Source organism: Delphinapterus leucas, chromosome 16, assembly GCF_059928025.1.
Source record: "Delphinapterus leucas isolate spDelLeu-1000000601 "Yukka" chromosome 16, BTC_Dleu_Yukka2, whole genome shotgun sequence".
Lineage (NCBI taxonomy): Eukaryota > Metazoa > Chordata > Mammalia > Artiodactyla > Monodontidae > Delphinapterus > Delphinapterus leucas.
The window spans coordinates 57,195,517-57,337,878 of record NC_143144.1 but is presented as its reverse complement, the minus strand read 5'-3'; the positions used below and the strand labels follow the sequence as shown (position 1 = coordinate 57,337,878).

At 50.0% G+C, this 142,362-nt stretch overlaps 3 protein-coding genes and 1 pseudogene across 8 annotated transcripts; 1 reads left to right on the top strand and 3 right to left on the bottom strand.

Annotated features, from left to right (window-relative positions):
* Window positions 1-29,667: 29,667 nt before the first annotated feature.
* Window positions 29,668-41,463, bottom strand: GOLGA7B (golgin A7 family member B). The gene is made up of 5 exons (XM_022569127.2): window positions 41,452-41,463; window positions 35,045-35,170; window positions 31,259-31,411; window positions 31,071-31,172; window positions 29,668-29,977 (listed from the first exon to the last, which is right to left on the bottom strand). Exons 1-5 carry the CDS (start codon window positions 41,461-41,463, stop codon window positions 29,876-29,878), a joined length of 495 nt encoding a protein of 164 aa, XP_022424835.1. The 3' UTR covers window positions 29,668-29,875.
* Window positions 41,464-66,441: 24,978 nt separating this feature from the next.
* Window positions 66,442-68,564, bottom strand: LOC111172422 (non-selective voltage-gated ion channel VDAC1 pseudogene; annotated as a pseudogene).
* Window positions 68,565-71,091: 2,527 nt separating this feature from the next.
* On the bottom strand, window positions 71,092-139,038 carry ZFYVE27 (zinc finger FYVE-type containing 27). Of its 6 annotated transcripts, none has more exons than XM_089897988.1 (12): window positions 138,851-139,038; window positions 137,148-137,345; window positions 133,606-133,676; window positions 131,863-132,049; window positions 129,311-129,406; window positions 127,977-128,089; window positions 127,097-127,242; window positions 125,784-125,855; window positions 123,635-123,779; window positions 123,098-123,144; window positions 122,679-122,760; window positions 71,095-88,918 (listed from the first exon to the last, which is right to left on the bottom strand). In XM_089897988.1, exons 2-12 carry the CDS (start codon window positions 137,342-137,344, stop codon window positions 88,770-88,772), a joined length of 1,305 nt encoding a protein of 434 aa, XP_089754114.1. In that variant the 5' UTR covers window position 137,345; window positions 138,851-139,038; the 3' UTR covers window positions 71,095-88,769. The 6 variants fall into 6 exon arrangements, with proteins under 6 accessions (XP_089754115.1, XP_089754114.1, XP_022424830.1 ...); XM_022569122.2 differs by lacking the exon at window positions 71,095-88,918 and adding an exon at window positions 88,925-122,049; XM_022569123.2 differs by lacking the exon at window positions 71,095-88,918 and adding an exon at window positions 88,925-121,633.
* On the top strand, window positions 108,003-113,847 carry SFRP5 (secreted frizzled related protein 5). The gene is made up of 3 exons (XM_022569125.3): window positions 108,003-108,998; window positions 111,154-111,231; window positions 112,810-113,847. The coding sequence occupies exons 1-3, from the start codon at window positions 108,476-108,478 to the stop codon at window positions 113,154-113,156; spliced, it is 948 nt and encodes a 315-aa protein (XP_022424833.1). The 5' UTR covers window positions 108,003-108,475; the 3' UTR covers window positions 113,157-113,847.
* Window positions 139,039-142,362: the final 3,324 nt, after the last annotated feature.

Here is a 142,362-nt window from a genome sequence, read left to right as displayed (position 1 = left end):
TTAAGTGACAGCCCCACCTGCAACGTAAGGGGAGAGCGATACAGATCCTTCCTGGTCCTTTCTCCCCACCCCAGCCCCAAGATTGCTCCACACAGCCAGGACAGAGCGCACAAGGCTGCGAGAATCTACCCAGTGAGAAAAATTAGAGAGGAAAGCTCAAAGCCACCATCAGCGTTCAGCTCAATGTGCAGAAAGAACAGGACTTTCACAGTGGACTTTTCTACAGCAAATATTATCATGATTCAGAGTTCAAAACAGACAAAACCCTAGCCACCCAAAGGGACCCTTTCTTCCCTTTTGTCTCTGGATTCCTCCATGCACCCCACGGACATGCCTGGAGCTTCCTGAGAGCCAGGCACTGTGTTAGATGCTGTGGGAGATGCAAAGAAGAGTAATAATACATGGTCCCAGGCTGCAAAGAGTTAGCAGTCTAACTGAGGAGATAAGATGCATTCATATAGAGCTTCAACACAAGGCAGAAAGCAATAAAGGCCAGGAAAGTGACAGAGGCAGAGCAGGAAGGCATTGCTTCTAGTAGGACGATCAGGGAGGGCTTAGAGGAGGTGGCCCCGGAGTAGGGGTGGAACCCTGCGTAGCATTCAGAACTCAGAAACCCAGGGCCGCTAGAAGGAAAGTGAAGGTCAGTTGAAGGTAGTTGCATCCCTGCCCCTTCTCCATCCGTCAGCTGCCCTTCCCCAGGCTGTCTATAATTCATCCATTAGAGAAGGAAAAATCAATATTTACCAACGTGAATTAAACCCCAAGAAAGGCGCAGGCAGGGTCTGTGAGCAGAGTGGCTCTGTCGGCATGCAGGAGGCAGCCCACGTGCAGCAGGGTCTCAGGGTGCTCAGGGGCTGGAGAATGGAGCTAGTGGGCCTCGAGGTCCAGGGAGCCCACTGGGGCTTTGCCAGCACACTGTCGTCCATGAGCAGCCTGTCTCCTGTCCCGCAGCACCATCCGCAGGGAACACGGCGACCCCCTCATCGAGGAGCTCAATCCTGGCGACGCCCTGGAGCCCGAGGGCCGGGGCACAGGTGAGGGCCCCTGAGGGCTCTGGCCTGCTCTCCCCTGTCTCAGTGCTGCCCTTAGCTTGGGGGGAGGGCAGGAGGGGTGGTGCAGCCAGTCCCACAGCAGGGCTTATCCTATCCCTGCCACTCTGAGGGCTGAGATCCTGGGGCAGGGGTGAGAGTGGGGGAGGAGGCCCTGGGAGTGCCAGGCGGGAAGCAGAGGAGGGGACGGTCCGTTCTCCCAGTCCCAGGGCCGCGGGGTCAGAGGCGTGGGATTCCATGGGCAGTAGCGTCTCTGGCGATGCTCTGCCAGGAGGAGAGGCAAAGGCGAGGCTGGGCGTCCTGTCGTCTCACCCCTCCTGGCACTCAGCCTGGTGTCAGCGAGCGAGCACTGGATCAGGAGTCCCAAGACTCGGCCCTGCCATTGCCTCACCTGTGGCCTTGGAAAAGGCACTTCATCTTCTGGATCTTGTTCGCCACACCCATAAGATGGGGATAATCGCATCCACCCTTCTCACGTCTCTGGGTTGTAGTGAGGACCAAAAGGAGGCCAGGTATACGCAAACCCCCGATAGACTGGCAAAAACAGTGCAAATATAAAGGGCGTGTATAAAAGACCAGAAAGCAGCCCTCATAGTCTGAATTATTTGCACCCATGCTTTCCTTCAAAAGTCCAGGGGGAGGAAATGGACCCCCTCTTCCATGAATGAGCGGCCACTGGAAAGGAGAGGAGCTTCAAGCTCCAGTCTTCAATGCCCAGGGCTGTGCTCTTTCCTCCCACACTCAGGGCGTGGACCTGGCCCTGGTCAGGAGCCCCCCTCCCCTGTGGGTCTCCTGGCCGACAGAGTGAAATCTGTGCTGTTGCAGGCGGTGTAGTGACAGACTTCGATGGAGACGGGATGCTGGACCTCATCTTGTCCCACGGAGAGTCCATGGCTCAGCCGCTGTCCGTCTTCCGGGGGAATCAGGTGTGCCTGGACCTGGGGACCCACAGAGCCCAGCCCAACGTGCTGAGCCTGGGCTGGATGAGGGCCAAGGAGCCCGGGATGCTTGCTTGACCAGAGTGGCAGGAAATGGACACCTGGGCCCTGGAGGAAGCAAATTCCCAGCAGCACAGTGAACTCCAAGAACAGCTGCCTCCCAGAAGCCCTTTGCCCCTCAGCCTTCTGCTGGCACTCCTCCAAACACTGTTTTCCCCGAGTCTATTGGCTTTCCCTCCTCTCTTCCAGGGCTGCTCTTTGCAAACTTCAGCCAGTCTGTCTCCCTGCCCGGCTCCCTCCTCCTCTCTTTCCTCTGCCCCTTTTCTTGTCCCCTTCTTTCTCCTTCTGTCCCTCTCTTACCCTCCCTCCCTGTTCCTTCTGCCCAGCCCGCTGATGCCTGGGCCTACCTTCCTCCCTCCCTGCAGGGCTTCAGCAACAGCTGGCTGCGGGTGGTGCCACGAACCCAGTTTGGGGCCTTCGCCAGGGGCGCTAAGGTTGTGCTCTACACCAAGAAGAGTGGGGCCCACCTGAGGATCATCGACGGGGGCTCAGGCTACCTGTGCGAGATGGAGCCCGTGGCACACTTTGGCTTGGGTGAGTCAGAGCTCGGGGCGGGGGGCGGTGGTGGGAATGCGCAAGTGAGCTATTGGTGGGACAGTGGGTGTTGAAACGGCATCCCGAATCCCGGCGAGATGCAGGGCTCACAGCCTGAGCATCTTCTAGATACCACGTCACTGTGACACCAGTTACTGGAGGCAACCCTGCTTTGAAGTGAACCTGAGCTCAGGAGGGAGGTTTTCATGCCCCACTCCTTGCTGGGGTCCATCCTGGTGCCTCTGTCGAATTAGTTCACCTTGGGGTCAGAGTATTTAATCCTCCATTTGTCTGAGGCCATGGCCTTGTCCTTCAAACAATGGCCTGCAGCAAACCTACCCAAACCAGCTGCTTCCCTGGCCGCGTGGGTGTCGGTTCAGTGATTAAAATGTCTCACCAAACCCCTGATGCCTTCTCTTGGCTAGAAGGCTTGGGGAAAGCATGCATGATCAGTGGGAGTGATGTCACCCCCGAGAGGGTGAAAATTGGTTCTTGGCTGGGGGTGGTATTAAAAAAAATGCTAGTCTTTTATGTGTGTGTGTGTGTGTGTGTGTGTGTATACACACATAAAAGACTAGCATTTGATATATATATACACACATACGTATGTATCTATATGCACATATGTGTGTATGTATGTTACATATATGTGTGTGCATACATATGTATAACATAACCAGATATACAGTATACCTGTGGTGTTAATAAAATATCACTATACACCTATTAGAACAGCTAAAGTAAAAAAGAGTGACGAAACCAAGTGCTGGCAAGGACGTGGAAAAGCCGGGTCTCTCGTTCGTTCCTGGAACAGCTGCTCCAGAAGGTGGTTTGGCAGTTCCTTTTAAGACAAAAACTAAACTACACAACCATTATAGGGCCCAGCAATCACACTCCTGGACATTTATCCCAGATGAGTGGAAACTCATGTCCACACAAAAATCTATACGTGATTGTTCATAGTAGCGTTATCTGTAACAGCCCAAACTGGAAACGACCTTGATGTCCTTCAGTAGGTTAACGGTTCAACAAGCTGTGGTCCATCCACACCATGGAATATTACTCAGCAATCAAAAGGAATAAACTGTTGATACACACAGCAACTTGGATAGCTCTCATGGGCATTATGATGAGTGAAAAAAAAAAGGCCAGTCTCAGAAAGTTACATGCTGTTGATTCCATTTATATAATATTCTCAAAATGACAAAATTATAGAGATGGAAAGTAGATCAGTAGTTGCTGGGGGCTAGAAATGGTGAAAAGGAGAGGGGTGGGTGCGACTTTAAAGGGATAGCCCCAAGGAGGTCTTTGTGGTGACAGAGCAGTTCTGTGTTTTGATTGTGGTGGCAGTTGCACGAATCTACAGGTGCTCTGCATAAGATACCTTATTCCATTCTCACCACAACAAGATGAATTAAGAACCATAGCCCCCATTTTACAGGTCAGGAAACTGAGGCTGAGGTTAAGTAACCTGCTCTAAATCACACCTCCAGAAAGTAGGGAGATCTGGATTTGGACCCCACCTCCTTGGACGCCACAGTCTGAGGTCTTAACCACTGTGACTTGACTGCCAGACCTCCCATAGCTGCTCTGTGCACAGCCAGCCAATGTCCTTCTGCTCTGCCCCTTTCTTACTGGACATCCATGACCCCTCAGTTACTAGATGACCCAAGTGAGGCCATCCACGCCAAGGTGACTGCCATGGTCTCATAGGTAGGATGTTTATCCAGTTATCTGGCTTGGATATCAACCCACACCCCATTGTACAGATAAGGAAATTGAGGCTCACAAAGAAAATCAATGGTGAGGCCAGGACTGGGGCTGGTTTCTCCTTCCACACATCCCATGAGCTGCCTCTGCTATTTTGAGATGTGTATTATAGGTCTTATTGGGTCTCTTCTCTGGCCAGTATCTGTCCCCGCCAAGAGAACAGATCTGCTTCTTCAGCTGGGCAGCCTCAGCCGGGTCATCTGGTGGGATCACAGGGGCCCAAGAGCCTCCGTGCCTCTTCACAACAGTCTGCCTCCCCTGCTTAGGGATACGGATCCTGCTCCTGCTTGGGAGTCCCTGACTGCCAATCCTTGCTGTTTTGCAAGGCTGTGGGATTTGTTCTGGGTCTGAGCTCTGGTTCAAACTGCTCCACGGGTCCCATGCAGCCTCCCCCGTTGCCGGATCCACTCCCAGAGAGGCGCAGAAGGAAGGCTGCTCTTGGAGACCGGCCCCAGTGGGTCAGCCTTGGGCCTGGCAGTGAGATTCCCTGAGGCCACTCAGCAGGCAGCAGGGCCAGCAGCCAGGGACACAGCGAGGGGCAGGTGGCTCCATCCCTGCAGCTCCAAGGCCCCCACGTCCGGAAAGAACTTCATGGATCTAGCACAGCACAGGCCTTCCTGATTGATGGAGGGCCAGCAGTGGGGCAGGAAGAGAGGGAGCTGATGGGAAGGCCGGATGGAAGGAAGGATTGAGGAAAGAGAGAGAACAGCAGGGAGACAGACAGAGACGGGGACCAGGGGAGACCAAGAGACGCAGAGAGACATGGCAAAGAGACAGATGAAATAAAGAAATGCTCCCTGCCCTCCAGGCTCACGGTTGTGAAAGAGGCAGAGGACACAGGAGCTCTCGTTGCAAGCAGACTTGGATGCCCCGTCATACTGACCCAGTGGCTGTGAGGACTGAGATGGGAGAAATTCTCTCTGCTCTGGGCAGTTTTCCCAAGGAAGTGGGCCTTGAACTAGGTCTAGACGGATGGTGGGAATTTGGAAGGTGTGGACGGGAGCTGAGGAGAGCATCCAGGGGCTGGGCTGGTTTGAAAAAAGGCCAGAGGTGGGAGTGTCCACTGTGTCCACAGAGTAGGAAAGGTCTGGTAGGAGCGGAGTCTGGAAAGGGAGGTCAGAGCCAAACTGTCAGAAACACGCAGAGCCAGGTGGAGAGGGCGGGCGAAACAGAGGGAGCCGCGGAGCCAGGAAAGCCAAAGCCAGGCTTTGCTGTGGGAGGGCAGGGCCGCGAAGGAGCCCAGGAGCCACTCGCAGGGCATAGTTATCTATAAATGTGCTCCTGTGTATTTTGCATGTAATAAAGTCAAATTAGAAGGCTTTAATTTTTTTCTGACTGCAGGAATAATGCATATTGGTTATAGGAAAATTAGAAAATATAACATCATTAAAAACGGAAAGTAAAAATAACCCATAATCTCGCCACTATGTTTGGAATATTAAGCAAAAAGGAAACATTCCCTCTTCACCCTCCGCCAGTGTCATTTGATTCATTTAGTCTCTACTCACTTACTGAGCACCTACTCTGTGCCAAAAACTAACTAGACGAAGAGCCTTACCATGGCTAACCCTACATTCTAGTGGAAGGAGGAGTAGCATATGACACCTAATAAACGCAACAACTAGGTAAATATATAAAACGTTAGATGTTAAGTGCTATGAAAAAAGAAAATGCAGAACAGGGTGAGGGGATTAGGAATGCAGAGGGGAAGGGGCAGGGAGCAGATTCAAATATAGTGTTCCAGGGTGGCCTTTTCCCAGTTCCATACTTTTGATATGATTTTATTGCATGCAAAATACACAGGAGCACATTTATAGATAAACATGCCTTGGAATCTTTTTTAACAGAAATTATTATACTCTCCCTATTATTCCCAGACTTGCTTTTTTGTCTCTCTCTCTTAGCGGTGTATCCTGGACACCACCCCAAGTCTGTGCATATCTCCTTGGTTTTCCTTCAGTGCTGCACAGCATTTTATTGTGTGGCCACATTCACAATTTGTTTAGCAAGTCCCCTACTGATGGACAGCTTGCTGGTTTCCAATCCTGAACAGTTTGTTTTGTGGTATTTGGGCTGAGAAGGGGCAGGTCCAGAACAGGAATGCAGAAAGGGCTGCCTTGACGTCTGCATGACTAAGAAGGAGATGAGGGCCTGAGGCTGTGAGGGAAGGGCCGAGGGCTGCGGGAAGCCCCCCCTTCCAGCACTCGCGACGCCCGTGCTCACCCCCTCTGACCCTGCTCCTTCCTGCCTCCTGACTTTGCAGCAAGGCACGGTGAGCGGCTTGTCCGTGGACTTGTGTGTGGGTGCACACGTGTGCCTCTCAGCAGCCACCTCCTGGGCCCTTCTCTTCCCCACGTGCCTGGCCAGCTCACCTCTCGGTGGCTGGAGAAGGAACGCCTCCCAGCGCTGCAGGCCTTTGCTTGGTCAGCACTGAACTGTGGTTAGAGGACTCAGCTTCTCAGACCCTCACTGTGCACCCCGAGGATCCAGACTGCATCGCATCACACAATGAAAACTCAGGGACCTTGCTGTGTTGCATTCTTCCGGGGGGTTTCCAGCAGGCCCACTCCGTTGTGCAGAGGGCTCTCAGCTTCATCCTATAGAACCATTCCACGCGCCCCCGCTCGGGGGAGCCCCTGGCCTCGTTCGCTGCGCCCTCCACCCTGCCCTGGCCTCCCCCTGCTCCCCCCGGTGCAGATGGCCCGCCAGGCTCATAAATCAGCGTTTCTGCTCACAGCTCTTGTTGAGTGCCCCACTGGACCCCAGTTGCTCTGAACCGACATCCCAGCCCTGCACACCCACCGCACGTATCCCACACCAAGGCTCTCTGGCTCCGAGCGAGCACAGAGCTGAGGCAGCTCTACCAAACCCAGTAAGTGAAAACAAGCGCCAGTAATCTCCTTGCCCCACCAGCCCCCCGTCGGGGGCTCACCCCCTGGGCCAGCCCACCCCAGGCTTTGATGGCACCCCCAGCCCCTGCACACACACCCCTCCTTCCTTTCAGCTGATGGTTTGCAAGTGACTCAGAGCTGCCTCCAAGCCGGTTGGTGCTCATTTAGGGAAGGAAAATTCAGTGGCCCACATAAAAATCGGCTTTATTAAAGTGCAAAAATCTTCCCCCAACTGCATTCCCATCATCTGTTTTGCTTGTAATGCTTCTGAAAAGCGCGATTCTCTGTGCCTCCTTGGCCTTTGTCCTTTAAAAGCTGCCAGAGGCGACTCCCTGCTGCTCTTAATGGGCCCTCCTCTGCTCACCAGCTCCCTGACACACTGGCCCCGCAGTCTGGCCAGCTTAAAGGCCCCCTTGCCTGTGCAGCTGCGTGAAGACTTGAGATTTCTGGGGCAGAGGGAACAGCGGGACCTGGGGGCAGGAGCCTGGGTTCCAGTCCTAGCTCAGACACCTGCAGGTCACTGCATCTTGCCAAGCCTCAGTGTCTACATCCGGGAAGTGGGGATAAACTCTCCCTCTCAGAGTAATTGGGAGGATTCAAGCCAGCCACACCTGTGAGGGCTCCAAAGTCCCTCCCCACACCACCCCCCGCCCTGTTTCCTCTCCCACCCACCCCACCTAACACACATGCTCACACCCTGTTTCTTCCACTTTGAGCTTCTCCCTGATCTTCAACACACATGCCCTTTTCATACCTCTATACCTTTGCCAGTGCTGTGCCCTCTGCCTGGAATGCCCCTTCCTTCCCTTCTCTGCCTCACAAGCTCTTGTTCCTCCTGAATCCTCCAACGAAATGACTTTTAACACCCACCTCTCTCACCAAGTGGTACCAATACTATGGGTGCACTTTCCCAGTTTATTATAACATAATCACTGTGTTCATTGCCCTCATGGGGCTCAGCTCCTCCAGGATGGGGCCTGGGTCTGTGTCCTTCCTGCTAAATCCCAGATCCCTGCATGATGCTTGGCCCATGGTGGGCTGGTCATTGGGGTGGGGTGGGCAGTAGAACAAGTGTTTAGCAGGTACGGGCTTTGGGATCAGATACTCCCTCTCTGGGTAACTGTGAGCAATTCCCTTCTCCTCTCCAAGTTTCATCCCCCTTGACTCTAAAATAGAAATTATAAAACTAGTACCTTCTCATGGGACTGCCGTGAGGATCCAGTGCCCTAACACTGAGAATCACCTGGTACAGTTTGGGGTGCATACTCTCTAGCAGTATTGCCAACAAGCAAAAGCCCTTTGGGAACTGCAGGCCCCCATGTCTAAGAGACGATGAGGATGGGGCTGCTGAGGGTCCAAATCGGCCGGGGCAGGGCTGACATCCAAGCAAGAGCTGTCCTTCCTGGATGGGGTAGAGCTCCCTTCTTACAGATGAGGAAACCAGGGACCCAAGTCGGCAAAGTAATCAGTGACGAAGGAGGGAGTCCTACTGAGATGTGCTCTCCCCGAGGCCGACTTATCTCCTAGTCCTGCCCCTCCCTGGGTCTGGAGGAAGGGAAGAAGCAAGATTCAGAGGCAGGATGTAAATTCGTGATTGTCTATGAATATTCGGCAACTCTTTGAGTTATTTGTGGCACTTCTGTCAGGCTGGAAAATGTATTCATGTAGCTGTTCTGTTGGCTTAGGTGAGAAACATTTGCTCTTCTTTGTCTCCTTTTTTTTTTAGTAGAAAATTGTTTATTTATTTTTTGCGGTACACGGGCCTCTCACTGTTGTGGCCTCTCCCGTTGCGGAGCAGGCGCGCAGGCTCAGCGGCCATGGCTCACGGGCCCAGCCGCTCCGTGGAATGTGGGATCTTCCCAGACCGGGGCACGAACCCGTGTCCCCTGCATCGGCAGGCGGACTCTCAACCACTGCGCCACCAGGGAAGCCCAAGTGTTTACTTTTTACGTCTGCCATTTAATTTGGGTGCTGAACACCCTAAAAATGCCACATCTCTTGAACCTCAAGAGACTGCTTCAAAACAGTAAAAGAGGGGCTTCCCTGGTGGCGCAGTGGTTGGGAGTCCGCCTGCCGATGCAGGGGACGCGGGTTTGTGCCCCGGTCCGAGAAGATCCCACATGCCGCAGAGCGGCTGGGCCCATGAGCCATGGCCACTGAGCCTGCGCGTCCGGAGCCTGCGCTCCGCAACGGGAGAGGCCACAACAGTGAGAGGCCCGTGTACCGCAAAAAAAAAAAAAAAAAACAGTAGAAGAGGGGGCAGTTGATACCTCCCCAATCCTATTTTCACCCCCTTCCCCCAAAATGAATTATTGTGGAAGGAGGGAGCGGGGCAGTAGGAGTTTATGAGAAATGTTTTCTGGCTTAATAAAGCCAACCCCAGAACCAGCAAGACCAAGCCTGGAAGGGGAGAGTCTCCGCAGGAAGGGAAGCTACACCGCGTCTTCGGGTCTCTGCACTGTGTGCGAGTCTCTGCTCCAGCGGCCTCTCTCTGGTGCTGCTGCCCCATCGCGGGCACAGGGGCAGGGGCTACTCACCTTTGACACTTCCGGACGGTAGCAGCTGGTCCCTGCCCTCAATAATTCACGGCGGCCCGAGACTGGAACGCTACAAAGAGACTTCTCTGGAGGTCTTGGGTTGGAGGCAGCAAAAGAGAACCGAACGCAGGGAGGCTCAGGAAGTGGGTGATGTGGCTGTCAAGGTGCACCTTCTTCTGGAAGCCCCGGACTGATGCACCGGGACTTGGGGAGAAAGATGCAGCTGAGTCCTTCCACGCCATCCTGTCTTAGCTCCCACCCCAGAGCAGACCTCTGCACAGAGGCGTCTGTACATAGATTCCCCACAAAGTCTAGACGTAGCCTCAACCCTTTTCTAAAATATGGGAACCCCTTTCATACGTGAAAATGTTTCACAGACCACCCTCGACCCCCATAGCAGCGATCATTGTAAAATCCACTGGTTGACAGCAGTGACCAAAAGCTGCTATAAATTTGACAGCACTCTTCAGTTTCACTTGTTTTCTAACAGTGTCTATATGCATTAAGGGGAAAGTAGCACACACATGTGGGTGACATCATTTTTTCAGCCTATGAATGATGCTTGGGGGAGTGTATGGATTGGTGGACCCCCGAGCACCAAGCCCACGTCTGGTCAGCCCTGGTGGGTGACTACCGACGAGGGGGCTGCAGCCTCCCTCCTACATGTGCTGAGCACTGCCCTCTTCCCCAGGTGACTGATTGGAGAAAGGCGCCTCCCAGCAGGTGAGGCCCACCCCCCAACTCCTCTCCACCCCAGTCCATCACCATTAGCATGACCTTGCCTCGGTGACGGGCCTGTTGCCTTAAACAGGGAGCTGGGGCCGGCTTTGACGATGCCTAAACACCTGACAAATCTTTCCAACCTGCTTCCTGCCAGTGATGTAACACGTCGCTTTAAGGATGTGTGCAGATGGATTCACCATGAATGTTCTCTGAGCTCCACCACCGTTCATTTTTGTAAACATCTCAGCTTTGTAGGACTGTCTTTCTCGGCCTTTTGGTTCTTTGTCACCTCAGCTTTTATTTAGAGCTCGGCTCAAATGCTTTCTCCCCAGGAGCCTATCCCTCACCACCCTGACTAGAAAAGCCCCCAGCCTACTCTTACTTCCTTTTTATCCCATCACCCTATTTTTGTTTTCCTCACAGAGCTTGTCAATATCTGGCATTATTTGTTCATCTGTGTGCCTGTCTATCCCCACTAGAGTGGAAGCTCCCTAAAAAGAGGGTTATTCCCAGTGACGGCCCCTAGCAGACTATAAACATCCAATATAAATACAAATACGAATAAATGCGACACGCCTGAGATTACACAGCAAGTCAAATGTAAAGCTGAGATTTGTCCCCAGGTCTCCCAGATGCCCACCCCCCGCCATGTCCTTCCCAGCATGCTCGGTAAGTGGTACAGCCAAGATCTGAATCCAGGACTCCTAAGTCAACATGTTTACCACCAGGCTTTACTCTCTTCCCTCCAAAATCCACTAGAATATAAGTTCTAGAAATGTGCTGTCCAATATGGTAGCCACTAGCCATGTGTGGCCGTTTCAAGTCAGTCAGTTAAAATTAAATTGAATTTAAAATTCAGTTCCTTATCACGCCACTTCAAGTGCTTAGCAGCCATGGCTAGCAGCTACCATAGCTGACAGAGCAGACAGAGAACATCGCCATCACTGCTGAAGTTGTCCTGGACGGCATTGTTCTAAAAGAGCAGGACCTCATCTGCCTTGTTCACTGTTTCCCCAGCACTTAGAACAGTGTTCAATTCATATTTTTTATTAGGTGAGTGAATAAATGAATGATGATACTTTTGTGGAGAATCCCTCCTCGCCCCCTGCTCTGCAGCTGATCCTTTCATCCCATAGGGAAGGATGAGGCCAGCAGCGTGGAGGTGACATGGCCCGATGGCAAGATGGCCAGCCGGAATGTGGCCAGCACGGAGATGAACTCGGTGCTGGAGATTCCCTACCCGCGGGATGAGGACAGACTTCGGGACCAGGCCCCCCTGGAGGTGAGCAAAGGCATCTGGGCCTCAGAGCCAGAAAAGCAAGCCCCACCCATGGGCTGAAGCTGGATTCCCAGGAATCTGCAGACTTTGTTTCTAGAATGATGGAAATCATCTTAGCAAAGGGCAGGCTTCATAGTGACCCCTCCATGCGTAGTTTGCACACCAGTGTCACACCCACATCTCTTCTGCTCCTTGCAGAAATCCTGGCGTATTGGAAGGGCAAGCATTTTTCACCCATTTTATAGAGAAGGAAAACCAAGACCAAGAAAGAGAACCCACCAAAACCGCACAGCCATTTGTGAGCAGAGTTAACAGTTGGCCCCAGGTCTCCTGCTTCACTTCTGGTTCTTTCCAAAGCTTCTGACAAAGCTGTTGCTTCTGAGGGTGGGGCAGAGCCTCTGGGGGCTCCTCAGGGAAGAGCTCTGGACCACTCTCTGGAGAGGATCACGCCATTGTAGATAACAGGGGCCCACTTAAACTCACACAGAAGAGGGGGCTTACAGGGAGGGTTCTAGAGGAGCTCACAAAATGCAAAGGATGCTCAGGGTGAGAGCCACGGCAGCTCAGTGGCCCCAGGAGCTCAAAGACCTTTGCCATTAGTGCACTGGCTCTGGGGGGAGAATTATCCTTCCCCAGGAAGCCGCACCAGCACCCCATCATTTGTCTTTTCCAACAGTCAACATTTCTGTCTTGTGTAAAGTATTCTGTTTCGAGTCCCCAGCCACCCCACCTCCAGCCACCAGCCTGCTGTCTCTGAGACCTCCACATAGACACAGCAAAGCCTCCACAGCCCGGCGTGACCAGGCGCCAAAATCTGTCTCAGCCTCACTTAGTTCAGCTTTTAGCCGCGAAGCCTTTGAGTCCCTCCTCCTGCTGGGATGTCCACCTCTTGTCCAGCCAGCCCTACCCAGAGGTGGGGGACGGCCTGGCTTGCAGGCACCCACCCCTTGTGAGTGGGGAAGGTTCTCAGAGAAGGCAGTGCGGGGAGTGAGCAGACACCTCTAAAAGGTTCTCCACCCCTCTCTGCACTTTGCCTTCCTGAGACCCAGCCTGTCTCAGGGTGATGCCACAGGAGGGGCAGACTCTGTTAGGTGTCCCGGTGCAGGCGTGTGGATCCCATGCAAGGGGAGTGAGCAGGAGTTTGCACGGATCTGTTCGTGGCCTCCCCGCCCAGTTTCCTATTCTCAGTGCAAGGGAAGGGGCCTGGCAGGAAGGGGATCTCCCAGGCACAGAGCTAAGAGCAGCCCTCATGGTGGGGTCAGGGTGACAGCTGCTCTGCGGCTGTAACTAGGAGGGGACCTGAGATGGGATCTTCTCAACTCACCAGTGTCTCTGCTTCTGCCTACCTTGCAGTGCGGCCAAGGATTCTCCCAGCAGGAAAATGGCCATTGCATGGGTGAGTTGCCTGCCGGTACCAGGGGACAAGGCAGAGGCCAGACTGTCACTGGGGAATGTCAGCCTGGGCCCTGGCAAGGCTCAGGTTGCAGACAAGGGGCAGAAGGGTGAGGAGGCGAATGTGTTGTTTGTCCCTGAGGCTTCAGATGCCAAGACAGCCGCCAGGTGACTCGGCAAGGTGGGAGTGATGGTAGTGACCAGCAGGCTGAATCACTGCAGCTCTGGGAATTGGCAGTGCTTCCCTGCCATGCATACAGAGAGAATGAGCATGGGGAACAGACGCACAACCATCTGGACAGAGCTCACAGGGAGGCCTGGCTCCCAGGGGGCCGTGGTGGCTAGGGTGGGCGTGCATCCTCCTTCCAACAGAACAGCAAGCAAGGGGGCCGGTGAGCAAGGGTGGGCATGGCTGGGGGGCACTGGAGCAAACCAGAGTGCAGCATGTGGTCACAGTACAGAAGGGAAATTACAGCCTTGTGCAGTGCTGGCGGGCAGGTAACTACAGCATGGCCAGGCTCCATGAGGCAGCTCTGTGAGGGTCCAGGGACCTTCTAAAAGTCCCCCGAGGGTCTGGAATGGGCAAGGGGCAGCCTAGAGGCTCAGCACCCAGAAGGTCTTCAACCCAATGTCTTCCATCCCAGTGACCAGCAACGAGGGGTCAGGCCAAGGATTCCACCTGCCCTTTAGATGCTCAGGCAGCTTTCTTCCCAAGTCCCCTCTGCAGATACTCATCAGCCCCAGGTGAATGCGTTTGCTACTGAGATGCAAGAGTAAACAAGAAGGACGCAGTCCCTGCCCTTTTGGAGCTTAGAGCCAGTGGGAGGGGCACACAAGTAAACAGCGATGACCACACAGCCTGAGCAGGGCTGGGGTGGGGGGAGGGGAGGGGACTGTGGGAGCACAAAGGTGGGATCTCAAACCAGTCTAGGGAGGGTCCAAGAAGGTGTCCCAGAGAAAGTAAGGTGTGAGTTGAGACCTGAAGGGTGATGAGGGGTTCGCCCAGCAGAGGGGAGAAAGTGTTCCAGTGGAGGGCGCTGCATGGGCAAAGGACCACAAGTGAGAAATGGAGGAGGATGGCTCGAAGGGGGGCTTGAGGAGGAAATTAGTCCCCTCTGCTCTTCATGTCCCCACAGACAGTGCATGTACACAGAAATTCCAGCTCCTTCCCCATGTGCTGGGCAGACCCCATGACACCCCCAGTGCAGCCGCCGCTTCCTTTCACCATCCAGCAGACATCTGTGTGTGTCCTACATAGCACCCCGCTCGGGGAGCTGGGGGTGCAGGCCAAGCACCTGCCCTGGAGGGGCGTCCGCTCTAGTCTGGGAGACAGGCCACAAACATGTTACCTGAATGCTGGAAGAGATGAGTTAAGAAACCTTCAAGCAAGGTGCTCTCTGAAGACTCTTCTAGATGGCGTGGACAGGGAGAGGACCTTTGAGCTGAGACCTGAAGGATGAGAAGGGTCCAGGCACAGAAAGACTGGAGGGAGGAACTTTCCTGGCAGAGGGAAGGGTGGGAGCAAAGACCAGGATACAGGTAAAAGGCTTGGTGTGTCAAAGGGACAGGAAGAAGGCCAGTGTGCCAGGAGAGGATGGACGAGCCAAATGCCAAGTTAAGGAGGGTCTTGAGGCCCTAGAAAGGTGTCTGGACTTTGCTCTCAGGGCCCTTTGCAGTTAAGCAGGAGAGTATAGGCCAAACCAGCAGACATGGGACACATAATCAACTGAGCAAGGAACCGTCTGGGAGTCATCTTTGTTAAGGGCAAAATAAGCCGCTCATGACACTGGAGGATACAGAAAAGACAGGACTATCTTGATTCTTCCGAAGGAGTGAGGGAGGCTGGATGGGGTAAAAAGCATGTGGTTCACATTTTCAAATGATCACCTGGTTGCTGAATTGCAGATAGAATTGGAGGGAGGGGGGAAGCCAGGAGGCCGGGAGGGAGGCAGCTGCAGAAATCCAGGCAAGAGCTGCTGGTGGTTGGGGAGAGGCTGGTGGCAGAGGAGTGAGAAGGAGGTGGCCAAATGGGAGAGGTACTGTGGGGGCAGAACTGACAGGATCTGTTGTTAAATCGCCGGCAGAGGTCAGGCAACCAGAGGAATCGGGGATCACTCTGATGTCTGCTTGAGCAGCCAAGTGACTGACAGTGGCGTTGATTGAGTTGGGGAAGATGGGAACAGGGGGCAGAAGATGCTTGAGGGCCAGGGGGGATCTAGAGTTCCATTTGGACCCAGTAAGTTTGAGATGCACGGTAGACAGATTTACAAGTCTGGAGCCCCAGGGAGAGGTCGTGGCTGGAGTTGGAAGCTCTGGAATCATCCATATATGAAGGGACCACCTAGAGAAAGTGTGGTAGATAGAAGAGAAGACCCCGGACCAAGGCTGAATGCCCCCCACGTGTAGAGGTAAGTACAGGAGGAGCCAGCCAAGGGGACTGAAGCGAGGAACTTGAGGCCCAGAGAGAAGAAAGGACATGCCCAAGGTCACGGTGGGGGAGGGGTGAGTAGCAGAGCCTGAGCAAGGATCCACTGCCCACAGCCCCCAGTGAGTGGCTCCCCTTGCCTTTCAGACACCAACGAATGCATCCAGTTCCCATTCGTGTGCCCTCGAGACAAGCCCGTGTGTGTTAACACGTACGGAAGCTACAGGTGCCGGACCAACAAGAGATGCAGTCGGGGCTACGAGCCCAACGAGGACGGCACAGCCTGTGTGGGTGAGTGGAGCCCCTGCCATAGTCCAGTAGCAAAGGGAACTTGCCTTCCACTGGGGAGCTCTGGGAGGCCCCAGATCCAGGTCCCCAGCCCCTGCCTTCCCCTGGCTGGAGGGAGTCTCCCTAGACCCTCGTGGGGTCTCCAAGGAAGACCATAACAGAGGCTTGGAGAAGCCCTACCACTACTGCCATCATCTGAAGGGCCCCTGGGGCGCTGTGTCCTGGCCAGAGGCTATTGCTCTTCTTGTTTCTCCCCTTCTCACATTTCCTAAAACTAATGCTCCTCCCTTAAGCTCAGCCCACCTTTTCCTACCTGGGATATAGACTAACCCCTACTACTCACCGTTGTCTGAATTTCTGAACTGCTGTTTGTCTTCTTCCTCCCAAACGCTTCCCCACACCCACCCCCCACCCCCACCCCCTTTCTCTTTTTCCCATTTTCTATCTCTCTGCCCCATGCTTTTTGCAGCTCAAGTGGCCTTTTTAGGTGGGTATCCTTCTGCCGCCTTTAGAATCTCTGAGCCTCTCTCTCGGGCCTCATCTCTTTCTCTAGGCCTTGGACTTTGCCTTCAGTTATATGCACTTTAAATTCCATCAATAAAGGAAAAAACAAAAACAAAACTAACAACCTTTGTGGCAAACTAAATCTCTCCCACTGCCTGTCTCTCTCTCCATGCCCAGTAGATTCTGCTGCGCGCTCCCTCTGAATGGACCGTGGGGGTGGCCATCTTTGAAAAGGGAAGTTTGGGAGATATTTGTGTCACCTTAGCTGTTTGTGAAGCTTTCTTTGCACGCTTTCTGAGAACGTGTTTTTTACCCCATCCAGCCTCCCTCACTCCTTCAGAAGAATCAAGATAGTCCTGTCTTTTCTGTATCCTCCAGTGTCATGAGCGGCTTATTTTGCCCTTAACAAAGATGGCTCCCAGACGGTTCCTTGCTCAGTTGATTATGTGCCGCATGTCTGCTGGTTTGGCCTATGCTGTTTCTGCTCTGTGGGCCCTGACTGCCTGTTGTAGAGAAAGCCATATTGGGGTTGGTGGTCATAATGGGAGAGGGAAAGGGTGGCCCTTTGGGACTCTTGATAAAAATGTTAAAATTTGAACTTGCAAAGTCTTCCAGCCTCTTTCTGGAGAAATCATGCCAATAAACCCTCTGCTGGGTGTTAGTGTCTAGCTAGTGAAAAAAAAAAATGTGTCTGAGGCAAGTAGAGCTGGTTGGAATGCTGAATTAGCAGCAGCCCTCCCATCACATGGCCCTTGGAAAGCAACTCATGAGATAGAGAGAGTGTCTGCCCCAGGCATAAGCAGTGGTTGGGTCTGTGCATCAGTGTTCACGTGTCAGGACTGGGGTTTGGGCCAGGTAAGGGATGTGGGATGAGCAAGGGACAGACATGGAGTGCTCTGAGGAAGTCACTTCTCCACTCTGGGCCTCAGTTTCCCTCATCTAAATGACAAGAGAGTTGAGCCTAAGGGCCCTTTCCTTTCTAAGACCCCCTTAATATGTGGCTGGACATAGGCATGGCTAGTGTCAGGTTACCCTGCTTTCTAGAAAGAACCTTGCAGTTTGGTCTCCCCTGAAATATTCTTGGAAACGTGGAAGCTCCTGGAAGCTTCACCTGTGGGAATGATGTAACACCTTAGAATACTTTCAGGACAAGCTTCAGAAGTGAAGGTGTGTTATAAATCACAGATCTATTCTTTATGGGGAGAAAAGGCACCCCAAGATATAATAAAATCACACTTAAGAATGCACCAAGCCTTTAAAAAAATATATTTAACAAAAAAACTACCATTTTCTGATATAATAATAATATGCCCATAGATCACAAACTATTAATTCCTCATAGCTAGGGCTGTTTTTACACTCGGAATAGGAGCTTAAATGAAAAGTTTTAAAATAACAACAGCTACAGTTTCACAGAAAAGGTACACCCACTTCAAAATCGCTCCACTTCTGGGAAGCCCACTCCTGTGTGTTGACATGGAATTAAAGATCTGAAAGGGCCCCAGAGATGAGGCTCCAGAGAGATGAAGTGATCTGCCCAAGGTCACGAGCCAGCTGGTCCCCGAGCCAAAGCTGGAGCCCTCTGCCACCACCGCATCTTGTCAGGGGGGTAACAGACAGCGCTGTCCCCATTCACACTATTCCCTCGTCATTCTGGAAGATGCTGCCTTTTTAGAAAAGAACAAGTGGATCTAAGACAGTGAGATAAGTAAAACCCAAAGCCCACAGAGGTGATGGTTCCAAATGCAATGGTAAATAACAAGATAACAGTGTCCACTGATTGGCTGCACACACAACACGAGAAATAAGGGCTAAGACAGCTAGTGTGACAGCCTGACAAGGACATCAGGAGATCCAAGGTGACAGCAAACTTCAGAAGATGCCTTATAAGTAATAACCGTGAATTCCTGCACACTGAGTTTCTTATAACTGGGTATATTTGTGTGGTTTTACCCTACTTGGTGGGTGGGGCCAGATGAGTTAAAAGAGGAGTTCAGAATCCCTCCAGCTGCTAAGAGCACAACTGCAGTATCCTGACTCCAGGGTAAGAAGGCTTTCCGTTAGATTCGTTCTTTCATTCATTTAGTCTTTCAACAAATATTGGTTGAGCACCTATTATGTGCCAGGTACTGAGCTAGGCTCTGGGCATGCAATGGTAAGTGAAGGTGACATGGTTGCTGTCCCCATAGTGCCGTCCTCCAGCCAGATGGAAGAGCCCAGGGCACGGGATGGGAATGGGACTCAGAGAGGCTTTCTAAAAAGTCTAGCTAAATTCTTGGATTGCTGTACCAGAAAGCTAGCTCTCTGCATTCGTTCATATATTTATTCAACAAGCATTTATTGAGAACCTCCCTCCCGTGTGACAAGCACTGGGTCCCTCCCATGAGGACTGTGACAATGAGGGCGTCAAGTTCCCTGACCCAAAGATGCTTGTGTTGGAAGAAATACGAGGCTGAAGATACAGAGCACAGGCAGGTACTGAACCAACTCAGCATCACCTGCCCCCAAAGAACAGACCTCCCCAGTGGGCCAGGAGCCCAGGCTTTCCAAGCCCAATGCCTCAGTCCAGTGTGTTTACTGGCCTGTGCTGAACCAGCCACGGATGGGTGGGCGCAGAGCCGCACCCAAGCTGGCCAGGCTCAGCGCCACTTTTTCTTCTAATTCGTCTTGCCCTGAGGCCCCTGGGCGCCCAAAGCCTTGCCTTTCCCTTCTGAGCACAGACAATTCAGTCTTTTCTTTGTCTGCTAGCCCCACTCAGGCTCCTGAAATCTTTGGTGGCTTCTGCTGGACCTGAGTTTGTAACAGAAATAGCAAATGCCTTCAGGGGCTGACAAGTAATAGAATGGGCTAGAAGGGATTATGCAAATGGAGAGCTGGAGCCGCTGAAGGGGGAGCCTTTACTCCTGCAGAGCAGGAAGATGGGCCAGCATGGCCAGAACTTCCCATTTTTCAAGAAAAGCCACGTAATAATAATACCATTTTTACTCTGCCCAAGAATGCTCCTCTTCCCAGGAATGTACCCCTTAAAATGACGATAATAGCTTCCATTTAGTGAGCTCAGCATGTCTGGGTCAGCTCTAAACTAGATAGGAATCAACTTGTTGAATCCTCACAACAATCCCCGGAGGAAAGTGCTGTAATCATCCCAGTTTTACCGAGACACACGCTGCTGGAAGGGGACGGAGGAAGGACTCTGTCAGGGCAGTCTGTCCCAGCCTGTGCTCTCCCTTCTCCATTCGGGCTGGCTGGCTGGTTACACAAAAGCACCGTCTCTCACGCTGCCCAGGGTCAAGGGGTGGGTTGGGTAGAAGAAATGGAGTCCCTGGAGGCCCAGGATCTGAGACAGTCTCCCCACAGTGACATTCAAGCTGCGAGAAGAAATGGCAGTACAGAATTGTGAATCACCCACGTGACCTCTTCAGGCATCTACTCAGCTGCCAGCCCTGTTCTGGGGAGGTGCCATTCTGAGGGCCAGGAGTTTGATTTTGTGTCACTCTGGCTGCTATGGCCCCCTCCCAGGGTCTGGGCATCGCACCCTGACCGGCGCCTGCCACTGGACTGCAGCTCAAGCAGGGGTTCCGCTCCCGCCTCTGAACAGGACCCTTGGTCATCATTCCAGAGTCACATGGAGACAGGAGGACGAATGCTTCTTTTTCTCAGGGAGCCAGCTGGGTTTTTCCAGCAGATTCCAGAATGATACCCCTCGTCAGACTCTCAGCCCAGGAGGCAAGCCTAGTCCCTCCCCTTCTCTCCCTCCCCGGGGTCAGCCATCATCTCTCTCCTCTGGTGTGGACCAGACCCCAGCCACGTCCTGTCAGGGGCTGATGTTGCATCTCCTTAACAACAGGCACATCCTAGGAGGAGGAGGAAGGAGGGCGAGAGAACACAGGCTGGTTAACTCCACAGATAATGCCAACCCCCTCCTTCAGCGCTTGTTGTCTGAAGTGGCCGAAGGGTAGGCCATCAGAGAGCAGTGAGAAGCAAGAAGAAAAAACCCTCCTCGGGGAAGGGAGCTAACATTTACAGAATGCCTGCCGTGTGCCAAAACTGTACATCTCCATTAATCCCCAAGCCCATCCTGTGGGATAAATGCTATTATTCTACTTTATGACCAGAGAAACTGAGGCTTAGAAACAATGAGTTACCCAAGGTCACACGGCTAGTTAAGTAACTGACACCTGGGCAGATTACTTAACCAGGTATCACTCGGCATACGCTGGACACCAACTATGTGCCAGGCATGGTTCTAGTGGCTTGGAATGTACATCTGTGAACATCACCGGCAAAGATTCCTGAAAGCCCTGGTGACATATGGCAGGCACTAAACAACATAATAAGTAAAGTATATAGTATGTTACAAGTTAGGTGGGAAGGAGGAAGCAGCATTAAGGCAAATCGGGAGCGCTGAGATAGGCAGAATGCCATTCTAAATAGGGTGGCTCAGGGTAGGCCTTGCTGAGAAAGAGGTATTTGAGGTAGGTGAGCTGTTTTGAGCCTCAGTTTTCTTATCTGTAAAATGGGGATAATACCTACCACATAAAGTTTTTACATTAAACAAGATGATATAAAATACTTGACATAGGGCCGGCCTGGCACCTAGTAAGCCCTCAATAAATCAGAAATGTTATCAATATTACTAAGTAGCAAAGTTCAGGATGGAGCCTAGATCTATTCAGTGCCAAATCTCATGAGGCTCCCAGCACAGCCTGCCATGGCCCAGGTCACTGGGGGCCCGCAGTGTGGCAGATTTGGAGGACATTGGCCACCCACAGGGAGCTGAAGCAATCTCAGGACCGAAAATGGCCATGAAGGAGCAGACCAAACCTTCCCGGGGCCTGGGCTGTGCTGAAGTGTTCAACTTAGTTCTCACGAGGTGCCATTTCCCAAGAAAATACTCATAAAATGTGGTAAACCCAGCAGGGAGGGCATGGCACTGACTGAGCTGCACAGAGCAGGAGTCACCAGGAGCTAGTGAACTGGCCCAGGGATTCGCCCCCGACCAGCACAGAATCCTAGATCATTAAACACAGAGGCACCTGAGACGTCATCTAGTTCTGCCCCATCCTTCTCAGATGTGGAAACGGAGGCCCCAAAATGAGCAGTGACTTTCCTGAGGGCCACAGCCTAATTGGGAATCTGACTCCTGCCTGGGACTCCTTGCCTCACTCTGCCTCCTTCTCCAGAAAACTCAAAGTATTTCAGAAGCACAGCTGCATCAAGCATTTTAGAAATATGAGGGCCAGTGCTTGTCCTTTCTATCCTGCTGACACAGAATCAAAGTCAGGGGAAGTGCCCACCAAGTGAATCCAGGCACCGTGCTTGGACCGTGGAACACAGCCAGGACGAGAGAGCCAGGGGGAGGTACCAGGTGCCGAGAGGGTCCCGATCAGCTGAGAGAAGGGAGGCTGCAGACAGGGTCAGGAGCACAGGGGATGAGGCTGGGGACAGAAGGAGAATCTGTGTCACCCCTTCCCAGGAAGTCCTGCCCAGAATCTCATGACCTCAGCATGCCTGCCCACCTGCCTTCCAGAAGGGGCCCAGAATAATTCCCGTAAAGGTAACTCATTGTCCTTCTTCAAGGCCAGACCCAGAGAAGTCACGAAGGATTTATCCCCCAGAATCATTTAACACCCCCCGCAAAAAGATCTAAGGGCTGACTCTCCTCGCCCAGCCCAGCCCTGCGTGCGGAGCTCCGGGGGAGGGACAAAAGCACAGTCACGTTCCCAGACTGCTGGTGGGGACAAGCAGAGGGACACGCTTAGGCCGAAGGGAGGAAAGCAAATCCCACATATACCTTCTCTGCACTTTCCAGTCCCCAAGCTCAAGATGTATAGGCCTTGAAGGCAGACACAAAGAGGACAGAGGGAGAAGGAAGCCGGGAGCTCGCAAAGCTTCACCCAGGGCAGAAGGTGTCTCGTGTGTCAAAGACCACATTCTTTCTTACAGAGCTGATCCCCAAACCCTGCAGCCCTCCCTCCCTCCTTCTTTCCTTCCATCTCTCCTTAAAATTCTCTCTTCACCCTGAGACTATGGGATCAGATGGACTCAGGCTTGAATCCCAGGCACCCCACCAACGCACTCCGCAGTGGCCTTAAACAAGCGGCTTCACCTCTCCGAGACTCGTTTCTTCATCCACTGCAAATGGAGGCATAACCTCATAGAGCTTTTGTGAGGCTTCGTCGAGATAGAGCGTATAAGGTGCTCAGTACACTGCCCAGATCGTTAAAATGCAGATATTATTATGAAATCTGTTCCAGGCCCTTTAACCTCCTGCTTTCACTTCTAGCAGTGCCTGATTTTACAACAATCCATAAGTCATTAACTGGGGCGATGTTAGACCTATAAGAATCTTTCCCAACGAGACACAGCCATCACTCACAGTTATAAATGTGGAGTTCATTTGGGGACCGGCCTACACAGCATCTTCCCTTTGAAGAGCTCCAGTCCTGTATTTAGACCCGCACTGGGGAGCACAGGGCCAACCAGTATCCATCCATTCACCTGCTTCTCCACGGTCTGCGAGCATCCGTCTCAAGCCAGGCAGCCCTCTCCCTCACCTCTGATCCATCAGTCATCTCCCTATACACATCTTCTCTGTATCCAACCACTTATCCGTCCGTCCATCCACCTATCCATCCACCCATGGTACTTCACCCTCTAGGACCCCAGGGCCAGACTTTCTGGGCCAAGCACTCAGCCCCACAAGGATTTACCACCTCAAAGTAATGGTGCCCAGGCAGGGGCTGAGTAGGGTCAGGATGTACACTTCCTCCCCTTCCCTCCCCTCCCAGGTGGAGATCATGAGCAGAGCCACAAGATCACGGCCAGGGCAACATTATTAAAGCTGCCTAGTGCAGGGGATGGCCTGGGGTCACCATTTAATTCAGTTACTCGGTGACCACTTACCTGTCTGTGTCTGCGTCTGCCTAAGCTGCTTCTCAGTGGCACGTTGCCCCAGGGGCCTGAGGACCTCATGTCTGTATGTTCTTGTCTCTTCCTGCCAGCCTGTGATGGGCTGCACTTCTCGTTCACCTGCCAAGGGTGAGGCACTGCACCAGGCACTTGGGGTGGGGGAGGGAGGTGGTAGAAATAAGTAAGACAAGATCCCCGCCCCCCCCCCAAGAGTTCAAGGGGAACTGGGACAGGAGGAAGGCCATCCCCACCACAAGGTCTTGTAAGCTGTGTATAACATTTCCCCTTCCAGGGCCTTGCTCAGCACAGCTCTCAGGTGGTAGCTGGTCCGCAATCACTTTTCCATTACAGAAATCGATAACTTGAATTACTCCAAAATAACCAGCCCCTTCGTGCCCCTGCAAATCTAATTTTTCTGCGTCTGCATTTGCCCACATGCTTCTCTCTGAGCCTGAAATCTGTCTTCATGAGTCAATCCAGGCAGAACGGAACCTTTTGTCTAACTGTGACACACAGTAACAGAATAAGAGACGGATTTGGGATCGGAGACTTAGGTTCAAGCTTTCGCTCCGACACTAACTAGCTGTGGGCGCTCGTGAAGCCACTTAACCATCTAATTTCCTCATCTATAAAATGAGAATTCAAATATAACCACCCACAAGAGCGTTAAAGAGCACAATGGGATAATACTGTACAGGAGCTCCTCGCATATATTAGGGGATCAGTGAACCCTTGGATTTTGCTTGTTCTATACAAGAACCTGGAACCTGGCTATAAATCTACATCATGAGGCCACAGTATAATGAGATCCTAGTGTAACTCCAGCAATAACAATACCTTACATTGGAGAAACAGATTATCATTTACAAAGATGCCTTCTCACAACGCTTGTCATTCTGCAAATGACAAGCTAAGACTCAGTGTGGTTAAGCAATTGACCAGGGGTCTGCGGACCCGTGCAGCTTTCTGACCCCCTCCATACCCTTCCACCTCCTCCATCATCCCTGTCAAAACCACGAGTCCCTGTGCAGCTCTGGGACGCTAAGTTCTGCTGTCCAGCAGATGCTGAAGTGACAGCCCTTTAAATAGCCTCTTAGAGGAAGAGCTGTGCGCACAGCACAATCTGCTCTCAGTGCCGCCGGGAGAATAAATCCTCCCAAAGTCGCCTGAGAAGCGTTCTGTGGAAACCTCGGAAGGCTGGACTTTGAAAGGAGGGAAAGAACACCTATTTCATGCCAGGCACATTCGTGGCCAGCTTCTCACCGGCTCCTCAAAACCAGTTGTTCTTAACCTTTTGGGGGGGTCACATACCCCTTTGAGAATCTGCTGAAAGCTGTGGATTCTCTTCCCCAGTTAAAGGTACATCGTTCTGCGTACAAGGGCAAGGGGTCAAGATTAAGAGCTCCTGGCATAAACCTGGGCTGTTCTAAGATTTCCTTAGGTACCAGGGACCTTCTTTTTTAAGTGCCCCACCCCTCATCATATCAAACATTTCCATATACATCCGCAACTCGCACTAAATCACACACTCACACACACACACACACACACACACACACACACACCTCGAGTTAAATTGCAGTTGACTGTTTGACAATGTTACATTTTGTAGATATGTAATAAAACATTAATTTCAGTTTTGTGCTTTTCCTATTTTGAAGCCAAATGAACTTTCTTGGTAAATTTCATTGAAATGTATCATACTTGTAGAAAATATGCAAATCTTAAGTGTACAGCTCCATGAATGCTCTGAACGTGAGCACACCTATGTAACTGCTGGAGAAACAGCTCATCAGGAGTCCCCAGAAGCTCCCAGGCCCCCTTCCACTCGCTGCCCCCCACCCCAGGGCAGCCGCTATCCTGACTGCTAACACCATAGATTAGTTCTGCCTGTATTAGAACGTGTTATACGTGCAATCATAGAGTTCATACTCATTTTGTGTCTGGCTGAATTCATGGAACCGATCAACTTTTCCATTCAGGTCTCAGATATCTTCAGAGACCTGTGAAAAGCTCATAGGCTCTAGGTACCGTCGAAACCAGGGGTTCTCAACCTTGCCTTCGCTCTAGAATCTCTAGGGGAAATTTTAAAACTCCTGATGCCCAGGCTGCACCCCAGAACAATGAAATCAGAATCCCTGGGGACAGGACCAGACATCAGTGGTTTTTCTTGCTCCCCAGGTAACTTTGATTACGACCAAGGATGAGAAGCACTTGTCTAGGCAATTCTGTAAAGTACTAGTATCCCGATTTTACAGCTGGGGAAACTAAAGCTCCAGGTCTTTCCACCATATGCAACTGTCATGAAGCCGGAGCTCCAATTTAGGTCTGACTTGGGGCGCTCTTTGCATTGCCTTCACCCATGGTGAACAGTAAAGCCAAAACCAGGTGTGGGTGCCTCCTGCCAGACACCTCGTCACTGTAAGTCCTTCCAGAGCTATGGAGAAGGGAGGTCATGTTTCCCAGGCTGCAAGACCCCCAGGAGAAAGGCGGCACCCCGGTGGCTGGCCATAGGGAGAAAGAGTCACCACAGACTGGACTCCATCTTTGCCCCACGCCACTCTGGAAGTCCCAGAAAAGTCCTTGCAGGTGGGAGCAGCTGCTTGTTTGGGGGTCGCGGAGAAGTTTCCCAGCCGCTGAGATGCTCTGGCCCGATCTGCTTTGATTTGGGGGTGCAGTGCAAGATGCCACCACTCGGTGGCACCATGAGCTTCTGTAAACCCTTTGGTTTTCACACACACCCCTGCCTTTGGCCAAAGGAAGCCAGAAAGCGGAGTCAGGGTACAGTGATGGGGGAGCAGCAGCCCAGAGCTGCCTGAGGGTTCCTCTGCTCCTGGGGCCTGATGGGGCCTGTCTCTGTCTGGCAAGGAGGTTGCAGGGATATGGCTGCCACTTCCCCCATAACTAAGCCAGCAGAGGAAAGCCAGGCAGAGAAGCCACGCCTCAGCCGGCTTCTCCCCTCACTGCCCTTCACCAAGCTGCCCCTGTGGGCCCCGCACGCCCATGAGGAGCCCAACCACCCACACTCCCGTGATGCCCTGGGCTTGAAGGTACCAGACCTCCCTTGGAGCCGAGGCACACCTCCAAGTCCTTCCCTGGGTTATCTGCCAAATCCTCACCCTAGGATGGCTGAGAGGGTCTCTGAAGCTGGTATACTCTTCCCCACAGTTTGGAGTCAGACTGTCTGGATTCAAAGCCAAGCTCTGCCACTTTCTAGTTGTATAGTTTTGGGCAAGTTACTTAACTTCTGTGAGCCTCAGTCTTTTCATCTGTAAAGTGGGAATAATAGTCCACACCACAGAGGGTCGTTGTGAGGATTGAATGATGAATTATGTAGAGTCTTAGCCTAGTGCCTGGCACATAGTCAGTGCTAAATAAATGTTAGCTACTATTGTTTGTTTATTATTACTACTAATAATAATGTTGCAAACAGGACAGACAAAATGAACCTACCTACATGTTAAAGAACAGCCTCCATTGTGACAACCCACCCACACCCCAGGTTTCAGCAGAGTCAGCAAGTCCAGCTGCCCCTTAGAAGCAGAAAGTACAAACAGGGAAGAAACGCAGGGTCCTGTTCAGAGAGGGCCCCCCCCAGACCCCCACCCAGAGGTGGAGCCATTTTTCCCATGGTCTGGTGGGATCCTCTCTTGTCCCACAGACCTGAATGTGTGACCCCGGCCATCCTACAGCCTCGGGCAACTTCCATTAGGGTGTCATCCCCAAAGTGTCAGAGTGAGCACTGGGTCAGGAGACAACCTTGGTTCTAAACCTGGCACTATCATCAACCAGCTGTGTGACCTAGGTCAAGTAACTCACCCTCTCTGGGCCTCCATTCTGCCTCACTTAGATGATCTTTAAATGTCCTCCCACATCTGTGCCACATGGTTTTAGCAAAGTATCTGGCACACAGTAGGTGCTCATTAAATGTTGTTTATTTTTATAAAAGCCAAGACACAGGGCTTCCCTGGTGGCGCAGTGGTTGAGAGTCTGCCTGCCGATGCAGGGGACACAGGTTCGTGCCCCGGTCCGAGAGGATCCCACATGCCGCGGAGCAGCTGGGCCCGTGAGTCATGGCCGCTGAGCCTGCGCGTCCGGAGCCTAAGCTAAGACACAACTCTACTAGGTTCCAACACCCACATACTTTTCTTTAGAACTGAGTGACCTGTGTGATCCAACCCCAAACAGATATGAGCTCAAGAAATGGGTATTTATCTAATTAATCCATGACTTGATTTTTTTTTTTTGGCGATACACGGGCCTCTCACTGTTGTGGCCTCTCCCATTGCGGAGCACAGGCTCCGGACGCGCAGGCTCAGCGGCCATGTCTCACGGGCCCAGCCGCTCCGCGGCATGTGGGATCCTCCCTGACCGGGGCACGAACCTGTGTCCCCTGCATGGGCAGGCGGACTCTCAACCACTGCACCACCAGGGAAGCCCCGTGACTTGATTTTGACCTGGCTTTCAGTCTAACCTGTTCCCCCCACGTAAGGATCCCAGGGCCTCATAAAGCCTCCAGATTAGGGATGCAGAGTGTCTGCCTCCCACTAGACTGCAAGCTCCAAGAAGACAGGGACCGTCCTGCCCGTGTCAGGGCACTGCCTCTTCAGGAGCACACTCAGCCCTGCCTCCTCGCCATGGTCCTGGGGCACAGATCTGGCCTCCCACCACCGTGGGGGAGAGAAGCAGCACAGAGCCTCAAGCTAGGCAAGGCCTTTTATTGGAAAAAGAAATAATAAAGCAAAAGGCCACCACATCGCCTACGCCCAGCCCTCCCACAGGAGACGCACAGGTCAGCCCCAGCCATACGGTGGGCCAGGGTGGGTATAGGGGTAGGGGCTGTGCTGGAGCCCACCGGGCTGCAAGCTCACCCGGGGCATCCTTGGACCGGCACCCACTTAGGTTCAGGGGCTGGGCTGCCCTCTCCAGCTCTCTGGAACTTTCCTACACGCTGCTCCTGCGTCCAAAAGAAAACCAGACCCCTCTTTGGTTCCAGAAAGCTACCTGGCTAGCTGGTCTTTCATATCCACTCTAGCACCTCCTGCCAGCTGAGGCAGGCAGTCTCCTTCTGTCCATCTTCAGGCACCAGGATGGGGCTGCTGGGTGTCGGCAGCCAGGGCCTCATTGGCTGGACACCCCTCTTTCCTTTCAAGAAGGGAATTTGCCTTTTCCCCTGCGGGTTAGCAGCTCCTTTGACCTTCCAAAGAAGCCTCACTTAAACAGCCTTAGGGAGCCCCGGAGCCTGGGCGGGCTGAATATGCAGTGTCCATGGCCCCGTTGCCTTGTCATGAGGGACTGAGAGGGGGACACGGAAGGCCCTGGAAGGTTGGCTCTGTTCTTCTAGAGCCCCAACTTCTTTTTTGTCAGAATGTACACAGTCAGAAGGTGGGGAGAACATTGCAGGTAGGGGAGAGGCCAGGAAGAAGAGCCACCTGGCAGCCCAGGCAAGGGGCAAGGGACATTAGGACATTTATTTACAGGGGGACAGGCTGGACCCACACAGAGAAGCAGCCAGACCGTGGTGCACAAAGATAAGACAGGATGCAGAGGGGGTCATTGGCCCAGCAGCCAAGGGGAACGTACAAGTGCACTCACATACATGCACACACGCATGTGTACACACACTCACACAAGTGCACTCACCATGCACACACCTGCCCTCACACACAGTACACACAGGTGCATTCATGCACATAGTGCACTCACATATGTGCACTTACACATGTGCCTGCGTGCACACACACTCATTCTCACACACGTGCAGGTTCTAATCTCAGGAAGTTGGCTCCAGTTCTGGTGGTTAAACCCCCCAAGGCTACATCTCTCCATGAGGCATTTCTCTAGACCCCCATATAACCTCCCAGAGCCCCAGGCCATGTGCCCCACCACCTGCACCTGGTGGCCTGCGAAGTCGCAGGACTTGGACGCTTCTTGGCAAGGCTAAGATGACCTCCAGGCTCTGGGTGGAGGACAGGGACACCATGAGTCTAGAAGAGGTCAGGAGGGGGCTGAAGAGCTCCCCACTGCAGCGCCCATAGGCTGACCACTCCTGTCTCCACAGACCTTGAATTCGGTGGAGGCAGGGTCACAGACAGGCAGAGGCCCCGTGGTGGCATCAGAAAGAGCAGACACTGGGAGACGGCCATGGGGAGCAGGGCCCTGATGGAGGGAGTCCTGGTGGATGCGGGATTTGGGGTGAGGAATCGTGCAGGATGGGAATTCTCTACGTGACAGACCTGGATCCTCTTCTGGGGTGTTGGGAGGGGAGCTGCAGAAGAGAGGGGCTGTCCAAATTGTGTTGTCCCCACCCCAGCCTCCCCCTGGAAAACCTGCCTCTGTGTGACCCAGACCAGCCCCATCGGGTAAGAGCCAGGTCAGGAAGTGGACCGTCCTGCCAGGGGGCGCCGTTGATGGCCCGCAGGCAACACTGGGCGGGTCACCCTCCCTCCTGCCCTGGGCAGCAGGGTGGGCCCAGAGAACGACTCAGAAGCGGGTGCTCTGGTAGCGTAGCCGCCACAGGTCTGCAGGGCCCTCAGTCCAGTCGTACACCTCCCTGCAGGGACTCTCGGCCAGTCACCGGCCACCCGCCCCGCCGCTGCTGCTGCCGCTGCCACTGCTACTGCCACTGCTGGAGCTGCCACTGCTGCACCGGTCCTCGTAGATGGAGATCTCGATCTGGGGCGGTGTTAAGGAGGGATGCAAGCGGACAGGAACTGGCTGATGGAGGCCAGCAGGGAGGCGGGAGGCAGAGCTGGTGCTGGTTCCCAGACAGGAAGGACTCAGAGGCCCGGGGAGCCAGACCCGAGCCCCTCCTCGCACCTGCGCTCACTCAGCTCAGATGCTCCTGCCCGCAGCCAAGACCAGGAGCTTGCATTCTAGTGCGTCTAATCGCTGTGTCCCAGGCTGGGGATGTGCCCAAGAGGGGGTGGTACTGCACAGGAAGTGTGAGGACTTGGGTGTCCTGAGTTCAGATCTCAGCTCACCCATCTCATCTGTAAAATGGGGATAATAATAGAATCTTGGGGTTACTGCAAGGATTAAATGAAATAAAACATGTAATGCACAATGCCTGGCACATAGTAAAGTCGCAAAGATGAGAAGAGGCTGTCCCTGGGCTTTGTAAGCATGAGATTCTGGGATTTGCATTTTCTTTATTCTTTTCCTGTCAGTTTTCCAGTAAAAGTTATTTTTAAACAATTCTACCCTCTGCTGCTGACTGGGGGGCAGGATGTATGTACACCTTGACCAGGTGGAGTGAGCAGACCTATAACCCTCTGGAACGCCAGCCTCCCACCGAGACCTCACTTTTCTCATCTGTGAAAGGGCAACAACAGGACCTGCTCATTGAACGGGCTTCAGTGAGGGTTACATGCAAGAGCATTGACGAGTGGGCCTGAGCTCAGATCCTGGCTCTGGTGGTCACCAGCTGGGCGGCCCTGAGCCAGGGTCAGCTACAAAGGCAATAAGAAGAGTTAGCCACTTTATAGGGGTCTTATGAGAAGTACATGGATTCATATTTTCACAGCACTTACTATGATATCTGGCATGTATTAAGCACTGATTAAATGCAGCTCAATAAAAGCGAAGCCTAAAATGCACAAACAGCACTAACTTGGGGTGGAGGCAGGGGCCGATGACCAGGGGTGTGGGGAACCCTGGGAACTCCCTGAACAGAGGCCCCGAAGGTGGTCCCATCTCCCAGCAGCCTCACCAGGGGCCCACTGGCCGGCAGCTCTGTGCCCTCGCACGGAACAGCTGGAAAGGATACAACCCTCATCCCACGCTCCACGGGGTCTGTGAGCAGGAGACCTCGGGGGGCAAAGACCTTCTCGTTTTGCTCCTGGATGTATCGGGAGATCTTCTTGAGGACCTGCAAGGACAGGGACCAGTTGAGGATGAGGGTGGAGCACAGGAGCCCTGGGGGAAGGGATGCGGGGCTGTGGGGGAAGGAACCACCTTCTCATAGTGGGTCTCCATGCAGAGGAAGATGAAGTAGGCCGTGGCACAGGCCAGGCAGCCCTCGAGGTAAGAGCTGCCCCCAATCTTCTCCGCCTCCGCGTAGAAGCTGTTGAGGGTCTTCACAGTCTCCTCAAAGAGCTGCCGCTCGATCTGGAGGGAGAGAGGGACAGGGAGCCAGGCCCAGGTCAGCCTCCCTGGAGGTGGCAGTGGTGGGCCCGCACCAGCATTGGGGTTGGCGGCACACAGGGAAGACCGGCGAGGCTGCAGGAGCGCATGGAGCGCCACACAGGGAGTCAGGAAACCTGGGGTCCAGTCCAGACTTGGCCATCAGCTAGCTGTGTGACCTTGGACTGATGACTTAACCACTCTCACCTCAGTTTCCACATCTGTAAAATGGGAGTAAGAATGACTACTTGACCTCCCTTGGAAACAGAAAATTCCCATGAAATCCAAGATGTGAACATTTTCTGCAGCGGATCAGGCAGGAATTCCAGTGACTTTGCCACACACACACACACACACACACACACACACACCCCATTGTGATGGCTGTGAGAGGGCTCAGGACCTGATTAGTAGGGGCTCTCCACGTTTGGAGAGCATGAGACTGATTGGGTAAGACCTCAGGAGTGTCTTTCCAGGAGGAGGCACTTCCTCCCAGTTAAGAGGTCACCCAGGGGACTTCCCTCTTGGTGCAGTGGTTGAGAATCCGCCTGCCAATGCAGGGGACACGGGTTCGAGCCCTGGTCCGGGAAGATCCCACATGCCACGGAGCAACTGAGCCCATGCGCTATGACTACTGAGCCTGCACTCTACAGCCCATGAGCCACAACTACTGAGCCCATGTGCCAGAACTACTGAAGCCCTCGCGCCTAGAGCCCGTGCTCCGCAACAAGAGAAGCCACCACGATGAGAAGCCCGGGCACCACAACGAAGAGTAGCCCCCACTCGCTGCAACTAGAGAAAGCCCACACGCATCAACAAAGACCCAACGCAGCCAAAAATTAATTAATTAATTACTTAAAAAAGAAAACAACAGGTCACCCAGAACAGGACAGCCCCATGCATTTGGACAACTGAGAAGCTATCCTGCCTGCATCCATAACCATAATAGCTAATATTCATTAGGTACGGTCTCTGTGCCAGGCACTTTTTATGTATTCTTTCATTTAACCCTCATAACAATCCTATCAGAGAAGTACGACTCCCACCCCCATTTTACAGGGGAAGCCTGATGGAAGCTCTGCTCTGTGGTCCAGACCACCATCATCTCTGACCTCTTTAAGTGGTCTCCCTGCCCCCAGCCCTGTCAAGGGAGACTGTTAAAGTCAGATCATGTCATAACTCTGATCAAGAGCTTCCCAAGTCCCCATCTCTCTCCAAGTAAAACCCAAGGAGTCCTTACGTGCCTGTGAGGCCCTCCAGGGCCCGGCCCTGCAACTCCTCTGATCCCATCTCTTATTCTCTTGACTCCAGCCACACCGACTGCCCACTGCTTCCTGAAAATGCCGCAGGTCCTTTGGGCCTGTGTCTTCAGCTGCAGTACTTTTCCCCAGACACCCCCTGCCCTGGCTCTTCCCTTACTTCCGCTTAGGTCTCGCCTTATCTGACAGCACCCCACGTCCTCTGCCCAGCTCCCCATTTGTACTTGACCTCCTCTCTTATATTTCCAGTATTTGTTACCACCTACATATTTTCTTGTTGTTTTTTAAATTTTTTTGTATCCTCTAATAGAAAATAAGGTCCATGTGTTCACTCCTACATCTCCAGTGCCCAATACATTGCAGGCGCCTAATAAATACTTGCTGAATGCTGCATGAACTTGGCCAAGTTTACACAGCTCTGACCCGAGTCTGTGCCCTTCACCATGCAGCCCTCCACTGGAGCCTGGAGTGGAAGGTCATGCTCCAAACTCAGTAGGTATCAGAGTGTCTCTCATCCCATTTTTTACATTCTTTAAGCACCCCCCTCCCCCTCTCACCCCCACAGGACCAGAACTGCCCATCACATAAGATTAGGGACCTCCCATTCCTGTCTAGAACAAAAGCTCTCCCCCCAAATAGTCAGAAGCTTTGGGGTTCCCAGCCACTACTTCTATAAAGGTCTGGAGTGAACATATAGAGAAAATTATGTCCATCCTGTCTGGGACCCAAGCCCTGCTGCTGTATCTCAGGGATCACCCCCGCCCCAAAGGACAGGCATGCTAAGATGAGGAGATCTACATGGCTCCCCAAAAGCTGTTTAGGGGTCAGATCAGCAAAGGCCACCCCTGCCCCACCCTCCCAAACTCATTCAAATCTGCCTGGGCTGCTGAATGAAAGGTCATGGTCCTTCTTCTGCCCTCCCCCAACCCCAGGCCAGTTCTAAGGGGGCCTGGGGTGAGGGCTACATACACCCAGGACCAGGAGCAAAACTCAGCAGAAGAAGCTGATGCCTTGCAAGGGGCCAGTGGTCCATGAAACAACCAAGTAGCTGAGTTGGAGCGGGAGGCTGTGGGCAGAGCCCTTGGTTGACGGCCTCTGATGCCACCAGCAGACCCTGTGATGGAGCATCAGGCTCTCCCCTCCGTCCGAGGTGAGGAGAAGGAGGGAAAAGCACCCTCCAGCCCTTCCTCCAGGTCTCTAAGCTTTCCCTGCCAAGACTCTGATCACCCAGGCACCAAGGAAACAGGAGTCCTGTGAAAAAGCAGAGAGTCGGACACCAAGGCCCTTTCGGCCCCCAGTCAGTTTGGCACGTCACTTCCTCTTCCTGGCCCTGAGTTTCCTCTCTTAAATGAGAGGATGAACTAATGCAATGCTTCCCAAACATTTATGCACATATGAATAACTTCAGGATCTGGTTAAAATGCAAATTCTGAGTCAGTAGATCCAGGGTGGAGCCTGAGATTCTGTGTTTCCAGGGGACGTTGACGTTGCCTGTTTTGGTTCAAGGGCTTAGTTGTTCTCAATTGTGGTACACACTAAAATCACCTGAGCAGCTTTTGAAACATAGGCATACTCAGGTCTCACCTCCAGGAGATTCTGATTCAAATGGTCTGAGAAGCGAGAGGGTGGTTCCAAGCAGCAAGGACTACCACTGTCCTATTCTACCCAAGCTGACGCCCTGCAAGGTTTTCTCAGAAGCTCCCAGGTGATTCTAACGGGCAGCCCAGCATGAGACTCATTGTACTAGGAGACCAGAGATTCTCAAAGTGGGATCTGTGAATCACCCAGTTCCACATCACCTGGGGATTCCTCATTAAAAATTAAGATCCTCAGCCCCGGACGCACAGTGGAGCCACCCAGGGAAATTTAAAGCAATGCTGGTGCCTCGGCCCCAGTCCCAGACACTCTGATTTAATTGATCTTGGGTGTGGGCTGGGCATTGGGATTTTTTTAAGCTCCCCAGGAAATTCTAATGTGCAGCTGGGGTTGAGAAGTGTTTCTAAAAAGAGATTCCTGAACCCAGTCCTGCAACTGAGTCAGCATCTCTAATGACACCTAGTATCATCCAATAAGCAAATTCCAATAAGACCCAGGAATTTGCATTTGTTTGACAAGCTCTCTAGGTGATTCTCTGAAATTTGAGAGCCACTGAACTAGAAAATCTCTGAGGTGTTTCAGCTCTAACTTTCTAGAAGGTGACAGCAAGACAGTGTTAAGGACATTATTTAGTTCTTCCACCTGAAGTGGCTGAGCAAGTTGTTTCCTATACTATTTTTTTCTTGGAAAAATATACGTATTCTAATAAGCCCCTCGGTTCCATCATAGTCTATGATCCAACTTTAGGAGAAGACATCCTTACCCGGCTGTCCAGCTCTGGGGGGAATTTGGTCTGGAACTGACAGATGGTCCCATCGCTGTAGTCTCTCTGGATAAAGACCTTGGTGGCCAGCGAGGCACTTCGCCGGAGCTCCTGCAGATTGTGGACCTGGGGAGACGTTCAGGAGACACGCACTCAAGGTGATCATCCTTCTAGGTTTGTCCAAGACTGAGGGGTTTATTGGGGTGTGGGCCTTTCATTGCTAAAGTCAGGAAAATTCCCAGCAAACCAGGACAACTTGTCCACCCCACAAATGTTCAAGGAAGGTTGCGGGAAGCAGGCTTGTTGAGTTTACTCCAGAAGATGCCTCTAGCTATCCCAGAAAGATCTAGAAAAATCCTTAAGCAGAGCCAAAGCTGAGCCAAAGTGAGAGTTTCTGGAACCACCAACAGAGCCAGGAACAAATTTTAACGAGAGGAAAACACTTCCTGGTGGCTAGCCCAGATCCTCTCTCTCTCTCTCTCTCTCTCTCTCTCTTGCTCTCTCACTCTCTCGCTCTCGCTCTCTCGCTCTCTCTCTCTCTCACACACACACACACACACATGCATGGTGGGGTCTTTCACTCATTCATTCAGCAAGTATCACATGTTCACAGCTTGTCAGGCTGTGGCTTGGGGACCCCAGCACTGGACAAGACTGATGCCTCGGACCCATCCCACCTAGTAGAGCTGACAGGGTTGCTTGTGGGGCAGAGGAAGATGTGATGCGCCCATGAACTCAGAGGGAGACGGGTTCAGGCCAGGTTATGGCTTAAGTCAGAGACACCACAGATTGTTTCCACGTCCAGCACGTCTCATCACAGGAAAGAAGGGGCCCATAGACATCCAAATTTCCCAGAGAAAATTGTGGATAAAGTGGGCTGAGGCCAGAAAATGAAGAAATCTCCTGCCCTTGTAGGAAGGAGTGGGGTGACTTCTGTTCCTTGTCCACACCTGCAAACTTGACATTGACACAGACTCTAGCATTTCAGAGAAGTGGGCTCAATTCCACGGAAGAACTGGGCCTCTTTCTTCCACTTCCAGCCTCCATCACCCACATTTGAGACAAGCTTCCCACTGGGTGAAATATTCCAGACATTGGAACCACGTGGAGCCCAAGCCCCAAAGGCAGAGTGAACACAGCCAGTTCATCCTGTGTAATTAAGGTGAATCCATTCAGTCACTCAGCTTTCATTTATTGAGTCCCTACTATTGCCAGGCTCTGGGGATGCTGAGCAAAAGACAGTCTGTGAGCTCCAGGGAGGAAGACAAGTAAAATACAATGAATCAGACTGATAAATGCTGCGGAGAAGTAGCATCTCCCCCAGAAACGCTTACTCAGAAAAGGCTCCCTGAAGTCTGTGTGGAGTCATAAAGGAGCTACCAGCGGTGGGGGGGGTGGGGGGTGGGCGGGGAGGGGGGGTGAGGGAGGGAAGAAAAGGCAACCCAGAGGGAGGAGCTTGTGCAAAATTAACGGAGACAGCAGAGAACAAGGTCTACTCCAATGACTGGAGGCAGATTTCAGCAAGACTGAGGTTGGTTTGCAGAGCAGATAAGAGCAGTAGACGATGAGAGTGTAGAGAAGGCAAGGGTTAGATCACAAAGAGCTTGACAAGTTCCTACTGGAGCGGAGGGTTTAAGATGGAAGATACTTAAATTGCTTAAGAGCTGGGGGAAGAATAAGTAAAGAGAGAAATGTTTTCAGTGTGGTAGTAGGATCAGATGACAGGTAGATCAAGGTCCTGGGATGGTGCTAACAAGACTTTCCTAAATCCCAGTGAATTTTGCTCTATGTAAGGGTGTGATCCTATATTGTAAATGGATGAAATACTGGATAAGGGCTCCTATAGTCCTTGATTCCCCTAATCAAGGTTTTAATTGAAGGAGTCCCCTTGACATTTAGTAGGATCCTATGATAGCTTTGAAAAATAAAAAATGCTTTGGTAATATAAAAATGTTATTCATCAGTGTGTCTGCTCTGTCTGGTTAAGGTTTCATACAGCTGTATTTTCAAAGGAAAAGGAAGGGGCTGTGACCTTCCTCCGACCTTCTAAACCAACCTACATGAGCCTGTCAATCTTGAGGATGGACTACCCTAGCCCCAGAAGGATCATTCTGGTAGCTTCGTGAGTGGTGCATGGGAAGTGGGCATGACTGGGGTAGGGGGCCAGGTGGAGGGATGACTATCTTTGTAGTAGTCCAGGGGAAAATTAAAGTGGGTCTAACTTAAGAAAAATAATGGTGAGAATGGAAAGAAAAGGAAAGAACAGTGCTTCAGCCATTCTGAAATGGGCTCAGCTTCTTCCCCTCCAATATCCTCCTTTGTCTGTGACGGATGCACACATACTGTGTGCTACCATGAAGGTATACGTCTCTAGTGACTGCCTAGCTGTTGACTACAGCCACTTCTTCCTCTTGGTCACACAGCTAGATTAATTCCCAGCCTCCCTTTCAATTAGGTGTGGCCATATGACTGAACAGAATGCGAATGGAAGTGATGAATGTCACGTATAGGCTTGGCTCATAAAGACCACCACTCCTCTGTGATTTTTCTCCCCTCCCACAGAAACCAAGAGAGCCATGTGTTGAAGACAGTGGAACCACAAGCTGAAGAGAGCCTGGGTCCCTGGATCACTGCCTAGAGGAGAGCCACCTACTGATCAGGAACGCCGGGCTGGGACTTTACTGAGCAGGAAATAAACCTCTATTTTATTACACCATTAAGATTTCAGGGGGCTACCTTACAGAGTACAGTCCCATTTCCTTTTGGCTTTTATCAATGTGCTCTCAAGTAGCCAGAGTGGGAAGGGTCAACATGCTTTCCAAACCCAACCATATCCTGAGCCTTAGAATACTGTCCTGGCTCTAGATGACTAGGGATCTTCTTCCCTCCCTGGAGAGTGTCTGTGGGGTCTCGAGGAGGTGCTAGAGGATGGTAGCAGACACATTTTGTATACCAGAGCCCTAGTTTCCCAGATCTACTTAGAGCACACAGACTCTAAGACTCTAACGCACCCGTAGTTAGTAGGATCTAAGGCAAGGCAGGTCTCCTGCCTCTTACTTCTCACCTTCCTCAACCCTCCCCTCTCTCCCATCACCATCCCCCAGCTGCTGGCAGCTGAGTCAGGACAGGACCAAGAGGCCCTGCATGAGGAAGAAAGAGAAAATCAGTGGTGAGATCTGCTGACACCAATTTTTGAACTGCATGGCAGGGAAAAGGAGGCTGCCAGGAGAGTGGGCATCCCAGGTCTCACATTTAGGGTCTGTACACTTGACAGAGTCAACTTGGCAGAGGCGGGGAGCAGCGAGCACTGGAGGGCAGATGAGCACCCCCAGGCAGGTCGGACCAAGACAAACAGGAGGCCCCATCTGGCCCACATCTCCATGCTCGTTAAAAACCAACGAATTCCAGAGGACGTTTTCGAGACTCAAGAATCAGAAGGTTCCGCTGATGAGCCGACACCATCCTCCCTGGCTGGGGAGTGAGGATCCTGAGTCACAGGCAGCCGAGCCGGGCTCAGGATGGAAACCCAGGCGCAGGGCCTCCTCCTCAGGCTGCACCAGAGCCCCAGCCCAGCGCATTGTCTGCTGCTTGTTAATTTCATGCCTCAGAGATCAAACCTCCAATGCCTTTCTTGGCTAACGCTACTTGGGTGCATTTAAAAATCTCTGAGGGGCCAAACTCCACCACTTGGACAAGCCCCTCCCAGCCAAGCATTTCCCAGTTGTCCTTGGCCATCTGGACTGGTTTCCAGGGCAGACCCTGCTCCCATGACACACATTCGCAGAGGTTTGTCACGCAGGAAATGGGCTCATTACAGTTTTCCAAATGAGGTCAGTGTATGGCTCAGGAGGCTTCATCCCTCCTCTGAGGTCCTCACACACACCCCTCCCCTAATGCTAACTCCTAAACAGAAAGTAAGGAGTAGAAAATATCCAGTTTCCATGCCTTCCATCCAGGGATATCCAATCTTTCTCAATTCTCTCCCTCTGTCTCTTCTTCCCTCCCTCTCTCCCCTCTCCTCCTCTCAAAACACTTTCTGCTGGAGCTGAGGACCTCCCATTCAAAATCCTAAGAGAATGGCCACAGGAGCTTGGCATGAGGTTTTCCTTCTCCCAACAGGTTTTTCCTGGTAATCTTAACACAGTCCTAACAGTAAAAACAGCCTGGGGAAAATGACTCGCTCTGCAGCCCAGATAACGTGAACGTCCTGTGCCTTGGCAGAGCTAAGGCTTCCTCCCTCTGTGCTGCCATCAGAGTCCACCCAAGGCCAAATTGGGAAATGGGCAATATTTGTCCTCAGCCCCTCAACCCTGTGGGCACTCCTCCATCCCTCTGCCCTCAAGCTGAACCAGCCAGGCCAGTCAGGGTACCTGCGTCCCCATACTCCAGCCCTTCCAGAACTCCTTTGCATCCTTCCCCCATCAAAGTCTTATATCAGGACTCCTAGTCCTCTACTCTCTACTGGGCAACACAGTTGGCTAATTGGATACACCTGGATGCAGCAAACAAAGCACTGGCCAGGGAGGCAGAAGACTCAAGTTCTAGCCCTGGCCCTGCCACTTTTTAGCCGTATTTTCTTAGATAAGTCTCAGCACTCCGGTTGCATCATCTGTAAAATGGGATAATGATGCCTTCCTTGACTCCTTCACAGGGATTAGGCAAGCTTCTGAGCCTCGGTTGTCTCATCTGTTAATTGGGGATAATGACACTATCCTCGCCTACTTCACAGGGTTGCTCTAAGGCTCAAAGGAGATCACTCATGTGATAGTGCTTTGTATACAGGAAAATGCTATATTCACAGAAGCATTATGAGCAGAGCTAACAGCAGGCTAACAGCAGCCTCCTGGAAACACTGCCTCGACCTAGAGATGTAAGCCTGCTGGTTAGAATCTGTGAACCATAGCAGACCTGAGAGGGAGATTTGCCGGGACAAATGGGCCTCATCACAGATGTGGCCACCTTTTCTGCCCACACTGCTGGCCCAACTGTCCCCACGTGGCTGAAGTCTCCCCTTCCTGTCCAACACCAGCAGCCTCTCTGCTGCAGTCTGCCAGCCCTGTCTGGAACATGACCAGCTCCTTGGCCATTTCTCCTTTGTTCTTCCTCCTCTTCTCAGTATCTCTGGCACTTTCTGAGCACTCTGCCTTCCTCCACCCTAGAAACCAAGCTCCATGGGTCTGCGCAGGGCTTGTCCCCTCACAGGGTCCTGAGGGACGAGCTATCCTAGCTAACCCTGTGCCTTGTCAGAAAGCCGAGTGATGCCAAGCAACTGCACCTCGTTCTGTGGTGGCGACGACAGCAGAATAACAACAGTAACACTTGGTACTGATGTCACGCTGCTCAGCAAGATGCCCAGAGGCACTGCATAGGATCATTCAAAAGCCTTTGCTATCCCCCTGGCTTGTGTTCCAGCTGGGTTGGAAATGGGGAAACACCACAAAAAAGTCAACATTAGAACTGGGGAAATCTGGTGTCCTGGGTTCCACTCCAAAATTCAAAGAAGAAACTTTCAGCTCTGCTGCTGACACGCTGTGTGAGTGTTAAATAGGTCCTCCCCTTCATGTATTAGCTTTACCACTTATGAAGTGGGAATATTAAGAGCTCCATTTCCCTTGTGAAATGAGGGGGTAGAGGAGGTAATTCCTGATCTCTTAAGCAATGCACATAGATCCTGCCCTCAGTCAATAGGTCCCTGGTTCAACTTTCAAGTCCCTTGAAGGTGACACAGGTATAGGCACACCCTGAAGAAGGCAGCTCCTCCCATCAGACACAAGGGAAATGCAGTCTTCTGGTACAGGAAACTCAAAAGGGGTGAAGAAGCAAGAAAGGGTAATATGCAAAATTGAACTGGTGCAGGCAGCTCACTAAAACCAGCCATTTGGGGTTTTGACCTGAGGATTCTTTGTCCCCTCCTGTCCCCCTGCCCCCGGGGAGGAAATGCAGATGTGAAGGCAGGTCTGTCATCTCTTAGCCAGGCTTTTGGGCTCAGAAGCTGGATGGCTGCACCACGTAGCAACAGCAGCCAGCCGCCTTCTCTCCCCTAAAACTGGCTCAGGCTCGTCTCCAAGCCTCTAGGGAAGTGGTTTCAGGACTTTCAGTCCATGGGAAGGGGAAACCCCAGCTGAGGCCCCGGGAGCAACCCTGGCACTAGTGCCAACAAGTGGTGCGGACAGCTTCGGGACTCCGATGGGGAAGATTGACACGCCAGGGGTGAAATGAGCTCCAGTGAGGAGCCCCTCTCTTCCCCCCGGCCACTTCGCCCCTCCCCCACGCCTTCCCTGCGGACCCGATCCGGGAAACCACCCCATCCCATCCTACCCCACCCTCCGTCTTCCTTCCCCGCCCCTAGCTGGGATCTCTTCCCACAGCAGCCGGGCACTGCCTGCGGGCCGGTGCTCGCTCCCTACCTCGGTGGCCATGTTCCGGGGGCGCTGACAGCTCCGAGCAGCTGCGGGGCCCGTCGAGGGGGGGTTGTCCGCCGTGCTGACTCGGGCAGCAGGTGGGCTGGCGGCAAAGAGATGGGGCCCGGGGCGCTGTCCACGGTGCTGATGCGGACGCCGCAGACCCGTGCGCCCGTGGGCTGCTGGGCGGGCGGGCGCCTAGGTCCTGGAGACGGTCACTGTGCTCTCCGCGGTGCTGATAAGGGCGCCGTGCCGGAGAGGCGAAGCCTCAGCCGAGGCTCTTCCGGGCCCGATCGCTGGTTGCCGCTGCTCCTGCGGGCAGCGTCCCGGTTTATCTTTAACAGGGGCGGCGGGCGTGGGGGCGGCGGGGGGTGGGGGGTGGCGGGGAGGAGGGGCCAGGCGCCTCGGCAGATCGGGTGGGAGAAGCGGCGGCCCCGGACTCCGGCGCCCGCCCGCCGGAGAGGAGCCCCGCCCGCAGCCAGAAGCTCCGCTCCTGCCGGGCCCGGAGGCCCCGCCTCTCCTGCCTGCCCCTCCCCCTAGTAAGAGAGCCAGGACCTCGGCGCTCGCTACCGAGGCCTCCAGGGACTTGCAGACTCAGAGGAGAGAGAGGCAGGACCGTTCTGGGGCAAGACACTCTAGCCTGCCATGGCTGAGGGTCCTCGACTCGTTCGCAGGCCCCCAGGTGCGGGCCCTTTACCTTTCCAACGCCCTTCTCCCCAACCCCTCCCCCATCGTGGCCCAGGCTGCCTCGTCTGCGTTTTTTTCCTCTTCTTTCTCTTCTGTTTCTTTGTGGCCCCCTCTCGAGGCTTGCATGGACGTTCCCTCCTCTCCCCTCTCTCCTTTTCACTGCCTTGAACCCTATTAGCTAGAGGAGGCTGCTGCAGACCGCAGAGAATCATCTCCTTTCTTTAAATATGTACCCTTGTTTCATCCCCAGAGATACCCTGGGGTCCCTTCTTTCAGGGAGCTCCAGAACTGAAGCCAGCCTCTCCTTGCTGCTTTTCCTGGCCCTGCCCCCAACCCTTACTCTTCCCTCTCTCCTCTGAAATCCCAGAGTTGACATACACACCACCATCACCAATTAAAAACCACAAGCAGATGGTGTCAAATGGGTATGCCCACTCTCTAAGGATGGCAGGTCTGGCTCTGGTGCCTCTTTCACATTTCCGACATCACACCTTTCTACCAGATGACCTGTCTATATGCTTAATAAACAAAAAGGAAATACCAACACAGGTGCCCTTTCACACACCCGTACACCCCTTAGTCTCTGAGGGGAAGCTGGGTATGTTCCTCTGCAGCTCACAGCTGCCTAAGGGTCAACAGCGGCAACCCACACACAGGGAGCCATGGGCAGCCAGCAGACCTGGGTCCTGCCTCAGGCAGCGTGACCTTAGGTAAATACTTCACACCTGACCTTCTTTCTGTAAAATGAGTGTTGGACTTCACTAGACTATTTCTAGGGTTCTTTCTTCTCCTCAACCTTTTATTTTGAAATTTTCAAACATACAGAAACATTGAAAGAATAGTACAATAAACTATACTATCCACCTAGCTTCAACAGTTGTTAACATTTTGTCACATTTGCTTGATAGATAGATAGACACAGAAACATAGAGATATATTTGGCTAGATTATTAGAAAGTAAGTGACAGACATTGTGAGGGTTTATTCTTAAGTACTTCACCATGTATCTCCTAAGAATAAGGGCATTCTTCTACCTAATCACAATACTATTATCACATTTTTTTCATTATTGCAAACACAAGATTTACTGGAAATTATCAGTGTTACCGAAGATAGCCACAAAGATGATACTCATACTAGCCACAGCATGTTGAAAGACTTTTCTTTAGTGTTGCACATCTTCTCATATGTATGGTCCACAGAAGCAGAAAAGTCCATATTCTATCTATAAACCTATAGATATGTACTTTCAAATTTTATCTATAGCTTTAAAGGGAGAGAAGTTTCTATTTTGATGCCACCATTTTGTTTCACACGATCAAAACTGTTGACAGGAAAGCTCCCACTGTCATGCTTAATATCCTGGTCCTGGCTTACCTACAGTCTTCCAAGTTTTCTCACTCAGAGACATCAACTTGCTGGTCTTATGGAAATATTGTTTTCCAGCACAAAATACAGCCACCCTGGTCTCTGATAGGCTTGATATGCTCATTATTTCTCCAACCTGCTCTTGGGGGAATCTCCACAGAGCTGGCTTTTATACGATTCTTCAGATTTCTTATAAGCAGTATTTACATTCATGTATAGTGGTATTCCTCAGGTTTTCCTTCCACGTGACTTTTGCTCAATGCTCTTCATTTTCTTGATATAGATATATTTGGTCATACCAAATTTTTCACAGCTTCCCTTAAGTGTCTTTTTCACTATCAGCATCATGGGCTACCAAATCCAGCATTCGTTTTGCAACCTTCAAATATTTTTCCTCAGGGTGGAAATTTCTCATGCTTGATCACAACCCAAAGATAGTTTGGTCCCTCTTTTAGGGTTTCATAGCCAGAGCTACACACAATGCAGAGTAGAGAGCCAGGAATGTATGTTCCCTTTTCCTCCAAGCCAATGACCCACATACATCTTAGCAAAACCTATTATCACACTTTTAAAGATTCCATATCATCTGATATTCTAGGATAGCTTATTGCCCTTAAAACATATTAATAGCAATGACCCCTCAGAACTTCCCCCAGAACATCTCATTTTTAATAGCTAACATTTATTGAGCACCTGTGTACCAGACCATATCCTACATGCTCTACATGTATTATCTTATATAAGACTCACAATTACTCTTTGAACTAAATGCTATTATTATCCTTTTATTATTCCCACTTTACAAATGAGGAAACTGAGTGAGTTACCTAAGGTCGTGCGGCCCGTGAGGAACAGAGGCAGGATTCAGGCACCGGCAGTCAAGCTCCAGAGCGTGTGTGGTTCATCCTCCCAGCTGAACCACCTCCCTCCAGCACACTGTAGACTATAAATTGGCAGAATATACCCACGTCTCCAGCTGCCCATTTCACAGATGAACACACTGAGTCCCCAAGGATAATGACATGCCAAAGAAGTTAAAGGCAGATTTTCATTTCACCTTATAGTTCAGCAAATGATTTGGCACCAAGGAGCAACCTGAAAATATCTGTGGATCCCATGGTGGTCTCTGGTAATAAATAAATGCACATCTGATGATCTCCATGTACACCTCTCCCAGTTCCTCACACGTGGTTTTGATCATATTAATTAGACAACCATCTGGAAACCACTCTTCACTTGAAGCCAAGACATCTGGATGAGTGCATTCAACCAATCCGTTCATTCTATGTATATTTGTTAAACACCTACTATGTATCAGGCACTTTTCTAGGAGCTTGGGATACAGCAACAACTAAATGCACAAAGACTTTGTTCTTATTGAACGTATATTAGTGGGGTAACAATCAATAACAGATTAGCAAATAGTATAAAATATGTCAAGTTGTAATCATCACTAAGAAGTAAAGTAAAGCGTGGTAATGAGAGAGAGAGACAGGGGGAGGGGGTATTTCAGAAAAAAATAGTCAGGGCAAGTTTTTTTGTTAAGGTGAAATTTGGGCAGAGGCCTGAAGGAAGTGGGAGAATTTAACATGCAGGTATCTGAGGGAAGAGTGACGAAGCTTAGAGGACAGACTACAAGGGCTCCGAGAAAGGAGCGGGCTTGGCGTGTTCAAAGAATAGCAGGGAGACCAGTTTAGCTAGACTGGAGTGGGCCAGGGGAAGAGAGGTGGGAGCTGAAATCAGAAAGGTAGCAGGAGCCAGGTTTTATATGACGTGTAGGCCCTCATAAGGATTTTGGATTCCACTAAGAAAGTGAGATGGCAAGCCTTACAAGATTTAGAGTAGAGGCGTGGTATTATCTAATTGCAGTTTTTAGAAGATTACTCTGGATGCGAGGGTTGGCAGGGGGGCAAGGATAGAAGCAGTGAAGCCAGTTAGGAGGCTGTCAGAGTTGTCCAGGCAAGATACGGTGGTGGCTTAGATTAGGGTTGGAGCAGTGGGGTGAGAAGTGGCCAGACTCTAGATACAACTTGGAGGTAACGCTGAAAGGACCTGTAGATAGATTGAGGTTGCAGCATGAAAGAGAGTTAAAGATGATTCCGAGTTTTGAAGTCTCAGCCACTGGAAGAAAGGAGTTGCTATTTACTGAGGGAGGAAGACTAAGGGCTGAGTAGGAATGGGGAATACAGAGTTTGCATGTGCTTAGTTGATTTAAGTTGGAAGTTTGATATGCACGTTATACACCTTAGTAGAGTAGGAAGTTGGGGTTCAGGGGAGAGGTAGAGGGCTGGAAATATAACTTCAGGAGTCATCAGTATGTGAATGGTATTTAAAACCATGGGTCTAGATGAAATTATCTAGGAAGTGACTATAGCTAGAAAAAAATGTTTAAGAACTGATCCTGATGCAAATTGATACAGCCACTATGGAGAAGAGTATGGAAGTTCCTTAAAAAACTAAAAATAGTATTACCATATGACCCAGCAATCCCACTACTGGGCATATATATATACCCTGAGAAAACCATAATTCAAAAAGAGACATGTACCACAATGTTCATTGCAGCTCTATTTACAATAGCCGGGACATGGAAGCAACTTAAATGTCCATCAACAGATGAATGGATAAAGAAGATGTGGCACATATATACAATGGAATATTACTCAGCCATAAAAAGGAACGAAACTGAGTTATTTGTAATGAGGTGGATGGACCTAGAGTCTGTCATACAGAGTGAAGTAAGTCAGAAAGAGAAAAACAAATACTGTATGCTAACGCATATATATGGAATCTTTTAAAAAAATGGTTCTCATGAACTAGGGGCAGGACCAGAATAAAGATGCAGACGTAGAGAATGGACCTGAGGACACGGAGAGGGGGAAGGGTAAGCTGGGATGAAGTGAGAGAGTAGCATTGACATATATACACTAACAAATGTAAAATAAATAGCTAGTGGGAAGCAGCTGCATAGCACAGGGAGATCAGCTCAGTGCTGTGACCACCTAGAGGGACATATCCCTCTAGGGACAAATTTTTAGAAAGGTATAACCTTCCAAGACTGAACCAGGAAGAAATAGAAAATATGAACAGACCAATCACAAGTAATGAAACTGAAACTGTGATTAAAAATCTTCCAACAAACAAAAGCCCAGGACCAGATGGCTTCACAGGTGAGTTCTATCAAATATTTAGAGAAGAGCTAACCCCCATCCTTCTCAAACTCTTCCAAAAATTGCAGAGGAAGGAACACTCTCAAACTCATTCTATGAGGCCACCATCACCCTGATACCAGACAAAGATACTACAAAAAAAGAAAATTACAGACCAATATCACTGATGAATATAGATGCAAAAAACCTCCACAAAATACTAGCAAACAGAATCCAAGAACACATTAAAAGGATCAAACACCATGATCAAGTGGGATTTATCCCAGGATTGCAAGGATTCTTCAATATACGCAAATCAATTAATGTGATACACCATATTAACAAATTGAAGAAGAAAAACCATATGATCATCTCAATAGATGCAGAAAAAGCTTTTGACAAAATTCAACACCCATTTACGATAAAAAAAACTCTCCAGAAAATGGGCATAGAGGGAACCTACCTCAACATAATAAAGGCCATATACGACAAACCCACAGCAAACATCATTCTCAATGGTGAAAAACTGAAAGCATTTCCTCTAAGATCAGGAACAAGACAAGGATGTCCACTCTCACCACTATTATTCAACATAGTTTTGGAAGTCCTAGCCGTGGCAATCAGAGAAGAAAAAGAAAGAAAAGGAATACAAATTGGAAAAGAAGAAGTAAAACTGTCACTGTTTGCAGATGACATGATACTATACATAGAGAATCCTAAAGATGCCACCAGAAAACTACTAGAGCTAATTAATGAATTTGGTAAAGTTGCAGGATACAAAATTAATGCACAGAAATCTCTTGCATTCCTATACACTAATGATGAAAAGTCTGAAAGAGGAATTAAGGAAACACTCCCATTTACCATTGCAACAAAAAGAATAAAATACCTAGGAATAAACCTACCTAAGGAGGTAAAAGACCTGTACTCAGAAAACTATAAGACACTGATGAAAGAATTAAAGATGATACCAACAGATGGAGAGATATACCATGTTCTTGGATTGGAAGAATCAATATTGTGAAATGACTATACTACAAAAAGCAATCTACAGATTCAATGCTATCCCTATCAAATTACCAATGGCATTTTTTACAGAACTGGAACAAAAAATCTTAAAATTTATATGGAGACACAAAAGACCCTGAATAGCCAAAGCAGTCTTGAGGGAAAAAACAGAGCTGGAGGAATCAGACTCCCTGGCTTCAGACCATACTACAAAGCTACAGTAATCAAGAAAATATGGTACTGGCACAAAAACAGAAACATAGATCAATGGAACAAGATAGAAAGCCCAGAGACAAACCCATGCACCTATGGTCAACTAATCTATGACAAAGGAGGCAAGGATATACAATGGAGAAAAGAGAGTCTCTTCAGTAAGTCGTGCTGGGAAAACTGGACAACTACATGTAAAAGAATGAAATTAGAACACTCCCTCACACCATACACAAAAATAAACTCAAAATGGATTAAAGACCTAAATGTAAGACCGGACACTATAAAACTCTTAGAGGAAAACATAGGAAGAACACTCTTTGACATAAATCACAGCAAGATCTTTTTTGATCCACCTCCTAGAGTAATGGAAATAAAAACAAAATTAAACAAATGGGACCTACTGAAACTTAAAAGCTTTTGCACAGCAAAGGAGACTACAAACAAGACGAAAAGACAACCCTCAGAATGGGAGAAAATATTTACAAACGAAATAACGGACAAAGGATTAATCTCCAAAATATATAAACAGCTCATGCAGCTCAATATTAAAAAAATAAACAACCCAATCCAAAAATGGGCAGAAGACCTAAATAGACATTTCTCCAAAGGAGACATACAGACTGCCAACAAACACATGAAAGAATGCTCAACATCGCTAATTATTAGAGAAATGCAAATCAAAACTACAATGAGGTATTACCTCACACCAGTTAGAATGGGCATCATCAGAAAATCTACAAACAACAAATGCTGGAGAGGGTGTGGAGAAAAGGGAACCCTCTTGCTCTGTTGGTGGGAATGTAAATTGATACAGCCACTATGGAGAACAGTATGGAGGTTCCTTAAAAAAACTAAAAATTGAATTACCATATGACCCAGCAATCCCACTACTGGACATATACCCTGAGAAAACCATAACTCAAGAAGACACATGCACCCCAAAGTTCATTGCAGCACTATTTACAATAGCCAGGTCATGGAAGCAGCCTAAATGCTCATCGACAGACAAATGGATAAATAAGATGTGGTACATATATACAATGGAATATCACTCAGCCATAGAAAGGAATGAAATTGGGTCATTTGTAGAGATGTGGATGAATCTAGAGACTGTTATACAGAGTGAAGTAAGTCAGAAAGAGAAAAACAAATATTGTATATTAATGCATATATGTGGAAACTAGAAAAATGGTACAGATGAACCAGTTTGCAGGGCAGAAATAGAGACACTGATGTAGAGAACAAACATATGGACACCAAGGGGGGAAAGTGGTGGCGGTGGTGGTGGTGTGATGAATTGGGAGATTGGGATTGACATGTATACACTAATATGTATAAAATAGATAACTAATAAGAACCTGCTGTACAGCACAGGGAACTCCACTGTACAGTAGAAACTAACAAAACATTGTAAAACAACTCTACCCCAATTTAAAAATATATACATCTACAGTGTCGTTCCATGTATATAAAGTTCCAAAACATGCAAAAACTAAAACAACATTACTTAGGTCTATAAACATAAGCAGCAAACCATTAAGAAAAGAAAAAAAAAGATATACACAAAACTGCAGAAGGTGGCTTAGCTCCAGGGCAGGGGAGGGAGGCTGCATGTGGGACGGCGGCGTTCTTATCCTCAAATTGAGTGGTGGGCACACAGGTGTTCGCTGTACCCTTATTCTTTATACTTTACACATATTCCAGAAATATTCTTGTTGTGCCTGCTGACTAATTAATTAAAACAATTTAAAGATCAGAAAGAACAGAGAATCAAGGGGAGATGAAGGGATGTGAGCCAGCCCACAATGAGGGCAGAAGCCCCTCCCCTCCCATCAGCATTTAGAACATGCAGAGCTCGGACAAGTGGGCTTGTTAAGGCTGAAGTCTGATCAGTTCTGTCTGAGTGTCTGCTGGAATGGGGAGAGTCCCACAGTTGAGAGGAGAAGGGATTGAGGACAGAGGTAGGATGGGAAAAGAGCCAAGGGGTTGAGATGTTTTTCCTTGAGGAACTAGGGGTGAAAATAAGAATAAGAATTGCTCCCCATATGGAGAACCAGTGCCAGTACCAGGCACTGCTGTTTTCTATGGATTTCATCAAAGCCTCCTAGAAGTTTGTACAGGGAGAGTTACTAGTTCCATCCCACCAAAGAGAAGGCATAGGCTTAACTAAGTTAAGCTACATGCTCAGGTCACACAGTGAGTCCGTGGGAAAGGCAGGTACTTGCAATAATGCGTAAAGCCCTCCAGGTCTCGGTTGCCTCACCCCTCCAACCTCAGCTCATGCCACGCTGGCCATCCGTCCATCTCTCCCCTTCGCTGGGTCTTTCCTGCGTGGAACTTTGCACATCCTGTCCTTTCTTCCAGAAACCCACCTTCCCACATCTTTCCTTTGCAGGGTCCTTCCCACCTTCAGGTCTCAGCTTCAGTGCTCCCGCTCAGAGGCCCTCCTGGACCATCCACTCCAGGTGGCCCCTCTTACTCTCCTTCCCTGGACTCTGCACTTGGCCTCCTTGCACTTCACCTGTTCACATCTATCTGTCGCTTTGCTTATTTATTGTCACTCCAATGCACTAGAACATAAGCTTCTTGAGGGTAGGGATGACGTGCCTCTTGTTTACCATAGTATCCCCAGTGCCTAGCCCTAGGCCTGGCATGTAGCAGGTGCTTAATAAATGTCTGGTGAATGAATAAAAAGCTGGACCAGGGTGGTGAGAGGAGGCTGAGAGAGGAGACATGGAGACGGATTCAAACCTATGTCCCTGCTCAGAGAGGGCTCCATCCATCCTCTGTGCCCAGGAGGGCATTTGGGAAGCCCCCTCTGCCTTCAGACTGGTATCTGGGCAGCCCTGGGTGTCCAGGAAGGGAGGAGGGAAGACCTTCCAGATGGTCCTGTTACTGGCAGCCTGGGTCCAACTCTTGCCCAGTGGGGACGCCCCTTCCTCTGTCTGTTTCTAATGAGATCTTTCCCGATTGTGGAATTAGGTTCTTGGCATTGGGTTCTTGGCATCCACTGTTCCAGAAAGATACTCTGAAATTGGAGGATATTCAGAGATGAAATATCTGAAACAATGCAGGAACAGGGGAAATGGATTAATTATAACAGATGAAAAGACCCACATTCTGGACTTTGCCAAGCTAAGTGGAATAGGTTCATTACATGCAAGACCTTAAGGGGGTGAAGGCCTACAAGGGAGGCACTGCCGGTGACACGAGAGAGTGTGATTATGTGAAACGGAATCAAAGGAATCCCTGGGGATTTTAGGCTCAGTGGCAGGAACCCCCTCCTCCCAGTGAAAGCTCTGCAGTTGGGCAGCATTTTTCTAATGAAAGGAGTGGGGTGCCACCCTAACAGCATAAGCCCATCTTAAGCCAAGCCCAGGAGCCTCTACAAGCATGATGGCCTCATTATAGAAGGCTGGGGTCAGGTGTTAGAGGGGAAGAGGCCATCTGATGGCAGTGTGGAGTGATGGCTGCTTGCACAGGCTCTGTGGTCAGAGACTGGATTCCAGTCCCAGTGTCCTGGCTGGTGGAAAGAGCACTGGATGAGGAGTCAGGAAGCCCAGCTTTGAGTCCCAGCTCAGTGTCCTCCAGCTGTGTGACATTTGACAGCTCACAGTCCTTCTAGGGACCTCGGGCTCTTCGTCATTTAAAAGAGGAGGGAGGGCCTCATGACCCTAAGGGCTCTCCTAGGCCTGACACCTGAGATATGTAAATTCTCCTGTCTTACAGCTACTCATATATGTCTAGATTTCTCTCCCTCATTAGAGTCATTTTACACACTAAGCCAAGGGATATTGGAATCTGGAAGAGGTTTCTGTGAAACTGAAGTCACTGTCAGGAGAATACCCCCAACACAATGAGCAGGGATTCCCTCGGGGGTACCTCATCAGGGGCCCTGTGGTCGGGCAGAAAGAGAAAGCTGGAAGGACCAGGGGAGGTGGCCCCCTCTGCCCCTGTGACCCCAGTTCTGCACTGAGATCCACAGCCAGACAGAAGCCTGGCCCAGTGGAGTGACCAAGTGACCATGGTACCTTCCTCCCAGGCTTGGACTCAGCCCAGTAATATAGAAGGAGTGGGGATGCACAAAGGGCAGGAGGTTTTGCAAACTCCTCAGAATGGGGTTCCAGCTGGATGTGAGGACTGCAGCTGGAGCCCTGCTCCCAGGATCTAAATCAGGCCATGCAGGCTCCTGGGCTCCCAGGCACTGGGCTGCTTGCGGAACCAGGGAAATTCCTCTGAAATGAGCCATCCACCCGCCCCCATGCTCACTGAGTTTCCTGGAAGAGAGGAAGCCCCAGAGCAAATGGAGGGGGCTGTGTTTTGAAATAAGTGGGGAAGCCTGCAGAGAGGGATGAGGCTGTCAGCTAGAAGTCTACAGCTTCTGGGCTCCTGTTGAAGAGACAGAAAGGACTGGAGGAAATGTCTTTCCAAAGAAGCAAGGCAAGCTCGGAGGCCCCAGTCATGGGCTGGCCATACCCAGCAGGGGAAGGTTACCCCAACCCACCCTCCATGCTCCAGAGATGATAATATAAAAATGACATGTATTAACGGGCACCAGTTGTGAGCTAGATTCTGGGATACAGCAGGGCACAAAACAGACAAAAAGCCCTGCCCTCATGAGGCGTATATTCTAATGGATGACAAACAATAAAAATACATAGTATGTTAGAAGGTGATAAATACAGAGAAGGGATATAAAGGAGGGAAGGGAGATGAGGAGTGCTGGCGTGGGTGAGGGGAGACAGACAGTCTGTGATTTCAGACAGCTTAGCCAAAGACCTCACTGAGGAGGTGACACTTGAGTAAAGGAGGCTAGGGAGTGAGCCCTGTGGAAACCTGAGGAGAAGCATTCCAGTAAAAAGAAGTAGCAAGTGCAAAGGCCCTGGGGCCGGAGTAACTTGATACATTCAAGGCATAGCAAAGAGGCCAGTTTGGCTCAAGCAGAGTGACGGACATTTGTGGAGACAGGTTAGGGGAAGGTCAGGTCGTGTAGGGGCTGGAAAACTAGTACAAGGGCTGTGGCTTTGGGGGAGTCCCTGAGTCTTGTGAGTAGAGGAGGGACATGATCTGCCAAGTTTTAACAGCATTACTCTTGCTGCTGTGTTAAGAATAGACCAAAGGCGAACTAGGAAGCCCAGTTATTATTATTACCATCATCGTCATCAACAACAACCACCACAAGAGTAACACCAGTTACTGAACCTGTGTCAGGCCCAGTACCACCCATTTTATTTTCATTATCTAGTTAAAATCTCACAACAACCCTGTACCAAGAGAAGGCCTTAATTTTCCCATTTTACATCTGAGGAGACAGGCTCAGCCAAAGTCAGAAAGTCACACAGACACATGCCCTCCCCAGTCTGGCCCCGCTCACCTGTCCAGCCCTGTCTCTCAGAGCCCCACTTCTTACCTACCCCCGTCTCCAGCCCCATAGAGCTGCTCCCAGTTTCCCCAATTCCACACACCCTTCCAGGCCTCTGAGCCTCTTGCCTATGCTCTTCCAGCTGCCTAGAACTCTCTCTTTTTTTTTTTATAAATGTATTTATTTTTGGCTGTGTTGGGTCTTCGTTGCTGAGCACAGGCTTTCTCTAGTTGCGGCGAGCAGGGGCTATTCTTTGTTGTGGTGCGCGGGCTTCTCTTGCTGCAGAGCATGGGCTCTAGGAGCATGGGCTTCAGTAGTTGTGGCACGCGGGCTCAGTAGTTGTGGGTCTCAGGCTCTAGAGTGCAGGCTCAGTAGTTGGGGCGCACAGGCTTAGTTGCTCCACAGCATGTATATGGGATCTTCCCGGACCAGGGCTCGAACCCATGTCCCCTGCATTGGCAGGCAGATTCTTAACCACTGCGCCACCAGAACTCTCTTTTCCCACTCCTAACAGCCACGCAAATTCCACCTCATGCTCTGAGAGACAGCTGCAGCCCCACCTCCCTGATTGCCTCCAGCACAGAGGTCATGCCCTCCTCCCCAGAAATACCAGGTGTTGCAAAAATCCTGCAGCTGGCCTCCCAGGCACCGTGTGAGCTCAAGGCCAGGGACCAACGCGCCTTCGCCTCCATTTCCCCAGCAATCAGTCCTGCAACGAAGCAGGCCTCAGTTTCAAACCCTGCAGACATTGTATTGGGTTATCCTAGGATATTTCGAATTTATCTAGGGAAGTTTTATTCTAAATCACATTTCCTTCATGCATGTTAACTTACATGCTCGTACCCTGACCTTGGGTAGATACTGGCAGAATCTTGGGCTGATGGGTGCATCACGCTTTAGGAGAATGACGCTCCCTCAGAAGAGGAGGCGCACGATGTGTGCTTTAGAATCAGCGGGACCCGAGTTCAAATCCTTCTCTGCCTCTCACCAGCTGTGTACCCGTGAGCACATCATTTAATCTGGGCCTTGCTATCGTCATCTGCAAACTGTGGCAAAGAGTATCTTCTTGTATGGGTTGTGTGAGAGCTGGAAACAGCGCAATGCAATGCCTGGCCCTAGGCGTGCCCTCTGGAGATGAATGAATGCCTCCTTGCCACCCCATCCCTAATCCAGGTCTGTCTTCAGGAGCGTCCTGCACATTAATACTTGGCCACTGTGCTCTTGGGAGGCCTCATACTCTTTGGGACTTTCACAGTAATTAACTGGGAATCCCTCTTCTGGCCGTAGGTCGAGCTCTGAGGTGCAGCCTATGGCTTCCCCAGCCCTGGTCCCTCATCTCAGAGCCCCTACCAGGCATGGCCCCCAAGTCTGTCCCCACTGCCTGAGCACACCTACATATTCACCCCTTCCCTCCCCACCAACTGTCCTGACTCTGTTCCTGCAAGACCTTCCTGCCTGATCGGCCGAGGCAGTCACACTTCCAGCAGACCCTGGGAAATTAAAAAGGGGGGGCAGGAATCCTTTGGGAAGTAAGAAGGAGGAGAGAATCCACAGCAACAAAACATGTCAGAACAACGTTTGATGCCAGAAACTAGACAAATACCCAGCTCCTGGTCTTTTGAGGTATTACAACACATCAGATCAGGGAGGACTTGAAAGTCCACCCCCCTCACTTTACAAATGAGAGACCCAGAGAGGATAAGGGACAAGCTCAAAGTCACACAGCAAGTGACGGGGTGTAAGGAGTCTGATCAGGGCTGTGGACTTGCCTGTAGCCACGTTCTTCCTAATGCACCAGGCTCCCCCTTGTCAGGGGCTGGGTTTGCACTGGACTAGCCTAGCTGACAGAGCAAAGTGTCTTGTTGAAGGCCCTCTGTTCTGTTTCCCTCAATAGATCCCAAAACCTTTTTGGCACTTTAATCCCCAAAAGCATGATGCCTGACATTTGTTTCTTCAATGGCCTCCAAGGGGGCCGAGTCCATCGATTAAGACCACATTCACTGTCTCCTGAGGTTGCTGCTTGACCTTCCTCTACTGTCACTGTGTCAGTAGTTGCAAAGTGCTCAAAACCTACACGGCACGATACATTTAGGGTAAGGGGGCTGGGATATATTTAGCCCCAACCTTCTGAGGTCAGCACCATAGCATCACAGAACTGTAGGGCCCACATGGGGACGACATAGCTCAGAGACTCCTAGCCGCCACCCCTGGGAGTCCCACTCAGTAGGGGCGACGGTGGGAGGGGGGACTGGGGATCTGTATTATTAACAAACTCCTTCAGGGATCCAGATTCCCTGCCACACTGGGAACTACTGAACTACAGCCCTTCACTCCGTGGGGAATCCGTCCCTCCACACCCTTACATTAGAGCATTCATTCAGGGACAGGGAGCTCACTACCTCACAAGTTAGAAAGGTTCTTGCAGTAAGAGCACAGGATACGCCGAGCTGACATTAGCCTTCCAGGTCCTAGCTGGCCTTCTGTGGTGACACAAGTCAAATGTCTCTTCTCCCTCAGGGACAATAATCAGGCTCTATCTGAGCACACCCTTCAGACCCTGCTTCCCCCCAACCCAGGTGGCTGTCCTTGGGTTGAAGGCTCCCAGTGTCCACCTGCCCTGACTAGCGAGAGATTCTCCTTGTCCAGCACACGGGGCTCCAGGTGTGGGTCACTGCCCCCCTCTTGCCCCCCAGTCCCCCTCACACTCATCTTGTGATGCAGGCATGTCTAGCCACTCATCCACACCTACAATGTGCCAGACACAGAATCAAAAACGGAACTGCTGGACAGGACCTTAGCACTCACATGGCCCAACCCTCTCATTTTACCAGACTCAGAGAGGGGGAGTGACCTGTCCTGGGTCACCCAGCGAGTTTAGCCCATACTGGCTCAATTTGTCCATCCAGAAATTCCCCAGTGCACCTCACAGAAGGCAGGGGTGCTAACCACACCATAGCTGAGCAGAAGACTCCTTGGGGCCTCAGAATCGCTGCAGGGCCGATCTCCAGAAGTTGACAATCCCCTCCCCCAGCATCCTTGGCCCTGGCTCCCGACCAGAGTGGGGCTGCTCTACCCTGACATCTAGGAAGCCCTGGGGCCCTCAGTGCCTGCCACCTGCTCACAGAGTGTTGGGGGCACAGGGGCGGACAGCCCACATCCCTCCTCCCCACCAGGTTATTTATAAAGTGTTCTGGGATGAGTCAGGCACACAGCTGCCCAGCACCGGCAGAGACCGTTCCCTCAGAAATGCTATAAACGAACCTGGGCTCTGGAATCCCACGCCGACCCTTAATAGCGCCTCACAGGAACGTTGAGGCAGGAAGCTGGGACCAGCAGGGGTCTGTGGGGCTGTCGTGATGCCCCCATTAGTGGTCTGAGCCTCGAGCAGGAACATGAGCCCTGGCAGGCTAGTCTTGTGGGAACAGATGGAGGAACCCCGGGCAGGGGAAGAAGGGCCTTGGCCAGACACCCTCCCTGCACAGATCACATGCTCCTTTCCAGCCAGTGAGGCCCCCTGCACCTTCCCAAACCAGACTGACAGACAGACAAGCCCAAGAAGACTGTTCCCACCCCCGTGCCCCCCAGGCACTGGCTCTCCCACCTCCATTCCTGTGTGTAAGGCTCTCCACCTCCGCCAACAGACCAGCTATTTTTAACTCTGGAAAGGGAGCCGGAGCCTCCAACACCCTCCTTGCTTCCTGCTCCTGGCAGCACTCTAATTACTTCCTCAGCGGGGTGCTGCCTGCCATGGGCACCCTGGCCGGGGCACCATAAATAATTGCCCCTGCCTTACACCCAGCTCCCCACGAGGCCGACCCAGGTGCCCACGCAGGGAGCGTGACCAGCCAGGGCCTGACCCCCGAGCAGATGCACGTCCTTTTATGAGCCTGAGCTGAGGGCACAGGGGGTCTTTGGAACCCACCCTCTTCTCTGCAGCCTCAGCCACAGCCCTGGAGGGGCCACTTGTGTGTCTGGCACACTCCGAGCGAGTAGGGATGGCAACAGATGAATAAGCGCTGTCCATCCTCGAGGGAGGCAAACACTTAAACAACTTATTATGCAAGAGAGAGGAATGAAATAAGTGCTAAATTAAGATACAAGCTGTGCCCAGGGCCTTCAGGCCCTCAATCCTTCTTCCCTACTTTATTTTTCTATTATAAAGCAATTCACATTCCTTTTTTTAAAAAAAAAATTGTAAATGCAGATAACAAAAGGAAATTTATAATACATTCATTATCCTGCCACCCAAGGACACAGCCTTGTGCACACCTGAGGGCCAGACTTTTTTTAAACAGGGCAAGGTCAGACCTCAGATCTGAGGGCCCCAGGGACCCTCAGCCTGGCTCCAAGACAGTCACTGGAACAATCAAAATTTACAAGAAATGAACAGAAAGATTTCAAAGCAAGATAATACAGAGAGTAGTACATGTTTATGTAAAAAAGAAAATTCAAAAACTACATAAATGTCTTGAAAACTTTTGGAAGGATACAAACCAAAGGGTTAACACTGGTCAGCCACAGGGACAGGAGTAGGATAGGGGCTGGGGAACAGATTAAAAAACTTTTTTCTTCTAGAAATTTCTTTATTTGAATTGTTATAATAATCACATATTTTTATTAAAAATTTTTTTATAATTTTAACTCCTTGAAAACTTTTTTAAATTGCTCAATAAATAATTTCCAAATGTTCTATAGTGTTGTATCATCTCTGCACTTAGAATAACATAATCTTAACACCAAAGGGAGGTGCAACTGCTGTGGAAAACAGTCTGGCAGTTTCTCAAAAGTTAAACATAGAGTTTCCATGTGACCCAGCAATTCCACTCCTAGGCATGTGCTCAGAATAATTTAGAACAGGTATTCAAGCAGATACTCGTTCACGAATGTTCATAACAGTACAATCCCCAACAGCCAAAATGTGGAAACAACCCAAACGTCATTAACGGACAAACTGGTCTACCAGTACAATGGAATATTATTCAGCCATAAAAGGGATTAAGTACTGATTCACTCGACGACTTTATGTTGTAATGTTAAAACATTATGTTAAGTGAAAGGAGCCAGACATAAAAAGGTCACATATTGTATGATTCCTTTTGTATGAAATAACTAGGACAGGCAAATCCACAGAGAGGGAGAGCAGATTTGTGGTTGCCAGGGGATGTGGAGAGGAAGGGGATGGGAAGTGATAACTGAAGGTACAGGGGTGCTTCCAGGGTGATGAAAAAGTTGTGAAACAGAAAAGTGGCAGCTGCACAACACTAAATGCGCTAAATGCCACTGAACCGTGTGCTTTGAATTGGTTGATCGTGTTATGAATTTCTCCTCGATTAAAAAAAAAAAAAGACTGGGCTTCCCTGGTGGCGCAGTGGTTGAGAGTCCGCCTGCCGATGCAGGGGACACGGGTTCGTGCCCCGGTCCGGGAGGATCCCACACGCCGCGGCCGTGGCTCACGGGCCCAGCCGCTCCGCGGCATGTGGGATCTTCCTGGACCGGGGCACGAACCCGTGTCCCGTGCATCGGCAGGCGGACTCTCAACCACTGCGCCACCAGGGAAGCCCCTTACTTTTCTTTTTAGCCAAGCATCTGCTGGGGTTACCAAAGCTTCTGGGGTCCGTGGAACTAAGACTCAGTCCGGGTCTGTCTCTCCTGCAGCTGAGGAAAGCCCCTTGTTAACATAGATTCCAGTAGCTACCGTAGATTCAGGTCTAAGAAGTGCTGGTCCAGGCACCTTTTTTAAAAAAATTAATTTATTTATTTTATTTATTTATTTTTGGCTGCGTTGGGTCTTCATTGCTGAGCACGGGCTTTCTCTAGTTGCAGTGAGCGGGAGCCACTCTTCATTGCAGTGTGCGGGCTTCTCATTGCGGTGGCTTCTCTTGTTGCGGAGCACGGGCTCTAGGCATGCGGGCTCAGTAGTTGTGGCGCACGGGCTTAGTTGCTCCGCAGCATGTGGGATCTTCCCAGACCAGAGCTCGAACCCGTGTCCCCTGCATTGGCAGGTGGATTCTTAACCACTGCGCCACCAGGGAAGCCCTCCAGGCACCACTGCACTGATGTTTCTGGGCCCCAGCTACTCCTGCCTGCCCTGCACTGCCCACCTCGGAGCTGCTGTGTGGTATTTCCTTTTTTCCCTTGAGAACCAAATAGTTCCAACACAGCTGCTGGGCTCTTTATAAGGATTCAGGTAGTCCAATTTCTAATAATTAAGGTCCAGTGACACCCGTATCATGTTTTACAGCGTACAAGGCATTTTCCCAGCTATTACCCCACTTGGTTCTTACCAAAATCCAATGAGGCAAGGATCACCGTTTCCTATATTATAGACGTAGATTAGATATAGATATACAAATACAGATCACCCAGGTAATATTCTTTGCTCTGAAATCTACTTTGTCTGATATTAACATAGCCATTCCAGCTTTCTTTTCACTAGTGTCAGCATGGTATATCTTTCCCCATCCTTTTCCATTGCACATATTTATGTCTTTATATTTAAAGTGTGTTTCTTGGAAACAATCAACAAAGTGAAAATGCAACCCATGGGGTAGGAGAAAATATTTGTAAACCATATATCTGAATACCCAAAATATATGATAATCTCTACATTTAATGTGATTACGGATATGGTTAGGCTTGAGTCTCTCATCTTGCTTTGTTTTCTATTTTTTAGTCCCTTTTCCCACCTTCTTTTGGATTGGATATTTTTGATGATTCTGTTTTCTCTCCTTCACTAGCTAACTAACCCTAACCTTCTACTATCTGAGTGGTTGCCTTATCGTTTATAAGATACATCTTGACCTTATCACAGTCTAACTTCAAGTGATATCATACCACTGCACATGGAGTATAAGAAACTTACAACAGTATATTTCCATCTCTGCCCTCCTGGCCTCCTTCCCCTCCCCTGTGCCATGACATAGCAACTCTCACAAGGAAGTAAACAGAGAATCACTGAGCTCTCTGGGGTCACTGAACATCGTGGCCTGATGTCGAGCATCTTGAAAACCATTGTTTCATGTATTTGGTCTGTTTGTTTTTTCGTTTCAGGTGGAAGGGTAAATCCAATCCCTGTTACTCCATCTTAGATGGAAGCAAACTCCTCAGTATATTTATGAGGACACCAGGACTCAGGGCTAAGCCCCTTGCCCAAGGCGAGGCAGCCACTAAGTGGCCAGGTGGGACTCCAACCAGATCTCTAGACACCAGGCCTGGTGTTCTCCTCCCTGCTTCATTGCTCCTGCAGGAACCACCCTGAGAAAGCAGAAAGAGTTTGTGGCAGAAGACAGCAGACTTTGCCACCACTGCAAAAAAGCTGCTCACAGCATTGTCATCAGCTTTAGACGCCAGTGTGATGATTATTTTGCAGAAAGTTACCCATTAAATAGCAACTTTCAGCATCTTTCAAGCCTCACCTTAAATGCTCGCTCTGCATCTTCAGAAGCCTCTGTGGCACAGTTTTTGTGTGTTTACTGTCTGTCTACCAAGGATGCTGGGAGAAGTTCCCCACAATAGGATGTGTCTGATTGAGCTGTCTCCCCCACTACCCTTCCGTAAGTATTTTCTAGTTGAATCCAATAACCTAACTGGTGGAATTACAGCAACTCTGGTATGTGCCTGCGTGCATGTGTGAATGCATGCATGTGTATGTGTGTGTGTGTGTGTGTGTGTGTGTGTGTTGATTTTGAGGCAAGAAGCGGGGGGTCCCCTCTTTTTATCACACTACTTGACTTGCTTTAGGTCCAGGGACCTATTTAGCTTAAAGGTGAGGGACTGAGAGAGAAGAAACTTTCCTTAAAATCACTTGGGGCACCTAGCTTAGACAAGACTCTGCCCAGACTCTGATGGGAGAGAAGAAGCCAGAAGAGCCTTCACTCCTCCCCACCCTCTGTCCTGCAGCAGAGAGGAGCTGGGGGCTCAGTTCTTTGCCAAGCCTCCTCCCCACGCCCCCAGCCGACTCCAGAAATGCTTTGTTTAAGAAACGAGTCTGGGGGCTTCCCTGGTGATGCAGTGGTTGAGAGTCCGCCTGCCGATGCAGGGGACACAGGTTCGTGCCCTGGTCTGGGAAGATCCCACATGCCGCGGAGTGGCTGGGCCCGTGAGCCATGGCCGCTGAGCCTGCGCGTCTGGAGCCTGTGCTCCGCAACGGGAGAGGCCACAGCAGTGAGAGGCCCGCGTACCGCAAAAAAAAAAAAAAAAAAGAAATGAGTCTGAAAGCAGCAGCATGGACTTCCATTCCCGCCGGCTACCTGTCACATATCCATTTCATTCGAGGCACTGCCATCCCACAGCGGTGGGACCCGGACAAGTGGTTGACATGGCCAAGACTCAGGTTCCTCACCTGTAAACTGAGCCTGAGAATATCCACCTCCCAGGGCTGGTTGTTAAATAAAAACACGATGTGTCTGGCACAGACTGGGAACTGGGCTTTCTTTCCACTCTCCTCATATCCCATCTGCTTTGTTCTAAGTGTTCTTGTACTACCCTTAGAAGTCTGTGTGGAGACTGGTGGTCTGTTGCTCACAACGAAAACCCATGAAAGGAAAACCAGTAAACAGCACCCACCCTGCACGGTCTAGATCAGAGGTTCTCACGCTTCACTGCACACTAGAATCCCCTGGGGAGCTTTTAAAAACCCCAAGAGCAGGCTGCACCCCAAATCAATTAAATCAGAATCTCTGAGGATGGGGACCAGACATCAGGATGTTGTAAAGCTCGCAGGGGTTTCCAACATACAGCCAAGGTTGAGAATGCATGGTCTTGTCCGAGAGACAAGAATGTTCTCGATGTCCTGCTCTCCCATCCTTTGCCTGCGATCCGAGCACATCTCAGGGGCTCCCTGAGGTGCAGTGACCAGGAGTGCAGGACAGGGACTAGGGGAAGGTGAGTGAGACAACATTTAAGGAGGCTCTCACTCTTAGGTCCCTGCAAGAGTGGGGTGACCACCTCTCGCATTTCGTCCCCTAGGCTCCACACCCTTAGGGAGGCACCACCCTCCACTTGCAAGATCCAGAGAACGAGGCCTCCTTACTCACTTCCTGCAGCCTAGCCCCACCCTGGCCACCCCAGCCTACACCTCCCCACCCCCCAGTTGAAGGCTCCAAAGGAAAAGTAATCCAAGGGCCCCGTCCTGCCTCCCCAACTCAGGAAAGCGTATCTCTTTGAACAAATCGCCAAATCCCCCTCCTTCCCTGCCCAGGGCCATGGTTCCAGCCCCCTGGCCAGAGCCCAGCAACTGTCAGGCCACCTGGCCGAGAAGGTGAAGGGGAGACAAGGTGGCCCTTACCTGCCAGCCAGCCACTGTCCCTCTCCCTAGAGTAGGGCCCCTGCCCAGCTGACAGTTCAAAGATTCAGGGAAATGACGAGGCTTGGCAAAAGCAAGCATGACCTTTCTTCCAGGTGCAGGGGCAGGGGCAGGAAGGCTGGGGAAGATATTTCTCATGCCCTTAGCCTGGTGAGGGCCTCAGCTATGCCGAGAAGGGGTAGAGGTGTTCAGACTAAAACTCCATCAGGTGGCTGGAAGGTGGAGTGGGGTCCCCAGCTGTGCCCTGGAAAACATGATTTGTCTGGTCCCACTGCCCTATAAGCCCCAGCCTCCTCTTCCTTTTGGTTCTCAAATTTGAGCGACCTCAACAATTACCTGGAAACTTCCCTCCAGCTTCTGCTGCAGTAGGTCCACGTTTTGAACCTGCACCCTTAGGTGATTCTGATCCAGGTGTCCAAACTTTAAGCACCACCTCCATGGGTCTTGGTGCCGTCAGCTCAGCATCTGATCTCCCACTCATCTCCCTGCCCCCCAGCGCACACTGTAAATCCTCTCCCAGGAAAGGATCTGATGAAATCACTCACCCCGAGGAGTAGGATACAGAGAAGACTTGGAGGGGGACACGCGCTCCCAGGAGATCAAGACGCATTGCCCTCCTCTGTGAAGCCTGCACTAACTCCTCCTGTCGAAATTAGATGTCTACAGGAGCCAGGCAGGGAAGTGGTGAGAGAAGAGGACAAAAAGGCACAGTACCGTAGGGAGTGGTGGGGACTTCAGCACACTGGCGCGAGCATGCCCATCTGGGAGGGCGCAGAGGGGAGCAGCCACTTCTCAGCCCACCAGCTGTAGGTATGCAAACCATGGTTGCCAGATCTTCTGATTCGTTGAAAGAAGCCAGAAATCAGATTTTTATGGACGGTTTTCAATTTTTAAACTATGGGGGCCGAAGCAAGCACGTCTGAGGGTCAAATCTGGATGGAAGTGGGCCAGCCGTTTGCAGCCTGGTCTAGACAGTGAGCTCCTTGGGTTGAGAGACCTTGTGTTCACCCCTGTGCCCTCGGTGCTAGCTCACTGCCCAGGATACCTAGGGGGTTCCCAGCAAATGCTGTTACAGGAGCAAATAAGTGAAGGCAAGATGGGACAGGCAGGTCAAAAGGGACTTCCTGCCCCATCACACCTAAGGTCAGCCATGCTGGCCAGCAGGGGTGGGGCCTGTCTGAGAGCCCCTTCCCGGCTCCCTGGCAGAGGAAGCCTGGGCTGATGTCTAACTCACTCACACCTGGTAATTCACTCACATCCAGCATCCCTGGATGTTCCGTGAGAATCCCCTGTGGTGCAGACCTCTCTTGGGTCTCCAGTTTTATCCACTCCCCCGCTAAAGCCCCCCAGCCTCTCATGCCTCCTGCAAGGACCTGGACCCAGCTTGTCCCCAGCTTGTCCCCAGCTTGTCTTCACTTCAGGCCACTCCTCAGAAATCTTTGCCCAGGGGGTCCATCCCCCAGCCCAGGCCCAGCTCCTCTGAGAGCAATGGCAAGAGCAGACAAAGCCTCACAGCTGCCCCTGGGAGAAGCAAGAGGGGGAAAAAGCCCAGCCTGCGGGTCCCTGGAAGCATCCACATGTCCTGGACACCCCCTGACAGAGGAGGCATGTCTGAGGGCTCTGCCCATCTCAGCAGATGAAATCAGAATGTCAGGAGTGACGTGCCAGAAGGGAGGAGCTCTGCCCATCAGGAAGAGGAGCTGACAGGCTGCTTAAAACTGATCAGAAAAAGGAAAATAGAAGAGAAGGTATTGCAAGAACTATGTGAGATACAGGGTATACGATGCCATTTCATAGGAAGTTCAAGAAGAGTTACTAAGTGATGTGAGGACAAGCTGCGTTGATGAAGCAGCAGGTGGGGAGTAAGGCAGGGTGGGGTACTGATGGCGAGGGGACGAGGAAGCCTTCTGAAGTGATGGAAATGTTCTGTATCTTGCTCTGGATGGTACTTACACACGTGTATACATACAGAAAAACACATAACCTACATAGTACATTTAAAGATTTGTGGACTTTGGACTTCCCTGGTGGCGCAGTTAAGAATTAATGGTTAAGAATCCGCCTACCAATGCAGGGGACACGGGTTTGAGCCCTGGTCCGGGAAGATACCACATGCCGCGAAGCAACTAAGCTCGTGCGCCACAACTACTGAGCCTGCGCTCTAGAGCCCATGCGCTGCAACTACTAAAGCCTGCGCGCCTGGAGCCCGTGCTCCGCAACAAGAGATGCCACCGCAAAATGAAAAGCTTGTGCACCGCAACGAAGACCCAACACAGCTAAAAACATTAAAAAAATATATAGGGCTTCACTGGTGGCGCAGTGGTTGAGAGTCAGCCTGCCCATGCAGGGGATGCAGGTTCGTGCCCCGGTCCAGGAGGATCCCACATGCCGCGGCGTGGGCCGTGGCCGCTGGGCCTGCACGTCTGGAGTCTGTGCTCCGTGTTGGGAGAGGCCACAGCAGCTGGAGGCCCGCCTACGGCAAAAAAAAAAAATATATATATATATATATATATGTATATATGTATATATAAAGGTTTGTGGACTTTACTGCATATAAATTTTACCTCAGCAATAAAAGAAAAAAGCAATGGAAGAAAAGAGGGAAAAGCCTCTCACAGATACCCACAAATCAAGAAGCTGGAGACTGGCACCAGCTCTTTGGGACAAGCTTAAAAAGAGGCAAGAAGACCAACGAGGTGTAAGAACCTTGCTCCCAAATGAGCCATGGAACTGATTTCTAACAAAGTCAGCCAGCAGGTGGCCAATTTCAAGTGCAAATACATAATTGAAAATGTGCTCATGGTGAAGGCAAGAAGTGACTACAGCTTTAGAGTACCACAGCCTTCTCCCTTTCAAGTCCTTTGGCTTCAGTTGTCCCAGTTCATCCTCACTGCAACCCTGGGAGTGGCTGTTAGGTCTCAGACTTAGAGTGGAACAAACAGAGGCCCAGGGAAGTTCAAGGACTTGCCCAAGGTCACATTGGCCATGCCAAGACTCAAATCTTGGCAGGAGTTACCAGGTCTGTGCCCTTACTTCTGCACATGCCCCTCCTAGACCATGCTGCATTTGAAAGCAATGCAGACGTGTGGATTCTCTGTCTATAACAATAGCCAATTAGAGATAGTCATTGTACCCAAACTTAATTTGGGGAATAATTGTGTGGGAGAGCTAATTAATGATCAGCGTTTTCTTAAGAAAAATCTCTGTTCTCAAGAGTCAGCAGTCTTGAGATGTGTCGAGGTGAGAGCTATCTCTGTCTTGCTCAGGCCTGGCAAAGAGTGCAATTCTATGAGATTTGTTGAAAGAGGACATCTCTTCCCTTTGACAGATTTAATAACAAACCCCAATGGAGGTGTTCCATTCTTTCTCCTCAGATAGGCAGGGGGTGGACCAGACAGTTTGAGCCAGTAGGTTGATGGTGACACGGGAAATTAGAAAGACTGTGGAGGATACTGTTAGTGTTACCCTAAAGCCATCTGCCCCTTCTCCTCACCACAGACCCTGGTTTTGTTCTAGCCCCAGGAGATGAATCATGATTAGGCTAAAGCCAACACAGTAATTTCATTTGCTTTTCCTAGATTCTCACTTCCCCGGTTTCCTCTGTAGTCAGGATACCATTCTAGCCAATGAGACATAAAGACAAATCTGCTGAAAGGCTTCTTGCTTCCTGATTAAAGAGTTAGAAACTACCCCTTAATGGAAGAAACTACCCCTTCCTCCTCCTTCCTGCCAGGAATGTGCTTGTGTGAGGACATGATGGCTGGAGCTGTGGCAGCCATCTTGCCATCAAAAGGTAATAAGCTTAAGAAAAGCAAGCACAGTGAATATGGCTGAACAGAGAGATCAATAGCACCTGGTCCTTGCTGACATTTTTGAGCTGCTCATCAACTCTGGATCAGACTTCATTTTTTTTTAAGGTTTCAATATTTTATTCAAGTTTTATTTTAAGTGATGTTAATTACAGCATTTGAAGGGGAGGAACTAATTCCACACAAAATGGAAGACGCTAAAATGTACCCATTAAACTGCTAAAAAATAAACTGAGTGGCGAGAATACAAGAGAAGTTCAGTTTAGATTCTGAGTGTTGTCACCATGTGATTACAGTCACAGAGACTCTTCCCAGCTTGCACCTGGAGCTCTTAGAAGCTATTTCATACTCTGGTGCAAGGGCAAAAAAAACACAACATGAGAAAAAACACAATTAAGTCCTGAATTATTGGCTTCATCACATCCACCTTCTCCACCCCAAAATGGCACAGAAGAAACAGCTACCACTCCCTGCAGACTACTTTTGGTGTAAAAGAGGTGATGGATTGGGGTGGAAAAAGTCCCTGCCTAAAAAAGTCCCTTTCAGATGAGTTTGTATACACCATCCAACAGCCTCTCCTCAATCAGGATAGGAAACCAAGGTTCAATTCTCAGGAAGTCACAATTTCATTCATTTACTCAATACGAATTTACAAAGCGCCTGCAAATTATCAACTTCCACTTGCAGCCGTTTCTAGGTAAAAAAGGAACCTGACATCTCTAGAGGGGCAGCAAGCTCCCCCTCAAGTCTACAGCTGAAAGGACCTTTTTTGAAATTGGGTTTCTTCTGTACCTCTGAAAAGGTAACACCCTAAAGCTGAATCACCTTTAACCTGGAAGTCTAACATGATATTTAGCGATACTTGCATCTCAGACATACAACATTAAAAGGTACACTAAATTCTGAAGGTAGCTATGCTGAAAAATAGTTTAAAATTAAACAATTGTACAGTATTCATTTATGCTTGAAACTCCAGTCCTAGACCAAGCTTGTGGCCACCAGCGTTGACATTCTTGCCATCCAGCAGAGCTGACAGTGTCAGTTTGATACCTGGCTTTAGGGTCTGAGTATATCCTAACCCTATGAGGCTGGAGTTGTTCACTTTAGCCAAGAAGCAGGCGTCAGGGTCGATCTGGTAATTGGCTGCTATTCTGAAGCGAGTGTTACTGTTTCCCGCTGTCCAGGCTAGATTAACAGCAGTCTCCAACTTCTTGTTCACCTTCTGATAAATGGAGCCACCAAACTCTGTCCCATCATTTATATTAGTGTGAAGCTGGAACTCATCGGTCTTGTAGCCAACTGCAAAATTGCTCTGGGTCACTCGAGACTTTGCGGTCTCAAAATTCATCTGGTAGCCAGCCAGCCAGCCCTCATAACCCAACACCAGAGCACCCCGGATGGAAGGCCCGGCAATGTCGAAATCCACATCACAGCCCAGGCTGATATGTTCCCGCTTGTACCCAGTCTTGATTTTAGCTTTTTTTTTTTCCCCAGTGTTTGGAGAGAAGGATGAATTGAAGGTCAGCTTCAGGCCACGTGCAAGCTGATCTTCCACAGTAATCTCCGTGCCTAGTGTGTTGTTAGTGTTCCATTTCTCCGTAAACGTCAGACCATATTCGGTCCATCTGTACTTGGTTTCCAGACTGTCCGTCACTTTGGTGGTCTCGGTGTCGGCTGAACCTGAGCTTGTAAATTCCAGTCCATTCTCAGATTTTGTTTTCAAATCAAGTGTTATTAAGCCAAACCCATAGCCCTTGGTGAAGACATCCCTGGCAGATTTGCCAAGATCAGCATACGTGAGAGGCACAGCCATCTTCTGCACCCCTCTTTGCAGGTTGCACACCTTGGCAAACGCTGTTTTCTGTCCTAATGGCCGGACATCTAGGAATCATGCTCCATGAGTTGTGAATCCTCCAGGAAGAAATCCAGACTTCATATTGAGATAATTCAGAGTCATAATGATTTAGCCACAGTCTGTTTAGGTCTTTTGTTACACGTAACCTATCTGACACAAAGGGCAGAAGCAGACAGACACCAGTTGCAGAATTCAAGTCACATGGATGAGACCTGATAAGAAGCAGGGGCAGGCCAGACAAGGACCTGGAAGGCAGCAAGAAGCAAAGCTCAATGGCATCACCAGGCCAAGGAACAATTTCTTGGCATTTCCTGGGCTACGTGGCCTACCATCAACAGAAGCCTGAACCTGCTACACCGGCCCATGGCTTTGATGGTACTCCAGGTGTCTCTCATCGGTGATTACCCAAAGCTAGTGCACAAAGAACTGTTGCCTTTCACAACCACAGAGTTACAGGGGTCTGGGGTTTTGACATATTGTAACCTTGGACAGAGCAAAGAAGCTGACCTTCTCTCTTTTTAATTCAGTTCAATACTAAAAAATAGCTAGGCTCATTGCAACTGTGGTCCATGCATTAACTAATAGGGCAGCTATGGAAGTTCTGTGTATTCTTTCCTAATGGTTAGTTATTGTAAACTTTTTCTATTATAATGACCTGTTAAAGTCAGGAAGTAAGCTGCAAAATCCACATGAATTGAAGATCAGACATGAGGCTTCAGATACATTTCTCACTGCGGCGGACTCAAACAGTGTTCACGCTCCTCTGTTGTCAGGGGTACTCTGGGGGAGAAGTTGGAGGCTCACAGCAACCTGTGAGCCAGTTCATCAGCAGGGAGGCTTTATCCTCAGGGCAGCCAACTGGGGCAGGTCAGAAGGGATACCTCCAGATCTGCAAGACAGGGACTTCCCTGGTGGTCCAGTGGGTAAGAGTCCATGCTCCCAATGCAGGGGGCCCGGGGTTCAATCCCTGGTCAGGGAACTAGATCCCACATGCATGCCACAACCAAGAACTGGTACAGCCCAAATAAATTAATTAATTAAAATTAAATTAAGGAAAAAAAATTGATAGATCTGCAACACAAAGGAGTCCAAATTCATGGCCAGAAAAAAGCCACAGGCCTGGAGACCAATTCAGGATCTGTGTGAAGGGGGAAATCTGGGCTCAGGGGAAGAGCCGAGCCCTGAAATCCAGACCATGGAGAACAAAGGCATAGCACAAGCAAAAAGAAATAGAAGCATCCCTGAAGAAAGAGCTGCTTTGCCGGCAAGTTTCTTCTTCATGCCCACATGCGGCAGGGGAGCCCAGACCTGCAGAGGGAGGAAAGCGCTTTGGCTGGTTAAGAACTGGTGGCAGGAGTGTGGCTGCAACCAGGGTTCTGACAGTGACTCATGCCTCAGGAATAGTCATCACAATGGCTTTCACTTGGGGGCCTGCCGTGGGCCACACACAGTGCTAAGTGTCTTTTCAAATCCTCACAAAACCCCATGATTTAGGCCCTATTATCATCCCCACTTAAGAGCTGAGAAACTGAGGCCGAGAGAGGTAAAGTCACTCTTGGTCTCTAAAGTCTCCCTGCTGGTGAGCGGTAGAGGCAGATTTCAAAGCCCAAGTTCGGACTCACCTCTGTAATCTCAAGTCTACCCACTCGCCACCTTCCCGCCTCCTTCTCCATGAACTCTTCCCAAACCTGGCAGTTCCCACCAATCCTGTCCTTCTTTCCCACATTGCAGTGCCTGTAACAGCCTGCTTGGTGCTGAGTTACTTATTGCTGCCATACGGTGACCAAATGTTCCCTGAGTGTGCTCCCTGCCCTGTCCCCCCAGTAGCCCTGTAAGCTCTTTAGGAACCATAACAACTAGGAATGCTGCTAGCTGCAAGTAACAGAATGCCCAACTAAAGTAGCTCCCATAATAAGGTCACTTATTATCTCATACAAGAGTTAGCCTAGAGGCAAGCGTCTTCCAGATCATGTTAATTTAGTGGCTGGACAAAAACAGGGCTTTGGGTCAGCTTCCCTGGTATTCTCTTTTTTTTTTTTTTTTTTTTAAGATTTATTTATTTTGTTTTTGGCTGTGTTGGGTCTTCATTGCTGTGCATGCGCTTTCTGTAGTTGCGAGCAGGGGCCGCTCTTCAATGCTGTGTGCAGGCTTCTCATTGTGGTGGCTTCTCTTGTTGCAGAGCGTGGGCTCTAGGTGTGCAGGCTTCAGTAGTTGTGGCACGTGGGCTCAGTAGTTGTGGCTCACGGGCTCTAGAGTGCAGGCTCCGTAGTTGTGGCGCACGGGCTTAGTTGCTCCGCAGCATGTGGGATCTTCCCATAACAGGGCTCGAACCTGTGTCCCCTGCATTGGCAGGCAGATTCTTAACCACTGTGCCACCAGGGAAGCCCCTCTCTTTTTTTTAGCTGCGTTGGGTCTTCATTGCTGTGTGCGGGCTTTCTCTAGTTGCGGCGAGTGAGGGCTACTCTTTGTTGCCGTGCACAGGCTTCTCATTGCGGTGGCTTGTCTTGTTGTGGAGCATGGGCTCTAGACGCGCAGGCTTCAATAGTTGCAGCAGTCGGGCTCAGTAGTTGTGGCTCGCGGCTTAGTTGCTCCACAGCATGTGGGATCTTCCCGGACCAGGGATCAAACCCGTGTCCCCTGAATTGGCAGGCAGACTCTTAACCACTGCACCCCCAGGGAAGTCCCCCTGGTATTCTCTTGACTTTATCCACATGGTCATAAGAGGCCTGCAACAGTGACAAGCAGTCCATGCTCACACCATATCATCCAAAGACAGGAAGCGCCCCTTGTATCCCTTGTCTGGAGAGCCATTAAAATGTTCCCTGGTGCTCCCCTGTGATATTGTGATTTACAGCAAAAAATATATATTTGGTCTTCATCCCTGTTCCTGGCACAGAGCTCATTATACCCTCGGAATTTCCTAAGTGATAAGAGCCATAAGGTGAAAAGAGAATCTTTTGTTATTCATAACAAGGTCCTTTCAACCACACCTGAATTTATGTTAAAAAGGTGATTTTTGGAAAACCCCTAGATCAGCAACCACAGGATGGGGGCTGGTTGCCAAGGGGAAGCAATCATGTGATTAGAGATGTGGAACTTTCAGTCCCCGAACTCAGCCTCCTGGGAGGGGAGAGGAGCTGGGGACTGAGTTCAATCGCCAGTGGCTGATGGTTTAATCAATCACGTCTATGTGATGAGGCCTCCATTTAAAAATGTCCTAACTGAAGGGGTTCAGAGAACTTCTAGGTGGTGAACATGTAGAGGTGCTGGGAGGGTGGCACACCCAGAGGGCGTCCCTTCCCCGACACCTCGCCCTATGCTTCTCTTCCACCTGGCTGTTCTTGAGTTGTATCCTTTTATATTAAACTGGTGATCTTATAAGTAAACTTTTCCTGAGTTCTGTGAGCCATTCTAGGCAATTAATTGAACTCAAGGAGAGAGTCATGGGAACCTGCAACTTATAGAGAGTGAGTTAGAAGCACAGGTAACAACCTGGACTTGCAGTTGGTGTCCGAAGTTGGGGTTGGGAGGAGAGGGACACTCTCATGGGACTGAGCCCTTAACCTGTGGAATCTGACGCTAACTCCAGGTAGATAGTATCAGAACTGAACTGAATTGGACAACACCCAGCTGGTGTCACAGAATTGCTTGGTGTAGGAAAAGCCCTCACATATTGGGTGACCAGAAGCATCAGAAGTGAAGTATTAAGAGCAGAGAGTTTCTCCCTTTACATCCCCCCACACACGCTTCTCCTGATGTCTCATTGGCCAGCATTGTATCCCACACCCAGACCTAAGACAACCGCTAGCAAGAAGACTGGAATGATCATGACTGCTTTAGACCTGGCCCTGAGTGCACCTGGGGGGCCCACACACACACCTTGACAGTGTCTGACATAACTGTGGTCTGGAGCTCTCCTCACTTTTAAAACCTCTCTGGGTGATGCTAACATTCTGTCAGGGGTAAGAATGGCTGGTTTGGGCTTATTAACATTTGGCCTTTGGGGCTGGGGAAGGGGTCATGAAGCACATGGCCGCCCAGTACCTGAACCAAATCTGAGTCAGGCTGCAAGGAAGGGGTTTGACTGTGAGTAAACAGCCGTAGCTCTGACACAGGGGCCTCTCCTTCTAGGCACGTGATAGGTGCTCAGTAAGCACTTGGTGTATTGAACAGTATCGGTCACTCCCAGAGATGGTTTGAAATACCCTCCTCCACCCAACAGTAGCAATTTCAGTTATCTTATAGTTATTTCAAGTTTGGAAATGTATTTCCTTTGACATAATATATATTTGTCCATAAATATATAAATGTATATAAAATATATATAATACATAATGTTGTATAACGTGTGAGCAGTGTCAGGCTCTAAGAATAATTTCAATAATTATATTAACCAGCGTTTCTCTGGGCGGCTTCCTAAGTGCCCATCATCCCCTGTGTTAAGCAGTGGAGGTTCTGATACAGGCATGATGATTGTGTGGGAAGGCAGGCTTGGGCATAATGATGAAGAATGCAGGCTCTCGGGTCATAGCGCAGCTCTACCACTTGCTGCTGTATGATTTAGGCAGATCCCTCCATTTCCCCATCTGTAAAATGGGGATCGTAATAGAGCTCTGGTTTTTGGTGTTCTAGTTGCCCTTGGGTTCAAATCCTAGTTCTGGCACAAACTAGTCATGTAACCTTAGGAAAGTTTCTTGGCCTCTTTGGGCCTATATTTCCTCACCTGTGAAATGGGGATAATAAAGGCAAACTTATCAGGATGTTGGGAAGAGAAAATGAGAATACAGAGAAAGTTCAGAGCACAGAGTCATCATTCAAGAGAGCACGCAGGAGAGCAGCGTGTCTAGAGGTCACAATAAAGACTGGTCCAAGGGACTTCCCTGGTGGCGCAGTGGATAAGACTCTGCGCTCCCAATGCAGGGGGCCCAGGTTTGATCCCTGGTCAGGGAACTAGATCCCACATGCCGCAACTAAGAGTTGAAATGCCGCAACTAAGGAGCTGGCGAGCCGCAACTAAGGAGACCGCCTGCAGCAACTAAGACCCTACACAACCAAATAAATAAATAAATAAATAAGAAAGACTGGTCCAAAACACCAAGGATCTTGACATGACAGCAGCCTTCAGATGTCTGAAGAGAGGCATCTGGGAGAAGCATTCAGCTTGCTTGTTGTGATCCAGAGGGTGGAAATCCCAGAGAGGGAGATGCAGCTTTAAGGAAGAGAGATTCACCCTCTCCACCAGGAACAGCAGCCTCGAGGGTAGTATCTCAGGAGACCCGGCAGTACCAGGCAGAGGCCAGCTGAGCCAAGGTCCCACTGTCTCTGGGTGCTAAATGCATGAAATCCAATCAAGGAAACCTAGCCCCAGCTCCCCAAAATGTTAAGGAGCATTTCTCTTACATGCATAAGAACAACTTGGGGGGGCATGTCCAAAAAGCTGACCGAGACCCCACCCTGGAGATTCCAGTTCAGTAGATCTGAGGAGATTCTGCATTCCAGCAGGATGATGCAGGCTCCAAGGACCAAACTTGAGGACACCTGGCCCAAACTTCCACCTGCTGCTGTCTCAGAGCCCCAAGGTGGGGCTAAGCCCACAGTTAAAATCACTGTTCCAAAGGAGAACTTTATGCTGAGAAAGATAGGCACAGAGAACCTGGCGCCTTGACAGTACTCAGAGAGAAAACAAAACAGGTGCTAATGCATTCTGGTCCTAAATCAGGAGGTGTGCACACAGGCGCCTAGGGAGGAGAGAAGTTATTCAATGTGATCGCTAGAAAGGTCGGGGATAAGATAGCATATCAGGGTGCACTCCAAAAGGCACCCACCCAGCCAGCCCTTGGCTGGAGACTTGGGGGAGACCATGACCACGGAAGAGTGGAAGGGAAGAGTGGCAGCCCCAACTGTAGGGGGCACCACTCATCTTGAAGTCCCTGTGAAAGGCTCCCCTAGAGTTGCTCGCTCCTGGGGACCCTGAAAATGAGGCTACAAATGCAGAGTCTACACCCTCTGGCACAGCACTCAAAGTCCCTCAGTGGCCCCAGCCTAGCATACAGGTACCTTTTCCTCTGAGTGGCTCCTCCTGGAGCTGATTTATTTGCAAAAAACGGGGAATTCTGTTCCCCAGTTCTGTTCCGCTGTGTGCTCCGGCGAATCCCACTCAGCATTCAAGACCCCAGCCAATATCTCTTCTCATGTGAAGCCTTTCCCAGCGACCTGGACACACAGGCACACAGCAATCTTTCCTCCCACCTCTGGGCCCCCCATCACCATGCTGCACTCTAGAGCAGAACTGAATACATGCCCATATAGCCTCATGAGGGCAGGGAGCTTTGTCTGTTTTGCTCACTGGTGTGTTCCCAGCGCCTAGGACAGTAGCCAGCATGTAAGAGAGGCAGTGTAAACATTTGTTGAATGAATGAATGAACTTTGCAAGACAGAAGCTGCCAGCCACTTCCACCAAGTGAACCAGCAAATCACCCCTGGACCAATATTCTCAGTGGAGGGCAGAGTCCCAGGAGACCCTCTTGCTTATGCAACGCTGAGGCAAGTAGACATTCATTGCCCAGAACTTCCCACAACCGGCCAAAGACCACTGCTCCCAATCTCCCTTGGTATGCAGAAGTGAGTACTGAGGAACAGGGGGCTAAATTTGCAAAGGGCCACAAAAGTCTCCGGCGCAAGCCCTGCACCCCCAAAGAGGGATGTTGTGGGAAGCTCTCCGGTGAAGAGGTTTGATGTTGGCTGAGAGCAACTTGCTAGAAAACACACCACGGTCTCCAAAGGGTGGGGGCCTGTGCATGCCCTGCGTCTACTCCTAATGCTGGGCTCTGACGTCAAAAAAGGGGCACAGCTTGGGGCTGAAGCTGACTCCTTCTTAGGACCCAGCCCCTCGGGCACTGAGTGAACATGAACTGAAAGAATTAAAACTTCGGGAGCTCAAGAATGAGCAGCCCCAAACTCCCCGAGAGCCAGGCCACAGCATCCCTGAGCAATCAGGTGAGGAAGTGCAGGACCATCTGGGACTGGGGCCAACAGTTAAAACCCTGAAAGCTGGGGCCCATGAGTGGACAGGTCACCCTCTCCAGATGTCTTCCCATGTAGCACTTCAAGGCTCGACCGAACGCATTGGACTGAGTAAGCGCCATGGAATCTTGGATATTTTAGGAGGCCTCACTAGGGACACACCAGCAAATGGATTTTTTTCCATGATTAATTGGAAAAATAAGAGCCGTGATTGCATTTTGGAAAGCTGGTAATTTAGCACCCATTCAAACCATTGTTTTAAATTATTTACGTACACAACACGTATTTGGTGAAGATGAGGAGAAACTGATTCTCTCTTATAAAACTTGAATATCTTTCTTTAGGTTCAAAACAATGGATTTATTGCATGCATTTATTATAGGCAATTTTCTAAACCAGACAGCTTCCTGGGAAGCATAGACACCATTTAAAATTTGGATGCTAAAATAAATCACTTGTTCTTGATAAACAGCACTGGGCTGGCATTAATCAGCTTCAGGGTCACAACTGACTGCAGCTGGTAACTGCAGTGACCTGCAGAGGGCGGAACTCGGAGTGGTGGGATGATTTACTGTATGTACAATCAGCACATACTCTTGGGAAAGGAGAAAAACAAACTGCAGAAGTAGGTCAGCAGGCGTGAGGGGGAATTTGGTTTTGCTTTGCTTTTTTATTTCCACTGAGCACATCTCTTCAGTCTGAGCCAAACCAGTTAATTTAGGCCAGGGGTCGGCAAACTTCTTCTGTAAAGGGCCAGACAGTAAATATTTTAGGCTATGCAAGCCAAGAGGCAAAATTGAACAACTGTCAGCTAAAGGGCTACATGGTCTTTTTTCACATTTATATTTAAAACTGTGAAACCTATTCTTAGCTCTCTTAGCTCTTATGTAAGACCAGGTGGTGGGCTGGATTTGGTCTGTGGGCCATCGTTTGCCAAGTCCTGATTTAAGTTCCCAGGCCCTAGATGTCTGTCTTACAAAAGTGATGTTTTGGTTCCTTTACTGGCAATTTCATAGCTGATAACCCCTCAGAACAATTCTAAATAAAATAATGATACTACCCGATGTTTGCAGAGCACTCTACAACTTCTTCCCCATCTTTGTAAATGACACCATCACCAGGAGTCATTCTTAATTCTATCCCTGCCTTTCCTTCCTACTATCAGCAAGTTCTGATGGTCTGGCTCCAAAACATGTCTCAAAACCAACCACTGGACTCCAACAGATACTTGCACACCCGTGTGTGTTGCAGCATTCTTCACAATAGACAAAAGGTGGAAATAACCCAGATACCCACCAACAGATGAATGAATGAACAAAATGCATAATATCCATAGGATGGAATATTATTTAACTGTAAAAAGGAATGAAGTTCTAATACAAGCTACAATGTAGATGAGCCTTGAAGACATTATGCTAACTGAAATAAGCCAGATGCAAAACGACAACTAATATATGATTCTACTTATATGAATTATCCGAGAATAGTCAAATACATAGAAACAGAAAGTAAAATAGAGGTTACCAGAGACTGGGACAGGGGGAGGAATGGGGAGTTATTATTTAATGGGTACAGAGTCTCTGTTTGAAATGATGAGAATGTTCTGGAAGTGGATGGTGGTGATGGTTGCACAACATTGGGAATGTATATAATACCACTGAGCTGTACACTTAAAAATGGTTAAAATAATAAAATTTAATGTATTTTACCACAATTTTCTAAATTAAAAAATAATGTAAACACCCACCAGAGTCATATCCCCTGCCACCACCTTAACCCAAGTGACCATGATTTTTGGCTTTTTAACTAGCCTCCCAGTGTCCCCTCTTGTCCCCTACACGGCATTCTCCACAGAACCACAGAAATCAGGTAACCACTCTCTTACTTAAAACTCTCCAGTGGGGCTTCCCTGGTGGTGCTGTGGTTAAGAATCCACCTGCTAATGCAGGAGACACGCATTCGAGCCCTGGTCCGGGAAGATCCCACATGCCGCGGAGCAACAAAGCTCGTGCGCCACAACTACTGAGCCCACATGTCACAGCTACTGAAGCCCACGCACCCTAGAGCCCGTGCTCTGCAACAAGAGAAGCCACCGCGATGAGAAGCCCGTGCACCCCAACAAAGAGTAGCTCCCCACTCGCCACAACTAGAGAAAGCCTGCGCACAGCAATGAAGACCCAACACAGCCAAAAATAAATAAATAAATAAAAATCTTTAAAGATCTCCAGTGGTGTCTACCCATGCTCCTGGAAGTGTGGGCGACAGACCAGCCACATCAGCATCTCTGGAGAGCTCGTTTGAGATGCAGAACCTCAGGCCCAGCCCAGACCATCCTATGCCCGTGTGTGACAGAGAAGCACCTGTGCAGCAGACCACGCCCCCACCTCAAGCCCCAGCTCTCCTTCCTGCCTCCAGTCTTGGGTCGGAGAAACTCATTCCTATACCTGACTCCTTTTCTAGTCTCCCTTGCAGCTAAGAACCATTCTGATTAGTCAGAAGTAAGCAAAATCATGGGACTTCCCTGGCGGTCCTGTGGTTAGGACTTAGCCTTCCAGTGTAAGGGGTGCGGGTTTCGATCCCTCATCGGGGAGCTAAGATCCCACATGCCCGGTAGCCAAAAAGCCAAAACATAAAAAAAAAAAACCAGAAGCAATATTGTAACAAATTCAATAAAGACTAAAAAAAAAAAAAAAGGCCCACATTAAAGAAAAAGAAGTAGTAAGCAGAATCTGCCTTGTATGTAGATGTGATGCCTGGAGTGGCCGCAGCCGCTTACAACCAGTGGGGACAGGTTGAAGAGTGGCAGAACGTCAGCCCAACATCATCAAGCCATTGAACTGTATCAACAGCCAGCCAGGTTCCCATTACCATGAGAGTAAAATCCAAGCTCCCTGCCAGTGCCCACAGGGCTCCCACAGCCAGCCTCTGCCTGACCCCCGGCTCCCCTCACACTGCTCCCCCCTCCACTTACAGCGCTCCGGCCACCAGCCAGAACTTCCTCGCTACCCCTTATGGGTGACATTTTTTTTTTTTTGCACCCCATGTAGGGAGGTTGGAAAATGGAGTTTAACCAGTGCTATTGCCACAGAAGGGTTGAACTACTATGTGGTTTTTGAAACCACGTGCATAAATCATTTTGATAAAAGTTAATTTCTAAAATGTGAAAACAAATTCACTGCCCAGGAACATCATTTTACAGCATCTTCTCTTTTCATTCCATGATTGGCTTACATTTGTACTCTAGTAGGGTTGTTTTTTATTTTATTTTTTCTCTTTTCCAAAAAGCAGGCATGGAAATGGTACTTTTTAAATTTTTTTATTAATTATCCATTTTATACATATTAGTGTATACATGTCAATCTCAAGCTCCCAATTCATCCCACCACCACCATCGCTTTCACCCCTTGGTGTCCATACGTTTGTTCTCTACATCCGTGTCTCTATTTCTTCCTTGCAAACTGCTTCATCTGTACCATTTTTCTAGATTCCACATATACGTGTTAATATACGATATTTGTTTTTCTCTTTCTGACTTACTTCACTCTGTATAACAGTCTCTAGGTCCACCCACATCTCTGCAAATGGCCCAATTTCGTTCCTTTTTATGGCTGAGTAATATTCCATTGTATATATGTACCACATCTTATTTATCCATTCGTCTGTCAATGGGCATTTAGGTTGCTTCCATGACCTAGCTATTGTAAATAGTGCTGCAATGAACATTGGGCTGCATGTGTCTTTTTGAATTATGGTTTTCTCAGGGTATATGCCCAGTAGTGGGATTGCTGTGTCACATGGTAATTCTATTTTTAGTTTTTTAAGGAAACTCCATACTGTTCTCCATAGTGGCTGTATCAATTTACATTCCCACCAACAGTGCAAGATGGTTCCCTTTTCTCCACACCCTCAGCTTTTGCTGTTTGTAGATTTTCTGATGATGCCCATTCTAACTGGTGTGAGGTAATACCTCACTGTAGTTTTGATTTGCACTTCTCTAATAATTACTGATGTTGAGCATCTTTTCCTGTGCTTCTGGGCCATCTGTATGTCTTCTTTGGAGAAGTGTCTATTAAGGTCTTCTGCCCACTTTTTGGATTGGGTTGTTTGTTTTTTTAATATTGAGCTGCATGAGCTGTTTATATATTTTGGAGATTAATCCTTTGTCCGTTTATTTGTTTGCAAATATTTTCTCCCATTCTGAGGTTTGTCTTTTTGTCTTGTTTGTAGTCTCCTTTGCTGTGCAAAAGCTTTTAAGTTTCAGTAGGTCCCATTTGTTTATTTTTGTTTTTATTTCCATTACTCTAGGAGGTGGATCAAAAAAGATCTTGCTGTGATTTATGTCAAAGAGTGTTCTTCCTGTTTTCCTCTAAGAGTTTTATAGTGTCCGGTCTTACATTTAGGTCTCTAATCCATTTTGAGTTTATTTTTATGTATGGTGTTAGGGAGTGTTCTAATTTCATTCTTTTACATGTAGCTGTCCAGTTTTCCCAGCACCACTTATTGAAAAGACTTCCTTTTCTCCATTGTATATCCTTGCCTCCTTTGTCATAGATTAGTTGACCATAGGTGAATGGGTTTGTCTCTGGGTTTTCTATCTTGTTCCATTGATCTATGTTTCTGTTTTTGTGCCAGTACCATATTGTCTTGATTACTGTAGCTTTGTAGTATAGTTTGAAGTCAGGGAGTCTGATTCCTCCAGCTCCTTTTTTTCCCCTCAAGATTCCTTTGGCTATTCACGGTCTTTTGTGTCTCCATGCAAATTTTAAGATTTTTTTGTTCTAGTTCTGTAAAAAATGTCATTGGTAAACTGATAGGGATTGCATTGAATCTGTAGATTGCTTTGGGTAGTATAGTCATTTTCACAATATTGATTCTTCCAATCCAAGAACATGGTATATCTCTCCATCTGTTGGCATCATCTTTAATTTCTTTCATCAGTGTCTTATAGTTTTCTGAGTACAGGTCTTTCACCTCCTTAGGTAGGTTTATTCCTAGGTATTTTATTATTTTTGTTGCAGTGGTGAACAGGATTGTTCCCTTAATTTCTCTTTCTGACCTTTCGTTGTTAGTTATAAGAATGCAAGAGATTTCTGTGCATTAATTTTGTACCCTGCAACTTTACCAAATTCATTGATTAGCTCTAGCAGTTTTCTGGTGGGATCTTTAGGATTCTCTATGTATAATATCATGTCATCTGCAAACAGTGACAGTTTTACTTCTTTTCTAATTTGTATTCCTTTTATTTCTTTTTCTTCTCTGATTGCCGTGGCTAGGACTTCCAAAACTATGTTGAATAATAGTGGTGAGAGTGGACATCCTTGTCTTGTTCCTGATCTTAGAGGAAATGCTTTCAGTTTTTCACCATTGAGAATGATGTTTGCTGTGGGTTTGTCATATATGGCCTTTATTATGTTGAGGTAGCTTCCCTCTATGCCCATTTTCTGGAGAATTTTTATCATAAATGGGTGTTGAATTTTGTCAAAAACTTTTTCGGCATCTATTGCATATATTGAAGAAGCCTTGCATCCCTGGGATAAATCCCACTTGATCATGGTGTATGATCCTTTTAATGTGTTCTTGGATTCCGTTTGCTAATATTTTGTTGAGGAGTTTTCCATCTATATTCATCAGTGATATTGGTCTGTAATTTTCTTTTTTTGTATTGTCTTTGTCTGGTTTTGGTATCAGGGTGATGTGGACTCGTAGAATGAGTTTGGGAGTGTTCCTTTCTCTGCAATTTTTTGGAAGGGTTTGAGAGGGACAGGTGTTAGCTCTTTTCTAAATGTTTGATAGAACTCACCTGTGAAGCCATCTGGTCCTGGACTTTTGTTTGTTGGAAGATTTTTAATCACAGTTTCAATTTCATTACTTGTGACTGGTCTGTTCATATTTTCTATTTCTTCCTGGTTCAGTCTTGGGAGGTTATACCTTTCTAAGAATTTGTCCCTTTCTTCCAGGTTGTCCATTTTATCAGCATAGAGTTGCTGTAGTAGTCTCTTATGATATATTTCTGCGGTGTCCATTGTAACTTCTCCTTTTTCGTATCTAATTTTATTGATTTGAGTCCTCTCCCTCTTTCTCTTGATGAGTCTGGCTAAAGGTTTATCAATTTTGTTTATCTTCTCCAAGAACCAGCTTTTAGTTTTATTGATCTTTGCTATTGTTTTCTTTGTTTCTATTTCATTTATTTCTGCTCTGTTCTTTATGATTTCTTTCCTTCTAACTTTGGGTTTTGTTTGTTCTTCTTTCTCTAGTTCCTTTAGGTGTAAGGTTAGATTGTTTATTTGAGATTTTTCTTGTTTCTTGAGGTAGGATTATATTGCTATAAACTTCCCCCTTAGAACTGTTTTTGCTGCAACCCATAGGTTTTGGATCATCATGTTTTCATTGTCATTTATCTCTAGGTATTTTTTGGTTTCCTCTTTGATTTCTTCAGTGATCTCTGGTTATTTAGTAATGTATTGTTTAATAACATTCTTTACATGGTTGGTTATTTACATCAGCGGGCTCCAACTCCAAGTGTCACCTGTTCAGATGGCCCCTCTCTACCAACACATCTGAAGTAGAGTGAATCCCATCACCTGTCTTAAAATTCATGGCACCGAGTACTACGAGAAATCAGCATACTTGTTCATTCATTGACTGGTTTGTTATGTCTCCCTACCCCACCCCCATTTTAGAGTTTAGATCCCACGAGGGGAACCAAGGCAGGACCTCGCCTGTTCTGCTTACTGTTGTATCTCTGGTCCCTAGAAGGGTGCCCAGCACCAGATTGGGGCTCAATGAATCATCGCTGATTGAATAATGAGTGAACTTACGAATATTTGTCACATCCCTCATTCAATTAGTTCTAACCACTACCCTGTGACATAATCAGTATAAAAGTATCTAAAACCATTTTGCTGATGAGCAAAAGGAAATCCAGAGAGATAAAGTGTTTCCCAGCTAATAAGTGGCATCTTCGTCCAGTGTGTAACCCATCAAGTTGACACAACGGAAAGCAGTCAAGCCTCTGATTTACCTCCTACATGACCTTGAACTAGTCACTTAGGCCTTCACAGTGCAGTTTCCTCTTTGAAAACAAAACTGACAGTACTTTCCTCATAAGACTAGAGGATTAAAGGAGACAGTCAGAGATAGCACATGGCACGATGCTTGGCACATAGGAAGCACTAAAAACACTAAAGCACTAAAAATAGTTATTCTCCTTGCTAGTGCATATTCATTATTCATGGGCCTCTATAACAATAGTGCCGTAGTTATTATGTTAGCTCAGGGATACTGAATGCCACACCCAGGACCGCGCTCGCGTGGGTCCTGACCTCACACCCACACATCTGCCTCAAGCCCCGTGGCCCCCAGCACAGTCCTCACGCCCCTCTCCACACCTCAGGGCCGCTGAACAGAGGGCAGGCAGGATTGGGAGCTGTAGAGCAGGGGAGAGGTGCTCCAAGCGGTGGCTCTGTTGGCCTCCCGTGTGCTTTCAGGACCCAGCCCTGCCTGCCCCCCTCCAAGACCCACTCCATTCATACCCGCACCTTCCCTAGCAACAAGCAACTCGGGCCCAGAGCTGCTGGCTAACTCAAGGGAGCCCTTCGTGGGCCCCTCTACACCTCCCTGCCTGTGGCCTGGGCAGTTCCAACTCCCAGCACAGGTTCTGAGATGAGGCTGAAGGCAGTGCTCTAAGGCTGCATGCAAGCCTGCGTCTGCATCTCTGTCTGCATGGAAGCAGGTGGCTCTCTGAGCTCCAGACCTGTGCTGGGCACAGCCAAGGGTAGCTGGGGGCTCAGTGGAGCCCAGCTTGGCTCTGCTTGCTGTGTGGCCTCAGCTGGTCCACTCCCCACTCCCTCTGGGGAGCATGTCTCTTCACCACGGGATGATGGAGCACATGAAGTTTGGCTGACTCTGGAACCTCGGGCAAGTTGCTTAAAACCTGGAAGCCATATTGTGTGCATCAGAATCTCCTGGCCAGGAATTAAGAGAGAGGCGGGGCTCCACCCAGAAGAGCAAGGACTACCACTTACTGAGTACCTACCATATGCCAGGCACTCTTCTCCATGTTCTACCCATATTGTCTTATTTAAGCTTGATGGCAACCTTGTGAGGTATGAACTATTATTATTTCCATTTTGCAGATGAGGGAACAAACAAGAAAAAAAGCTTTCATCCAAAGTCACACAATTTTTTAAATTTATTTTTTATTTACTTATTTTTTGGTCGCACCACCCAGCATGCGGGATCTTAGTTCCCCGACCAGGGATCGAACCTGTGCCCCCTGCAGTCGAAGCACAGAGCCCTAACCACTGCAACGCCAGAGAAGTCCCCCAAAGTCACACAGTTAAATAAGTGTGGGAACCAGGTTTGAATCTAGGCAGCATGACTCTGGAGCCTCACACGTCCTCCCCTGGCTCCATCAGATCTCACTGGTTTGAGCACCCCATGGTCCACCTAATTGCCACCCCTCACAGGGATCTCGGGCAGGAAAGGGCTGAGAGCCTGTGGTAGAGGAGGCAGCGCCCTTGGGCTTGGATCAGCCCTGCCAGATGTAGCATCTGCTGCCCCAAAGGTCAGACGGGCCCCCCTTATGAGGTCCCGCCAATGGACATGGGAGCCACTAATGAGGCCATCATGACAGACGGAGGCCAGCATGCCAGCTTCCCCGGAGATGGCTCTCCCTCCAGCGGCACGGCAATGGGCCTTGGGAGGGGCAGTGGGCCCCTGGTGGGACCAGGTGTTCTGGGTTCCTGCCATTCCTTGGAAAGTTCTGTCCTGGCTCCTTCCTTCCTCTGTCCTTTCTCCTCCTCTGACCACCTGGAGGCCAGTGACTTGGCTCTAGCTGCATAATGATTCCTTTCTCCTCCCAACGCTGGGGAGAACTAAAGAAGCAGACATTTGCATCTTCATCCTCTCCCCTCCACTTGCCCACCTGACACATGAAGTTACTATATCACTTCATAGAAGTGACATCGAATCATAGAATCACAGGCTCTCACAGAATGCCACTCTTAGGACTTTAGAATCGTCTTGTCCAAGGGTTTTCAACAGGGACTAGTATTATTCCCAAGGGGCAGTTAGAAAAGAGCAGGGTTGTTTTGGTGGTCACAATGTCTGGGGGTACTACTGGCACTTAGGCATGGCCCAGAGATGTTAAATGCCCTGTACTGCGTTAGAACAGTTCTGCACAGTGAAGAATCACACCACCCAAAATGCCAATAGTGCCCCAACCATCACCACCAATTTTTACAGAAGAGGACACTGAAGTTCAACAAGGAAAAGTGATTCATTCAAGGTCACTGTGGCAGAAACTGCCAATTGCCTACCAATTTCCCTTTTCCTCGTATTCCTTAGAAAAAGAACCTTACAAACAGCTGAGTGCCACCCAGCTCAGAGATTCCGTGTCCCCACTTCCCCAGCAGCTCTGTGCAAGCTGCATGCAAGGTCCAGTCCAGGGAATTAAGCGGGTGTGTTGTACGGGACTGCCGAGAAGTCCCCTTGAATGTGTGCCCTTTCCTGCCCTGCCTCCTCCTGCCGCCTGAGATGCAGCTGAGCAGCATCCTTGTGCCACAAGGCAATGCACTAAGGATGGAGGAGCAGTAGGATGGAAGGTGTCCAAGGTCCGGACGAATGTGGAGTCCACCCCAGCCCTGAACTACCTGCCTTCAGATATCTGATACATGAAAGAGAAATAAATTCTTTTTAAAGCTATTGTTATTTGGGAGATTTTTCTAGTAGTTGCCCCTAAATCGATATAGTCATGTAACTGGTTCAGATTAACATTCATCAAACATTTTTGGGGCATCTAAATGTGTCAAGCAGCAAGCTGGGCATCTTCACAGGCATTATCTTCCGAGGAGATCTGATTCTTAATCCCATGTTGCAGATAAACATTTTTCTTTTTAAAAAAAAGCAAAGACCTAAAAGAGGAAGTAACTTCCTTACCCATGGCAAAGAATGAGCAAGTGGCAAAGCCAGGACTGAAACCAAAACTTCCTAACGCCTTGACTATTGCTACTTCTACTTGTGGCAAGAGGAAAGCTGGGGCAAAGAGAGTAACTACGTGAGGATGGCATCACTCATCCTGCATGACTAGGACAGACATGTTCTTGGCCAATGTGGGGCTCTTTGTGATGAAAATCAGCCCGGGAAGGCAGCAGAGCCTCCTGTAGTGACTAAGGCAGGGGTTGCTGTTTCTCAAGTAGGAAGGTCACAGTCACTCATTCTTCATGTGAACTCCTGGTCACGGTGGACAAGGTAATTCAGGCCAGTTCTCTACTGAGGACAGTGGAAGGAAGGTGAGCCAGAAAATTGGAAAAACATCTTGAAAACGACAAAGACGACAAACCACTGAGGAAGTGCTGGGCTAAGATCTGGGAGAAGACAAGAATCCAGAAAGAGAAACCTAGCCCACAAAGCTGCTATTGTCCAGAGGACATTTGCTTGCCCGGGAGAAACAGGTACTGTAGCAGGAGCTGGCTCTGAGTGTCCCCTCAGGGCTGGAGGGAAAGAAGTGAAAACCCAGAGCCTGTCACAGGTGGGAGCTCTGAAACCCACAGCCTGCACAGTAGTGGAACTACACACCCCAGGTGGGGTATGGAGAAGACATAAACCAGCCCTCGCACAGACTTGCACCCTGGATTCTTTTTTTTTTTTTTTTGCGGTACGCGGGCCTCTCACTGTTGTGGCCTCTCCCGTTGCGGAGCACAGGCTCCGGATGCGCAGGCTCAGCGGCCATGGCTCACGGGCCCAGCCGCTCCACGGCATGTGGGATCTTCCTGGATCGGGGCACGAACCCGTGTCCCCTGCATCGGCAGGCGGACTCTCAACCACTGTGCCACCAGGGAAGCCCGCACCCTGGTTTCTTACCAAGAAATATCCAGCCTTGAAATTGAATTGTTGTGATTCCAGAATAGTAGCACACCCAAGCATTTATGCAAAGCAAATAAAAATACTTTCTGGATTTTGAATCCAAGTCTTCAAGATAGTATTCCAACATCCATGAGAAAAACCAAGGAAAAAACAGACAGTAGAAACAGACCCAAAAGTACATGAAGTATTGGTATTATCAGATGCAAGCTAAAAACAACTACGCTTACTGTGTTTAAAGAAATTAAAGGCCAAACTTTAAAAATCTGACAGGGAACTGGAAACTATAAAAAGTGATATTGCAGGTTTGAAAAGAACCAAATAGAAATTCTGGCTCTGAAAAAAATAGCCCAGAGAGATTAAAGAGGGAAAATACAGAAGTGAAAGGAAGAGACAGAGAAGACAGAGCAAGAAGGCCTATCATACTTCTAATAGAAGTCCCAGAAGAAGGGAATAAAAAGCATGTGGCAAGGCATTCCTCATGTGAATCTATCCTGTGGGAGTTTTTTATGGTAATGAAGGGATTTTACCCTTCAGTAAGTAGAACACTGGTCACAGCCCTGGGAGAAAATGATCCAAACTTTTCCTCCTTTGTCAAAGCCCTCTCCTAACTTTCAATCAGCAAAATCCTGAGCAGAGGGAGATCCTGTTGACATCGAACTGAAGACTGAGATGGCAGAGTTTTGCAAGACACAGGAAGAGGTGTGGGGTTGGGACTCTTTTATCTTGAGAGGTGGGGAAGAGTATCCATAAGAACTAGGTGGGAACACCAAGACAGGGAGGGTGTAGAGAGACCTGGTGGAGGAGCCTGGGGAAACCTGGGGAAACAGAGGTAAGACCTGAGAGAGGCTCCCAGGAACCCCTTTGAAGGTTTAAGCTGCATTTAACTACCTTTCTCCCCTAAGTGTCTGGTTTCCACTGGCCCAATCATACTCATCCTCGACCGTGGTCCCATCACCAGGCGTGGTCCTCTCAAGCCAAATCTAAAGCAGCTCCAGGCCACCTCTCCCTCACGCACGGCCCCAGACAGTCCACAGGAAACATGCTCACATCATTCGGCTTGCCATCTGTGGAAGTGGAGTTGGCTCCCAAAGCAGATGGGTTTTTTTTGCTCACCCTTTGCTCTGCCTTCTCAAGTTGAAAGCCACAGACTCACCTTTAGATTCCTTTTTTTTTTTTTTTGGCCACACCATGTGGTTTGTGGGATCTTTGTTCCCTGACCAGGGATCGAACCCAGGCCCCGGCAGTGAAAGCACCAAGTCCTAACCACTGGACCACCTGGGAATTCCCTAGACTCCTTAGATTTATGTCAGATATGACCTCCTGGGCCCCCCCAAACTCCAGGAGACATACATCAAGTATACACCAAGGGGTCTCCTTGAAGCTCACCTTAACAGGTTTGAGGTGAGGGGGACCCCCTCCCTTTTGGGGTTGGAACCCCAACTGTCCAAGGGGTTGGGACTCATAGCACAGCTTTCTACAAAAAAACTCTCTCAAAATCCCCCAGATCTCCAGTTCCTAATCCTCTTTTGCCCTCAGCCATCTCCCTGGTTCTCAACCACAGTGTCTGTCCTACAACTCCTTCTGCGGGGCATCTTGGTCTTCATGCCTCAGCCAAACCTGGAAGAGGAAGAGTCCTGATTTAATGTGTCATTATATGTGTCCCTATAACTAAATGGAAAGTTCTGGAAGGAGATACCATATAATACTAACAATATAATTATCAGAAGCTGGAGCTGTAATTTATGTTTTATTTTACCTTTATGCATATTTCAGATTTTCTAAAATGAATTGTTTCACACAGAGAAAAAAAATTTCATTTATTCAAAAAAAAAAAAAAAGGTGTGGTCCCTGGAGCAAACATTGCTGGTTACCCACCCAACCACCACTTCCCCACTCCATCCCCACTAAATAACCATTCAAGAATGTTTTTATATTAGGTGGCCTGAGCTTCAGAGGAGGCTGGACTCTGCTCCAAGTGATACCTGGCAGTCACATGTGATAATTCTTTTCCCCTTGCCAGCGACTGCCTTAGAAAGGAACACATGACACGAGAGTATAAATAAATTGTGGCGCATTAATGCAAAGGAATATTATTCAGTGAGAAAAAGAAATGAGCTATCAAAGCACAAAAAGACACGGCGGAAACTTAAATGCGTTATCACTAAGTGAAAGAAGCCAATCTGAAAAGACTGTATGATTCCAGCTCTATGACATTCAGGAAAAGCAAAACTATGAAGACAATAAAAAGATCCGTGGTTACCAGGGGTTATGGAAGAGGGAAGAATAAACAGGCAGAGGATTTTAGGTCAAACTATTCTCCTGAATGGTGGATACATTTGTTGTTATACATTTGCTGTTATACATACAAATGTTGTTATACATTTGCCCAAACTCATAGAGCTACAACTCCAAGAGTGAACTCTAATGTAAACTACAGACTTTTGAATAACAATGATGTGTCAATGTAGGTTCATCGATTGTAACAAACAAAATGTACCCACTGTGCTGTGGGATGTCCATAGTGGGGGAGATAGTGCATGTGGGGGGCAGGGGTAGATGGGGTCTCTCTACTTTCTGCTCAAATTTGCTGTGAACCTAAAACTGCTCTAAAAAATAAAGTTTATTGAAAATTAAATGTTTTAAAAAGACATGAGAAAAAAAACAGTTCCTTTCCTGCCCGTTAACAAGACCTCACGAGATGTGATGCAGCATCCAATGACACGCTGTGCAGAGATGGAGAACACCAGCTTGTTGGCAGTGGTGGACCAAGGATGGGGCGGGCGTGGTCCACCCCAGTGCAGGCGAAACAGGGGTGCAACGGCAGAGAATCTTAAAACCAGTAAAACAATCCAAAAGTCAGTCTCCATTTTGTTATCATCAAGCAGCAGTTTTAAACTATATCAGTGATAAAATATCCTTCCCTCAAAAATCTCTTGTCAGTCTAATTTCTAAAATTAGACAATACAAAATTAGACCAAAAAAAAAGTGTATTGGGACTTCCCTGGTGGTGCAGTGGATAAGACTCCGTACTCCCAATGCAGGGGGCCTGGGTTTGATCCCTGGTCAGGGAACTAGATCCTGCAAGCATGCCACAACTAAGAGTTCACATGCCACAACTAAGGAGCCTGCCTGCCACAACTAAGGTGCCCATGTGCTGCAACTAAGGAGCCTGCCTGCCACAACTAAGACCCGGCGCAACCAAATAAATTAATTAATTTTTTTTTAAAAGTGTGTTAAAGCCCCGTGGTTACCGCTGGGCTTTAATACACGTTAACTTCCAATTAGCACATTTTCATTACTTATCCTTTAATAAACATCATATTCCAGGTGACAGTTAATTCGGAAAGTTCCAATTATCTGGGCAGCATTTGATACATGCAGACTTATCTGCACATGTGGTATTTTTTTAATTAATAGACTTTATTATTTAGAGCGGTTTGAGGCTTACAGAAAATTTGAGTGCACAGAGTTTCCCCCATTATTAACATCTTGCATTAGTGTGGTACATTTTTCACAACTGATGAACCAGTGTTGATAGGCTGTTATTAACTAAAATCCACAATTTACATTAGGGTTCACTCTTTGCATTGTACTTTCTATGGATTCGGACAAATATACAATGTATCCACCATTCCACACTACATAAAATACATTAGCTGTCCTAAAAAATCCCCTGTGCTCTGCCTATGCATCCCTCCCCAAGGCCCTGGAAAATACTGATCTTTTTTCTGTCACCATAGTTTTTCCTTTTCCAGAACGTCATAAAGTTGGAATCATACAGTAGGTAGCCTTCTCCAATTGGCTCCTTTCCCTTAGCAACATGCATTTAAAGTTCCTCCATGTCTTTTCATGGCTTGATAGCTCATTTCTTCTTCTTGTTGAATAATATTCCATTGTATGGATGTACCACAGTTTATCCATTCACTTGATGAAGGACATCTTGCTTTCTTCCTGCCTGTGTGTTTCTGGGATAAGTTCCTAACTGTTCTGATTCATTCAAGCTCATTCAGGTGCAATTTGTGTCCCCAAACCCTATGATATGACACATTCCTCCATTTAAACAGTAGATTCAAAATAGAAAATGATAGTCCACTGGGTTTAAAAACAAAAAACAAACAAACAAAACCCCCAGAACTTGAGTTCCTTCAATTCTGTCATTCTATGGGACCACTGGAGGCTTGTTTTGTGTTTAAAATCAAAAGCTGTGATACAGAGTGTGAAGTGAGAAGTAGAATGCTTTTGTTTGGTAAGCACTATTTTTGTTTATATGTGAAATATTTTACTGAATTTAAACAATATCTTTAAAATTGAAATTTCTTCTGTGTTTGCTTGTTTTGAAACTAGAGAACAATTTAAGAAAATAATCATTACTGATCATTACATGATTACTAGTCAAAATAATTTCATCATGTTAATAATTCTAAGATGGTCTCCAAGATTCCCACCACCTGGTGTACATGGCCCAAACAATCCCCTCCCCTTGAGTGTGGGTGGAAGCAGTGAATATAATGGAATATTACAGTCAGTTGACTTTGAGCTAATCAAAAGGGATATTATCCTGGGTGGGCCTGACCTAATCAGGTGAGTCCTTTTAAAGCCGGTGACACAGCAGAAAGGTCTTTCCTGCTGGCCTTGAAGATGCAGCCTCGATGAATTCCACAGCTACAAGGAAATTAGTTCTGCCAAAAGCCATGTGTGTTTGGAAAAGGACCCCAAGCCTCAGGTGACACCACTCCCAGCTGACACCTTGACTGCAGCTTTGTGAGACCCTGAGCAGAGGACCCAGCTAACCCATACCTGGACTCCTGACCCACAGAGACTGAGATAGTAAATGTGTGTAGGTTGTTTTAAGCTGCTAACTTTGTGGCCATTTGTTACCGCAGCAATAGAAAACTAACGCAGGAGCCTAAGGCCCCCCGGCTGGCCAGAGGCAGAGCTGGATGAATACATTCCAGTCTGCACACTGTGAAGGAATCCCTGTTAATGCTTGGAGATGCCAAAGCAGAGAAGTTAGGTGTCTCAGCCAAGATCACACAGTTGGCAAGTGAAGAAGTCAGGCTAAGCCAGGCCTGTCCAACTGCAGGGCCTCCAAGGCATGTGCTCCACGGATGATCCTGCAGGTGGCTGGTAGTCAGGCCCTATGGTGACGTGTGGTGATTTCTGGTGACAACGGGACCCCGAAGCTAGAAAGACCATGTAGAAGAAGTGGTTCCCACTCCAAGATTCCCAGACTGGCTTCACCTCAACCCCACCTGGTCACCTAGCTGAGCAGTGGAGCCAGGCCCCAAGACATTGCCTCTCCCAGCCCTCTGTTTATGTCCTTTATATCATGTTTGCAATTACTCCATTTGCACATCTGCCTGTCCCAGCCTCCCCACTTGAACGTCGGCCCTGTGAGGGTCCACATCTGACATGGGATCCCAGGGCCACCACGGTCCGGGGCACACAGTAGGCACTGAACGACATTCACTGAACGGATTATGGAGTGAGAAATGGTTACTTCTGTTCCTCCTCTGGATCCCTTTCTCTTCCTTTCCCATGGCCCCAACCTGGGCTCTAGGGCTCCAGAGGCGGCTCCCTTCATGGGCGATAAAGTCTTCACCCTTGCCAGTTCCACTCCAAGTCACCCCACTCCACCCCACTGAGGAGCTTCCAGGACCGGAGACCCCCTACGAGGGGGCCTGGAGCCTCCCAGGTTCCCAGACACAGCGCCTGTTCCCTCTGCTGGCAGAAGTGGGCAAGTGCATGGAGGTCCCTCCACACTGGAGACGCTGGAAACACTGGGAAGGTAGGAGTATCCTGGCCTGAGTCCTGCCACAGTGAGGGGACTCCTGCCCTGAGGCCTGCAACCCTGGAGTACTCGCTGGCCTCAGCCCTACCCACAGGGCTGGCAAAGCAGCAAATGCCTCAGATGCTCTGTATTTGCCAAGCAAGGCCTGGATGGGGGACCCCAGACCAGGAGGGGGGACATTGCTTCCACCAGGAGAGCACATTACTCAGAGGGAAGACAGTCCTCTAGCAGCCCAGCCCTGAGAGCTACCCGGTCCCACCGCATGATAATAACAGCTAGCACAGTACGCCTACTACACGCATGCCTCATCTATCCTTGCAGGGTGGGCACTACTACTTCACCATATAGACCAGAGGAGCAGAGAAGGTGGCGGAGTCAAAATCCAAACCCAGGTCAGTGTGGCTCTAAAAGCCCCTGCTTTTTACATGCCCTGTGTAGGTGTGCCTCATATATTATTTCTAATCCTACATCTAAGGAAGCCTTGTTACCCAAGATGGTCACATGTGGCTTCAAAGCCAAGGCTGGCTTGGGTGTGGCTGAAGCTGGGAGGTGCCTGGGATGGGAAATGGCCTCCCAAGACCAGACAGTGCCACGGGTACCTCCTGGCTGGGTGATCTTGGGCAAATCACTTAGCCTCTCTGAACCACTGTATTCTCATCCATAAAAGAAACATAATTCCTGTGGCTGTGGGGATTAGAGATCATGTGTGTCAAGTTCCCAGCACAGAGCACCCAGGCATAGAAAAGCTGGTATTGCACGTGTCTGTCTCTGATATTCCTCCCTTCCCTTGAGCATGGGCTGGCCTTAGTGACTTGCCTCTAACAAATGGGATAAAGGAGGGGTGATGGTGCAACTTCAGAGAGCAGGTGATGAAAAGCACTACGTTTCCTCCATGCTTGCTTCTCGATCACTCGATCCATAGAAGCCAGATGCCACATCATGGAGACACTCAAGCTGGCCATGTGGCTTCCAGCCAGCAGCCCATAGAAGTGAACTTGGAAGCAAGTCCTCCAGCCCAAGTCAGGCCTTCAGATAACAGCAGCCCTGGACAACATCCTAACTGCAACCTCATGAGACATTCTGAGGAAGAACTACGCAGCTAAGCAGCTGAATTTCCAACCCACAGAAACTGTGAAGATAATGTTTGCTGCTTTAAGTTTGTCATTTATTAGTTATAAAAATATAACTAATACACTTTATAATCAACATCCTTGGACCAGCAATTGCTTTAGGGTTGAGCTGCCCCTATCTCCTCCCCATAGCTGTGGTCACAGAGAATCCACATTGAAGAGGGTCCAGGCCCTGTGGAGCTGGCCACAAAAGAAAGAATAATCACTAATATTCACTGAGCATCTGCCATCTGTCAGGCATTGAGCTAATAAGCACTTTACATTTATCTTCCTAACAAAAATCCCAGGCGGGAAATACCACCATCCTCTTTTTACAGATGGGAAAACTGAGGTGCCAAAAGGTTGAGTACCCATCCAAGATTACACAAGGCAGTAATCAAACTCCACAATTCCAGCCCCCAGAAGTAGTGAGTGGCCCCCTGAAGGGCACTGTGGCTCTAAGGCCCATTTCCCCTCTCCTGTCCCATCCCTAGCCCCCAGCATCACCACCACTGCCCACTTGCTCTCCTGTGAGGGTGACTAACATGGGGTCTGGGACAAATCCCAACCAGCCTGTTGTCCCTTAGCCAAGGCAGTGCCTCTGCCCTCTTCCTGCTGTCAGGTGAGCCCACCCCTCACCTGTCCCAGCACAGGTCACTGAGCACATTCATGGTGAAAGTTCCCTCCAGGTCGTCTAACCCAGCCCCCTCCCATTCATTCAGATGCAGAGACAGGCCCAGGGAGGTGCAGTGGCTTGTCTAAAGACAGAGGTGGGGGTGGGGGGGTGGGGGGGGGTGGGCACTGAGGCTGGAACCCAGGTCTCCTGGCTCCTCTCAACCCAGCCTGCACCCTGGGGCTGCCTTTCCCAGCGTTACCTGCCCCCATACCCAGTGTAGTCTCCACCCACATGCCCAGATACCAGGGATTGGAACTTGAGGCCAAACTTCCCAGCATCCTCCACTACCCCCGGCCCCTGAGGGTAGAAGGGGGCTTATCTCCACCTGTGAGGTGGTGCTGTCCTCACCCCACCCCCACCGTCCCTGCCAGGCAGCCTTGATTAATGGGCTGGGGCTATCTTATCTCCCAGCTGCAGCAGTTAGGGATTAATGGGTGGTGGCCTGGGCCCTGGGAGGACACATCCTGCCCCCAGGTCAACCCAAGAGATCTGCAGGAGGGTGGGGAGCAGGGAGAAAGGGGACTAAGGGGGTCTGTTCTCCAGCTGCCATCTTGCTCACCCACCTGAACTGGCTGAGTCACCACAAAGCACCCAGGACTGGGCCTGGCACTCAATGGGGGCTCAATAAATGGTAGCCACTGTTACATTCTGCTGTTGTTAGTTCCTGGAGTCCTTGGGCCCATGCCTGCCCTTCGGTTAAACTGCCAAAGTCTCCACCACCGCACAGCCCACAGACTAACTAGGAAGTCACCTTCCCCACTCCAGCCTCAGGTGCCCCATCTATAAAATGGGCACAGGTTTGGGGGTTGGAAACAGGGTTGTAGGTCCGACATTATTTTATTGAGTGAACTGGGAGTGGGTTGAGGGATTTATTGATCCAGCTGTGAGGCTTTAGATAATCGATTCATCCTCAGCCTCAATTTCCTCGTCTGTAAAGGGGTATGATAATATCTGCATTGTTAGCATGAAACAACTTCTGGAAAGCCCTGCCAGGACTGTTCCGTGTCATACTGAGTGTGGGTTCCCAGATGGGGTCAGACACCGAACTCTGACCAAGGGGTTCATGCTGATGCAAGTTGCTACTGACAGAACCAAGCCCAAATCCAGGCTCAGCTTTGGGAGAGAAAGGCTGTCTGAGCACAGGCCCTCCTGCTAGGACTGAGGAAGGGGGACCAGATGTTCTGCTGTGCCCAGGACAGTGCCAGGTCACTCCATTGCCCGGGTGCGACTGTTAGTACCACCCCCTTTCACTCTCCAAGTGTCCCCCCTTGGAGAATCAGTTATGTGGTCCCTAGGCTGAAGGAATAAGGTTCTATCCTCCCTCGGAGAAAGAGAGACTCCATCTAACCTTGAGCACGTGGCCAGCGTGTGTGAAGTCAGGCAGCTAACTCCACCAGAGCCACACAGGGGTCCCGACTCAGAAGCCCATGACTCAAAGGACTCCCCGCAAACTCCTCCCTAGTTTTCTCAAGAAACACATGGTCACTATAAAAAGGTAAGAAAAGATATGAAGATTAGTGAGAGACGGAGGGCAGGAAGAAGGGACTTTCAGATGAACAGACAGAATAAGGGAAAAATGGATGAATTAAATGAGAAAGAGGAAAGAAAAACGGATACGGGGACAATGGATGAAGGGAAGAAAGGAAGGATGGAAGGATATTGAAAGCGAGGATGAAAAGATGGATGGCTGGGGGGTCGACAAGGGGATGGATGACAAGAGATGAACGTCAGAGTCTCACTGGCCAGCTCTCTGACAGAGCACAGCAAACAGGGAGGCCAGCAGAGGGCTTTCTTTCCAGAAGGACATACAGATTGACTCTCTGGGGCCCCAGGAAGCCAGTCTTCCCTCCCCCACTCCAAAGACATTCCTAGGACCACTCCTTCCCCTTCACTCTCTGCCTCTTCCCACTGCCCCTTCCCAAAGGGCAAAGGGCAGCACAGCCAGGAAAGCTATCTGCTATTTATCCCAGCCCTGTTTACTCTGGGTCTGTAATTAACAGAGTCTCCTTCCCAGATCAAGGAGGGCCCAAGAGGGCCCAAAGAGGACACGGAGAGCCCTGACAGGCCAGGTTACTCATTGATAAGCAATGGGGAATTGAGGGAGGCTACACCTTATCCTCTTCTGTCCCGTCAGCCACCCCTTCCTGACTCCCAAGGAGGCAGGGACCCAGGTCCCAAGCAGTTCTTAGCTCAGGAAGGCTGACATGGGATGGCCCTGCCTAGAAAGCCCTGCCTCAAGGTGTGCAGGTCTGTGCAGGTGCAGCTGGAGTCCTGGATCTGCCTTCACCTGGGCAGCTCCCAAGATCAGGGTCGAAAGACTGTGTAGCCTAGTGGTGAAGATCATGGGCCCTGGGAAGGGACCAGACACAGGTTCATAGACCCATCTCTTCTCACTTACCAGCTGTGTGACCTTGGGCAAGTGACTTAATCCCTCTGAGCCTCAGTCTTCCCCTCTATAAAATAGGGATGATGGTAAGTCAGACCCATGTCAAAAGATGCTGCAAGGATGGAATGAGTTAACTTACATAACACACCAAGCATGCGAGACATCAGCCACAGTTTGGGGCTCCTTTGGGGAACCTGGGGCACCCTTCTCAGCCTTTTCATCTTCCAGGTTCCTTCCACTTTCCCCTAGAATTCCCTCAGCTACCAGCAGACACTTGGAGGTTCTGTTTCCTCAGTTACCCAGAAGGGCTCCAGAGGTTCCTGGTTGTCCAGTCCAGTAGCCACCAGCCACATGGGCCTATTTAAATTTCAATTAACTAAAATTAATATTATTTAGCCATGAAAAGGACTGCAGTACTGATTCATGGTACAACATGGATGAACTTCAAAAACATTCTGTTAAGTGAAAGAGGCCAGGCACGGAAAGTCATATACTGTATGACCGCATTCCTATGAAATGTCCAGAAGAGGCAAATCCACAGAGACAGAAAGAAGCTTCGTGGTTTCCAGGGGCTGCGGGCAAGGGGAACGGGGAGAAACTGCTTAATGTGGACAGAGTTTCCTTTTGGGGTGATGAAAATTTTTAGAACTAGATAGAGGTGGTGGTTGCCTGACATCATGAATGTACTCAATGCCACAGAAGTATTCACTTTAAAACGGTTAACTTCCTGTTATGTGAATTTCATCTCACTACAGACAATAATAATAATTTAATTTAAAATTTGGTTCCTTAGTAGCACTAGCCACATTTTAAAAGCTCAGTAGCCACATGTGGCTAGTGGCTCCAGGATTAGAGGGCACAGGTACAGAACACGTCCATCACTGCAGAGAGTTCTTTTAACAAGGTTGACCTTCAGGTAATCAAATATAATAGTGATAAAACCTCTTTACATACATTATCTCATCTGACCCTCTCACCAGGATGGCATTTTTTTTTAAGACATGGGGAGATTGGGACCCAGAGAAGGGAGGTACAAGCCCAAGGCTGCACAGGGAGTGGCAGGCCAAAGACCCGCACTGGGGTCTGTGGGCCTCTGGGGTCCTTTCTGCCCCCCTCAGAGACGGGCCCAGGAAGTAACAACCAAACTCTCTGGCCGTCTGGCTGTCCTGCTCACATATCTGCTTTCTCCTGAAGGGGACTTGGCACCAGTTTAAAGCAGGGGAGGGTGTGAAAGTGTGCAGTCTGGAAGTTGAAGGGTGCTTGGTTCCTGTTTGCAAAAACTGTGGGGAAGAGAACTTAGTGCCAAGTGATTTGGAATTTTAACAAAAACTCCAGGAAGCCAAAGGCTGGGTAATGTGAGTGGAGGGGAAAGAATGCACCTTTCCCTGACCCCAAGTTGCCCGGCCACATAACTAGGTCAACAGGGCACAGGCCTCTTTGTCTCTAGTGGACCCTGAGCTGTCTTCAGAGCCCTTCAAGGGGGGCTAAAAAGGCCTGAAAGTTTTCCTGGCCTTGGCATAATTCAGACTCGTGGGGCAGTGGAAAAGCATGGAAGGTTGGGAGAGTCAGAGCTTTGTTCAATTCCAGCTCCATCGCTTACTGCCTGGATGACCTTGAGTAAGATACTTAACCTCTCTGAGCCTCAATTTCTTCACCTGTAAAATGAGGACTGACTGTGTGTCTCCCTCAGTTGCTGTAAGGATGAAGCAAGATAACAGATGTGACTCCCAAACACCCTATAAAGATGACTTATCTTCACCAGGACCCAGGCAGCTCTCAACCACTGTCCTTAGGAGGATCTCACCTTAAACATGAACCTGGGGAAGTCTTAAGATTAAAATCCTCATCAATAATATTACTAATAATGGCAATGGTGCTGGCATGGGTCAGACTCACTGAAGGGTGATTATGAAATCGCAGATGGAGGGACAGGCTGGCTGCCCTGCCTGTACTCAAAATATGTGCAGTAGAGTCAGATCCATCTGGAAGATTCCCAGCTGTGTGACCTTGGACAAGTTCCTCAATCACCTCTGACTTCTCATCTGTAAACAGGGATGATAATAACATCTACCTCTCAGCATTGCTGAGAGATTTAAATGAGATGATAAGAACTTAGCACCATGCCTGGACATACAAATGTCTGCTAACACTGTTTATTAATCAGAGCCCTGAGCCGGGTGCTGGGGAAGGTAAGAAGGACAGGAAGCCAACTAACCACATCCCCAGGCAGAGAAGGCAGGTCGTGTGGAGCTTCCAGAAGGGAAAGAGTTCTCATTTTAGCCTCAAGGAGGTCCATGAGCCTTGGAGAGTGGCTGCAACCATGAACAGGACGAGGGGTGGAAGTGGGGAGCGGGCACGGCCCCCTCCGAGGCCAGCATTTCTCATCTTGGTCCCCAGGCCACTGCATCAGAACCACCTGAGAGTGACATATGCTGAACTGGAATCTGCAGGTGGCCCAGCAATCTGAATGGGTATTTTAACCAGCTTCCAAGCTGATGGCCTCACACTGCAAATTTGGGAACGTCTCTCCCCTCCTGGCTGTGGGGTGTGTCCTGTGACAGCCCAGGTCAGCCGGCTTAGTCAAGGTGGGTCCAGGAGGCCAGGGACAATTCACAGGCACAGGAAGTCAACCCCAAACCTCATCTGCCCATCATACTTCCAACCATTAGACAAAAACAAAACACCATGGGGCATATGCAGGGGTGAGGAGTAACAGGTGGCACAATGCAGACACTGACTGATTTCAGAAGATGACCAATGAGGGTAGCCACCAACCAATCAGAACAGAGGTCTGACCAATCAGAACAGCCATATAGGGCCCAGTCGGCTGCATGCACCCCTGGAGAGAGTTCATACTGGACAGGGGCCACTGTTGGGGACGGGAATGCTTGGTGGGTAGGGCTCTGGCCCACCCTAGCCCTTACCACACTCGACCCCTCTCATCTGCCTTATCTGTTGAGTTCCCACAAGCCACATTATTTGAAAACAGGATCTCCTTACTTTAAAAACACCATTGGTGAAAAGTGTTGATCCATGAGTGCTTCACAGGGGCTCTGCCGGCCTTTGGGGCAGGACAACCCTTGGTCGTGCGGGGCTGGGCTGGACGATACAGGAAGTTAGCATCCTTGGTCCCTGCCCAGTAAATGCCAGCAGCAGCCCCAACGGTCCTGATGATCAAACCCAGGCAGGGGCGGCCTATCCATCCAGCTGAGAAGCACTTCTAGCCCAACTCCCCCTGCTTTACAGCTGAAACAATTGAGAGCCAAGACATCGAGTGACCATCCAAGGCCACAGCACAGCGGATGAGTGGGGAACTGGAGAGCCAAAAGAAGCAGGCTGAGCCCAGGTCTCAGACAAACCTAACCGGGGCCTCAGTTACCCAGAAGTGGGCAGGACAGAAGTACGGGCCCCTTCCAGAGAGCCTCGTGTGGGCACTCATGCCCTGAACCACCACCAGCTGGAAGAACAAGGACCAGGTAGCCCCACTAGAGCCGGAACCCTCAGCGTCCGAGCACAGAAGACCCATTCTGGGGCCAGGCAAAGAAGCTGTGACCACGTCGGCGGCCCTCGGGGCAAGCGCCCGGCAGTTCCCAGGCCAAGGCCCCAGCTCCCTCACAGCAGAGGACAATTGCTCCATTGGCTAGAGTGGGGGAGAGGAGATTCACTGGCCGGGGCCCTGCCCGGCTTCTCCCCACCCGTACCCTCTCCTTAATGAGGCCATTGTTTGCCCAGGGTTCCCCCAACAGCCGGCCCTCACCCCAGCCACTCCTGCCCTGGGTTTCCCCTCCACAGCCTGCCCTCCAGGACCTCCTGGGGGCTTCCTGACTTTCTCCCTTGCACTTGGAGCACAAAGGTCCCTGGGGCCTCTCTGACCTACAGTTCCCCTTACAGGGCCACTCACTTCCCTCTCCCAGCCTCTGGTTTTTAAATTAATCAAAGAGGCGTGGACTGCCAATTGACTTCTGTTCAGCATGAGAGGAGTTCCATCCTGAGAGCATGTAATTCCAGTCAAAAGCAAAGAAATCTGCTCTTTTATTTACGGGCAAATGCACCATTCTATGTTGTTTTGGGGAAAGATGGTGAATAGCTTATGAAGCTTTAGTAGCTCCTTCCCAGACCCTGGGTGGTCAGGAACCAGCAGAATAGAGAATAGCTTTCAGCTGAAACATTTTATAAATCTGGGGTCCCAAGGGCCCCATGCAGCCACAGCCAGGGTTGAGAGTGGGAGCCGTGCAGCACCTACCTCCTGTGATTGCACAAAACTCTTTCAGCACTCACACTAGAGCAGTTTTACGCATCTTCAGGTACTTATTTAATCTTACCAACAAATCTACAAAAGGAAAGTCCCCATTTTGCAGATGGGGAAACTGAGGCACCAGGAGCTGTGTCTTACCCAAGTTCCCACATAAGCAGTAAAGGCAAAAGCCTAATCATAGGTGCCTTTGACTGCATTCAGGGCTCATTATCTTCTCCACCGAGAGGCTTTGGGGCACCTCTCCACCCCCCCACCCCCAACTAGGAACGCACTCTAGTTGTGATTAGAAGATACTTGTGTGTTTGTTCATCGGCTGGCTGCCCCTCTAGACCTCATACTCCCTGAGGGCAGTGGCCCAGGCAACCAGGGCCAAACCTGCTGCAGCCTCATTACCTGAGTCCCACTGAAGTTTCTGCTCTGGCCCCAGGGCTCCCCTTCCCCTGCAAGGCAGTTTGGGTCAGTGCTAGACAGTGTAGAACTCCCTCCAGACATTCTCACATGCGGACAGGAATCCACAAGCCACAGGGGGAAATCCTGGGTTCAAGTCCTGGCTCTGCTTTTTGGCTGTGTGACTCTGGGCAAGTTACTAAACTTCTCTGAGTCTCAATTTTCTCATATTAAATGCGGATGATAATGCCTCCCTCATAGTGCTATTGGAATAATTAAATGAGGTAATATATGGGAAAGCACAGAGCATTATGCCAGGCACCTAGGATGCCCTAAACAAGTGTTCAAGAGAGTAGGGGGAAGGAGGGAGCAAGGGAAGTCTACATGAGCTTAGGGGGCTTGTCCATCACCCCAAGTCCCTCAGCAAGCATCTCATGCTACTCCACTTACTCCGCTCAGTCCTCACCAGCTCTCCCCACAGTCACCCTATAGCCCTCCGGATCTTCCCTGGGCCTCCCAAGAATTCCAACAAAGACCAAGAAAGGTTAAAGGAAGCTGGCTCCCACCTGAGCCCATCTGGCTCCAAAGACTCCTTTCTCCTGCTGCCTCCTTCCACCAAGCATTCATCTGTCCAGTCAGTCATTCACTCACGCAACATGTATTGAGCATCTACTACGTGACTGGCAGTATTCTAGGAGCCAGAGGAACGGAGATGGACAAGACAGGCCTTGCCTCTGTGGAACCCTCAGCCTACTGGGAAGCCAGAAATTGAAAAAAATCAACCTAGTGAGATGATGAACAGGAGATGAGGGCTGCACAGGGAGGTCTGGGGTTCTACGAGTGCACCCAGCCAGAAGGCCTGGCCTACCTGGAGCCTTGGGAGGAACTTTATGCTAAAAGCAATCAGAGCAACTGAGGGTCTCGAGCTGAAGGGTGAGGCTACCGTGTTTGCAGTTTGAAATGATTCACTCCTGCAGAGTGGAAAACAAGACCAGAAGGCAGCCCCAAGCAGTGAGGAAGGACAGCATTGAGGAGGAGCAACAGTGAGAAAGGGACAGCACAGGTGTATTTACGAGAAATTTAGGAGCAAGGAGCCACAGAATCTGCTGACAGTCTCTAAAGACCATTGTCGTACCAATGTTCAATAGTTTTAACTAACAATTATACAGAAAGCTCTCCTCTGTGCACCATTCCAAGCACTTTTAAAATGAACTCTAATCCTCCCAATAATCCTATAAGGCACTATTGTTATTATCCTCACTTTACAGATGAGGAAACTGAAGCACAGACAGGTTAAATAACTCGCCCAAGGTCAAGTAGCATTGAGGAAATTAGAATCCAGTCTTGCTCCAGAGTTCGTGGTCTTTTTTTTTTCTTCTTCTTCCTCATTTTTTTAAATATTTGAACATGCCAACAGCATCCGGGATCTTAGTTCCCAAACCAGGGATCGAACCTGTGTCCCCTGCAGTGGAAGCGCGGCGTCTTAAGCACTGGACTGCCAGGGAAGTCCCCAGGGTTTGTGGTCTTAACCCAAACATTTGGCTGACTCTCTGATGTGCTTCTAGCTGGGCTGCCCACCAGCCACAGCTCAGGGCTCCCAGGTGTGCTGGGGACCCAGAGAGAAGAGGAGAGCATTTCTCAGCCTTCTCTCCATCCCAGCCCTGTCCAGAGACTACCAGCCGTGCCCACCCTCCACCCCACTTCCTTTTGTACTTCAGACAGTCATTCTTAGACTAGACCAAGGCGCAGGCCCAAGACAAGACTGGCCTCTGCTGTTTTTGCAGAGCTACCTGAGATCCAGGACAAATGGAGAGCCTGCTGGTGCCCGGGCTCATAGAAGGAAGGACTACGTCACCTCCCTAGCCACTCGATTCAGTGACAGTGAGCCCATCCCCTCCAGGACCAGGCCCCCACTGCCACCAGGGCACCCAGAGATCCTGAACAGGCCTTCGTGAACTGCTGCCCACAGCACAGGCTGTGCAACAGGAAGGCTCGGCGCAGCTGGGGGCCTATGGGACAGATGTTGACTTTGCAATCGACAAAATTAAAATGCTGGAAAGTAAAGCAGTGCTGTAGGTGTGGTAGGAAGAGCACTGGACTGGAAGTCAGGAAGGTCAAGCTCTAGTTTCCTCTTATAGAAAGTGGGGGGGGAGGGGAGGATGCTGGGGGACAACAGAAGTGGTTCCCTGCTAGCACTAATGGTTCTCAACTTCACAGACCACTCACCCCGCGCTCTTTGCTGAGCACTCAGCAGCAGCGGCTATGAAAACAGGTGTCCCAGCAGAGGAGCACTGAGACTGTAAAAGGCAGGTACTTCCAGGAGGCTCTGGAACAAGGACAAGATTCTTTCTCACCTCTTCGGGCATCCCAGCCCTCCAGGAGGCAGGCAAGCCTGTGCTGGCAGGACCTCCTCACAGCCAGGGATGGAAGAGGTCCCACCTCAAGCCAAGGCTCCTCACAGCCTCACCTCCATCATCATCCCAGCCCCCTTCCTCTTCACTAACCTCAAGGCAGCCCCATGGAGAACGCAGGGCAGAGACTGCATTCCTCCTCATGTCCACAGATGAGTAAACTGAGACTCAGGGTGTGGGGAGGACTTGCTATTAAGTTGAAAACAGACAACTCAGATCTTCAGAATCCAAGCATGGTGCACTCCCCACTGCTACACACTGCCTCTCCCAGAGGCTTTGTAGAGGCATGAATGGGGCAGATCTCTTGGCTCCTGGCTCTGTTATAGCTCTGATCACAGAGCTACTGTAAGCCAGGCACTCTGCCAGGTGCTTCTCTCATCCTTTATCTAGTAAATCTTCACTACCACCTAGTAAATAAACGTTACTAACCACATTTTACAAATGAATAAACGCAGGTCTAAAGTTCAATAGACATGTGTCCAAAGACACACAACTAGGATGTGGTCAGAATTCACCACCAGTCAGGCTGACTCAAAGCCCTGGCTCCTCCCACTACACTTCACTGCCTTCGTGTGTCTGCGTCCTCCACATGGGCTGGGACTGAGACTCTTACTCGTGTATGCCTGGCCCATAGCAGGCATTAGCTAAATGTTAGTTCATGGAATTATTTTTCCCAAGACTAAAGATTAAAAGGAACAAAGAAGGCTATTTCATACAGATAAAAATTACAATCCAACCAGAACATACAATAATCACAAAATTTTATGCTCCAGGGACTTCCCTGGTGGCGCAGTGGTTAAGAATCCGCCTGCCAATGCAGGGGACACGGGTTTGATCTCTGGTCCAAGAAGATCCCACATGCTGCAGAACAACTAAGTCCGTGCGCCACAACTACTGAAGCCCACACACCTAGAGCCTGTGCTCTGCAACAAGAGAAGCCACCACAGTGAGAAGCCTGCGCACCGCAACAAAGCGTAGCCAAGTAGACCCCGCTCACGGCAACTAGAGAAAGCCCGCAAGCAGCAGCGAAGACCCAACGCAGCCAAAAATAAATAAATAATTTTTTTTAAAAAAAAAGAAACTTTATGCTCCTAACAACACAGCTTCAAAGTATATAAAGCAAAATTGAATCAAAAGAAAAAAAAAGAAAAGGCAAAATTAGCAAACCTCACAAAGTAGATTTTATACACCTCTATCAGAAATGAACAGAGGAAGTAAGCCACTAGTTCTTAAACTTTTTGGTCTCAGGACCTCTTTACACTCTTAAAAATTATTGAGGTTTTAGATTAAAGCAAAGAACTTTTGTTTATATAGATATCTACCATTTATATCAACATCTACAATGGTTAAAATGAAAACTGAGAAAAAATTTATATATTAATTCATTTCAAATAACCGTAATAATCCCATTATATGTCAACATAAATAAATTTTTGTGAAAAGTAATTACATTTTACAAAACAAAAAAATTTAGTGAGAAGAGTAGCACTGTTTCACTTTTTTTTTTTGGCTGCGTTGGATCTTCGTTGCTGTGCAGGCCTTCTCTAGTTGCGGTGCGCGGGCTTCTCACTGCGGTGGCTTCTCTTGTTGTGGAGCACAGGCTCTAGGCGCGCGGGCTTCAATAGTTGTGGCACACGGGCTCAGTAGTTGTGGCTCACAGGCTCTAGAGTGCAGGCTCAGTAGTTGTGGCGCATGGGCTTAGTTGCTCCGCAGCATGTGGGATCTTCCCGGACCAGGGCTCGAACCCGTGTCCCCTGCACTGGCAGGTGGATTCTTAACCACTGTGCCACCAGGGAAGCCCTGTCTTACACTTTTGCAATCTCTTTCATGTCTAGTTTAATAGAAGACAGATTCTTATATCTCCTGCATTCAATCTGTTGTTACATGTTGTTTTGGTTGACATATATGGAGAAAATTTGGCTTTACAGAGAAATGTAATTGGAAAAGAGTATTTTAATAGCCTTTTTAGATATTATGGCTATCAAATTGATACTACAAAAAAATTGACAGGTGACAATTCCTTAAATGTTGGTTGTAATGTAGAATCTGAATCCACATCAATAAACTTTTCTTACTCAACAGAGTAAAATCCTTAAAATCCATTGGTCTATCTTGCACCTTGAGTGGATCTTCAAATTACGTACAATTTTGACCTTGCGGACTCCCTGAAAGGCACTTGGGGGCCCTCAAGGGAACCCTGACCACAAGGAGAACCACTGAAGTAGGCACTAAAAAAGTAGAAGAATGTAGGATTTGATAACATAATTAGCAATTTTTTTTTTGGCCGCACTGCATGGCTTGCGGGATCTTAGCACGCAGTCCTAACCACTGGACTGCCAGGGAATTCCCCATAAGTAGCAAGTTTAATCTAAGAGTTCTCTATGTAGAACTTTGCTCACAACAAATCATGAATACACATTTTGAACAAGTGGTTCCCTCCATCAGCTGGGGGAAACGTGTGCCTGGACAGACAGCAGACGCTCCAAGATGGACAGATGCCCAGCATGCCAGGTGTCCCACCCAGCTGCCTAGGCCCTGTGACAGCCTCATCAGAAAGGGATACGACATCAGAGCGCAGCCTCTTCCTTTCTCTGGCCACAGGGGGAGAGCATCCTTGAACAGCTACCCCAGGGTGTAGCCCCCCACCTGGGTTCCTTTCCTGTGAAGGGCTTCCCTCCTCAATCTCATCATGGGCCCCATGTCAGGGCGCCTCAGGGGTCCACAAGGCAAAGTTGCCGGGTAAAGCCTACCCATCCTCCTCTTCCAGGAAGTTTCTAGCCTGGCCCCTCTGCTCTTCGGAGCCCCTGGAACTGCCAGGTACAGACTCCCCTAGCTCTCAGACCATGTGTAGTTCTTACATAAGCAGCAGCAGGAACAATGCCTCACTCTGTCCAGGCCAGGCACTGGGATGCCAAGAACAGCAAGGAGACCAGCTACACAGGGAGCCAGCACCTTGTACAACCATCTGGGAACTCCAACACCCCCTGCCAGGGACTGAAACCACAGCTCCCCTGGAGTGCAGAAGCCCTGCCAAGCCCAGAGCGGGTGGTGAGGGGTAAGCTGGAGTACAAGGAACAGAACTGCCGCTGAGAGTCCCAAACCAGAGCCAGGGCCAAGGTGTCCGAGGGAGCTTTCAGAACACACACATTTCTACCCTAAAGTCACACATTCCTTGGCAATCTAACATTCCTAGGTATCTACTATGTGCTGGCATTGTGCAGGAGGCTTTCTTTCCATGCACCATCTTGTATGCCCCTCACAACAACTGCTGAGGTGGTTCTATTTTACAAACAAAGAAGTGAAGGGTTAGAATGGCTAAGTATTTGCCCAAGGTCACTCAGAGAGCATACACTTGGATTTGAACCTGGCTCTTTCCGTCTGCAGAGTCCAGGCTCTTGCACCATTACTACACTGTCTGGCCCTGCAGACAGTGGTCCTTTGCCTTCTGAGTGGTCATCCCCAGAACCTCTTCACGCTGGGGTTGGGAGAGGGAGAAGGGGCAGGAAAGCTTGTTCTCCCCAGACCCAACTAGGTCATCCTGGACATCAAAAGAACATCCTGTCCCACCCTAGGGCTCTGTCTGCTTAATTTTCTTCTGCCTCCTCTGCCCTGCCTTGGGTCTTTTTCTCACAACTGGATCAGATGAAGCAGGGCCTATGCCTTTTGTATTTCTGTAGCCCCATCTGTAGGATACACACCTCGAGCCTTGCACACAGCATGTGTCTGCTGAATATTAAGAGAAGTGATCCTTCACCCCTCTCCACTACCATTGCAAGGATAGATCCATGGGAAGATGGGAGCCTGGAAACATTCAGGAGGATGGGTATGGGGAGGATGTTAGGACAAGAGTGGAGGCAGCAAGTGCCCCAGAACTCCTGCCCCCCCATAGCACCCCAAACCCTCCTACAAGACACCTCCCCAGGGTACCTCCCCACCAAAGGCTGGGGAGTCAGTTCCCCAGCTAGGTTCTCAGGAAGGAGCCCCCCACCACCCCCCACAAGCATCTTGTCCAAAGCTCCTCCCACAGGAAAGCCAATGGAAGGCAGGGTCCAGACAAGGAAAAGACCCCAGACATGGGGTTCCTGAAAGCTGCCTCCTCTCTGATACCTCCCTGGAGGTATCTCCTCTTCAATTCCTTCCTTCTCTAGGCTCCCAGAGGAGGTACAGTCTCCTCCCTCAGCGTTTCCTACCCTAGGCTGGAATTTATCTTAGGGCAGAGTAGTTAAACCCTGGCCTTTGGAACCCAACACCTGGACTCAAATGATGGCTCCTTCGTCTATTAGCAATGTGACCAAGGGCCAGTTACTTCACCTCTCTGAGCACCTCCCACCGCAGTCATTAAGCCTACAGACTCAGAATCCAGACCTCCTGGTCATATCTGGGCTCTGACTCTGGAATCAGACTTCCTGGGTTCAAGTCCTGGCACCAATCTTTACTTAACCTTTTTGTCTCAGTGCCTTTATCTGTAAAGTGAGGATAGTAATAGTATCTGCCCACCTAATAGCATTATTATAAGAATTAAATGAGGTAGTTTATGCAATATGCTCAGAACAGACTTGACACATAGGAAGCACCCAATAAGTGTTAGCTATCATTGGAAATGGTTGATAAGGTTGTGAAGTGCTGTGCAGTGTCTGAAGCACTTAATAAGCGCTCACTAAATAGTAGGCATGATTATCTTTGCCCCCACTAAGCTGTGATGTCCCGGACGTGGGTTCTGGATCATATCCCCCTCTGATTCCCCAGCACCTCGAGCCTTGCACACAGTCAGCACGCTGCCTGGCACCAAGCAGGAGCTCAATAAATGCGTGAGGACTGGGAGTGAAGAACTTGCCTGCCTGGACCAGGAGGGTGTGGGCAGCCAGGAGCCTCCTGCCGAGAGAAGGGAAAACCGAGGTGTTAGGGAAGAGAAAACAGAGCAGAGTGGTAAGGGCCGAGACGGAGAGATAACCAAGTGAAGTGAGTGAGAAAAGGAACAGGAGAGGCTGTGGCGGAGAGAGATAAGGAGGAAGGATGGAGAAGGCGAGGGGCGAGGAAAAAGCCTAGGGAAGTGAGGGATCCCCGGGGAGAGGCGCAAGGCGAGGCTGGGTCAGTGGCAGGGGAGTGGGCGAGCGGGAGAGGGGCGCAGGAGCCGGCGCTGAGCGGGACGCGCAGGCCCCGGGGCAGGAGGCGCAGGGGGGGCGCCACCCTGCCTCCCCGCCTCGGGGCGGGGGCCGGGCGGCCGGAGATTGGCTGGGGCGCGCGGTGAGGCCGGGGCTGGAGCTTCAAGGTGGGAGGCGCCAGGATCACTCTGTGCGCGCGAGCGCGGAACGAGGCTGCCACCCACTTGGGCGACCTCAGCGGCAGGGGAGTATCGGGGGCCTGTGCAGCCATGCGGGCGGCGGCGGGGGGCGCGCGGGCGGCCGCGCTGGCGCTGCTGCTGGGGGCGCTGCACGGGGCGCCGGGGCGCGGCGAAGAGTACGACTACTACGGCTGGCAGACCGAGCCGCTGCACGGGCGCTCGTACTCCAAACCGCCCCAGTGCCTCGACATCCCCGCCGACCTGCCACTCTGCCACACCGTGGGCTACAAGCGCATGCGGCTGCCCAACCTGCTGGAGCACGAGAGCCTGGCCGAGGTGAAGCAGCAGGCGAGCAGCTGGCTGCCGCTGCTGGCCAAGCGCTGCCACTCGGACACGCAGGTCTTCCTCTGCTCACTCTTCGCGCCCGTCTGCCTCGACCGGCCCATCTACCCTTGTCGCTCGCTGTGCGAGGCCGTGCGCGCCGGCTGCGCGCCGCTCATGGAGGCCTATGGCTTTCCCTGGCCCGAGATGCTGCACTGCCACAAGTTCCCCCTGGACAACGACCTCTGCATCGCTGTGCAGTTCGGGCACTTGCCCGCCACCGCGCCTCCAGGTAGCGCTGCCGCCGCCGCCACCTCCCTATCCCCAGCCCCCAGCGCCCCGCACGCTCCGACGCGATAGATGCCGCTCCCCCAACCCCTTAGCACAGCTCTTCAAGCCCCCAGAGGTGCCACACACACACGTCTTTGCTCAGCCCTGCATGTCGCCCGAAGCCTACCAGCCTTCCCACCTGCGGCTGTGGACATTCCCACTGGTTCTCCCCCATTCCAACTCCGTTCCTGAAACCTCCCCCACTTCCCTCACAGCTCCCACCTTCCCAAGCTTCTGGAATCCCTGGGGGAGCCCAATGCTGTCACTCCATCCTGAGGCCTCCAATAAATGCCTTATCACCTCTCTCAGCCCACAAATGCCCAGGATTGCTAAGCACACTCTGGGCTATGAATTCCACCCTGTCCCCATTTTCTGCACGTGGGAACCCTAAATTTTCCCACTCTTTCCCCAGTCCCCCAGGTTGGGAGACCTTTGGGTAAGGCTCAGTGCAGAAGAGTGAGCAGATTGCTAGGCTTGGCCCCTGACAAGGAGCCCTTGGGCAAGTTGCTCAACTCTGAGCCTTGGTTTCCTCAAGGAAGCAATCCCAGATTCCCAAAATTTATGAGATCCTAAGTGCCGCCTCCCACCCACCCACCCCCAATCCCATTACCCCTAATTCCTCTCTGGTCTCAGCCCCCCTTCACTGTGCACCCCCTCTGCCAGACTCCTTCCAGGCAGAGTAAGCCCAGGCTGGGCACCAGACAGGAGGATAAACAGTGGCACCCAGCAGGGCATCTTTGCCTGGGTGGCTAATACCCAGAATCTAGGGAGCTCCTGGCTCTGGGACTCTCCCAAGGGGCAGCACCACTCCCCCATTTTCCATTTGACCCGGCCCCCCAGAAACAACTGGACTCCACCACACCCCACCCACCCCTCAAAGCTAACCTCACCCATGCAGTCCCCAGTCCTACACAACCACACAGGATCTGAGAGTTGCAGCTGGGTGGGGGTCCTGTGACCAAAGAGTGTTGAGAGAAGAGAAACCCCCTATTGTCAGGTTAGTAATGGGACCAGGAAGCAGGGGAGAAAGATGCAGTTCAAGCAGAGACAGCATAGTCCCCAGCAGGGATCCTAGGCATGGCTCCTTTATTCTGGTTTTCTTGGAGCCCAAACATTAACATCCTGGAAAGCAGGGAAATCCCAGGCTTGGATTCCCGCCTGGCTCTGCCCTCCCACTCTCACCCGCTTTGAGCCCCTCTCTCGCCGATGATGGGGCACCCACCAGAAGGCAGAGACACAGAGCGAGGGCAGATGCTGTGTGGTAGGACCAGAGGCAGCCCGAGGTGTCTGTGTGCCCAACAGACAAAACTGAGAATATTTCATACAAAAAGAGTTTTGGCTTCCCTTGAAAAATCGGAAGTTCTGGTAATGCTAAAGTGGGTGCTCCTCAGTTTACCACAGTCCCTGCCCTGCCGGCGTCACTCATTTACCCACCTGTCTGGAGCCTGGGTTCCTAGAAAGACCCCGCAAACATCCCCACCCTAGCACTAGTCTAGGAGTCACAAATCCTGAGTTCTAAGCTCAATTCTCACTAGCTTTGCAGATTTGGGTAGCCACTCTGGACCTCGGTTTCCTTTTCTTTAAAAGAGGAATAATGGGGCTTCCCTGGTGGCGCAGTGGTTGAGAGTCTGCCTGCCGATGCAGGGGACATGGGTTCGTGCCCCGCTCTGGGAAGATCCCACATGCCACGGAGCAGCTAGGCCCGTGAGCCATGGCCGCTGAGCCTGCGCGTCCGGAGCCTGTGCTCCGCAGTGGGAGAGGCCACAACGGTGAGAGGCCCGCGTACCGCAAAAAAAAAAAAAGAAAGAAAAAAGAGGAATAACGATACCTACTTCATAGGCTGAGGACTAAATGAGACAAAATTTAGAAAAAGACAGAGCACATCATGGTCACAGCTGCCAGGGTCATGGGGCAATCATGCCCACCTGGTCAGTTTTGTCGCTTCACGACCTTTTGAACTTCACAAGCACTCAGCGAGCATTATCATTATCATCATCCTGTTTCCTGATGAGGAAGTGGAGGCTTGAGGGGGAGGTGGCTGGTCAGTGGGGCAGCCTGAACCCTAAGTGGCTCTATGGACTTTGATCCCCTCTCCCCACCCCTGCTTCTCTCTCCAGTGACCAAGATCTGTGCCCAGTGTGAGATGGAGCACAGCGCTGATGGCCTCATGGAGCAGATGTGTTCCAGCGACTTCGGTGAGTGTAGAGCCCACGTGGCCACTGCCCTCTCCCCAGAGAAATGTACCTCTTTTTTGCATGTCATCCCAGGGACTTCAAAAGCCCCTCAAGGCCATGGTCCATCCCTGGCCAGGGCTCCGACAGCCCTCCCTTGACACTCTCTACAGAGGGGCCTCCAGGGCTGGATTCTCTTTAGGGGAAGGAGGCTTGGCCCAGAGATGGATGGAGGTAGCAGAGGGGAGAGATGGGCTCCAGGATGGAAGTGCAGCCCCCTTGTCCCTGGGCACCTCTGCCTAGTACCTGATGCACCTCTGGCCAGGGGAGCTGTGGTCACCCGTCCCACAGCTTCATCCTGGAGCCTCCCCATTCCTGGGGCAGTCAGGACTTGGCTCCTGTGCGGACCACGCAGCCCAGCCATGTGGTCTTGGCCAGGTCAGCTCCCCTTTTGTGTCTTAGCCTCCTCTGTCTATGAAAAAGAGAAAGCAATGAAACCCTTCCTGCGACAGGTCTTTGATGTCGTTAGTCTGTTTGGAAAGAGGACACTACTACTGCAAGGTGTGTGCGTGCCCGAGAGAGAAAGAGGGTGTGGGGGAGAAGGAAAGACATTTTATAACACTGTCCTTTCCTGGGTGGCCAAAGTTATTCTCTGGCTTCTCCCTGGCTGCTCCCAGAGATGGGGACCCAGAGGCCCGCAGAAGGAGGACCCTGGCCTAAGTGACCGCCGCTAACTCCATTAGGCTCTCTGGCCTTCAACCACCTCCTCCACTACCCCACACACTCACACTCCTACACACACCGCAGACATTCTCTCACACACAAAAACACACAGCACCACACTCCACACTCCCACCCACACCACACAGTCGCACACAAATTACAGCAGTGGGTTCGCCCAGCAAGAGCTGGTTGTATGCGGTGCTTCCCAACCCTGCGCTCCGTGACTCAGTGGGTCACGGTGGGAGCACTTACCCATGGAAATCAGCACACGCGACAGAGAAGGGCCCCCCCACCCCCCGCCAGAGCTGGCTGTCTAGCATTTAGAGCCACCACTGCTCCAAACACCACCCCCTTCAACACACACACACACACACACACACACACACACACACACACACACGCAGCCAGAAATCCATTTGGAAGCATCCCCAGAGATCATGAAATCCAGCCTTCCTCCATCACAAGGACGCCCCCTCCACCAAACCCTCCCTCCAACTGGTCAGCTCCACCCCCAATATTTCCCTTCCCCAGGGAGCCCACACCCAGCTCCACTCCCCACAGAGAGCTCTCCACCCTGCACCTGGTGTCATGGAGCGGCACAGGCCAGACCTCAGTTCAACCCAGGCTCTAGAATTCAGGCACATCACCACCTCTCCAAACCTCATTTCCCCACCACGCCTCAAGGATGAAACATGATAATGCCCGTGCGAGTCCAGCACATGATGGGAGCTTCATAAATGTCAGCGTGTACACGCAGAAGCTCCATCTCCCCAAGCCCCAGGCCTGGAGCTTCAGGCAGAGCACCAAGCATGGGGCCACCAGCGTCCTGAGCAAACGTGATGGTTCTCAGGCCATCCCTCTGTCCACCCCGACACACAGTGGTCAAAATGCGCATCAGAGAGATCAAGATAGAGAACGCGGACCGGAAGCTGATTGGAGCCCAGAAAAAGAAGAAACTGCTCAAGCCAGGCCCCCTGAAGCGCAAGGACACCAAGAGGCTGGTGCTGCACATGAAGAACGGCGCTGGCTGCCCCTGCCCGCAGCTGGAGAGCCTGGCCGGCAGCTTCCTGGTCATGGGCCGCAAAGTGGACGGACAGCTGCTGCTTACGGCTGTCTACCGCTGGGACAAGAAGAACAAGGAGATGAAGTTCGCGGTCAAGTTCATGTTCTCCTACCCCTGCTCCCTCTACTATCCCTTCTTCTATGGGGCCGCAGAGCCCCACTGAAGGGCACTCCTCCCTGCCCCACCCAGCCAGCTGTGCCTTGTCTCTGTCTCCACCCCTGGGGCGCACTCTCTCCTCCTGCCCATCTGGCCTCCCCCTACTCCCAGGCTGACCCAGCCCCTGCCGGAGGGTGGTTCATGCAGAGCTGCTACCAGCACAGGCACTAAGGGATGGACATGGAGCCAGGCTGTCCTTGACCGAGGGGTTCTGGGGTCCTTGAAGGTTTCCTCCCATAGGAGCAGAGGTTTCTCAGTTGGGAGAAAGTAGGCAGAGAGAAAAGAGAGCTCTAAGCAGCCTGAGGAGGTGGTTTCCAGGATAGCCGGTGGTGTCAGCTCCCCTCTGTTGGCGGTGGGGCCTCGCCTGGGAGAGGGAAGTCCTGGTATTAGGCTGAGCTACTTGAGAGACAGTTCTTGGCCCCCAGGGCCCCTTCACGTGTCCTCATTGTAGCCCCCCCAAAAGGAAAGGGTCACAGTGCCCTCCAGCCACACCTCCCCTCCTTCCCCGTCTCTGCTCGTTCCCCTTCCCGCTGGACCGGAGAGAAGCCCAGCCCAGCCCCGCTCCCAGAGGCGCACTCCTCAGCCTCCACATGTCCCTTTTATCCTGATGACCAGTAAATTACTGCTACTGCTGTGAGGCCATAGATACTAGACTGATGCAGGCAGGGTTTGGTTTTCTATTTTAAGTTTTTAATTAAATCAAAGAAAACAAACTGGTTTTAACCAGGTGATTTCTTTATCAGCTGGTTCCTCGGTGGGGTGTTCAGAAACGACTTCGCGAAAGGGGCCTTTTTGTAACCCACGGCCTGTCCACACAGACATACTTGGAATGCCTAAAAAGAGCAATTCCCATGTTTTCGCAGGATCCCCCGAGAACACATAGAGAGGGTCACCCTTCTCATCCTCACAAGACTAACTGAGCAATGGAGATGACTGTCCTTTTGTCTCAGAGGGAGGACAGAGATGCCAAGTTCCCCAGCCTTCTCCCACCATCAGAAGGCTCCCACAGTCCTGCAGCATCTCCCTGACACGGGCAGTGCCTGCTCTGAGGAGCGCCCAAAAGGCTGGGCCACAGGGAACTACTCTGAAGACCCAGACGCCTAAACGTGTCACTCCTACCCCTAGAGCTCAAACACCCCTGGGCACTGGACGTGTAGGAGATGATGGTGTGGACAGGTGCTACTCCAAGCTGGTCCCTGGACCACAGCATCAGTATCATCTCAGAGCTGGTGAGAACCACAGAAGCTCAGGCCCCACCCCACACCTGCATTTTAATACATAAACCTTCGTATCATCTAGGGAGCTTTTACAAATTACTGGGCTCTACTCTAAATCAATTAAATCTGAACCTCTGGAGGGTGGTCCAAAATCAGCATTTCTAGATGCCCACTGGGGCGGTGTGCAGCCAGGGCTGAGAACCTCCATCCGGATAAGCCGACAGCTAAGGCAGGAGGGCGAGGGGCTGAGGCTATCTCAGGCTGGAAGGGTCCTGGTCCTGCACGCGGGGAGCGGACCAGCTGTAATGCCTCAGGGGGCTTCTTCAGCGAGCTCAGTGCAGATGGAGGCTGCTACCTTGAGCTGGATGGGACAGCGAGGGGAGAAGGCTTGAAAAGGAGGTGACAGGCTGCTGTCAGTAACGCGTCCAGAACTCGGGAGGGGTGGTGCCCGGAAAGAGTCCTGAGGTGACCGCCAGCGGATGCTGAGGGACAGGGCAGACGTACCCAGAGCAGGGGGCTGGGGACACCCCCAGAAGGCTTTCCTCACCAACTGGGGTACAGCTGGGATGCCAAGTCCAGTCAAGGCCTGCTGATCCTCCAAAACAATGGAGCCACGTTCTCTTGAGGTGAGGAAAACCCTGGCTTGCTTCCGCAGCTCTCAGAGGAGCGCGCTGCCACAGAGGAACAAGGGGCCAGTGCGGGCTAACAGGTGGTCTGACAGCCTGCCCATAAATCACCTCCCTGGCAGTCAGGTGCCCCACACAGGTCAGGGGCGGCCGCGGCCTGCGTGTTTCTCCTCACCTCTGAGGAAGCCGCTGCCTCCCACCCTCGCCCAAAGCCGGCCCAGCCCACCTGGCTCCCTGAAACCGCCCCTTGTCTTCCAGCCTCCTACCCCGACCAAATATTTACGGGCCCTTCTAGGGTCAACCAGGACCAGGGATTCTTTTTTCACTGAACACACAGGACTCAGGCTGCTTCTGGCCAGAGCACAATACTGACCTCTGTCAGGTGCTGGCAGCCCATGAGAGGGAGCGGGCGGGGAGGGGCTCCCTTAGCCCATCCTGTGAGGCCCCAGCAAGGCGCTCCTCACCCACCGCCACAAAGGGGTCAGGCCCTGCTCTGCACCTTGGCTCTGTCCCCGGCACCTGCCGTCAGAGCCCCCGGCAGTCTCTTCCCTGGGACCAAAGACCAAGGAGGCCCTGCAAGGCCTGAGCGCTCCCTGCATTCAGTTCAGCCACAGAACACTCCCTCCTGGCCAGCCTGAGACAGGCAGCTGGTGGTGCCCAGCGAGCATCTGCACGGCGTACCGGTGAATGATGGCATCTGACCGCGTGGAGCAGAACCCTCCAGAAACAGCGGGGCTTCCCCACTCAAGAGATCCAGAGGTGGGAGGTCCGTGTCCCAGGCTCATTCTGCCTTCCTGCTCTGCCAGTGGGTGGTGCCTCCTCCTCCCAACTTCTCAGCCACATTCCAGGGAGCAAGGCGGGAAAGGGCTAAGAGCAGAAGCGGCGCGTCAGCTGCCTCTGGCCCTTTTGATCAGGAAAACAGTAATTTCCCAACAAGTCCCACCTGGTAGATTTCTACTTCTCGCTCACCAGCCAAAACTAAGCTCACCAGCCAAAACTAAGTCACATGGCCAGTCCAAGTTGCAAGGGAGCAGAGGAAGTGTTTCAGCTGGGTGCAAAATGAGAGTTCTGATAGAGAACAGAAGGGTTTTGGGGTAGGCCCATGACACTCAGGATCAGGCGAGAAGAGGCCAGTTCTGGTTTCCAGTGCTGTGACTTAATGACCATGTGACATTGGGGACGTTTCCCAGCTGGAAAACGAAGTGATCCTGTCTACTTCACAGGGCGGCTGAGTGTTAAGCAGGGAAATGTATGAAAAATACCTGGCAACAATGCCCAGCATTTAGAAGATGCTCATTAAATGGTAATTAGTATTTTTATTAACCAAAGGCCTTGACCTAGCACAGTGCCTGCACAAAATAAGTGCTTATTAAATTCCTAATTGATTTGTTAATCAACTAAGAAATGCTACTGGCAGGAAGGCAAGGAAAAGACAGGAACATCTTATCTAAAGGCCAGAACTGTTACTTCCCGAAGGGGGAGAGAATTCACATTTGTGGTTTTGCATCAGAAAATACATCCCCAGGTAGTATGTAGGGCAATAGAGAAAAGAAGACGTATAATACTATAGTAGCATTCAGTATATATCAAGCCCATTAATATATAAATATTCAAGCACTTGGGCATTTTAATTTAAGCCTCCTGAGGTAGGTACTATTATTATCCCCATTTTAATGGTGAGGAGACTGAGGTTCAGAAAGGTTAATGAACTCATTGAAGGACACACAGCTGTACTTAGTGGTGTGGTTAGGATTTGACCCCATGCTCTTAACCCCTGTACTACTGCCTGCAGGCGGCAAAGCTGAGGACAGGTGGGCAGGATCAGAGTACAAGCAGCCATGCGTCTGTTACCCTGCCTCACAGGAAGATTTCTGGGGACCCTGCTCAGATCTCACTCCAAGCACCCTGAGAGCAGCAGAAGAGCCATCCTTGAATGGCTTTTCTCCCGAATCCCAGGGCAGCCCACCCCTTCGCCCCTCCTCCTCTCTCAGCCCCATCAGCATCCAGCCTCTCGGGTCCCACAAAGGAAGCTCACATCCCACAACTGTTTAGTCGACTGTAATCCTGGCTAAAGTTCACTCCTTGGGAAATCCAACGTGGGGGGTGGTTGCTGCTGGAATGTGTGTGGCTGGGACCCAGTGTCCCAGCCCAGACAGCAGGCTCTGCTGGGGCCAGGGGAATCCAGAACCTCCAGCCCCCAGCTGTGGCAGAGAATGGAATGTGCTACTCTAGGGTGTTGCAACAGACCCAGCCAAGGAGATGGGGCAGTGCTGGGAGCTGGGGGAGCTCCTGCCACAAGGCTGCCTCTGTTCCCCTGGAGGCTGAGCCCACTTCACTAGGGCTGGTGGTGGGCAGGCCCTCCTGTTAGCTCAATGGCTCAGAACCTCCTGGAGCTAGTGGGAACAAGGCAGAACAGAAGGGAGGTGACAGCCAGGACTGCTATGGTGACCAGTTTCTCTGAGGCATCCACAAGCACCTGTGGCACAGTTCACATTGCGGCTCCATGGCTTACTAGCTGTGTGACCTGGGGCAGGTTACTTAACCTCCCTAGGCCTCCACTTACTCATCGGGGAAATGGAGTTAATGGTAGAACTTAGCTTTGGGGACAGTCACGAGGTTTAAATGAGATGACACACTCAGCATACTGCCCAGTACAAGTGCTCAATAAACGTAGGTATTATGATCTTAGAGCCACCAGCTGCAGGATAGATGCTGGAGCCAGGGCCTCGAAGGTTCCATGGAGACAAAGGGATGAAAATGGCACTTCGTTTGGCTTCAGCTCTGAGAGCCAGGTGACCAGCGACCTCAAATCCCAAAGACCCCACAAACCACGGCCAGTTCAAGGTCTGCCAAGGCTCACTGGAGGCTGCTCCCCACCACTAGCAACCCATGAAAAGATGGCCAGAACCCTCAACCCATGCCAGGCCGTGGGAGCTGGCCATCCATCCAGGTCTGCCCAGCAGGTTCCAGGGCTGTCGCAGACCTGGCTACTGTCCCCTCACTTGGTCCCTGAGAACAAACTGGGAAGCATCTTTTAAACCAGGCATCCAATTCTACAACGGACAATCTGCTTTCCAGGCCATCCCACCTTTGGTCCTCTCCATGCTGTGGACCCCAGGCAGCGGGAAGGCACAATCCACTGCTAGTAAAACCCTCCATGGCTCCATTTTCCCAGTGGCACCTGCACTTTGAAGATGTCCATCACTGGCCTGCTCTGAGGCCCTCACACGCACCTCAAGGGGACAAGGAGGTGGCTTTCCTTCTATGAGGCCACTGACCCCAAATGATGAAAACCATGTTTCTCACACTCTGAATCCCATGTCCTGAAAGCTACTTGTGCTATAGTCTGTATTTCACCATTAGACATTGTTTTCATTTTCCCAACATAAAATATTGACTCTGCTTTTTCAAACTATACTCTGGCCTCATTCTTTCCTGAAAATAATCTATGATTATTCTCTGGTTTTAAAAAAAATTGCTGTTCCAAGCCATGCAGGGCAGAGTTGTTTTGATATTCCTAAAGATGGCCAGAATGAGAGAAATGAGTTAGTGTTTATTGAGCATTTACTATGTGCCAGGCACCTCGCTTCCCACCTGGAGTGGACTATCTCATTTAATCCTCACAGCAGCCACACAAGATAGAGATCACTATCTACCCACTTTACAGATGAGGAAAGCACAAAAAGGCTTGGGGGCAAGGCCCCTGCAGCAACTCCAGTGTGGCTGCAGCCAATGGTAGAACAGGGCCAAGTGTGGAGCCGGTCCATCGCAGCACCCGCCTCTACTGTCACCGGGATGCTCTCTAGCTAGTGCAGGCTGCTCCTGCTCTAAGGGAAGTCCCTTCTGGTTCCATCCTCCAATGCTGCGGGGAACCTGCATCTTCAAATGGGTATGGTGTGGCTCCCACAGTGAGGGGCTGGACTGGATTATCTCTGAGCATCCCTCCAACTGACCTACTATGACACACGCCCTCCATGAGAAAAACTGCCTTCCTGGGCCTGTGCTACCACTGCTGTCCCCTTTTGCTCAAAAGCCCTACTTTCCACTCCTCCAGCATCTTTACTGTTCCTCTGGACTACCAGGCTACTGAGGTCGCTTTGGTACTTTTTTTTGCCACTTTGGTACTTTTTAAAGTGAACATGCTCTTCTGTAAAAACTGCTAGGACAAGGTTCTGGCTGCTTCCCTGTCTCTTGGGGCCCCCTGCTGGGGCTCCCCCGTACTAGGGGAAGTTCCCAGACCGAGGCCTCAGTGTGCTGCGAGGACCCCTCAGGCACCGCAGTCTGAGTTGTACGTGCATGGGGTCATGAGGATGTGGCTGCAACCTGACCTCGACTCCAAGGCAGAGTCTCTCCACCCCCCTTTACTGCCTTGGGCCGAAGGTCTTGAAGACACCGCTTATATCCAGCTGTGGTCTGCAAAGTGCCATGCCAAGCCTCTTGCAGCCACTGCTTAACCTCCCTGGGCCTCAATTTCCTCCCCTGTAAAATGGGAAGAAAAAGTGCCTGCCTCTTAGGGCCGTCTTGAGGATTAAATGAAATAATGTGTGTAAAGCACGTATCACAGCGCCTGGCACCCAGTAAACACCCCCCAAACCCCAGCTCCCAGGGAACTGCTTCTACTTCCCACCTCACAGCCAATCCTCTTTCCGGCTGGTTCTCAGCCTCCCCCAGGGCTGATCCTTTTCTGCTTTCTCAGAGGGATTAGCTAAAATCTTTCCATTCTAAAGCCTGCATTGCTTAGTATTTACCAAGTTCTGGTCCCCAGCCCAACCCCCAGCCCTCACAATGTGGTCACAAGTCAATCCAACAGGCATCTCGCTGAGCCCCTCCTGCGCAAGGCACAGCTTTCCTACCCCAACCCCAGCTCACACCCCAACTTCAGCCTCCGCAGCCCCTCCGCCCCGTCTTGCAGACACAGCCCAGGCCTGCAAACTCGGCCAGTGCTGGGGGGGACCTGGCTCTCCAGCCTCAGGGAGAGGGGGCATGCAAGGACCAGGACGAAAACATAGGAAGCTTGAGGCCTTTTTATTGACAATTCTCCATATACACAGACATCCTTTTAGTTCCTCTCCAGTGTAAATAAAGCACAAGCACTTAACTCTCATATCTCCACAGGACCCAAGGAAGGGGGACCCTTAACTCTCATATCTCCACAGGAGCCCAAGGAAAGGGGTCTACCAAAGCCCGCCTGGTTCCCCAGGGACTTGCCCCACTTGGCCTGGAGAAGTCCCCTGGCTCCTAGACTGGTTGGCCTGGAGGGAAAGCTGGCCTAGGATGATCCTTGTCTCCCCAACCTGCCACCTTGTGTCCCTGCTTAGGGTATAGAAACGTCTCCGCCTCCCAGGGTTCTGAGTCCCAGGCAGCCCATGAGTTCAGGGAAGCATCCTAGGGTAGGAGAAGCCCCCGTCCTCTTTATCCCATTCCTTGTGCCACATGTTCCCAGGAACCATGCAATAAATAAATAAATACTTCAAAAAGGCAGGGAAGCTCCTGGGGAAGGAAGGGGTGCCTGAGCCTGCTCATGGCTTAGGGAGAGACACTGTGCCCCTAGAAGCCCAGAGTGAACGTGAAATTGTTGGAGAGGGGACAGGGACCCCAAGTGGCCTTATCCCATAACTGCTGTCCTGCTGGAGAACAGCCCTGGAATCTGAGACCCAGCCCAGCGAGATCCTACACTTCTCAGGCCCCCAAAGGTTGAGGGCTTCAGGACCTCTGCTCTGCTTCCTGGTCTCACACTCCATGGGACAAGGGGCCAGGGAGGGGAATTGTAGCTCTAGGCCAGAGAAGGGGTGCCCAAGGCTCTGAACACAGGAAGCAGGAGTGATCTGAGTGCCCAGCATCTACTGGGCAGAGCTGAAAAGACCAGAATAACATGTGGGCTGAGATTCTGTAAGTCAAGGTCCCTGCAAGGTGGGGCTGAGGCCCTCTGAGCTGCCGGGGTGCCCGTTTTGCTCTGCTTAACACTGAAGGATTCTGCCAGGCCCTCCTAGACACGTCCTCCTCTGGGGGAATTTGGGAACTTCAACCCTGTTTCTAGAAGTACTTTTGGTCTTGATAGCCCTCACCACACCCTCTGGTGGGGAAATGATGAGGTCCTGATGCCTGAAGGGACATTTGAACAGAACTGGGACACGTGCAAGCCCTTCTGCAGGCTCTCAAAGGGCAAGGGCTTGGCCCAATACCCAGCAGGGGAAGAATCTCTTTTCCCAATCTCTGACCTCCAGTCTTCTAGAATTCCCAGGCCTGCAGGGACACCCTGATCCCAGGTGAGACCAGGCCTGGCTCACTGCTGCCCTCTAACTTACATTCCCTGCCCAACCCTGAGTCCACTAACAGCCCAGAGCAGAGCAGGGCAAACACTCCAGTCCTTGTTTGAGAGCAACCACTACTGGCCATCCGTAAGAGTGGAGAACAGCTCCAGAACCCGGCTGGAGTCAGCGAGGGCAGGAAGGGGAAGCCTACCTAGCACTCAGGCCACATTTGCCCAGCACATGCCACATGGGGCTAAGGGTGGGGAGAGCGGGGTCTACTGCTGGCCCCAGGGATAGGCGCCCGCTTGGACCCTGGGCCCTCTTCTCACTTGCTCAAAGTCTGGTTACACGAGGCACACACAAACACAGTCTCTCTCTGGGCTTCAGGGGCTGAAAAGGAGGAAGAACTTGGTGAGATGCTTCCTCGTGCCCTCTGGCTCATGGCCCCAAACACTAGAACCTCCTCCCCACTCCCCGAAGCCCCACACAGACCACCCATCGTCCAGTCTACAAGCTCGCTGTCCCAGCTCACCAGCCTGCCCTCAGAGAATTCTCTTTCCATGGGAACTGGGGACTTTGGGGGTGACCATACCAACAGCAGGCCTCACCCAGATGTTCTATGCATTAGAAATTATTTTAGCACCAAAAGAATACCTTTAAAAATGTTTTTTAAATAAAATACCAGAAGAAAATTTTCCAGAATGTTTTAACAGTGGTTATTATCTCTGGGTGGTAAGATTACAAGATTATTTTTCTCTTCCTTCTTCTTCTGTAATTCCCAAATCTTCTAGAATAAGCGTATGTTACTAGCATGACCAGAAGAATGAAAAAAGGACACTCCATTTAACATTGTAACGTAGTGCAAAGCAGTATGTAATACATGCTCCCATTTTTTTTTAGAACATGCATATGTATTTATCCCGTGTGTGACGGCATTAATGACCGGGAAGGGTCCACGCCTAACAGTTCTCTCTGGGAGAGATTAGGAATGTTTTCCTTTCTTTGGCTTTTTGTTTTGTTTACAATGAGTAGGTATAGCTTTTATAGAAGGAAAATAAATTTTTTTTTTTTTTAGTTAAAAGCATTACCAAGGCCATGAGAAAGAATGAAATTCAGGAGGTGGTCTGCCTGGGGAAGGCGGGCATGGCGCTGGGAGCCTTGGTGGTGTTGCTCGTGCTCTATTTTCTAACTTTACTGAGCGGTGGGAGGTAGTCCTTACTGCGCTTCACGATTCAGGTGCGTTTTATATATATATACTCCTGTCCGCGCATCAAATGTTTTCGTTTTTCCTTCGTTAAAGGGAGATGGAGGAGATCCCGAGTTCCCTGGACCTCTCACTGACCCCTGGCTCCCTGCCCACACACAGCAGCCCCCAGAGGAGGTGGGAGGCAGGCGCGCCCTCCCGCTGCCCGGACCCCCAGCCTGCACCACTCACCTGTGGCCCCCATGGAGGACCTGGGTACCTTGAAGGAGCAGCACCGAGAGCAGAAGCTGTTTCCACAGTTACTGCAGTTCCGCTGCAGACAAGAGCCAGGGTCAGTCTTGGATCGCCTGCCCCCGGGCACCTGGAGCTCCTTTCCACCAGCTGGCCCCACCCAGAGAACCTGGGACAACTATGGGAGTGGGGACGTGCCCGAGCGGGGCAGGACTGAGACCAGATGGGACATCCCAAGAGAAGGCTGGTGAAGGCATGGGCACAGGGGCAGGGCTCCGGAGACCCACTCATTTGAGCAAACCTCAGACCAGACCTCAGGCCCAATGTGGCCCAAGCAGTCAGACTTCATCTGTGACCTCGAGCTACTCCCCTACATCTCGTCCCAAGTCCCCAGCAAACACACCCTCGAGAAGACTTACCCTCTTCTTCAGCACTGAGAAGGTGGCCGAGCAGCCCGTACAGCTCCCTGAGAAACAGAGGCAGCAGCTCAGCTTTGACCCAGCCCAGGCCTTGCAACTCTCGTCTTCTCCTGACTCTTCTAAATGGGGACACTCAGGGCACCAGCCCAGCCCAGACTCCTTGGCTGGGAGCAGAGTGCAAAGTCCAGATCCAGAGCCAGAAGGAGGGATTCAAACTAAGAAGGAAAAACCGACTCCACACTCAGTTCCCTGCCATTATGCTCCACTGCCCACCGCAGCTCTGCCTGCCTCAAGGACCACACCTCTCTGCAGTCCCGGAGTGGCGCTTCTGGAACTGAATTCCTCATCTTCCCTCAAGATTTAGTAAGGACAGAGACACAAGAAGGAACCCACGTTCCCTCCCTCTCAGTCCCTCTGTGCATGTGCTACCTCCCCAGGGTCCTGTGGACACAGCTTTACTCCTTGCTCTCCTCGTAACCCAGCACCTCTGGCCCCACGGCCGGGGCGCCCCCCAGCCAGCCCTCCCCTGGGCCGTACCGAAGTTGTTGGTCGGGTACCGCTTGCGGAGCCGCTCCGTGAGCCTCGACACCTTGTTGCGCAGCACCTCGTTCTTGCTCAGGAACCCGTTGTCCTGCAGGGCCAGCTCATCCTCTGCCGGGCACGGGGCCCCCTCGTCATCCTCCTGTGGGAAAAGCCGCTTCCAGTTCTGCCCACCTTGTGGCAGGGCTCCGGGATCTGTGTGCATGGCGGACCCCGAGAGGCGTGGCAACCACCGGCTCGGCCACCCTTCCCCCCATCCCGCCAGCCCCTGCCCACCTCACCAAGGCTGCTACTTACCAGCACCACCAAGTGGGTCTCCTGCCTCCCAAGGTGCAGGGGAGAAGGAGAGAAAACAGAGAGAAGATAGCAAGAAGGAAGCTGCTGGGAGGGGGGCCCCCAAAGGAAAGGAAGCACATAAGTGCTATGCTGAGTTTGTCTGAGCACGTCCCAAAGGGTGACGTTAACAGAGGCCCCTGTAAAAGGACCCCAACATCAAATAAGCTTGGGGGAAGCTGTGTATTACTGTTTTTCAAACTGGGTGAAATTAATTTGGTCGTTATCTTAATAGAACAGAATTGAACAGGAAAGAAAATATCCCTTACAATGTATTTTTCAGGAAACTCGTTTTATTTAAGTTTTTCATATTTCACAGACATAAGTGTGAACTGGGTCAAGATGTAAAATGTGTTCCTTACTCTAGGTCATGAACAAACCTGCTTGAAAGCCCCTGCTATATATATTCCCTACCACCACCACCAAGACTCAGAGTCCACAGCCGCTTCAAGTCTTAGAGAAATCTTAGCAGTTGAAAATGTAAATGCCCACATGGACGAGGCTAATGTAATAGTAAAGCGGGCTGGGTGTAAATCATAGGCCTGGTGAAAACTCACAAAACCTCCATTTCTTGTATCCCCCACTTTACAAAGAGACATAAAGAGAAGTGATTTCCTACTATAAGAAAAGCCATAGGGCTTCCCTGGTGTCACAGTGGTTGGGAGTCCGCCTGCCAACGCAGGGGACACGGGTTCGAGCCCTGGTCTGGGAGGATCCCACGTGCCGCGGAGCAACTGAGCCTGTGCACCACAACTACTGAGCCTGCGCTCTGGAACCCGTGAGCCACAACTACTGAGCCCACGTGCCGCAACTGCTGGGGACCGTGCGCCTAGAGCCCATGCTCCGCAACGGGAGAGGCCACCACAGTGAGAGGTCCGTGCACCGCAGTGAGAGGTCCATGCACCACGGTGAGGAACGGTCCCCACTTGCCTCGGCTGGAGAGGGCCCACGCACAGCGGCGAGGACCCAATACAACCAAAAAAAAAAAAAAAAAGAATAAATAAAATAAAATTTAAAAATATATATTTAAAAAAAAAGAAACGCCATAGTGCAAACGTGACAATAAATGGCAACTGCCACTAGGACTCGGTGACGGGGGACGACAGGAAGTAGTGAGGACTATGTGACTTCTCTAAAGGAGACAGTCACTCCTCGGCTACATTGACTGCTACAGATTCAGGGCTCCCAGAGCTTCTGAGCTTTTAGAAAAACTGAAAACCTAGAGTTTCCACCGCAATCTCTCCATTTTTAAATATTGGCTCAAAAAATTATTTTAAAGTTTCTCATGCCAAATAAAACACTTCTGCAAACTATGAGTGTGAACCACTGTCCTAAAACCAGGAAGACTGTCTAACTCTCTGACTTAGCACTTGGTCATGCAACTGCCTTCTCCAATGTCCCATCCTCACCCGTCAAAGGGACATCTTACAGACCTCATCCTTCAGAAGAGCAGGCAGAGACCCCAGCAGTGCCCTCCTCCACATCTGCCTTCCCCACATCTAAGGCACCAAGCCCACAGTCTCCAGCCAAGGCAGTAAATGACCCACCTCCCCCAACAGGGCATTTTCCAGAGTCTTACAGGGCCATCCCTGCCCTGGGCACCCAGGACAGATGCCTAGGTCAGCAAAAGGATGGGTGGAGGTTCAGTGGCACCCTTTGAACCAGTGAGTTTTAGCTCAGAGCAAGTTTCAGCTTCTCACTTGGACATAAGAAAACTTTAAAAACCCAGACTTGGAATGTGAGAAGCTACATGGCTCCAGGACCACCCAACTTCTGACCTGGTCAGCTGAGGGTGCTGGGGAAGGCCACCCACCTCAATTGCATCTTTAAACTCCTCGTCAGGCTCGGCCTCCTCAGCCTCCTCCACACTGCCTGGCGTGAGGTCCTGGGGAGAGAGACTCTATTACAGTCAGAGAGATGGCAGCCCTGCCCCAAAGGTAGAGGCCACCTCCCCGGAGCCAGCATCCAGATTTCTCAAAACAATGGTTCAAGGGACTCCCCTGATGGTGTACTGGTTAAGAATCCGCCTGCCAATGCAGGGCTGCAACCACTGAGCCTGCGCTCTAGAGCCCGCGAGCCACAACTACTGAGCCTGCGCGCCTAGAGCCCATGCTCCGCAACGAGAAGCCACCGCAATGAGAAGCCCGCGCACCGCAACAAAGAGTAGCCCCCGCTCACCGCAAGTAGAGAAAGCCTGCGCACAGCAACGAAGACCCAACACAGCCAAAAATTTAAAAATAAAAAAAATTATTTTTTTTAAAAAAAAGAGGGACTTCCCTGGTGGCACAGTGGTTAGGAATCCGCCTGCCAATTCAGGGAATACGGGTTCAAGCCCTGGTCCGGGAAGATCCCACATGCCGCAGAGCAACTGAGCCCGTGTGCCACAACTGCTGAGCCTGCATGCCACAACTCCTGCAGCCCGCATGCCTGGAGCCTGTGCTTTGCAAGAAAGAGAAGCCACCGCAATGAGAAGCCCACGCACCGCAACAGAGAGTTGCTCGCCACGACTAGAGAAAGCCTGCGCACAGCAACGAAGACCCAACACAACCAAAAAATTAATTAATTAATTAATCAATTTTTAAAAAAAAGAAAAGAAAAAGAAAAGAAAAACAACAGTTCACGCCACAGAGGAAATGGCACAACTGCCAGAAAGGAAGAAGTCAGGGGAAAGAGAGCAGTCCGTAACCTAGCAGGACAGGGCGATGGGACCAAGGCCACAAAAGGACGCACAGTGGCTGGAGAGCGCCGTGGCTGAGAGCACAGGCTCTAGAACCACAGGGCGTGGATCTGAGACCTGGGCCCACTGCCCCGGACAACCACTCTGCGCCTCAGCCTTCTCTTCTACAAGGAGAGCAATCTCATTCTCAGAAACAACCCACACCTCCCGGGGTTAACGTCCATAAAGTACTTGGAACAGCAGAGTGAACACTCGATAAAGCACAGCATAGCTCTTGTTACTAGTTAACTATAGTCATTACCATTAAGCACTTCAGAGGAGATGGGCCTGCGAAGGAGCAGGAACTACAGAGGCCAGCCCAGGAGTTATTTGGTATGAACAAGCTGGTAACAGAGAGGCTGGGCAGCCCGCCCGCAGCAGGCTCTGCCCGGGTGGTTAGGGGCACTCACCTCTGTGGGCGTGGGCGCAGGTGCAGGTGTGCAGTCCGGCAGAGCGCCCTTCCCCCCGGCATCCGACGGTGGCGGGCTCTCAAAGGCACTCTCCTCCTGCTTGGGGTTCATCCGCCGCTGCAGAGAGGCCCTATACTCAGACACCACTACCCAGAGCAGGGAGAACAGGGTGGGAGGCGGAATCAGGATGCAATGAGCAGTGCTCTGGGGGTACCCACTACTGCAGCCAGCTGGCTGCCTCCTCCAGCACCCCCTCTCGGCAGCAGGAAACAGTCGCCCTCCTAACTCTGAACAAGTCACCTAACCCAAGCCTCATAAACAAGACAGATGTACCAATACCTACCCCATGAGATTGTTAAAGAGAGATTAAATGTAGTAAGTGCCTGATAAATCATGGCTTCTATAATTAATTTCCAACCACAGGGAGGAAAACAAGTATAGCAATCACCCCAACATATGTACAGGCCCAGGCTTCTACGGCTCAAGGCCTCTCCAGACTGTTTCAGTGCTTTAGAAGCCAGACGGCAGACAGGTACTCTGGGATCACAGAGATGAGGCAGCAATTCCTGGGGGGCTGCATCCTGGGAGGTGGATGGCAACACTGGGAAAACATCCCTCCCTCATCTCCCAGAAGCCACCATATCATGTGAGCAGTGATTCATCTGTCTGGGGAAGGGAAAGGGACCCCTGGTAGCAGCCTCCCCTGTATCCCACTGAACATCTGAGAGGCAGGGCCCACCACTCTCCAAGGGAGGACCCTAGTGTGGTGCTGCCCCCTTGTGGAAGGCACAGCAAACAGATGATCAGCCGTAGAGATAAAGGGGAGCCTAACCAGCCCTCAGAGCCGGGTCCCATCTCTGTCAGGCTCTCCAGGGCTTACCTCGGAAGAACTCCACATTTCCCAGAAAGAGTGTGCTGTTTAAAAGGGCAAGGACCCAGCACAGCGGCAGCAGATACAGTATGCAAACCGTGCCCAGAAGAGCCCCATAGAACCTGGATCGACAGAGAGGAACCACAGGATCAGAAATTCGTAAGATCAGAAGGAAACTGGTTTAGGGCACACCCACATGGGGGTCTGGGCAACAAACAGCTATGGGAACAGTTAATAAGCTGACAAGATCTGCTAATCAAACAACTGGAAAGTAAAGTGAGGAGGAAGGATTTACAACCACCAACAGGTCACAACTGACACGGGCGGGGCCGCCTAAACTGGTCCAACACACATCTCTCCTCAGGATCTAGACTCTGAAGTCTAGAATAAGACAGACTTGGATCTGAATCCCGCTCTGCCACTTCTTGCTGTGTGACCTTATGCAAGTCCCTTGGCTCTCTGAGTGTTACTTCCTTCACACGTAAAATGAGGACTAAGTCTTCCCTGGCGGTCCAGTGGTTGAGAATACGTGCTTCCAACGCAGGGGGCGTGGGTTTGATTCCTGGTCGGGAAACTAAGATCCCCCATGTGGAGTGGTGCGGCCCAAAAAAATGAGGACTGAAATAGCACCTTCCTCATAGGGTCACTACCAAGAGTGAGACAGTACCATGGAAAGCCCTGAGCACAGTGCCTGGCACCAGGGGAAGGCTAAACAAGTATTAGTTGTCATTATTATTCATATACAAAGAGCCTTAAAAACATTCATTTCATTTGATTCAATAGTTCCATCCTAGTATTCTAAGAAAAAAAAAATTTCGAAAGATTAAAGCTATACCCATAAAAATGTGCACTACAGGGTTAGTAATAAAAAGTAGAAACTGACTAAACATATCACAGAATGGTTCCATAAATTATAGTATAATCACCATCTATATTAATGTTGTATTACAAGTAATTCCAAAAGCTATGTAGCAACATGGAAAACCAGTTATATGATAACAATAAGTGGAAAAAAACGGGTTCTCACATACACTATGAGCTATAGAGAGCATTTGCATGTGACAAACTCTACAAGGCAATCCAAACATGAGACTGGCTGCTATATCAGGGTGGGAGATTCCATGGTGAGTTATTTTTCTATTATTAAAATATTATGACCACACCTAAAAGAAGGTGTCTGAACAAAAGCAGTGCATTCAAGCCCACAAGCCTACGTACAGGTCTGCACACAAGAGTCTAGTGGGCTCTTTTCCCCTGAGCTAGGGCAACAGGAGCCCTCTCGAGGCAGCTGGCTTTGCCTGGGGTCCTCAGGGCAGCGGTGGTGGGAGCGGACGGGCACTCACTGTGAGGACACGGTGGGGTTCTCCCAGTGCAGCACGCGGTAGACGGCTTCACAAGTGCAGCACAGGCGGCTCAGGAAGGCCTCCAGCTGGATCAAGCTGCAGACACAACATAGGGGGCTTGTGCAAGCTATACGCCCTGCCTCACCCAGAGGGATCAGAGAGTTTGGGGAAACTTCGTACACTTCAGCCCCCTTTTTTGAACCCTTGCCAAGGTTCCTGCTTTGGTCTCTTCCTAGATGTTGATGTTGGGCTGGCTACTTAACTTTTCCAAGGATGCAGTTTTCCTCTATAATAGGAGGAGCAGGGTACCCACCTCCCAGATGCACTGGAGCTGTGAGGATAAATGGCAGGATGTAGAGCAATGTGTCTCCACCTGGGAGGTAAGGTAGACTGACATGAAGAGTTTTTTTAAATGGATGCCCCCCAAAAGCAAAGAGCACATGCTTGTGAAATGAGAACCCAGATCTTGGTTTCTGAAGCGCTCTTCGGAGAAATGGCTGATTCTAGAACAGGGCAGGGAATGTGCAAGATGAATGTGAACATTCTGTTGTACCACAGAATAAGGAAGCACTCGAAAATGATGGGGACCATTGAAAGAACACAGGGGCCAGTTCAAAAGAGCTCCATTGACAAATCTAGGACTGAGATCAAAATTAACAATGACAATAATAAATTATAACCCATTGAATAAAATTTAAAATTCCTACGTTCGTATTGATAATAAGGAAACGCTCTTTCTTATAGAATGTCAGGTAATAATGACAATTAGAAAATCACCTTTGCAACCATCATAGTAATAAGTTGATGAAAGTAAGACCTAGCAATGGATTTCAATGTAGTGGGTGTGTATCTGATGAGGGACAAGATATTTACAAAGTCTCAAAGTCCCCCTCAGATTACTAACTCCAGAGGGTAAAATGAATGGTCACTTTACAGTGGAGAAACCTGCACCAAGGTGACCAAAGTTAGTATCTCCCATAACAGACAGTGACATCATGTACCTCTTGATATGATACAATGACAATGTCACTTGTCACATTCCTGCCAAAAATGCAGAACCTGAATCTAATCATGAGGAACCAAACTACCACAAATGCAGAGAAATTCTACAAAATAATAAACATGTTCTATTTTAAAATGTCAAGTCATGAGAAACAAAGACCAAGGAACTATTCCAGTTCATAGGAGACTAAAGAGACATAAAAACTAAATGTCATGCACGAGTCTGGATTGGAGCCTAGATCAGGAGAAATTTATATAAAAGACCTTATTAATACAAATGGCAAAATTTGATCATGAACAATTATTAGATAATGCTAATGTTATCAATGTTAAATTTCCTAATTTTGATTACAGGACTTTGGAAACAGAAGAGAATATCCTTGTTCTTAGAAAATGCATGCTGAAGTATTTGGGGTAAATAGGCAAGATGTTTGTAACTTACTTTCAAATCGTTCAGAAAGAAAAAAAATAATGTCTTAGTGTAGAGAGATAGATGAAGCCAACGTGGCAAAATGTTAATAATTGTTCTATCCGGGTAAAGGGCATGTGGGAGTTCTTTGTACTATTCTTGGAAATCTTCTGTAAGTTTAAAATCATTTCAAAGTGAAAAGGTTTTCTGAAAAACTGCAGATACCCAGGCCCCACTCCAGATAACTGACTCAGAATTTCTGGGGTGGGGCCCAGCCCTCCACTGGTTTATAAGTTTCCTTTGGAGCTCCACAGAGGCCTTTGCTGCCCAGGGAGGGATGAGAACCCCTGCTGTATTTGACGAGAGCCACTGAAGTTGTTATGGTTAATGTTATCCAACAGTCTTAAGGTGCTTCCTCAGAAGTACCAGCTCTGTCACATTTAGGGAAGTTCCTCCACAGCATAGTGATGATGACTTCCTGGGTACCAGACACTCATTTAATTGTCACAACCACCTATGAGGTAAGCCTATAATTATCCCATTTAACAGATGAGGAACCTGAGTAACTTGCCCAATGTCACAGCGATTAAATGGCAGAACTGAGATTTGAACCCAGGCAGTGGCTCGTGTGTGTGTGTGTGTGTGCGTGCGTGTGTGTGTGTGCGTGCGTTCAGTCAAGACCCTAAACTGTGAAATCGGCTAGATCTGGATTCCCATCCCAGCTTGGTCAATTGCCTTTTTCCTCATCCATAAATGGAGGACAATCATAGTAGCTACCTCCCAGAACTGTTAAAAAGATGAAAGGAGGGGCTTCCCTGGTGGCGCAGTGGTTGAGAGTCCGCCTGCCAATGCAGGGGACACAGGTGCATGCCCCAGTCCAGGAGGATCCCACATGCCGCGGAGCTGCTAGGCCCGTGAGCCATGGCCGCTGAGCCTGTGTGTCTGGAGCCTGTGCTCCGCAACGGGAGAGGCCACAACAGTGAGAGGCCCATGTGCCGCAAAAAAAAAAAAAAAAAAAAAAAAAAGATGAAATAACATCCATGGTTTGCCCACTACAATGTCTGGTGCCCAGCAAGCACTCAGTGTGGTGGCAGCTGGTACTGTCACTGTCCCTCACCTCCCTGGCCCCTCCCATACTCACAAGCTCTTCACCTCAGCTATGGCCTCAGGGCGAGACAGGCGAGCTCTCTGAAGGTCCTCCTGCCTCACGCTATGATACTTCCTCCGTATCAGCTCAGACTCAGGCAGCCGTGCCCGGCAGACTTCCTGAAGGTAGCCCAGCAGGGCGGGCACTGAAATCATCAGGGCACCCACTGAGTACCATGCACCTATGGGAGCAAAAACACTGCAGATAAGCAGAGAGCAGGACCAGGAGCCTCCGCCCACCCACATGTCCACGCGCTCGCTCCCTCACCTGCTCCAGGTCTCTGCCCAAAAGACCTCCCCCAACCACCCAGTATGAAACAGAACCCCCGCCCCCCCACGGCCTCCAGCCCCTTAACCCAGCTTTAGTTTTCCTCATAGAACTTATCACCGCATGGCAGATTACACATACAGTCGTTGGCTCCTCTGTGAATGTAGGCTCCTAAGAGCTGGGACTTTCCCCCATCTGGTCACTGCTGTAGCCCCAGACCCTTTTTTTAAAATATTAAAAATCACTACACTAGCACACAGCACACAGCAGGTGGCTCGTGCCTGGAGTCTGGCCGCTGGGAGCTCCCGATGACTGACAGTCTGATCTTTGGGCCACTAGGGCAGATTGGAAGCCTTCCTTTGGAGTTTAGGATACCACAGACCACTGTGGATCGAGCAATGGTGAGGCTAAAAGAAAATCCAAAGAACGAACTTCTTCCATGTTAACATGGTACCCTCCAAAGCAAGCTAACAGAGCACTGGGCACTGAGTAAATGCTTGTTAAACATATGTCATCTGAACTGATTTACTTTGGAAATATATTTAGAAAAATCTAACAGCGTGGGAAGGATATCTGAGTTTCAATCAGACAAAGAAGAGTCCTACTAAGACATAGAAGATGAGGTTTTATGTGAAACGGGTTTATTTTCAACCCATTGAAACCACAGGAGGCAAAGGAGACACTTGAGAAATGTGAATTCAATAGAACAAACGCATGAAGAAAGGACTCAGCTCCTCAGAACGTTCTGCCCCAGGCCCTTCACTCATTTCCCTTGAGGGGTTTGGCTTTTTCTGCAGCCATCTGCCAGTTCCGACTAAAAGGGCTGGGCCCCAGCATACCTTGTCATAAAAGGTCCCCAGGACCCCACCAGCTACCCACCCGTCCACACATCAACCTCAAAGGCTTCATGCCACAGACCCCTCACCACTGGTGACTGCCCAGCAGCCCCGGCCAGGCTCACTTGCTGAGCCACAGAAAATCAACAGATGTGGCAAAAATCTCTGATCAGCTCACCTTCCTAGTACCTTCACCCCATGTCATGTCCCCAAATGACCCCAGAAACCAAAATGGGAAAAGGTTAATGCATCAGCATTCAGTCCAGAAGGAAATAATAATAACAGCTATAATGTACTGACTGCTTATTCTGTGTCAGGAACTGTGTTAAGTGTTATACATAGATTATCTCATTCCTCACAACGACCCTCTGAGGAAAGCACTGTTACTATCCTCCCTTCAGAGATGAGGAAAATTAGGCCTTAATGGACAGGTTAAAGAACTTCCAAGGTCACACCAGTGGCCCGGCCAGGATTCTAGCCCAGGGTGGGTCTCTCAGGAGCCTGTGTTCTGATACGGAGCAGACACAGAGGGAGGCCAACTCCATGGCGACACAGGCGGCTCCCTCACATGGGCCGCTTCTCAGAATTCCTCCCCGCATTCATTCACAAAAAACCCCTGGCCCCTGGTTCTTACCCTCATTCAAGGTGAGGAACAAGATGTTGAGGCCCAGGCAGGTCAGCAAGGAACACAATGGTGTCTGCCACCTACAACACAGAGAGTCCTGGTCACTGAAGACAGCTGCCCCTCCAGCCAGGAAGGGGAGATGGGCACACAGGCGGGTCTTCAAAACCAGGAGGAAGAGGAGGCCCTGGAGCTAGGAGGGTCAGGGAGAAATGAAAAGTGGGTCTCTCACTTGAACAGGCGACCGGGAGAGGAGCTGAGGCCACACCTTAGGCCCCGGGGTGAGAAAGGGCATCCTCTCAGAACCAGAAGACCTGTAGAACCTTTTCCCAGGAGGAGGAAGAATTTATGAAATTATCTGTTAATGTTATAACCCTGTTTAACCTGTGTTTTGTAAGGTTCTATTCTCTTTAAGAGGTGCCGATGACATTCTTCTTTAAGAGTTTTCCTTTATTCTTTGTGTTTACTGAGACAGAGTTGATATGTAACGTATTCTTTTTTTTACAATTTCGTAAGAACACATGCTTACTGCACAAGACTCATCTAATATGGAAACTGAGAGAACAAAATGTAAAGGATTTCTTTGACCTTATTTGCGACTTTCTCTTATTTCTGTGATTTTGAGAGTTTGTTTTAAACATACATTAATTCCAAAGGAAAGAAAATAATAAAGGTTTCATTTCAACATATAAAAAATGAAGACAAAACCAGGGTTGGCATTCCCTCAGCAAACACACCCAAAGTGAACTGGAACTTTTAGAAGCAAACACAGACCCAGCTCCCACCACCACCAAATGCCAAGCAGAAGCCTCCAAAGACGGAGGAAAGAAAATCAGAGACAGGTTGCTGAGGACGAGCAACGGTGCTGGCTTAGTCCTTGATAAAGGACATTTAACAGGGTAAAGGGAGCACAGACGTAATCACGAAGCCACTGACACCTATATTCTAAAGAGCAGTGTCAGTGGATATAAGGTGGGCCCTCAGAGGAGAGAGTCAAATAGAAAAATCAACGGGTAAGTTGCAATGTATTCAGAACTTCAATGCATTTTCTTTTGCTCTAACTGGGATATTTCACAGTTACTAAATGAGGTTAACTAATTTATGGGGTGCTTTTTTTTTTAACAAGAGTTATGAGTAAGGGAGTGAAATGACCTCTCTCTGCCTTTGTCTTAAAATTCCATACACTCCAACTACACCACCCTAATTAGGCCTCAGACCCATCTAGTGGCTGCTACCAGGGTAAAAGCAAATTAAGTCATGTCTAAGGCCAATCCCATCTCAGAAATAAAAATAACACACAGCCAGAGATCGCTTTCATTTTAAAGCCTCTCTCTCTCTCTCTCTTTTTTTTTTAAAGATCTGTTTGTTTATTTTTTGGCCATGCCACGTGGCATGTGGGATCTTAGTTCCCCGACCAGGGATCGAACCTGCGCCTCCTACAGTAGAACTGCAGAGTCCTAACCACTGGACCGCGAGGGAATTCCCAGCCTCTCCCATTCTATCTGTCTTTACCGACACTTTGGTCATGGAGACCCACCTACCAGAGTAGCTGATCCCAGAAGAGAGAAGTCTTTTAAAAATCTACTGTAGCTCCAGGCTTCAGACCTCATAGAAGCTCAAGATTAGATCCCTCTGCAAAGTCAAATCCTCTTTACTAAGAAAAGAACAACCAAACACACAAACTAATCTGACAGCCACTTTCACGGACCAGCGCTCCATCTCCCAGCGGCTCGGAGACCATAAGCTCCTGGGGGCTTCTGAGTCCCGAGGCTCCTCCTCCATCCAGCTTAGTCAATCCCACCACATCCTCAGATTTCTAATTTCATAAAATGAAAAAATCCTAATACATTAGTGCCAAGAAGCACTAAGAGACCAGTGCTGGAAAAGGAGAAGGGCAGGATATATTTAACTTTTGTGCTTTGCCACGAAAAGGCAAAACACACATACATACATACACACGTATATACATACACACATACGTTTGCATGCACAGGTGCATGCGTGCGCGTGCACACACACACACACAGTAGAAAACGCCAGAGAGCACAGCCCCGTGCTTTCCAGAGCCCACACACTCCCCTAAGGAAGACCACAATTCATTTCAGCTAGTTGGTCATGATGGGATTACAAAGCGAGCCCCTCCTTACACCATCTCCCTACTCCTTACATCAACAGCATAGTCATCTAAAAGTAGAGAACATTGCTCTGGAACACTGACCAGCTCATCTCTAGGGATAATGCCATAAATTAAAGGGGTTCTGGGGTGAACAAGAAAAACTCAGGGCATTGGTCAGAGTTAAAAATAAACCTCCCACTATTTCCAGAATGAGGTAAGAATAAATACTCCAGAGCACCCTGAGAGGTTAACCCAACCCTACCCGCCCTTGTCTCCTACCTGCGTCTCTCAGGCATCTGAGACGGTTGAAGGCCTTTAAAAGAATCTGATGAAAACTAGAAGCTTCTCCCTAGAAATACACACATGTGTGCCCACACAACTTTACATGCAGGTTCAGGAGATTCACTGACCCTGACAGCCCCACCCACAGGCTGTAGATGAAGAACATCTGCTCTTTAGGACAAGCTGGTTTTATGTGATTTCCATTACAATGCAGTATTAGGAACACATAACCTTTGCACAAAAAATTTAAAAAAAAATTTTTTTTTTACTCAAATCTAATCCAACCTTTAAATTTAACTTCCAGTCTGCACCAGGAAGAAGCGGCAACCAGACAAAACTAGGTAGGAAATTCTCCAGCAAGTCAGTGTGTGAAAGAGACCATTTGATTCAGAAAGACCTAAGGGACATAATAACCATACAGAATGCATGGTGCTGGATCGGAGCCTGATTTGACCAAAACAATGGTAAATGACATTCTTGGCACAACTGAGAAAACCTGAATATGAACTGGGTATAGGGTGACATCAAGGAATCATTGTTAATTGTGTTAGGTATGATGTTACCTTATTTTTTTTAAAAAAGTCATTATTATTTAGAAACAAACTAAATAATGTGTTTAGGGAGCAGAGTGGTATGTATCTATAATTTTAAATACTTTAGCATAAGAAATAAGGTGAGCTGAAAGGAGAAAAAAGAAAATTACCAAGGATGAAAATCAAAGCAGAACAGGAACAAAGACTTTTGAGAGCCATAATCCTAAAGGATTAGTGAAAATAGTGTCTGCTTATTCATAGTTATTTGCATCCTAATTTTAATATGAATTATGCTAATGTTGGGAGAGAAGGGAAAAAAAAGCCTGCTCTGGATATAAAAGGCCCAATGGTCAAGGCTAGCTAGCAGTCCTGAGGTATGAGCTTATTCAGCCACAAAGAAGAAACCCTGGTGAAAGGCCAGATGGTTCCCAGTGCCTGCCTCTCCTGGGTTGGGCCTGAGACACAGGGTCTAGAATAAGCCCAGAGGCCCAAAGGACCTCCCAGAACTGCTCCTCACCAGCGCAGAAAGGATAACCCAGCCACTGCCTAAGTGGCCAGCGCAACTACAAAGCAGGAAGGCAGAAGGCCCAGCAGGTTAGAGCAACCCTAAATAAAATCTGTACCTGAGCAAATACCGGACACCATCACCTGCATCCTTCAGAGGTTCCAGGTAGATCTCCAGCCTCTTGTAGGACAGAACCAAGTTGAAAAGATCAAACGCCGGGGACTTGGCAGGAGCAGTTGGAGACTCCAGGGGAGCCTCGGGGACCATGCTGGGGCTCACCTCTGGCCCACACCCCTCTCGCTCTGAGGTCTGCATCCTGTAACCATAAGAATTCCTGACATTTGCATTGCACTTCCAATGCCCAACACACTTCTACTTGCATTATTTCATGTGGTGCCATAATAAACCTATGAGGTAGGCAGGGCTACAGGTGGAAAGCCTATTTCACAGAGGAAGACACATTCAGCAAGGTGAAGTGAATGACCCAGATAGAGCTGACCCTTGAACAACATGGGTTTGAACTTCACGGTTCCACTTATATGCAGATTTTTTCCAACAGTAAATACTACAGTTCTACACCATCTGCAGTCGGTTGAATCCTCAGATGCCCAACGGCGGATACGGAGGAACCGCGTGGAGGGAGGGCATACTGTAAGTCATACTCCAATTTCTGACTTCACAGAGGGTCAGCGCTCCTAACCCCTGCGTTGTTCAAGGGTCAACTGTATAAAATCCTGCTCTTCTGACTCTCCACCTAATGTTCTTTTCCCCACAGACCCATCAAGAGTATAAACCATAAAGACCAAGCACACATGGTTGCTGGTGAGAGGCAGCCTGGGGTCTCAAGTGAAACGATGTCCTGAAATATTTTTCTCCCACTCTTTACTTAGTTAATTTCTACTCATCACTCAGGTATCGTCTTAAACACCACTCCCTTGCTCTGAGAAGTCTTTGCCAACAACTCCAGTCTGGACTGGGAGACCCTCCCCAATGCTCCCAAAGGATCATGTACTCGGTACCCTAACAGCATTTATCACACCAAAGCAAAACTCCCTTCTTTCTTGCCAGTCTGCCCCTCTTAACTTTGAGTTCCAGCAGGTCAAAGACTACGTCTTCCATTCACCACTGTTTCCGCACACAATGCGAATGTAATAAATGCTCGCTGAGTGAGTGAATTAATTGCTCACCCTCCAGGACCCCAGAGCTTTCTTCCGCCCTGCTGCATGCTCTAAGCTTTCCCTCTCCCTTCTGTTCCCAACAACCTCCTGAACCATCTCTGCCCATTACCCGCCCCTTTTTCCCCTTGAACCCTACGGGGCAGTCATCACCTTCCATAAAACCCCATTCCCTTTTCTCTTCTCTGAGGGGGATAGCCACAGAACTCCCACCGTCTCTCCTAATTTCAAAGTCCGGCCCAAACGCTAAGCAGTAAACAAGGAGGTAGACCCTTGGCCCACAGCAACAAAAGCCAGTTCCAGGCAAGGCGCTGCGATCTGGGACGACGGGGGGAGGAGGGTGTTTGAAGGGGAGGGTAACAAAGGGGCCACCAGGAACCCGAGACCCCCTCAGGAGGAGCTAGGACGAAAGGACCCAAGGCGGGCGCGTGGTAAGAGCCCAGGAAAGGGTGAAGCAGATCTGCGCCGGCAGAGGCCGGACCATCACCCCTGCAGCCCAGGGAGCCGGACGGGGCCCTGAGACCCAAACCACATAAGACCACACCCAAGGTCGCTGGGCCAGCAGGTGGCGGCCCCCGCGGCGTTCTGGCGCCCAACTCCGCACAGTCGGCGGACACACCAGAGTTGGGTGGGGGTGGCACCTCACCTAAGCGGTCGCTGCGACGGTGGGGAAGAGGCGGGGACGGCCAGGAGGCACTGATAGGGCCACTGGACCCGAGCGCGTTTCCTCAGGCCCGCCCCACCACGACGCGCCTCTTCCCAAGGCCTCTCTGAAGTCGCAGTACTGAGAACCTCCGCCGCCTCCCCCGCCGCCGCTTCCGGGACGCGATTGCTCGGCGGCGGCGTGCCCTTGACGTCATCGCTCCCGCCCCGCCTCCCGCCCGCCTCCCGGGTTTAGCTCCGCCCGCTCTAGGACAGGTGAGCGCCCTCGTCCGCACTACGCCTGCGCGCCTTTTCTTCCTCAGCCAGGATCCTGGGCTCAGCTGTAGTCCTACCCGACGGCGGTTCGCTAAACCCTGGGAGTTTAGGGAACCCCACCCCTCGCTGTCCCCGCGTCGTTTTGGATTCCGGCAGGGAACAGTTGGAGAGAAGCTAATCTGAAGAATTTACGTCTGCATCCTCCCCCCACCAAATTTGGCACTTACCTCACCCCCTGGGGACCGTGAGCTTACAAAAGGCAGAAACCATATCCCTGCTTGCCCGAGGCCTAGCAGAGAATGCAATTCCGTTCAGCGTTTCCTGAGTAGCTACTGTGTACAGGGTCCTGGGCAAGCTCTTCCCAATTCAACCCACTTCTCACTGTGTTGCCCGGTTAATCGCCCTTAAAGCATGCATCGGATGCCTTTGCATTAATAATAATAACACTAACATTTATTTGCGGAGGGCTTACCAGGCGCCAGGCACTGGACTAAGCTCTCTGTAGGCATTATCTTAGCTAGTCCTCCTCCAACAACGCTGTTAGGGTTATCGCCATTTCACAGATGAGGAATCTGAGATTTGTCAAGGAACTTCAGTGTCTCTCAGCTAGTATGCAACTGTGAGCTGGGATTTTAACCTCTGTGTCATCTGACCCTGGTTCCCCCAACCATACCATCACCACCTTAGTCTGCATTTACTGGCCTCATCCCCTGCTACTTCCCTACAGGAGCCTCTTAACTTCAGCCAACTGAACTCCTCCATTGTTACCTTCAAGTGCCCCTTGCATTCTGGTCTCCTTACATTGCTTGTGCTGTGAGCTCCGGGAGGAATGCCCTTCTCCCACTTGTGCTTGGGTCCAAATCCAACCCATTCATCTGGGCAGGAGTCAAATGTCTACACTCCTTCCCTGATTGCCCAAGCCAGAAGTAATCACTTCCCCCTCCAAACAGCCAGAAGGTAGACAGATACAAATCAGCCACTCACCACTAAACTATATTCAGAAATCCCCTTGCTTTTTAGAGGAATGGGCCTGGCTTTGTGGCTGGGCCAGGCTTGTCTGATGGACTCTGCCTCTCCTTTAAGATGAGGCTAGGAGAAGCAGAGAAAGAAGAATGTTTTTTCTTCATTATCTTTACCTGTAATTCCACCTTCAGTAATTTACTCCAAAGGTAGATTTCACTTTCTTTGAAATCCCTCCTTCTTAGGTCTGCCTGGACCATTGGCCTCAGGCTGACTGTAGCTAGTAGTTTTATTGGTTCTCTCTCCTGGCAGCTATAGAATTGAGGGATATTATTCCAGAACTCCTAGACATTATTTGAGGAAAACACTGGAGGATACAAAAAGGCTCTAAAGACCAGAAAAGGACAACAGTCATGGCCCATCAATGAACAAAGGCTTCCCCTGGTAACTAGAGACTGGTCAACCGGAGTCTGCTTTCTGGGAACTGACTCTGATTTTTCATAATCAAGTTCTCCTGGTTCCTTCTTTCCCTTCTCCAGCATTCTGAGTCTTCACTTCTTGCCTCAAATCCTGGTGCCACTGATGTTTTCCCCTGGATAGCTGATAGGTGGGAGAGACTAAGGGAGAAAATAAAATAGAAAAAGAGGATAATTAATACCTTAACATGACATTTTTCAGAGGTTAGTCTTTGAATCTATAAGCAAGGGTGTATATGGTCCACATAATTGAATTTCACTGGGGCTCTTGGAGAAATATTAGCAAGAAATGTTAGGTAGAACAAGCTGGAAAAATATGAGCAGGAAGAGAAGGGAATGTCTAAGCACAGCTTTCTCCACCAGATGGCGCTCTCACCCACTCTTACACAGACTTGTTCAGAAGCCTCTCTAAACTTGGGGCTTCTGGCGATGGTCTCTCATGCCACCGTTTCTTGCATACACCAGATCTTCTCATGCTTCTAGCTGCATTAGTTATCTCTTGCTGTGTAACAATTATTTCAAAACTTACTGGCTTATCAAAACCGCAAAAAAACAAAAAACTTAGTGGCTTAAAACAATAATAAATATGTATTATTTGGCTTTTGGGTGGGTTTTGCAGGAAACTGCAAGCAGCTTGGTGGGTGGTTTTGGCCCAGGGGCTTTTGTGAGGTTGTACTCAGATGCTGGCCAGGGCTGCTGTCATCTGAAGGCCTGATGGGGCTGGAGGATTGGCTTCCTCACATAGCAGACCGGTTGGTGCTGGCTCTTGTGCTGACAGGCTGGCAAGGGGTTTCAGTTCCTCTCCACCTGGGACTCTCCAGAAGGCATCTCGAGTGTCCTCGCGACATGGAGGCTGACTTCCCCCAGAGCAGGAGATCCAAGAGGGAGCAAAGCAGGAAGCTACAAGGTCTTCTATGCCATATCCTCAAAAGTCACACACTGTCACTTTCACAGTATCCTGTTGGTTTTACGGGTGCGAACTAGTCAACATTCCAATGCATAGTGGGAAGATTATACAACAGCATAACTACCAGGAGGTGAGAATTATCGGGGCCATCCTGGAGGCCATCTTGGAGGCTGGCTGCTATGTGCTGCTCTGTCGGCTTAGATTACCTTTCCTTCCACCTCATCTCCCCCTGCTCACCTTTTAACATCCAGCTTGAATATCAGGTTCTTTGTAAAGACTTCCCCAAATAATTCCTCACTTCCTCCTCTGTGTTTACACAGAACTCTTTCATCTCTATTAAGCACCTATCACCTTGCATTTCTTTTTTCTTTCTTTCTTTCTTTTCTTTTTTTTTTTTTTTTTTTTGGCCGTGCAGCGTGCAGGATCTTAGTTCCCCGACCAGGCGTCAAACTTACGCCCCCCTGCAGTGGACACTCGGAGTCTTAACCACTGGACCGCCAGGGAAGTCCCTCACCTTGCATTTCAATCTTTCTCTTGAACATGACTATTTACCTCATTGTGTCCTGAATTCCTGAGAGCAGGGGGACTGTGACTTAACATCTTGCCAGTCCCAGTTTCTGCCAAGTATATAGCACAGCCCTGGCATAGTAGGTACTCAGTGAATGCTTGTTTTAAAATAAATGAGTAAAACAAAAAATAACAAGTGTTGGTGAGGATGTGGAGAAACAAGAACCTTGTGTGCTGTTGGTGGGAACGTAAATGGTGCAGACTCTATGGAAAACAATATGGCAGTTCCTAAAAAAGTTAAACAGAATCACCATATGATCCAGCAATGCCACTTCTGGGCATATACCCAAAAGAACTGAAAGCAGAGTCTCGAAGAGATATTTGTATACC

Excerpts from the sequence above, each read along its gene's own strand:
- GOLGA7B (XM_022569127.2), bottom strand. Across the intron at positions 31,412-35,044 it reads CCCCAGAGCTGGACAGCCGG|ATCGAGCGGCAGCTCTTTGA; the intron begins GTAAGGATGTCT and ends CTCTCCCTCCAG. Across the intron at positions 29,978-31,070 it reads TGGAGCGTGGGATGAGGGTT|ATCGAGATCTCCATCTACGA; the intron begins GTATCCTTTCCA and ends ACACCGCCCCAG.
- SFRP5 (XM_022569125.3), top strand. The coding sequence starts at position 108,476 with ATGCGGGCGGCGGCGGGGGGCGCGCGGGCGGCCGCGCTGGCGCTGCTG. Across the intron at positions 108,999-111,153 it reads GCCCGCCACCGCGCCTCCAG|TGACCAAGATCTGTGCCCAG; the intron begins GTAGCGCTGCCG and ends TTCTCTCTCCAG. Across the intron at positions 111,232-112,809 it reads GATGTGTTCCAGCGACTTCG|TGGTCAAAATGCGCATCAGA; the intron begins GTGAGTGTAGAG and ends CCCGACACACAG.
- ZFYVE27 (XM_089897988.1), bottom strand. The coding sequence starts at position 137,344 with ATGCAGACCTCAGAGCGAGAGGGGTGTGGGCCAGAGGTGAGCCCCAGC. Across the intron at positions 128,090-129,310 it reads AACCCCACCGTGTCCTCACA|GTTCTATGGGGCTCTTCTGG; the intron begins GTGAGTGCCCGT and ends CTGTCGATCCAG. Across the intron at positions 122,761-123,097 it reads TCTCAGTGCTGAAGAAGAGG|CGGAACTGCAGTAACTGTGG; the intron begins GTAAGTCTTCTC and ends TCTTGTCTGCAG.